The 121,896-nt window shown below is 50.5% G+C and overlaps 38 protein-coding genes across 38 annotated transcripts; 17 read left to right on the top strand and 21 right to left on the bottom strand.

The window, feature by feature from the left end:
- Positions 1 to 18,725: 18,725 nt before the first annotated feature.
- Positions 18,726 to 19,187, top strand: CLAFUR5_09856 (uncharacterized protein; the record flags this gene model as incomplete). The annotated part of the gene is made up of 1 exon (XM_047909004.1): positions 18,726 to 19,187. The coding sequence occupies one exon, from the start codon at positions 18,726 to 18,728 to the stop codon at positions 19,185 to 19,187; it is 462 nt and encodes a 153-aa protein (XP_047764325.1).
- A 396-nt stretch (positions 19,188 to 19,583) lies between these two features.
- On the top strand, positions 19,584 to 20,036 carry CLAFUR5_09855 (uncharacterized protein; the record flags this gene model as incomplete). Its single annotated transcript, XM_047909003.1, is given in 2 exon segments — positions 19,584 to 19,796; positions 19,809 to 20,036. The coding sequence occupies 2 exon segments, from the start codon at positions 19,584 to 19,586 to the stop codon at positions 20,034 to 20,036; spliced, it is 441 nt and encodes a 146-aa protein (XP_047764823.1).
- Positions 20,037 to 20,377: 341 nt separating this feature from the next.
- Positions 20,378 to 20,956, top strand: CLAFUR5_09854 (uncharacterized protein; the record flags this gene model as incomplete). Its single annotated transcript, XM_047909002.1, has 1 exon — positions 20,378 to 20,956. One exon carries the CDS (start codon positions 20,378 to 20,380, stop codon positions 20,954 to 20,956), a length of 579 nt encoding a protein of 192 aa, XP_047764327.1.
- A 99-nt stretch (positions 20,957 to 21,055) lies between these two features.
- Positions 21,056 to 22,663, bottom strand: CLAFUR5_09853 (High-affinity glucose transporter; the record flags this gene model as incomplete). Its single annotated transcript, XM_047909001.1, has 2 exons — positions 21,056 to 21,784; positions 21,839 to 22,663. The coding sequence occupies 2 exons, from the start codon at positions 22,661 to 22,663 to the stop codon at positions 21,056 to 21,058; spliced, it is 1,554 nt and encodes a 517-aa protein (XP_047764425.1).
- Positions 22,664 to 23,422: 759 nt separating this feature from the next.
- On the top strand, positions 23,423 to 24,455 carry CLAFUR5_09852 (Extracellular exo-alpha-(1->5)-L-arabinofuranosidase; the record flags this gene model as incomplete). The annotated part of the gene is made up of 2 exons (XM_047909000.1): positions 23,423 to 23,715; positions 23,765 to 24,455. The coding sequence occupies 2 exons, from the start codon at positions 23,423 to 23,425 to the stop codon at positions 24,453 to 24,455; spliced, it is 984 nt and encodes a 327-aa protein (XP_047764827.1).
- Positions 24,456 to 24,647: 192 nt separating this feature from the next.
- Positions 24,648 to 26,651, bottom strand: CLAFUR5_09851 (oxidoreductase ptaK; the record flags this gene model as incomplete). The annotated part of the gene is made up of 4 exons (XM_047908999.1): positions 24,648 to 24,770; positions 24,812 to 26,419; positions 26,467 to 26,525; positions 26,579 to 26,651. The coding sequence occupies 4 exons, from the start codon at positions 26,649 to 26,651 to the stop codon at positions 24,648 to 24,650; spliced, it is 1,863 nt and encodes a 620-aa protein (XP_047764330.1).
- Positions 26,652 to 27,829: 1,178 nt separating this feature from the next.
- CLAFUR5_09850 (Glutathione S-transferase-like protein OpS6) lies at positions 27,830 to 28,682 on the bottom strand (the record flags this gene model as incomplete). Its single annotated transcript, XM_047908998.1, has 5 exons — positions 27,830 to 28,141; positions 28,194 to 28,228; positions 28,298 to 28,418; positions 28,473 to 28,536; positions 28,591 to 28,682. The coding sequence occupies 5 exons, from the start codon at positions 28,680 to 28,682 to the stop codon at positions 27,830 to 27,832; spliced, it is 624 nt and encodes a 207-aa protein (XP_047764329.1).
- A 605-nt stretch (positions 28,683 to 29,287) lies between these two features.
- On the bottom strand, positions 29,288 to 30,193 carry CLAFUR5_09849 (uncharacterized protein; the record flags this gene model as incomplete). Its single annotated transcript, XM_047908997.1, has 1 exon — positions 29,288 to 30,193. The coding sequence occupies one exon, from the start codon at positions 30,191 to 30,193 to the stop codon at positions 29,288 to 29,290; it is 906 nt and encodes a 301-aa protein (XP_047764134.1).
- Positions 30,194 to 31,471: 1,278 nt separating this feature from the next.
- CLAFUR5_09848 (A1 cistron-splicing factor aar2) lies at positions 31,472 to 32,851 on the bottom strand (the record flags this gene model as incomplete). The annotated part of the gene is made up of 1 exon (XM_047908996.1): positions 31,472 to 32,851. One exon carries the CDS (start codon positions 32,849 to 32,851, stop codon positions 31,472 to 31,474), a length of 1,380 nt encoding a protein of 459 aa, XP_047764135.1.
- Positions 32,852 to 34,811: 1,960 nt separating this feature from the next.
- Positions 34,812 to 35,276, bottom strand: CLAFUR5_09847 (uncharacterized protein; the record flags this gene model as incomplete). Its single annotated transcript, XM_047908995.1, has 1 exon — positions 34,812 to 35,276. One exon carries the CDS (start codon positions 35,274 to 35,276, stop codon positions 34,812 to 34,814), a length of 465 nt encoding a protein of 154 aa, XP_047764324.1.
- A 616-nt stretch (positions 35,277 to 35,892) lies between these two features.
- On the bottom strand, positions 35,893 to 36,841 carry CLAFUR5_09846 (Trans-enoyl reductase RAP2; the record flags this gene model as incomplete). The annotated part of the gene is made up of 2 exons (XM_047908994.1): positions 35,893 to 36,468; positions 36,524 to 36,841. 2 exons carry the CDS (start codon positions 36,839 to 36,841, stop codon positions 35,893 to 35,895), a joined length of 894 nt encoding a protein of 297 aa, XP_047764247.1.
- Positions 36,842 to 37,312: 471 nt separating this feature from the next.
- On the bottom strand, positions 37,313 to 39,163 carry CLAFUR5_09845 (E3 ubiquitin-protein ligase ARIH2; the record flags this gene model as incomplete). The annotated part of the gene is made up of 1 exon (XM_047908993.1): positions 37,313 to 39,163. One exon carries the CDS (start codon positions 39,161 to 39,163, stop codon positions 37,313 to 37,315), a length of 1,851 nt encoding a protein of 616 aa, XP_047764322.1.
- A 395-nt stretch (positions 39,164 to 39,558) lies between these two features.
- On the top strand, positions 39,559 to 43,125 carry CLAFUR5_09844 (L-2-aminoadipate reductase large subunit; the record flags this gene model as incomplete). Its single annotated transcript, XM_047908992.1, has 1 exon — positions 39,559 to 43,125. The coding sequence occupies one exon, from the start codon at positions 39,559 to 39,561 to the stop codon at positions 43,123 to 43,125; it is 3,567 nt and encodes a 1,188-aa protein (XP_047764246.1).
- Positions 43,126 to 45,162: 2,037 nt separating this feature from the next.
- On the bottom strand, positions 45,163 to 46,049 carry CLAFUR5_09843 (GTP-binding protein ypt2; the record flags this gene model as incomplete). The annotated part of the gene is made up of 3 exons (XM_047908991.1): positions 45,163 to 45,488; positions 45,566 to 45,833; positions 46,020 to 46,049. 3 exons carry the CDS (start codon positions 46,047 to 46,049, stop codon positions 45,163 to 45,165), a joined length of 624 nt encoding a protein of 207 aa, XP_047764250.1.
- A 913-nt stretch (positions 46,050 to 46,962) lies between these two features.
- On the bottom strand, positions 46,963 to 48,951 carry CLAFUR5_09842 (Nuclear control of ATPase protein 2; the record flags this gene model as incomplete). The annotated part of the gene is made up of 1 exon (XM_047908990.1): positions 46,963 to 48,951. The coding sequence occupies one exon, from the start codon at positions 48,949 to 48,951 to the stop codon at positions 46,963 to 46,965; it is 1,989 nt and encodes a 662-aa protein (XP_047764251.1).
- A 601-nt stretch (positions 48,952 to 49,552) lies between these two features.
- Positions 49,553 to 50,676, bottom strand: CLAFUR5_09841 (Methylsterol monooxygenase; the record flags this gene model as incomplete). Its single annotated transcript, XM_047908989.1, has 2 exons — positions 49,553 to 50,483; positions 50,648 to 50,676. 2 exons carry the CDS (start codon positions 50,674 to 50,676, stop codon positions 49,553 to 49,555), a joined length of 960 nt encoding a protein of 319 aa, XP_047764248.1.
- A 712-nt stretch (positions 50,677 to 51,388) lies between these two features.
- On the bottom strand, positions 51,389 to 51,814 carry CLAFUR5_09840 (uncharacterized protein; the record flags this gene model as incomplete). Its single annotated transcript, XM_047908988.1, has 1 exon — positions 51,389 to 51,814. One exon carries the CDS (start codon positions 51,812 to 51,814, stop codon positions 51,389 to 51,391), a length of 426 nt encoding a protein of 141 aa, XP_047764249.1.
- Positions 51,815 to 53,632: 1,818 nt separating this feature from the next.
- CLAFUR5_09839 (uncharacterized protein) lies at positions 53,633 to 55,091 on the bottom strand (the record flags this gene model as incomplete). The annotated part of the gene is made up of 6 exons (XM_047908987.1): positions 53,633 to 54,156; positions 54,206 to 54,260; positions 54,311 to 54,652; positions 54,702 to 54,745; positions 54,795 to 54,858; positions 54,918 to 55,091. The coding sequence occupies 6 exons, from the start codon at positions 55,089 to 55,091 to the stop codon at positions 53,633 to 53,635; spliced, it is 1,203 nt and encodes a 400-aa protein (XP_047764698.1).
- A 2,068-nt stretch (positions 55,092 to 57,159) lies between these two features.
- On the bottom strand, positions 57,160 to 59,057 carry CLAFUR5_09838 (IMP-specific 5'-nucleotidase 1; the record flags this gene model as incomplete). The annotated part of the gene is made up of 7 exons (XM_047908986.1): positions 57,160 to 57,282; positions 57,347 to 57,678; positions 57,810 to 58,007; positions 58,110 to 58,238; positions 58,316 to 58,473; positions 58,615 to 58,904; positions 59,040 to 59,057. 7 exons carry the CDS (start codon positions 59,055 to 59,057, stop codon positions 57,160 to 57,162), a joined length of 1,248 nt encoding a protein of 415 aa, XP_047764697.1.
- Positions 59,058 to 59,338: 281 nt separating this feature from the next.
- Positions 59,339 to 61,186, top strand: CLAFUR5_09837 (Mediator of RNA polymerase II transcription subunit 17; the record flags this gene model as incomplete). Its single annotated transcript, XM_047908985.1, has 1 exon — positions 59,339 to 61,186. The coding sequence occupies one exon, from the start codon at positions 59,339 to 59,341 to the stop codon at positions 61,184 to 61,186; it is 1,848 nt and encodes a 615-aa protein (XP_047764712.1).
- Positions 61,187 to 63,258: 2,072 nt separating this feature from the next.
- Positions 63,259 to 63,963, top strand: CLAFUR5_09836 (uncharacterized protein; the record flags this gene model as incomplete). Its single annotated transcript, XM_047908984.1, has 1 exon — positions 63,259 to 63,963. One exon carries the CDS (start codon positions 63,259 to 63,261, stop codon positions 63,961 to 63,963), a length of 705 nt encoding a protein of 234 aa, XP_047764711.1.
- A 610-nt stretch (positions 63,964 to 64,573) lies between these two features.
- On the top strand, positions 64,574 to 65,707 carry CLAFUR5_09835 (Sterol 24-C-methyltransferase; the record flags this gene model as incomplete). The annotated part of the gene is made up of 1 exon (XM_047908983.1): positions 64,574 to 65,707. The coding sequence occupies one exon, from the start codon at positions 64,574 to 64,576 to the stop codon at positions 65,705 to 65,707; it is 1,134 nt and encodes a 377-aa protein (XP_047764710.1).
- A 556-nt stretch (positions 65,708 to 66,263) lies between these two features.
- Positions 66,264 to 66,644, bottom strand: CLAFUR5_09834 (Mitochondrial zinc maintenance protein 1, mitochondrial; the record flags this gene model as incomplete). Its single annotated transcript, XM_047908982.1, has 1 exon — positions 66,264 to 66,644. One exon carries the CDS (start codon positions 66,642 to 66,644, stop codon positions 66,264 to 66,266), a length of 381 nt encoding a protein of 126 aa, XP_047764709.1.
- Positions 66,645 to 66,922: 278 nt separating this feature from the next.
- On the top strand, positions 66,923 to 68,098 carry CLAFUR5_09833 (Pre-mRNA-splicing factor slt11; the record flags this gene model as incomplete). The annotated part of the gene is made up of 1 exon (XM_047908981.1): positions 66,923 to 68,098. The coding sequence occupies one exon, from the start codon at positions 66,923 to 66,925 to the stop codon at positions 68,096 to 68,098; it is 1,176 nt and encodes a 391-aa protein (XP_047764708.1).
- Positions 68,099 to 68,198: 100 nt separating this feature from the next.
- CLAFUR5_09832 (uncharacterized protein) lies at positions 68,199 to 69,043 on the top strand (the record flags this gene model as incomplete). Its single annotated transcript, XM_047908980.1, has 2 exons — positions 68,199 to 68,201; positions 68,435 to 69,043. 2 exons carry the CDS (start codon positions 68,199 to 68,201, stop codon positions 69,041 to 69,043), a joined length of 612 nt encoding a protein of 203 aa, XP_047764707.1.
- Positions 69,044 to 69,406: 363 nt separating this feature from the next.
- Positions 69,407 to 69,887, top strand: CLAFUR5_09831 (uncharacterized protein; the record flags this gene model as incomplete). The annotated part of the gene is made up of 2 exons (XM_047908979.1): positions 69,407 to 69,556; positions 69,630 to 69,887. 2 exons carry the CDS (start codon positions 69,407 to 69,409, stop codon positions 69,885 to 69,887), a joined length of 408 nt encoding a protein of 135 aa, XP_047764706.1.
- Positions 69,888 to 71,000: 1,113 nt separating this feature from the next.
- Positions 71,001 to 71,207, bottom strand: CLAFUR5_09830 (uncharacterized protein; the record flags this gene model as incomplete). Its single annotated transcript, XM_047908978.1, has 1 exon — positions 71,001 to 71,207. The coding sequence occupies one exon, from the start codon at positions 71,205 to 71,207 to the stop codon at positions 71,001 to 71,003; it is 207 nt and encodes a 68-aa protein (XP_047764705.1).
- A 2,867-nt stretch (positions 71,208 to 74,074) lies between these two features.
- CLAFUR5_09829 (Aldehyde dehydrogenase) lies at positions 74,075 to 75,599 on the top strand (the record flags this gene model as incomplete). Its single annotated transcript, XM_047908977.1, has 2 exons — positions 74,075 to 74,448; positions 74,501 to 75,599. The coding sequence occupies 2 exons, from the start codon at positions 74,075 to 74,077 to the stop codon at positions 75,597 to 75,599; spliced, it is 1,473 nt and encodes a 490-aa protein (XP_047764211.1).
- Positions 75,600 to 75,902: 303 nt separating this feature from the next.
- Positions 75,903 to 76,481, top strand: CLAFUR5_09828 (uncharacterized protein; the record flags this gene model as incomplete). Its single annotated transcript, XM_047908976.1, has 1 exon — positions 75,903 to 76,481. One exon carries the CDS (start codon positions 75,903 to 75,905, stop codon positions 76,479 to 76,481), a length of 579 nt encoding a protein of 192 aa, XP_047764212.1.
- Positions 76,482 to 76,647: 166 nt separating this feature from the next.
- Positions 76,648 to 78,320, bottom strand: CLAFUR5_09827 (putative feruloyl esterase; the record flags this gene model as incomplete). Its single annotated transcript, XM_047908975.1, has 2 exons — positions 76,648 to 77,014; positions 77,065 to 78,320. 2 exons carry the CDS (start codon positions 78,318 to 78,320, stop codon positions 76,648 to 76,650), a joined length of 1,623 nt encoding a protein of 540 aa, XP_047764213.1.
- Positions 78,321 to 79,234: 914 nt separating this feature from the next.
- CLAFUR5_09826 (uncharacterized protein) lies at positions 79,235 to 80,543 on the bottom strand (the record flags this gene model as incomplete). The annotated part of the gene is made up of 4 exons (XM_047908974.1): positions 79,235 to 79,756; positions 79,810 to 79,906; positions 79,933 to 80,191; positions 80,375 to 80,543. 4 exons carry the CDS (start codon positions 80,541 to 80,543, stop codon positions 79,235 to 79,237), a joined length of 1,047 nt encoding a protein of 348 aa, XP_047764214.1.
- Positions 80,544 to 81,381: 838 nt separating this feature from the next.
- CLAFUR5_09825 (uncharacterized protein) lies at positions 81,382 to 81,909 on the bottom strand (the record flags this gene model as incomplete). The annotated part of the gene is made up of 1 exon (XM_047908973.1): positions 81,382 to 81,909. The coding sequence occupies one exon, from the start codon at positions 81,907 to 81,909 to the stop codon at positions 81,382 to 81,384; it is 528 nt and encodes a 175-aa protein (XP_047764215.1).
- A 460-nt stretch (positions 81,910 to 82,369) lies between these two features.
- On the top strand, positions 82,370 to 82,593 carry CLAFUR5_09824 (uncharacterized protein; the record flags this gene model as incomplete). The annotated part of the gene is given in 2 exon segments (XM_047908972.1): positions 82,370 to 82,497; positions 82,512 to 82,593. The coding sequence occupies 2 exon segments, from the start codon at positions 82,370 to 82,372 to the stop codon at positions 82,591 to 82,593; spliced, it is 210 nt and encodes a 69-aa protein (XP_047764216.1).
- A 745-nt stretch (positions 82,594 to 83,338) lies between these two features.
- Positions 83,339 to 84,105, top strand: CLAFUR5_09823 (Vacuolar protein-sorting-associated protein 46; the record flags this gene model as incomplete). The annotated part of the gene is made up of 4 exons (XM_047908971.1): positions 83,339 to 83,374; positions 83,426 to 83,503; positions 83,561 to 83,776; positions 83,839 to 84,105. The coding sequence occupies 4 exons, from the start codon at positions 83,339 to 83,341 to the stop codon at positions 84,103 to 84,105; spliced, it is 597 nt and encodes a 198-aa protein (XP_047764217.1).
- A 583-nt stretch (positions 84,106 to 84,688) lies between these two features.
- On the top strand, positions 84,689 to 87,035 carry CLAFUR5_09822 (ABC transporter F family member 3; the record flags this gene model as incomplete). The annotated part of the gene is made up of 4 exons (XM_047908970.1): positions 84,689 to 84,805; positions 84,854 to 85,447; positions 85,493 to 86,858; positions 86,890 to 87,035. 4 exons carry the CDS (start codon positions 84,689 to 84,691, stop codon positions 87,033 to 87,035), a joined length of 2,223 nt encoding a protein of 740 aa, XP_047764218.1.
- A 356-nt stretch (positions 87,036 to 87,391) lies between these two features.
- On the bottom strand, positions 87,392 to 88,921 carry CLAFUR5_09821 (Eukaryotic translation initiation factor 3 subunit L; the record flags this gene model as incomplete). Its single annotated transcript, XM_047908969.1, has 2 exons — positions 87,392 to 88,528; positions 88,589 to 88,921. 2 exons carry the CDS (start codon positions 88,919 to 88,921, stop codon positions 87,392 to 87,394), a joined length of 1,470 nt encoding a protein of 489 aa, XP_047764219.1.
- Positions 88,922 to 89,618: 697 nt separating this feature from the next.
- On the top strand, positions 89,619 to 90,602 carry CLAFUR5_09820 (uncharacterized protein; the record flags this gene model as incomplete). The annotated part of the gene is made up of 1 exon (XM_047908968.1): positions 89,619 to 90,602. One exon carries the CDS (start codon positions 89,619 to 89,621, stop codon positions 90,600 to 90,602), a length of 984 nt encoding a protein of 327 aa, XP_047764220.1.
- Positions 90,603 to 90,812: 210 nt separating this feature from the next.
- Positions 90,813 to 92,717, bottom strand: CLAFUR5_09819 (putative serine carboxypeptidase; the record flags this gene model as incomplete). The annotated part of the gene is made up of 6 exons (XM_047908967.1): positions 90,813 to 91,377; positions 91,434 to 91,844; positions 91,895 to 92,102; positions 92,159 to 92,241; positions 92,298 to 92,397; positions 92,450 to 92,717. The coding sequence occupies 6 exons, from the start codon at positions 92,715 to 92,717 to the stop codon at positions 90,813 to 90,815; spliced, it is 1,635 nt and encodes a 544-aa protein (XP_047764673.1).
- Positions 92,718 to 121,896: the final 29,179 nt, after the last annotated feature.

Raw genomic sequence — 121,896 nt, 5'->3', positions numbered from 1 at the left:
ACTAAATGATTAATAGTCTGCTAGTATAAGGCATTAGGACATGTTTGTATCTAGGTCCGTTTAGTCTTGCTATTAGTCTTGCTATTGGTTTTCCCGTCCCTCCTCCTGTTCTTCCCTTTAGGGTTAGCTCCCTATTATTTGGTTGATTCTTATTTGTCTATTGCTCTACGCTGCCTTATATAAGAACGTTAGTCTCCCTATTACTAGCACTATTTATGGCTCCTCTTATAGCCGGGGAATAGTAGTCATATAGCTATATCTATAGAAGTGGTACAGTTCTTAGTAAAAGTAGCCCGCTCGGTAGTATAGCCCGCTCGGTAGTAAAGTACGTTAACGCTATTAGGAAACTTTAGTAGAGGAGGCTTATTGCTATTAAGTATACCCTAATCTCTAAGATAGTTATAGACGGGTTTATAAAACTAAAGACTAGTCTACACTTCTAGAGGTTTATAAGCTAGCTTAACCTGTTATAAAAGGGTCTAAGTACTATTAATAGGAAGTGAGTAGACTACAACCTCCTATACGAGATAAGTAGGAGTATTAAGATATATATATATATATTATTCATTATACTATTATAGAGCCTGTTAGCCTATATAGCTATACTACCTACTTCTAGTTATAAAGGGGAAACTCGTATTATAGAGTAAAAACCCCTCTCCTCTCCTAGATATTCTTAACCTTACCTTCTTTTATGTTTTCCTTATTAAGGGTATACTAGTGTTATAGGCCTGCCCTAATAACTACCCTATCTATACCCCCTTGACCTCCCGCCTCTTCTCTATCTACTCCTCCGTCTTACTAGCTAGCGCGAACTGTTTAAGAAAGCCCTACTATAGTATCTACTATACTATCCGTCTTACGTCTCGCTTATCCGTTACGATTAACTAGTAGTCGCGTCTTACTACCTTAGCTCTCTACTAGCCTCGTCCTTCTACCTATTACGGGCACTATAGTATTATATACTCCGGGTTCGATAACGGGTAGTTATACTAGTATACTAGGCTATATACGTCCGGGACTTTCCTTCTATATAGATAGATAGATTATTCATTCGCCTGTTTTAGTGCCCTATGGCCTATGCAGGTCTCTCGCTATTTAGGTCTATTTGTGTAGGTAGGAAACCCGATTAACGGATGAAAACCTCCTCGTCTTTGCCCTCCTCGTTCTTTCCTGTCTTGTCCTTTCGTTCTCCTTCCTTCAGGGTACGCTAGTGTCATGGTTGTTACCCTATAACTACCTTGCCCGTAACCCTAGTGATGTCCTCCTCTCGATTCCCTTTCTCCCTTCTGTTTCCCCGGCTCTTCTCTCTCTCTCCCTCCTCTCTATCCACCTTTCCGTTTCTACTGCTAGGGAGAATTGCTCTAGGTAGTCCTCGTTAAGGATCCATCTTGTCACTCTCCTTATATCTTGTCTGTCCTGGATGATGGCCTGGTATTGCCTGTCTCTTGCCTTCGCCCTCTACTGGCTTCTCCCTTTTACCCACTTAGTACAGTTCAGCACTATGTGCTCCGGGTTTTGGGATAGGTAGCCACAGGGGCAACGTTTGGAATCGTATCCTAGGACTCTTCTTTGGTGCAAGTATGCTCTTAGCCCAATGTGCTCAGAGCGAATCTGGATAGCTATGCTTGCTTCCGCCCTCTTCAGGTCTTTATAGATAAGGTAGTTATACCTCCCGAAGGTCCTGGCCGCTGGTGGGGCTCCTGGCCTCACCGGTTTTTGGTTCCAACGCGTTTCCTATAGGTGACCTGCGATCCTTTCTGCTTGGCTTGGCTTCTTTTTCCCTTTGTCCCCTGTGTTAGCTTGCTCCCTCAGAGCTTCTCTCTGTTCAAGGGCTGCTAGGATTTCCTGTGATGTTTTTAGGTCTGCTTCCTTCTGTGGGATCATGTGTGGCCGGTTGGGTCTTCTCCTCCTCTCCCACTGGGTTCTTATCCTTTGAGTAGCTGCTTGGATGGTTCCCTGGGCTGGGTATGCTGATGTCTTCTCTGCGTATTGACACCTCATGCCCTGGAGGTACTCCCTGATGGGGGCTGTACCTGATTCCATTTCTATTGTCCTGTGAGGGGTTGACTTGTATGCCCCTAGTACTCTCTTTAGGCAGGCTGCCTGCGCTCTGTTGAGGGGGTCCTCAATTCTCTTCGGGATGTGTTTTTCCGCTGCCCAAATTGCTGCTCCATATAGCATTGCGGGCTTGACAATGGCCTTGTACATGGTCTGGGCCTTTGTGAAGGTCGCCCCCCAGGTTGACGCAGTGAGTCTCTCGATTGATTGTCTGTTGGTGTCCGCTCTCGCTTGCGCCTTCTTCACTTGTGGTCCCCAGCTGAGTTTCGGGTCTAGCCATATCCCAAGGACTCTGAGTTCCCTTGTAGGATGGGTCTCGAACCCCTGGATTTTTACTGGTGCTGCCAAGTTGTGTTTTGTCTTTGCCTTGCTAAAATGGATAAGTTGGTACTTGTCCGGTGCGAATTTTGCCCCATGCTCTCTTGCCCACTTTTCGTATTGTCTATGTCTCTCCTCTAGGAGTGCGCAGTTTTCCTCTGTGGACCCCGACCACGCTAGGATATTTGTGTCATCCACGAACCCCGATGCTAAGGTGTTTGCTGTTTCTAGGAGTGGGGTCAGGTCGGCCATAAAGAGGAGGAACAGAATTGGGGAGAGTGTAGAGCCCTGTGGGATGCCCGTGTTCGCAATTGGGGTCTGCGGGGCTTTGAAGGACCCTAGGAGGATCTGGGTTGTTCTGTCCTTAAGGAATGACTGCACAAAGTGTACTATCTAGGCTGGGATGCTTTTCATTCTGAGGATGTGTAGGAGCCTTGCGTGGGACACATTGTCGAAAGCCCCTGATATGTCTAGTGAAAGCAGTGAGGCTACCTTGTTGTTGCTATAGTGCCAGATGTGTCTGATTTGCTCTGTGATCAGTTCGACTGCTATGAGGGTAGATCTCTTTTGTCTCCCCCCCATTTGCGTTGCCGGGAGGAGGTTGTGTTCTTCTACTATTCCGGTGAGCCTTATAGCCACGACCTTCTCTAGGAGCTTCCCTAGTGTGTTCAGCAACGCAATTGGTCTGTATGACTTCAACTTGGTATAGTCTTCCTTTTGGGGTTTCCTTAGGACGCAAGTCAGTGATTGCCTAAAGGCCTTTGGGCAATACCCCTGCTTTATGTACTGGGTAAAGATTGGCGCAAGCACTGGAGTGATAAGGCTGCTACTAGCTTTTAGGTAACAGTTAGGGATCTTGTCTGGGCCTAGGGCTTTGTTGCCCTTCAGTTTCTTGATAATGTTTCCGATCTCTATAGTAGACACTTGCTAGTTAGCCTCCCTTGGCGGAGGAATGTGTGTTCCTGGGATGTTGCTTAGGTCTGCCTCTACCTGAGTCCCGAAGAAGTGGTCTGCGAATGCTTTCGCTTTCCCTATCGGAGTGGTTTGCGTTTCCCCGTCTTGGTCCTGTATTGAGGGAAACTGGGGCGGGGAGTTTCGTTCCTCGTCTGGTTTCCTGGCCCATTCTGCTAGTCTCTAGATTTGTTCCGGGTGTTCTGTGATCATCCCTACAGTTGACCTCCACTCCTGCGTCTTGTCTCTTCTGATCTGCGCCTTCTTTGCTTTGCACGCGTTGTTATAGGCTTCCCAGTTTGCTTGGGTGCGTCGTTGCTCCCATCTCCTTCTTGCTCTCCTTGCCTCCTTGACTTTGGCTGTGCACTCTGGTGTCCAGTATGGCTTCTGGTATAGCGACCATCTCTTCTCAGGTATATGGGCCTGGGCTGCCCTTTGCATAGCTTCTATCAGCTACTCCACTGCTCGGTCAATCCCCTCCGTTGTGTGTATATTGTCAATGTTCACCTGTTCTAGTTCGCCTTCTAGCCGCTGCTGTACTAGTGTCCACTCGGCCTGCTTCCAGCAGAGCCTCCTCTCAGGTTCCCTCTCCTCCTCAACTGTGAGTTGGATGTCGGTTTGGATTGGATAGTGGTCTGATGAGGACTCTAGTTGGTCATTGACTGTGTAGCTTTCTACCCGTCGTGTTAAGGCGTAGGACATAAAGCATAGGTCTAGCGTGCTAGAACTGTTGTTTCTAGCCCAAGTTTCTGTTCCCTTTGGCGTGATCAAGTCCATTTGGGCTGTTTCCATCTGACCAATGAGCCTCCCTGCTAAGAAGTGGTGTGCTAGGGTGAAGTCCGATCCCCACTTTGGGTGGTGGAGGTTGAAATCTCCTATCACGATGTTGTGGTTTTGTTGGTCCATTGCTTCCGGGAGCCTTCCTAGCGTGTGTAGTTGTGTGCTGCTTCTGGACTCTGGAGGTGGGTTGTATACGCTATGGATCAGGACTTGGCCTTGAGTTGTTTTGAGCTGCACTGTGGTGATATCCCTGTCGGTTCTCGGCCAGGCCTGCCAGTCCTCTGCTAGTACCTTCTTACTGACATAGATACAAGTTCGTGGGACTCCCTCGGTTCTGTTTATTACTACGTGGTATCTCGGGTCTCGCACAGTTGATGGAATCCTAGAGTGTGGGTTGATCCATGGTTCCTATATTGCTATAATGTGGTGTTCCTCCGGGTCTAAGGCTTGTAGAAAGCTCCTTTAGACCTTGTCTTTGCTTCTGTTCACATTATACTAAATGATTAATAGTCTGCTAGTATAAGGCATTAGGACATGTTTGTATCTAGGTCCGTTTAGTCTTGCTATTAGTCTTGCTATTGGTTTTCCCGTCCCTCCTCCTGTTCTTCCCTTTAGGGTTAGCTCCCTATTATTTGGTTGATTCTTATTTGTCTATTGCTCTACGCTGCCTTATATAAGAACGTTAGTCTCCCTATTACTAGCACTATTTATGGCTCCTCTTATAGCCGGGGAATAGTAGTCATATAGCTATATCTATAGAAGTGGTACAGTTCTTAGTAAAAGTAGCCCGCTCGGTAGTATAGCCCGCTCGGTAGTAAAGTACGTTAACGCTATTAGGAAACTTTAGTAGAGGAGGCTTATTGCTATTAAGTATACCCTAATCTCTAAGATAGTTATAGACGGGTTTATAAAACTAAAGACTAGTCTACACTTCTAGAGGTTTATAAGCTAGCTTAACCTGTTATAAAAGGGTCTAAGTACTATTAATAGGAAGTGAGTAGACTACAACCTCCTATACGAGATAAGTAGGAGTATTAAGATATATATATATATATATATTATTCATTATACTATTATAGAGCCTGTTAGCCTATATAGCTATACTACCTACTTCTAGTTATAAAGGGGAAACTCGTATTATAGAGTAAAAACCCCTCTCCTCTCCTAGATATTCTTAACCTTACCTTCTTTTATGTTTTCCTTATTAAGGGTATACTAGTGTTATAGGCCTGCCCTAATAACTACCCTATCTATACCCCCTTGACCTCCCGCCTCTTCTCTATCTACTCCTCCGTCTTACTAGCTAGCGCGAACTGTTTAAGAAAGCCCTACTATAGTATCTACTATACTATCCGTCTTACGTCTCGCTTATCCGTTACGATTAACTAGTAGTCGCGTCTTACTACCTTAGCTCTCTACTAGCCTCGTCCTTCTACCTATTACGGGCACTATAGTATTATATACTCCGGGTTCGATAACGGGTAGTTATACTAGTATACTAGGCTATATACGTCCGGGACTTTCCTTCTATATAGATAGATAGATTATTCATTCGCCTGTTTTAGTGCCCTATGGCCTATGCAGGTCTCTCGCTATTTAGGTCTATTTGTGTAGGTAGGAAACCCGATTAACGGATGAAAACCTCCTCGTCTTTGCCCTCCTCGTTCTTTCCTGTCTTGTCCTTTCGTTCTCCTTCCTTCAGGGTACGCTAGTGTCATGGTTGTTACCCTATAACTACCTTGCCCGTAACCCTAGTGATGTCCTCCTCTCGATTCCCTTTCTCCCTTCTGTTTCCCCGGCTCTTCTCTCTCTCTCCCTCCTCTCTATCCACCTTTCCGTTTCTACTGCTAGGGAGAATTGCTCTAGGTAGTCCTCGTTAAGGATCCATCTTGTCACTCTCCTTATATCTTGTCTGTCCTGGATGATGGCCTGGTATTGCCTGTCTCTTGCCTTCGCCCTCTACTGGCTTCTCCCTTTTACCCACTTAGTACAGTTCAGCACTATGTGCTCCGGGTTTTGGGATAGGTAGCCACAGGGGCAACGTTTGGAATCGTATCCTAGGACTCTTCTTTGGTGCAAGTATGCTCTTAGCCCAATGTGCTCAGAGCGAATCTGGATAGCTATGCTTGCTTCCGCCCTCTTCAGGTCTTTATAGATAAGGTAGTTATACCTCCCGAAGGTCCTGGCCGCTGGTGGGGCTCCTGGCCTCACCGGTTTTTGGTTCCAACGCGTTTCCTATAGGTGACCTGCGATCCTTTCTGCTTGGCTTGGCTTCTTTTTCCCTTTGTCCCCTGTGTTAGCTTGCTCCCTCAGAGCTTCTCTCTGTTCAAGGGCTGCTAGGATTTCCTGTGATGTTTTTAGGTCTGCTTCCTTCTGTGGGATCATGTGTGGCCGGTTGGGTCTTCTCCTCCTCTCCCACTGGGTTCTTATCCTTTGAGTAGCTGCTTGGATGGTTCCCTGGGCTGGGTATGCTGATGTCTTCTCTGCGTATTGACACCTCATGCCCTGGAGGTACTCCCTGATGGGGGCTGTACCTGATTCCATTTCTATTGTCCTGTGAGGGGTTGACTTGTATGCCCCTAGTACTCTCTTTAGGCAGGCTGCCTGCGCTCTGTTGAGGGGGTCCTCAATTCTCTTCGGGATGTGTTTTTCCGCTGCCCAAATTGCTGCTCCATATAGCATTGCGGGCTTGACAATGGCCTTGTACATGGTCTGGGCCTTTGTGAAGGTCGCCCCCCAGGTTGACGCAGTGAGTCTCTCGATTGATTGTCTGTTGGTGTCCGCTCTCGCTTGCGCCTTCTTCACTTGTGGTCCCCAGCTGAGTTTCGGGTCTAGCCATATCCCAAGGACTCTGAGTTCCCTTGTAGGATGGGTCTCGAACCCCTGGATTTTTACTGGTGCTGCCAAGTTGTGTTTTGTCTTTGCCTTGCTAAAATGGATAAGTTGGTACTTGTCCGGTGCGAATTTTGCCCCATGCTCTCTTGCCCACTTTTCGTATTGTCTATGTCTCTCCTCTAGGAGTGCGCAGTTTTCCTCTGTGGACCCCGACCACGCTAGGATATTTGTGTCATCCACGAACCCCGATGCTAAGGTGTTTGCTGTTTCTAGGAGTGGGGTCAGGTCGGCCATAAAGAGGAGGAACAGAATTGGGGAGAGTGTAGAGCCCTGTGGGATGCCCGTGTTCGCAATTGGGGTCTGCGGGGCTTTGAAGGACCCTAGGAGGATCTGGGTTGTTCTGTCCTTAAGGAATGACTGCACAAAGTGTACTATCTAGGCTGGGATGCTTTTCATTCTGAGGATGTGTAGGAGCCTTGCGTGGGACACATTGTCGAAAGCCCCTGATATGTCTAGTGAAAGCAGTGAGGCTACCTTGTTGTTGCTATAGTGCCAGATGTGTCTGATTTGCTCTGTGATCAGTTCGACTGCTATGAGGGTAGATCTCTTTTGTCTCCCCCCCATTTGCGTTGCCGGGAGGAGGTTGTGTTCTTCTACTATTCCGGTGAGCCTTATAGCCACGACCTTCTCTAGGAGCTTCCCTAGTGTGTTCAGCAACGCAATTGGTCTGTATGACTTCAACTTGGTATAGTCTTCCTTTTGGGGTTTCCTTAGGACGCAAGTCAGTGATTGCCTAAAGGCCTTTGGGCAATACCCCTGCTTTATGTACTGGGTAAAGATTGGCGCAAGCACTGGAGTGATAAGGCTGCTACTAGCTTTTAGGTAACAGTTAGGGATCTTGTCTGGGCCTAGGGCTTTGTTGCCCTTCAGTTTCTTGATAATGTTTCCGATCTCTATAGTAGACACTTGCTAGTTAGCCTCCCTTGGCGGAGGAATGTGTGTTCCTGGGATGTTGCTTAGGTCTGCCTCTACCTGAGTCCCGAAGAAGTGGTCTGCGAATGCTTTCGCTTTCCCTATCGGAGTGGTTTGCGTTTCCCCGTCTTGGTCCTGTATTGAGGGAAACTGGGGCGGGGAGTTTCGTTCCTCGTCTGGTTTCCTGGCCCATTCTGCTAGTCTCTAGATTTGTTCCGGGTGTTCTGTGATCATCCCTACAGTTGACCTCCACTCCTGCGTCTTGTCTCTTCTGATCTGCGCCTTCTTTGCTTTGCACGCGTTGTTATAGGCTTCCCAGTTTGCTTGGGTGCGTCGTTGCTCCCATCTCCTTCTTGCTCTCCTTGCCTCCTTGACTTTGGCTGTGCACTCTGGTGTCCAGTATGGCTTCTGGTATAGCGACCATCTCTTCTCAGGTATATGGGCCTGGGCTGCCCTTTGCATAGCTTCTATCAGCTACTCCACTGCTCGGTCAATCCCCTCCGTTGTGTGTATATTGTCAATGTTCACCTGTTCTAGTTCGCCTTCTAGCCGCTGCTGTACTAGTGTCCACTCGGCCTGCTTCCAGCAGAGCCTCCTCTCAGGTTCCCTCTCCTCCTCAACTGTGAGTTGGATGTCGGTTTGGATTGGATAGTGGTCTGATGAGGACTCTAGTTGGTCATTGACTGTGTAGCTTTCTACCCGTCGTGTTAAGGCGTAGGACATAAAGCATAGGTCTAGCGTGCTAGAACTGTTGTTTCTAGCCCAAGTTTCTGTTCCCTTTGGCGTGATCAAGTCCATTTGGGCTGTTTCCATCTGACCAATGAGCCTCCCTGCTAAGAAGTGGTGTGCTAGGGTGAAGTCCGATCCCCACTTTGGGTGGTGGAGGTTGAAATCTCCTATCACGATGTTGTGGTTTTGTTGGTCCATTGCTTCCGGGAGCCTTCCTAGCGTGTGTAGTTGTGTGCTGCTTCTGGACTCTGGAGGTGGGTTGTATACGCTATGGATCAGGACTTGGCCTTGAGTTGTTTTGAGCTGCACTGTGGTGATATCCCTGTCGGTTCTCGGCCAGGCCTGCCAGTCCTCTGCTAGTACCTTCTTACTGACATAGATACAAGTTCGTGGGACTCCCTCGGTTCTGTTTATTACTACGTGGTATCTCGGGTCTCGCACAGTTGATGGAATCCTAGAGTGTGGGTTGATCCATGGTTCCTATATTGCTATAATGTGGTGTTCCTCCGGGTCTAAGGCTTGTAGAAAGCTCCTTTAGACCTTGTCTTTGCTTCTGTTCACATTATACTAAATGATTAATAGTCTGCTAGTATAAGGCATTAGGACATGTTTGTATCTAGGTCCGTTTAGTCTTGCTATTAGTCTTGCTATTGGTTTTCCCGTCCCTCCTCCTGTTCTTCCCTTTAGGGTTAGCTCCCTATTATTTGGTTGATTCTTATTTGTCTATTGCTCTACGCTGCCTTATATAAGAACGTTAGTCTCCCTATTACTAGCACTATTTATGGCTCCTCTTATAGCCGGGGAATAGTAGTCATATAGCTATATCTATAGAAGTGGTACAGTTCTTAGTAAAAGTAGCCCGCTCGGTAGTATAGCCCGCTCGGTAGTAAAGTACGTTAACGCTATTAGGAAACTTTAGTAGAGGAGGCTTATTGCTATTAAGTATACCCTAATCTCTAAGATAGTTATAGACGGGTTTATAAAACTAAAGACTAGTCTACACTTCTAGAGGTTTATAAGCTAGCTTAACCTGTTATAAAAGGGTCTAAGTACTATTAATAGGAAGTGAGTAGACTACAACCTCCTATACGAGATAAGTAGGAGTATTAAGATATATATATATATATATTATTCATTATACTATTATAGAGCCTGTTAGCCTATATAGCTATACTACCTACTTCTAGTTATAAAGGGGAAACTCGTATTATAGAGTAAAAACCCCTCTCCTCTCCTAGATATTCTTAACCTTACCTTCTTTTATGTTTTCCTTATTAAGGGTATACTAGTGTTATAGGCCTGCCCTAATAACTACCCTATCTATACCCCCTTGACCTCCCGCCTCTTCTCTATCTACTCCTCCGTCTTACTAGCTAGCGCGAACTGTTTAAGAAAGCCCTACTATAGTATCTACTATACTATCCGTCTTACGTCTCGCTTATCCGTTACGATTAACTAGTAGTCGCGTCTTACTACCTTAGCTCTCTACTAGCCTCGTCCTTCTACCTATTACGGGCACTATAGTATTATATACTCCGGGTTCGATAACGGGTAGTTATACTAGTATACTAGGCTATATACGTCCGGGACTTTCCTTCTATATAGATAGATAGATTATTCATTCGCCTGTTTTAGTGCCCTATGGCCTATGCAGGTCTCTCGCTATTTAGGTCTATTTGTGTAGGTAGGAAACCCGATTAACGGATGAAAACCTCCTCGTCTTTGCCCTCCTCGTTCTTTCCTGTCTTGTCCTTTCGTTCTCCTTCCTTCAGGGTACGCTAGTGTCATGGTTGTTACCCTATAACTACCTTGCCCGTAACCCTAGTGATGTCCTCCTCTCGATTCCCTTTCTCCCTTCTGTTTCCCCGGCTCTTCTCTCTCTCTCCCTCCTCTCTATCCACCTTTCCGTTTCTACTGCTAGGGAGAATTGCTCTAGGTAGTCCTCGTTAAGGATCCATCTTGTCACTCTCCTTATATCTTGTCTGTCCTGGATGATGGCCTGGTATTGCCTGTCTCTTGCCTTCGCCCTCTACTGGCTTCTCCCTTTTACCCACTTAGTACAGTTCAGCACTATGTGCTCCGGGTTTTGGGATAGGTAGCCACAGGGGCAACGTTTGGAATCGTATCCTAGGACTCTTCTTTGGTGCAAGTATGCTCTTAGCCCAATGTGCTCAGAGCGAATCTGGATAGCTATGCTTGCTTCCGCCCTCTTCAGGTCTTTATAGATAAGGTAGTTATACCTCCCGAAGGTCCTGGCCGCTGGTGGGGCTCCTGGCCTCACCGGTTTTTGGTTCCAACGCGTTTCCTATAGGTGACCTGCGATCCTTTCTGCTTGGCTTGGCTTCTTTTTCCCTTTGTCCCCTGTGTTAGCTTGCTCCCTCAGAGCTTCTCTCTGTTCAAGGGCTGCTAGGATTTCCTGTGATGTTTTTAGGTCTGCTTCCTTCTGTGGGATCATGTGTGGCCGGTTGGGTCTTCTCCTCCTCTCCCACTGGGTTCTTATCCTTTGAGTAGCTGCTTGGATGGTTCCCTGGGCTGGGTATGCTGATGTCTTCTCTGCGTATTGACACCTCATGCCCTGGAGGTACTCCCTGATGGGGGCTGTACCTGATTCCATTTCTATTGTCCTGTGAGGGGTTGACTTGTATGCCCCTAGTACTCTCTTTAGGCAGGCTGCCTGCGCTCTGTTGAGGGGGTCCTCAATTCTCTTCGGGATGTGTTTTTCCGCTGCCCAAATTGCTGCTCCATATAGCATTGCGGGCTTGACAATGGCCTTGTACATGGTCTGGGCCTTTGTGAAGGTCGCCCCCCAGGTTGACGCAGTGAGTCTCTCGATTGATTGTCTGTTGGTGTCCGCTCTCGCTTGCGCCTTCTTCACTTGTGGTCCCCAGCTGAGTTTCGGGTCTAGCCATATCCCAAGGACTCTGAGTTCCCTTGTAGGATGGGTCTCGAACCCCTGGATTTTTACTGGTGCTGCCAAGTTGTGTTTTGTCTTTGCCTTGCTAAAATGGATAAGTTGGTACTTGTCCGGTGCGAATTTTGCCCCATGCTCTCTTGCCCACTTTTCGTATTGTCTATGTCTCTCCTCTAGGAGTGCGCAGTTTTCCTCTGTGGACCCCGACCACGCTAGGATATTTGTGTCATCCACGAACCCCGATGCTAAGGTGTTTGCTGTTTCTAGGAGTGGGGTCAGGTCGGCCATAAAGAGGAGGAACAGAATTGGGGAGAGTGTAGAGCCCTGTGGGATGCCCGTGTTCGCAATTGGGGTCTGCGGGGCTTTGAAGGACCCTAGGAGGATCTGGGTTGTTCTGTCCTTAAGGAATGACTGCACAAAGTGTACTATCTAGGCTGGGATGCTTTTCATTCTGAGGATGTGTAGGAGCCTTGCGTGGGACACATTGTCGAAAGCCCCTGATATGTCTAGTGAAAGCAGTGAGGCTACCTTGTTGTTGCTATAGTGCCAGATGTGTCTGATTTGCTCTGTGATCAGTTCGACTGCTATGAGGGTAGATCTCTTTTGTCTCCCCCCCATTTGCGTTGCCGGGAGGAGGTTGTGTTCTTCTACTATTCCGGTGAGCCTTATAGCCACGACCTTCTCTAGGAGCTTCCCTAGTGTGTTCAGCAACGCAATTGGTCTGTATGACTTCAACTTGGTATAGTCTTCCTTTTGGGGTTTCCTTAGGACGCAAGTCAGTGATTGCCTAAAGGCCTTTGGGCAATACCCCTGCTTTATGTACTGGGTAAAGATTGGCGCAAGCACTGGAGTGATAAGGCTGCTACTAGCTTTTAGGTAACAGTTAGGGATCTTGTCTGGGCCTAGGGCTTTGTTGCCCTTCAGTTTCTTGATAATGTTTCCGATCTCTATAGTAGACACTTGCTAGTTAGCCTCCCTTGGCGGAGGAATGTGTGTTCCTGGGATGTTGCTTAGGTCTGCCTCTACCTGAGTCCCGAAGAAGTGGTCTGCGAATGCTTTCGCTTTCCCTATCGGAGTGGTTTGCGTTTCCCCGTCTTGGTCCTGTATTGAGGGAAACTGGGGCGGGGAGTTTCGTTCCTCGTCTGGTTTCCTGGCCCATTCTGCTAGTCTCTAGATTTGTTCCGGGTGTTCTGTGATCATCCCTACAGTTGACCTCCACTCCTGCGTCTTGTCTCTTCTGATCTGCGCCTTCTTTGCTTTGCACGCGTTGTTATAGGCTTCCCAGTTTGCTTGGGTGCGTCGTTGCTCCCATCTCCTTCTTGCTCTCCTTGCCTCCTTGACTTTGGCTGTGCACTCTGGTGTCCAGTATGGCTTCTGGTATAGCGACCATCTCTTCTCAGGTATATGGGCCTGGGCTGCCCTTTGCATAGCTTCTATCAGCTACTCCACTGCTCGGTCAATCCCCTCCGTTGTGTGTATATTGTCAATGTTCACCTGTTCTAGTTCGCCTTCTAGCCGCTGCTGTACTAGTGTCCACTCGGCCTGCTTCCAGCAGAGCCTCCTCTCAGGTTCCCTCTCCTCCTCAACTGTGAGTTGGATGTCGGTTTGGATTGGATAGTGGTCTGATGAGGACTCTAGTTGGTCATTGACTGTGTAGCTTTCTACCCGTCGTGTTAAGGCGTAGGACATAAAGCATAGGTCTAGCGTGCTAGAACTGTTGTTTCTAGCCCAAGTTTCTGTTCCCTTTGGCGTGATCAAGTCCATTTGGGCTGTTTCCATCTGACCAATGAGCCTCCCTGCTAAGAAGTGGTGTGCTAGGGTGAAGTCCGATCCCCACTTTGGGTGGTGGAGGTTGAAATCTCCTATCACGATGTTGTGGTTTTGTTGGTCCATTGCTTCCGGGAGCCTTCCTAGCGTGTGTAGTTGTGTGCTGCTTCTGGACTCTGGAGGTGGGTTGTATACGCTATGGATCAGGACTTGGCCTTGAGTTGTTTTGAGCTGCACTGTGGTGATATCCCTGTCGGTTCTCGGCCAGGCCTGCCAGTCCTCTGCTAGTACCTTCTTACTGACATAGATACAAGTTCGTGGGACTCCCTCGGTTCTGTTTATTACTACGTGGTATCTCGGGTCTCGCACAGTTGATGGAATCCTAGAGTGTGGGTTGATCCATGGTTCCTATATTGCTATAATGTGGTGTTCCTCCGGGTCTAAGGCTTGTAGAAAGCTCCTTTAGACCTTGTCTTTGCTTCTGTTCACATTATACTAAATGATTAATAGTCTGCTAGTATAAGGCATTAGGACATGTTTGTATCTAGGTCCGTTTAGTCTTGCTATTAGTCTTGCTATTGGTTTTCCCGTCCCTCCTCCTGTTCTTCCCTTTAGGGTTAGCTCCCTATTATTTGGTTGATTCTTATTTGTCTATTGCTCTACGCTGCCTTATATAAGAACGTTAGTCTCCCTATTGCTGGCACTATTTGTGGCTCCTCTTGTGGCCGGGGTCTCTTATTCGGGTGGGTGGTTCTCTCTAGTTGTTTCTGTTCACCTACTAGGAACCTGGTTGGTGTTGTTACCCTTGCTTCCCGCGCTCTCCACTGGGCTGATAGTCTAACTGGGCATTGGTTTGACCATGCCGGGTGTTTTCTCCCACATGCTGCGCATCTTGTGTCCTCCTTCCGTTTTTGGCACTCTTGGGTCGCGTGATCACTAGCACAGTATGAGCAGACTGGTGTGGCTTTGCTACACTTTGGGGCAATATGTCCGTACTGTTGACAGTTGAAACATTGAAGGATTCTGTGGTTGCTCTGATGGATTTCTACATCCAGCCTCTCAAAGTCCCAGTACAACCCTTGGTCTAAGACCTTGTTCGCTTGCTCTGGTGTTGCAACCCATAAGATCAGCGAGGAGGCCCTCTTGCCCTCCTCTATCTTCCTCTTGACCCACGCTGTCTTTGTGATCTGTAGTCCTGGTGCTGTTACCTAGTTTTGCCTCTGGAGGTTTGGTGTATCCCTTTGTGTATCAAAGGTTCGTGGGACCCTATGCGCAATTACCATGTACTGTTGATGGGAGACTTTCGCTGTGCTCCCGATCTTCAGTGTCCACTCCTTGTTTATTTCGAGGGCCTTCTTGTCCTGTACGTGTGCTGTAAACAGCTTGACCCCTTTGTTGTCTGCCCTTGCCCCTACTATTCCCTTTACTCCGATCTTCTCGACTATCTCCCTCCCGGTCATCTTTCCTATCTCTTCCTTCTCTTTCTGGTCCGTAATATGGACTCGTAGTACTGTGCTTTGAGGGGGGGTGGGTTGGCTCGCGATTGTTGCCCAGGTCGTTGGGCCCTGGGTCTGTCTCGGGTCTCTTTGAGGGTTGTTTCTTGCGTTTCGTGTTGCTGCCTCGATTGCCATGTTGATCGTAGTGCTTGTTTGTCGTTTGAGCGCCTTCAGTCCCCCGAGCAGTTCGCTCATTACTCCTTTCAGTGCTCTCTCCGGAAACCTCCCTTCTTCTGCCGCTACCATCTCTTCCGCCTTCTTGCAGAGCGTCCTCCACTCGTCTCCCCCTTGCTCTCGGTCGTCTACTACCGTCGTCGTCGCCATTTTTCAATCCGTTCTAACCTTCAGGTATAGTATATACAACTTATAAGTAGTAGTAGAAGGAATCCTTTGTCGTTTTCCTTCTATATAGGTAGGCCCTTAATCCGATATATTTGGACCTAATATATATTGCGATACTTACTTCGGCCCTTATTAGGTCACGGTAGAGTAGGTAGTTATGTCTCTAGAAGGGGCGTAAGGCTAGGGCTCCTCGATTTAGTAGGGAATTCTCTTTATATTCCTATTCCTAAAGGTAGCCCGCTACCTACTCTACGAGGCTTTACGTCTTTACCTTACTACCCTTTTTCCTCCGTACCTTTTACTCCTCCTCCTTCCTCTCTAGCTACTCCTAGGTTCGCTTAACGACTTTAAACGTGTATAGGTTGTCTTGCTTTTAGCTTTAACGTACCCTAAGGCTAGGTAGTCGGTTGTACCTCCTAGCGATCTTCTTCGTAGAGTCCTAAATAGCTTATTATACTAGATAATCCGCCGTCTTCTTAGCGTATTAGATCCTCATTCCCTTAATATAATGTTTAATCGGGGGGGACCCTATCTCTACCTCCGCTACTCTCGTTAGCGTTATCTTATAGGCTCCTAGTATCCGTCTAAGGTTCGCGGCCTACGTCCGGTTTAGAGGTCCCTCTATCCGCTTCGGGATCGGTTTACCTACTCCTCCTATCCCCTATATCTAGGCCCCGTAGAGTATTACTAGTTTTATAATCGTCTTCTATATAATCCTTACCTTATTAAACGTAGCTCCCTCTATTAACGTTATAAGTCTAGTTATTATAGCCTCGTTAACCTAGGCTCTATTCTAGGCTTTCCTAATCTAGGGGTTCTAGCTAAGCTTAGGGTCTAGCTAGATTCCTAGGACTCGTAATTCGGGAGAGGGCTTTATTACGTAACCCTAGATAGTTACTATTACTTATATATTATAGTAGGTTCTTGCCTTACTAAACTAGATAAGCTAGTACTTTTCCGGGGCGAAACGGGCGCCGTATCGACTATTACGGTTTACCTCGTAAGGCTATACTTAGTGTTACGTAACCTAGTACGCTAGCGCGCCCGGACCCTAGACCCTAACCTCGACGTTTACTTTATCGCGGCTTCGCGACTTTCTTATCTTCTCTTCTTTATAGAACTTATTCGATTCTAAGGTATTAATATATTTACGCCCTATCTTACGCCTTATCCGTATTATCGACGTACCTATTCCTCGTATACTATTACGGCGGTACTTAGGGTAGTCTATTATCTAAAGTAAGCCTAGATAAGGCTCCGCTAGTATAAAGCTTACGAGCTTCACGACCTCGTCTTTTACCTATTTAGGTAAGTCGGTAGCGCGGGTCCGAGCGGGCCGCTTACGTAGCCGTAATATATACCTCGTATCTTTCTATAAGTAGCCGGTAGTTTTCTTCGGTCGTCGTTAACTAGGCTAGGATGTTCGTATCGTCGACGAACCCCGAGGCCGACGTCTATAGTAAGGTAAGTAGTAGGATTAGGTCCGCTATAAAGATTAAGAAGAGGATCGGGGATAGTATTAAGCCCTAGGGGATCCCGTATTCTATATATATAAGGTTACTCTCCTTTCGCTTCCTAAGGACGATCTACGTTATTCTCTCCTTAAGGAAGGAGTTTACGAAACTTATTACCTCCTACGGGATTCCTTTTTACCGTAGGATATAGAGGAGTCGCTCGTAGGAGACGTTATCGAATACCCCTAAGATATCGAGAGATAATAGTAATATAACCCTATTCCGTCTATAGTACTAGAGAGTATAAACCTATTTAGTAATAAGCTCTATAGCCGTTAGGGTAGATCGTTTGCTCCTACTACCTATCTATATCTCTAGGAGTAGGTTATTATCCTCGACGAGCTATATAATTCTTCTTACTACTACCTTCTCTAGTATCTTTCCGATTATATTTAGGAGTACGATCGGTCTATAGGACTTTAGCTTTATATAGTCTTCCTTCTATAGCTTCTTTAGGACGACTATAAGGGACCGCTTAAATAGCCGTAGGTAGTATCCCTTACGTAGGTAAGCCGTAAATAGTTCGGCGAGGTATAGGGCGACCTCTTCTTTATATTCTTTAAGGAGGAGGTTTAGGATACCGTCGGGTCCCGGGGCCTTACGGCCCTTTAGCTTTCCTATAATCTCCTTTATCTCCTCCTCGCCTACTATCTAGTATATATCGAGTAGCTCCGGGTAGATTGTTCCCTCTATATCCGTTAGGTCGGCTATTAACTCTATCGTAAAGAAGTAGTCGGCGAACGCCTTCGCCTTCCCTTCTAGCGTTGTCTATATTATATAGTATTAAGATATAGTATCTTAAAGGGAGTTAATAATTAGGAAGTAATCTAGTAGCCTAAGGTATCTACGATGACTTAGCTTATAGGGAGTTACCTTCTCTCCTCTTTAGCTTAGATAGACATCTAATATAATCAATATATTAGTTTCTAATATATTGCTATATACTCGTACTATTAGCTAGTTAAAGATTGATCTCTTACTCCACTCCGCTACTATCAAATCGTACCTGTTTAACACTTACAATTATTTAATTAGCTCGCTTCTTAGCCCCGGCGCGGTAGATCCCCTTCCGAGCGACGGATCGAACTACGACGATAGCTAACGTAGCGGTATTACGACGACAGCGGTATTATAGACCCCGCGACGATAGCGAACAATTTGTTTCTTGAGCTACGGGGCCTGCCCTTCGCTCATTTTAATAAGGACGGAGGCCTTTCAATATATCATTTTATATATATTAGTGGGATGCCTCTATAAAGTAACTTCGAAGGAATTATACAACAATATAATTAGGCGAGCTAATTGCGCCAAAGGCGCGTTATAAGAGGCATTAGAGCGCAAGAAAGCGTAGCGCTAAACTTAGCTCGCTAACGCTTACCAATTAGCGCTACGCTTTCTAGCGCGACGTGTAAGCCTACGAACACTCGAGCGAAGGTTATTGCGCCTAGCGGAGCGACACTGCGAAACGAAATATAGATTGCTCCCGGCGAGGCCAGCCGCAGGCAAGGGGGTCCTAGGGGTCTTCCCTAGAAATGAAGAAACAGCATTAACTTCAGGTCTCGGAAGCAGCTTGTCGAAGGGCAGCGCTTGTCGAAGGGCAGCAAGGGTAGCGCTTGTCGAAGGGCAGCGACAGTAAGGCCAGCGATAGTAAGGCCAGCGAAAGTGATAAGGCTAGCGACATCAAGAGCACCTTCGGCGCACAGATACGAGGCTTGGCTCCGCCGCCTCGCAGCGCATTTTTGGTTGGGCTAGGGGAAGGGTCTGGAATGAGCTGTTCGCAGTACTGATGTGTAGAGTCAGACTGTGGCAGTAGAATTGGGTACAAGTGTCGAGGGGGGTGAATGGATACCTCAGACGTCGTAATGACAGTTGATATTGCAGCTCTCACACTGCATCTCCCGAATGCAGTCTATGATACGACGAAGCCAAGGAAAACATGATGCAAACATCATGCCGCAGAACATCAAGCTCCCACATCCTTTCAGACCATGTTGGCATGTGAAAGCTCAGTCATATTTCAGTCGGCTGTCGTGATAGCACACAAATCACATGCTGAACGTTTGGGCCAGCTGGCTTGGCACCAAGGGGTATTTTCCGCCACAAGGTCACAGCAAACCGAACAGACCGAATCATATAACCACATCTTCACTCACCAACACACCAAACCATAAACCCAACAAGTCGAAGACCCATCTCACCATGGGCAACAAATTCAGCACCGAGCAAAAGACCAACATCATCGCCGAAGCTCGCAAACTCGTCAAGAGTGGCCGTGATAGCTTTCCGCTCCCAGAACCACAGCCCTCGCACGCGAGCTATCTGGAGGGACGAGCCTACCCGTTGCTCGCAGATCTTGAGACGCAACTCGGCAAGAAGAACCCCGACTTCGAGAAGATGCAGGACAAGTGTGAGCAGATGGCAGGGGTATTGGCGAGTCCGGATCTGAAGACTTTCTACGAGGTACTGTTCGCGAGTGATCCGGCAGTAAAGGCGAGAGCAAGGGGGAATTAAAATGAGCATAGGGAAGACATGAGAAAATTGATTCAGGCGTAGGGCGGGAAAGAGAGACAGAGAGAGAATGCGTGTATGGGGCGAGACCGGATCGACATTGTGATGTGATTCACATGTGAGTACAAACAGGCGCTGCGTTACTTCTGAAAAAATGTTGACGTTTGCTTAGTCTCGGAACTCAGCATGTGATCCGTGCACTTGCACGTGCTGACGCTGACCTCTTCACTTTCTATCCTTCTAGCCTTGAGCAACATGCACCGAACCATAACGGCACCTTCGATAACTACATAATATTCAAGACCGCTGCCACTGCCTACACAAAGAGAACTCCAACCATCCAGCACATCAGCAAACACCTCTGACATACCCTCACCGACCTCGAAGACCTCCTCCACTATGGCTTCTCCCTCGACACCGACTTCAGGCTCCAAGTCACCTTCAAACTCAGCACCAAACAAAATTTGGTCCCTCCTCAAGATGGGCAACACCCCAAGCAAAACCCACACCGACCTCCTCACCAAAGCTCACGAACTCGTTGCCCGGGTTCGAAGCCAATACCCACTGTCCTACTTCCCCGGAAGCATCGAACACAGCAAGCGTCTCGACACCGTCACCACCTAGCTGGAGGAGATCCTCAAGGAGAAGAAGCCACCGATCGACGTAGTGCAGGTGATGTGTGAGCAACTGGCAGGACTGCTGGACTCGGAGGATGCGAGCGAGACCTATGAGATTTGGGAGGCTAAGTGTCCTGAGTATAGAGAGGCGAAAGTGAGAGAGGACAGTGAGAACTTTGGGGTACTCCTGAAGAGGCAGCGTGAGAAGGCGGGTCTGAAGACTGGAGGATCTTGATGCTTGAGAGGGGAGCGCAGGCACAGGATCTCTGTGGTTTGAGAGAGCTGCCGAATGCTGTTTTACTCGTCCTTCGGCCTCTACATGATATCTAACGACCCTCTTTGAAGCAGCCAGAAGCACCGTGGTCATGATCCATAACCTCTCTGAGACAGTTCTGCGTCCACTGCGTGAGTCGACTCATGTCTCACCCCTCTCGGTACATAGATGACCAACACGATCCAAGCCTCGTAGCAAGCAAGCAAACAATGGGAACTGAACTTACAAGATGAAGCTCGCGTTCGAAGCATACGGCTCAGCTCCATCCTCAGAGTTTCCATCATAAAACGGAGGACACAACCATGCCCGGACGCCTAGACCCAATGTTTCAAATCATCGAAAGAGCCCAGGCTCTGATCCCTCGTGGCAATAGCTTCTATCGACTTGCGCGAGACCTTGGCTTCAAAAAAGAATACAAAAAAGCCAAAGGCATGACTGAGCAGCTCGAAAGACTCATATCGCCGCCAGCTCCTGGGCGACGAGCAGAGGCGATGATCGGCACCGTCCAGAGCATGTGGTATGCTCTACGCACCCGGCGCGGCCTGCGCTGGAAGTCCATTCAAGCCGTCGATAAGCTGTGCGACGAGTTGCTTGCCCTTCTGATGGGAGAGGAGAAGAGAGAGCTCTATCGGAAGATGGACAGTAAGATAGCCATGTGGAACGGGTTCAAAAGGAGGATCGAGGATGATGAGAATTATCGGGTTTCTGGTGGGAGGGTTGCCACGCCAAGTATAGAGGACGATGATGACCCTGAGATGTCTGGTGGCAGCTTGGATGTTGAAGATTATCGCGGTGCATCAGCTGAAAGGACCGTTGCGCCGAGAGTCGAGAGTGAGAATGTTGATCAACGGGGATTTCCCGTCATGCCTAAAGGCTGGTGAGTAGTATACAAGTCAGCGAGGCATGTAGGCCGTTTAGTGTAGCACAGCGTGCGTATCGGAGAAACAGGGCGATGGTCATCTTCGATCCACTGTAGGATATCATGCTACCTCTTTCCTGTCAACATCTTCCTTCTCATTCTCAAAGCCATCGCTACCAGCACCCTCCTCATCAATCTTCTGTGCTCTCGCCTCAAGAGCATGAGCCTCAACCTTGCTTGTTCTCCATGGAGGAATCTTGCTGTCGAAGACCACATCGATCTCTTCAAGTGTCTTCTGCGCTGTCTCTGGATACGTAAAGAAGATGTGAAAGATCATCACAGTGCAGAACACACCAAACACAATGTATGTCTTCCAAGTAATGTTCTTGAAAGCCGGTGGAAGGAAGTAAGCGAGGGCGAAGTTGAATATCCAGTTCGTGGCGGCCGAGAGACCGACACCCTTCGCTCGGTACTTGAGGGGGAAGACTTCACTGCAGTAGATCCAGCCAGTAGGTGCCCAGGTGAGACCATAGATGCCGGTGAAGATGTATGATAGTGCGATGACTGCTTTGCCTGGAGCGCCAGTGATTTCGAGCTTCAGGTTCTCGTTGCCGAATACGTTCGATACTGGTCTGCCATATGTTGCCATGACACCTGCGGTGCTGTAGTGGAGACACATGCAGATGATTGCGCCACCGATGAGAAGCTGGCGACGTCCGATGCGGTCGATGAATGGAAGCATGATTCCTGTGGTAACCAGGAAGATCACATACTGGATGGCGGACGAGTAGAGGTTGACGTTGCCGTCCAAGCCTGCCATCTGGAAGACGTAGACGACGTAGTACATAGCCTGTAACAAATGTTAGATCACGACACTGGTTGAAGCCTTGCCTGCAATACATACCACATTGCCTCCCAGGAGCTGCTGCCACATCTGTACAGAGGTACCAGCCAGAGTTCGCTTCCAGACTCGTGGTCCGAACAGCTCGAAGAAGCCAACACCCTGTGCCTCCGCAGCAATGCGTTGCGCCTCACGTACTTCCTCGAATTCAGCAAGCACAACTGGATCATTCTTGTTGCCGTTTCCGTGAAGCTCAGCCAGAATATCGAGCACCTCTTCCCACCTTTCCCTGCCCGCAAGCCAACGTGGGCTCTCTGGAAAGAAGAACAATGCGAAGAAGAGGATGATGGCTGGGAAGCCCTGAACACCCCAAGCTACGCGGAAGGCAGCTGGACCGTCGATAGTCTGCGCGCATCCGTAGCAGATCAGGTACATTATCAAGATACCCCACTCGATGGACCATTGCTGAATACCAACGATTCTTCCTCGGATCTTGCTGGGTGCCAATTCGGCGAGGTAGACGCAGACTTGACTGGAGCAGATACCGATGGCGAGACCGTTGACAATTCTGCCAGCAATGAGCTGACCGACGTTCCGCGAGGAGCAGACAATGGCGCAGCCGACGACGAAGATGCAACAGGCGATCTGGAGAGCCATCTTGCGCCCGAGCTTGTCTGCCAGGAATCCAGCTGCGATTGCACCGATTAAACTGCCACCGCTCATAGAAGCCGTGATCCCGCCCTGAAGATCCGATCCAGGTGAGTTGAAGTAGTTGTTGTACTGCTCGGTGCCCAGCCAGGCACTCATGGAGGAGACATCGAAGCCGAAGAGCGCACCTCCAATCGTGCCGAAGGCGGCCAAGACGTAGATGTTAGAGAAGCGATACATTTTGAACACAGGCTCAAGCCAGAATCAACAGACGACCAGCAGCAAAGAGGTGTCGTTGTGCAATGCACGAGGTATTGTGGCGCTTTATAGACAGTACCTTGCCGAGATATCCACAACACTTAGCTGGTCTACGATCATGCCTCTTGCTCGTGTTCATGCGCGCTGTGCGCAGGTGGCGCTCGACAGCCCGGCTATGCGGCCGTTGCATTGTTCGGCTCAGAGCGAACATGCTGTCCACCAAGGAGTGTTGATGCTGGATAGCGAAAAAGTGGGTGCTTCACGCCGGCGGAGCCAAGATGGAGTGATGTTGTCGTACCCGGCATGGCTGGCACGAGGCTAAAGCGTGTCTTCAGCCGCGAAGGTGACATGTCAGTGTTGATTGGTGGAAGATATTCTAAGACTTGGAGAAGTGGCCTTGGCAAGAGCATGGATGACGTCGGGCAACAACTTCTTTCTCCTTTCACGACGGGAATCATCCTCTTTTCTCCTCCGTCAAGCAGACTGAACATATGTCTGATCGACAGCCAAGTCTGTACTTCAAAGAACATGCTTCGACTTCCACCTATCGCGACCACGCGCAGCGACTCCAGGCCGTACTGGCTAAGAAACGAACAATGTCAGGTGCATCCTTGCAGGTAAACGCCTTCTATTTCGAGGCGGCATCGCCGGCAAGCTCGTGTACGAACATGAACTTAAAGTCAGCGACTTGTGCTCACATGGTATGAAAGAGGTAGGAGTCTTCACAGCAGAATTGCAGCCATGAAGTTCAGCGCATTCTCATCTGCTCTGGCCATTGTGCCGTCCTTGTTTAGCTGGGCTTACGGTGCTTCATACTCCAATCCTCTGAGGACTAACAATGGAGGCGACCCAAATATCGTGTATCATGAAGGCTTCTACTACTTCATGTCGACGAACTTCGGGGACCTCTCGATGACAAGAGCCACAACGCTCGAAGGACTAAAGGACGGCGAGACGAAGCAGGTCTGGGTCGACACAACTCCTTCACGATGCTGCAATGTGTGGGCACCAGAGATGCATTACATCGAGGGCGCGTACGTACAACCCAATACATCAGTCACGAACAAAGACTAACCGTCCCAGCTGGCACATCTACTACTCCGCCGGCCCAAACCCCCTAGGCGAGCAGCGTTCTCACGTAGTCAGAGGCGGCAACTCACCCTGGGACGCCTACTCCTACGCCGGCCAAATCAACACCGACGGCTGGGCCATCGATGGCACAATCCTCCGCTTCCCAGACCAAAACTATTTCGTCTACTCAGGCTTCCAGCCCAACGGCAAGCAAAGTCTCTACATCGCTCCTCTCACCTCCGCAACCTCCATCGGCGCCGCGAAGCTCCTCAGTAGCCCTGAAGAAGACTGGGAGACTCAGGGTGTGAACGACATTGATGTCAACGAAGGTCCAGCCGCGATGTACCACGGTGGGAACACGTACCTTACCTTCTCTGCATCGTACTGCTGGACCCCGTCATATGCTCTGGGGCTGTTGACGTACATCAGTGGTGATCCTACTGAGGCGAGCAGCTGGGAGAAGACAGGGCCTGTGTTTTCCTCGGCAAATGGACAATTTGGTACTGGGCACAATTCTTTCTTCCTTAGTCCGGATGAGAGTCAGATTTGGAATGTATATCATTCCACACCGGGTGCGAATGGCAATTGTGGTGCGAACAGGTATTCGAACGCGAGAGTTGTGGACTTCAATGCAGATGGGTCGCCGAACTTTGGGCAGGCGCCTGCGTTTGGGACTGTTTTGCCTGGGCCAAGTGGCGAGTAAGGCAATGAGGGGCAGCAGCGTAGCATTGAGTATGAAAGTCCGTCCGATAGAACAGTATGGACGGGCAGTGAGACACATACTGGTTATGTACTCAGTGAACTACATGATCGCATACAAACACAACTCGCCTGCAAAAGAATACGAAATCTAGACTGCTCATGCCGCCTGTCTACTATCTGCTAAACATGAAGCTTAGGTACCAGCATCAATCTGAGGCACATTATTCCTCGAGCTATACGCCTTCCAATCCGGACAAGTCTGCGCCGCGACGGACTCGATCGTCTGCCTCTCCCGTTGAATATCCTCCGGTCGTTCCTGCAAACATCATTAGTCCCTGCCATCCCATATGACCTTACGTCAAAACTTACCAGCACATTGATATACATCCCTCCACTCAAATGCCACGCAATATGGCAATGCATCGGCCACACGCCCGGATTATCCGCCTCAAGCTCGATCACGATGAAATACGGCGTTCCCGGCGGGCCCCCGGAAGTCGCGACGGTTCCTCCCGTCGGCGGTAGCGCCTTATCCATCAGATGTACATCCCTCCGTTGCGGATTGCTCGGCCGTACGATACTTCCATCCCACTCACCATACCCCTCAGCCAGAACCCAAAAGTCATGGCCGTGGAGGTGTATAGGGTGCGGGAGCGGGGCAGCGATCGAGTGGAGGATGAGGCGGATTGTCTGTCGTTCGTTGACGCGGGAGTAGCGGTAGACGTTTTGTTGTGTTGGGAATTGGGACTTGCCCTGGGCGGCGGAGAGAAGGATGGGGGAATCCCAGTCGGCGCGGAAGGAGGAGTTGTTCATGACCCAGACGAACTGGCCGGTGGCGTTTTGGATGTTGGTCATGTCGATGCGGGTTGTGATGGAGGGTTCGGAGGGACGGTCGTATTGGTAGAAGGGCTCGGTTAGGTCGAGGGCGTCGTTGCTGCAGTCGTTGTCCTGGACGGGCGTGGCTTTGGATTGAGGTACCGCATTGGTGCTGGCGCGCTCGTAGTAAATTGCGGCCAGGGCGTACGGCTGGTTGGGGAAGCTGCAGAACTGGCTGATCTCGGTGCGCATCCAGTAGACGCCGTTGGATTTCCCGGTGCCTTCGACGATGATGTCTGTACGTTGGCCGACGCCGAGTGTGACCCAGGAGACTTGGTAAGGCTTGACTGGGACGAAGTCGTTGGCGATAACGGTCATCTTGTGTTCGTCGATTGTGAACCTCTGGATACCTTCGGCACCGCTGTTGATGAGGCGCAGGCGGTGTTTCTTGCCCGACTTGAATTTGAACTTGGAGACGCCTGCGTTTGGTGTGCATTTCTGACCATTGGTTGCTTGCGAACAGTCAAAGTTCATTTTGCCGTTGATCAAATTGTTGTCTGAGCGTGGCGTGACTCGCTGCCCGAGCGACTCTTTGAGATTCTCCACATAGGTATCATGGTAGTAGTCGTTGATCATGACTGGACCGACATCGATATCGTACTTGACGTGGTTAGGTCCGTAGATGATCATTGGTCCGAAGACGCCATCCGAGTATTGAGCTGAGTAGTGAGCATGCCACCACGATGTACCAAACGAGTCGGCGCGGAAGCGGTAGGTGAAGGTCTTGCCAGGTGCGATCGGGCATTGGGATGCACCAGGAACACCATCGTACCATGGCGTCTCTTTCTGCAGCAGACCATGCCAATGGATTGTAGTGCCTTCGTCCTCGAGCCCGTTCCGTACAGTCACTTCGATCCAATCACCCCAGTTTGCCTCAAGTAGAGGGCCCGGATATTGGCCATTGACGAAAATGCCTTCTTTCACAACGCCGTCAGGTGCCATTACTTGGCGGTGCACCGTCCAGTCGTATCGGCGCACCTCGCCGGTGTCGGGCATGACCGGTGGTGGACCCCCATTGGGACCTTGGGGTGGTTGGCCAGGAGCTGGTCCAGGGTAAGAGGGCTGTACAGGAGAGACTTCATAGCCAGGCTGCGAAGCGTTAGATCATGTCTGCTTCGGTCACGTATGCCACCTACGTTGTTTCCAAGGTATGGTGGTAGAGATGGCTGACCAATTGTACCCCATTGGCTCTGTCCTAGTGCATCTGACGTTAGCGGTGTACTGCCACAAGCTAGCAGTGGTGCTCACCATTAGTAAAGCCTTGCGAAAGCCCAGGGATCAATTTCGTAGCACCAAGCAGAAGAGAGAGCAGGCCAGCCATTCTAAAAACGCGCGCAAACTTGCGCAGACCAAAAAGAGAACGAGAGTCGGCCGGGAGCACAAACCTTACCTGCAAGGGCAGCGAGGCTCTTATGGAACGGCGACCATGACCATACCAATAACTCTTGCGTACGCTCAATGCCACTGACGGAAATTGCCTCTATCGTTGCCACAGGAAATGGTAGCAATGAGTAGCATGTCTCTGCGGCTTCCCTGTATGACACAAAGCTTCTGCAGAAACGATCCTATATCTGCGAGTCTTCACGTGGAACGGCGTCGTCCAAAAGTCTGAAGTTCGCAGGAGGATGCACGAAGCTCAGACTGCTGTACGACTGGCATCGAACATCCCAGGCGATAGTGCATACTCGGGTCAGCAGCCGATCGAGACTGGTCGACATATTCGTCGGCAACCATGTCTGATGCGGGACGCCATATGGTGTTCCTGGATAGGTGCGAACTCTTCTGCCCGTGTGCCGATCCCTGTATACAATACTGCACGGTCTTAAGCTTTTGCTTGATCTCACGCGCCAGGTGTTCCACGAATGACTCGGTGCCGCTGGTAGCATCCTCATCTGGCATTGCGAGCAAAGCCATGATTTCCTTGACTATCAACGCTATTGCAAAGGACCCAGAGGGACGGCACCTGCGACAGCGGAGTGTTATCTGAGGCCTGGTAAAGTCTTCTTGTCGCAAGCAACCTTGACGTGAATCAGGTCGATGACGATACGATAGAACGCTCCAGGCACTGTTTCGAGGAATTTGTATCGCGTCTGGAGTCTACATTTCACAAGACATGGTGGTACCGACATGTTGGACGTGACGGCGGCGTTGGTGATGGTGGTGGCGGTGGTGGTGGTGGTGGTGGTGGTGGACAAAAGAAAGTTGACGACGATGAGCGGAAGGACGAGTCGCGTTGAGAGGGGGGCGCGTTGTGAGCCGTGCACAGGAAGCGAGGCTCTTCTGGGACCGCAAGCTTTTGCATCTGGTTTCAACTGTCGACATCCTTGTCTCCCAAAATATCACCCCAAGATTACCTTTCGGTCCCGAGTCGTGCTCATTGACATTATATACTGAGGCAGAGCATCAGCAGAATGCCAGCCGCCATCCGCCATTATGATTGCCAGCGTTGCCCACCGAGAGCTCACGGACGGCGGCCGAGAGCTCGTGGATGATGACCGACTACTTGCCCTCTGCCTTGGCCTTGGCTTGGATCTCAAGAGCCTTCTTGACGCTCGCACGGGATGTCAGTCGCTGGTGCCAGTCCCATGCCTTTGGATATTTCTTCTGCCATTCTTCTGGGAATGAATCATCCATGAACCGCTCCGCGCCCAAGTTCCAAGGAATGAACATCAGGTCTGCGAAGGTCACCTTGTCGCCCACCAGATATGGCTTTCCTGTCTTGGAGAGGTGCAAGTCAAGCACGCTGATGACACGCCTGAGCTCAGTCTTGTAGCGATCGATCACGCTCGTGAGATTCTTCTCGGACTGGTACTGGATTGCCCTCGTCAGTGGTTGTGTTACTCAGTCGAAATGAAACACCTACGAATTTGAACCAGACCAACTGCCCGAAGTATGGACCTGCAAAGGGAAGAAGCATTAGTCAGTGGCATCCCAGCAAGATGGTATTGTTTGTCATTCGCCATGTACCTTGGCCGCTCATCTGGAAATGCGTCCATTGCTTTTGCGACCACTTCTCTGGAGGACTGCCATACGAGATGGCATGATCTTTGTCGTAGGTCTCGACCAAGTATTCAACGATGGCACCGGACTGTCACATCATAGGTAAGCGGGGATAGTCTCTCAACAGGTTTGCATTACGAACTTCCCAAAGAGTGATACCAGTGTTTGGGTCCTCGATCGCTGGCACACGACCGTTTGGGTTGACGCTGATATATGGCTCCTATTTAATCTTGCTGAAGTCGAGGTAGTCGATCTCATACGGAATGTTCAGCTCTTCGAGGACGATAACAACCTTCGTCGGATTTGGACCAGCAGCATGGCCATAGAGCTTGATCGGCTTGACGGACGACATCTTCGGTAATAAACGATTGCACTGGAGGCTTGTGTGGTGGGTTACGGTTGCAGGCTCTACACAATGTAATTACTTGATACCGAGCCCTTGTGCTTACCAGGGAGCTTCTTATGACTTTATATGCAGGAATACCAACAACCCATTGCAAAGCAAGCTTACAGGGCATTGCGCAGTCACATGCCGACAAAGTGCTCATCTGACAAAGCAGTCGTGCCACAGGGTCAATTATACAGCATTGTGGTCTCAGATATCGCCGTTCGGCGCCGAAGCGCAGGATGGCGCCATGACAAAGCCGACAATTCTAGCGAGCCAGAGACTTAACTGCGAGACACAGGGCTAATAGGGATGCATTGTATTGACAGCCCGTTGCACAACATCTAGCGAGGGCAACTAACGAACATCCGACATCGTGGCGGATTCTGGCATACGCCTCAAGCTCTTCTTTGGATCCTCCGACCCTTCCTCAAAGGAACTGATACGACACTGGCAACATTGTCGCCGAACATATACTATCGACCCACGTTCTCAGCCGGAACCCTCTCGAAAATAACACTGCCGCCCAATCTAACAGTCCTCCGTCCAACGAACGCAGGCTCACCAGAAGTCTATTCCTGCTGTGGTGTATCGGCACCATCTCTCACACTCTTGATATTTGCACCAGCGGTCTCTCCCAGCTGCGGTGTATCTGCACTTTCTCTCACACTCTCAGCATCTGCAACCACACTGGAAGGTTCCAGAATCTGGCAATAATGACAATCTCCACGACAGTTCCACTTTGTAACCTTTACCTGCCATGTCGCCGACGATTTCCAGTAGGAGTACCTCTCCTCGTAGATGACTCTCAGCGCTTCTCGCCACTGTGTCGATACGTGCCGCAGACATTGCATGTCCTCCAACCGGAGATGGCACAGAGTCTGTCGCAATGCGTCCGGACTGACGAGCTGTCGAGCTATCTGATGGACAATCAGGCTGCGGACAGTGCATCTGTACTTGTATATCAGATCGTCGGGGACCTGATCATCCGGGCATCGCCCTGACAACTTCGCTTCTTGAGCTGCGAGCTCATCCTCCGTCCTGAATGCAGATGCGGGGACCTTATAATCCGGGTAGCGCCTTAACAATTCCGCGGATTGTGCGGGCTTATTCCAATTCGCGGTGATGAATGCAGTTTGAGTACTGTTGATGGACTGCATGACTTGAGCCTGTGGGGTGGTGGTTTCGCCCACGGTTGCGGTGTCGCTGCTCAGATTCTGTGTTACCCGCTCCGACACTTCATCCTCTTCCGACGCAGACGCAGGACTGTCGGTGGGGTGCGCGACCTGGGCTTTTGGAGCGATGGCTTGGCCCACGGACGCAGACGCAGGATTGTCGCTGGGTTGCGCGACTTGGGCTTGTGGAGCGATGGCTTGGCCCACGGACGCAGGCACTTGAGTGTCGATGAGCGGCACGACTCGAGCGCGACTAGCGACTATTGCCGCCCAGCTTGGGAGCGCGCTGCTCGTATTTGCCATCTCGTGCGTACTGCTGGTAGCCGCTTCACGGCAGTTGCGTGCTGTATGGTTGAAGCTCGGGGGAAAACAACCTGCGGGAATGAGTTGTTGCTTGCGAAACGTACTGTCGTTGCTGGAAGAGCAATTGCTGCTGGGATAATCTGCGTTGGTAATGCTGCTGGCGTCGTCTAGACTAACGATGTCTCAAGATGCAGAGCTTGGAGGTGGTTCGGGTTGGTTATCGATGGATGTTGCGCTTATGTGCAATGGCGTCTGCGCATTCGAGAACTTTGAAGCTGTCGCGCATCTCGTGCTTACCCTCGTCCATCGTGAGTGCTCATGCTGCTGCGCAGCTGCCTGAGCTGATCGTGCGCGACTACTAACTGAACCCACTCCTTGTACGACAGGAGCAGGCGCAGGAGAGTGATTTGGCAGGATCACGAAGCTCCAGGCGAGAGTGCTTGTGAAGGGGGAAGTCGAATTTGCACACGGCAAGGAAATAGATGTAAGGAGCTTAGGAATGTTTTCGCGAGGGTCGCAGGTTCTGTTTTTGGCAGCCAGAAACGTCGACATCAGCATTGGTCTCGTGTTTGAGAGGCTGGGTTTGCTCTTGGAAGCTTCTCACATCCACAGTTTAGCTCTTTCGCAACGGTGTCGTCCAGCACGAGGCAGACGCCTTACCCAGGGCCGCGAAGTCGACAAGACGAAGAATGCCAAAGCTACTCAGTTTCCCCGACGAACTTCTGCTCGAAGTTTACAGACATGCCGCCGCGTTGGTGTCCTTATGGAAAGCTTAAGACGATTATTTCAAGTTCGATGTGAGCCGTTGCACCCGTGGTATCGCCAAAATCGCATATTCCGAAAGATCAGGCATGACACTTGACGTCCCAGTTGGATTTATGCCAAACATACCCGGCTATATCAGCGTCTACTACGCCTTTCAGTACTTGCGCCTCACACTGTACGGCGACTCAGATAGGATCCGGCCTTTAAAAGCGCATTTAGGCAGCCACTACCTCCATGCTTCAGTATAGGACTTAGTGTCAGGTATGTCGAGGTGAAATCCATTTCGGTGAAGACCGATAGTGCCAAAGATGTTCGAAATGCTCTGTCCATTTTGAAGGGGGGTCTGAGAGCCTTGAAAGTGCTGAAGCAAGTGATCTGCTATTGAACCATTGCGTGGCTGCTGGAACGGTGCTCATAGAAGGGTATGCCCGGGCTCTGAAGGAAGGACTCCGTGTTCGGATAGACCAGTGCCAGAGTTTGCAGAGGATGTAATGTTATAAGTAGCGTCGAGAATCAGAAGCGAGAAGCCATCTCATCGAGGTCCTGCATATCCTCTTCTCCACTGCTGTCGTCGGTTTCCTCCTCATCGCCACTATCCTGCACCACGTCAGCGACTTTGTCCTGTATTGAGGCTTTGCTCAAGCTAGCTCCTAGATCGCGGGTGTCTTCCGGTGTGATGCCCAGCAATCGTGCCTGCTCGGGAGTCAGATCCACCATCTGTGGAGCAAACTCGCCAGTCTCATCATCTTCGTCAAAAGCTGTGCTTTCCATCTGCACTTGCTCGCCATCTTCCAGCTCGAGCACACCTGACCGAGCAAAGTCTCCGCCGAACTGCCAGCCGTGATCTTGTCTGAGATAGTCTTCGAGATCATCCAGCTCGTCGACCACGTCAGATACTCCTGTGCCAGTCATGCCCTCCAGACCTTTGCGGAAGCGAACGAGGAGATCCTTGAGCAGTGACCCACTCTCATCAGCCAGATCGATCAAGCCTCCTTCTGCATCTTTGCAGTGCTGAAGTTGGAGGCGCAAGGCGGAGATGGCGTTGATGAAGAAGTCGGAGTTTTCGGAGACTGCAGATCGGCATGTGAAGATCAAGGTCAATATGCGCCGCCACTGCTCAAGGCAGGAGAAGTTGTTGATAGTAAGTATCATCAGGAAGCAGAACTGTAGCTCGCCAATGATTTCCTTGATATCTCCATCGGCGCAGTGATATTTCTTGATGTTCTCCAGCGCCCAAGAGCGATCTTGTGCTGCCTGGGTGCGCTCGCGTCCTGTCGCTCCTTCCCGCCATGTTTGTTTGAGGTCGATCAGTAGTAGGCAGAGGTCCTTATCTCCTTGTAGCTCCTTCAGATCGTGCTCATCCAGTCCGGGTATGTCTTCGAGGTCGCGCTTGGCTGAGCTTGCTGATGTGAGGTACCATCGGGTCGGGTCGCCACCTGTGATTCTGGACAGCAGTGCTCCAGTAATGGCGGAAGTCAAGGTCGGCCAGTCGTTGAGCTCTTCTTCCTCATCGTCGTCATCAGCTGCAGCCGTCTTCGATGTCGTCTGTCGATATGGTGTCAACCCTTCCCGCCATATGCTGCCCAGGTTCGCCCGCCACCGAAGTCGCTCGGCATCGTCAGTCTCGGCTTTCAATGCTTCCGTGGAGACGTCCCATTTCGTGACGAATAGTGGCGTGTCTCGAGATTCTGCTTTGCTGGGTATCCGGAACCACAGTCCATGTCTTTCCGAGAATGCGCTGGTCGTGCCTGCGAAGGCAAAGTGAAACCCTGGTGGCAGATCCTTGACGCCGTGGAAGCGTGGTGTGACGGTGAAGGCGAGTAAGTCGATTCCTGCGAGTGCTGACTTCGGTAGATCGAGCAGGAGTAGTGCGGGCGAGTTCGCGGTTTCCATTGTGCTGGTGGTCAGGAGGTGACGTTGTGTTTATGCTTGATGAGATCGGTATGTGCCGAGAGTCGGAAAAACCTCACTTGGTCATTTGGCTGTCAAGTCCGCATTCGCATTGACCTCTGCTTTCACGAGTACTCTGGAATCATGTGAGCCTGATGATGCCGCCGGATACTGGATCGGAGAAGTCAAACAGTATGCCCACGATATTCAGCTCTGGCCCTGGTCTGCGTCGGTCAGTCTTTCGGGCAGTATCAGCCAGTGTCTTCACCACCGGTTCTACACAGTCTCATCAAGTCTCGTGGTGAGCTTCCAGTGTGGATAGTAGCAAAATCACGCATTGCAGAGTGAGAGGACCGGACGCAGAAGCTTGCCAAGGGTCTTCACCGAATCTGCAGCCCAAGAAACTACAATACCGTACCATACGTCTTCATTTCGACATCACATATCTCGGCAAGTATCGTTGCTAACGACACAAGACTCTGCAGCATCAAGAACCAGACCAAGGCCTTTCTAGCGCATTGGTTTTGGAGTCGTTTGGTCAAAAACTGCATCTACTATATCCAAATCTGGATGAAAACTTCAATCACCTCTCCTGAACGCTACAGACGTGCTAGAGGGCCAGTCTTTGGACAACCAAACGCCAAAAAGATGGACTATGAGGTGATCGAAACCTCGACCTTCCGCATTTTACGGTTCTGGTGATATCACGACGAGGCGATGTATCAGAGGTGCAAAGCGGACGCCTGGGAATTCGTTAGGTGATTCATGCAAAGGCCAGTACCATTTACATACGCTACCACTGCGCCAACAGCCCGTCACATTGCTCGTAGGCGAATACCAAGCAAGCAGCTGTGAAGTGGCAGGCGGAAATTCATTTCAAAATATGTAGCTAATACCAAGATCCGCTCGGTCCGCAGAGCTCTGCCGCCCGGCAGTCGCACCTACAGTACAGTAGAAGGACCTTCTTATCTTCCGTGGACGTCTCTTTTCCGTCGGGTCTACGCCGACCCTACAATACGAGAGGCTGTCTTCAACATGATCGGTAGGTCTCGCACGAAAATCTTGTCCGTATAGACAAGTCTATCGCAGCTCTGGGACGGCATCGTGGGTCGGGAAGGTGTCTCTGAAGAGATGTCGATAGGCAGGATACTATCTCAGAGTATCTGGACAACAGGAAGGACATGCCAAAGGCGATGAACTGGAATGAACGATGACAAATGTGAAAGCCAGTGAAGATGACCAAGACGACGATAGAACACGACCGAGGCGACGACAAGTCGTCACCGATCGCCAAGGACCCCTGTGTTGCTCGAGGCTCCCAGCGCCCTTGCTTACAGATGCTACGACGGGAGCGGAGAGAAACTATGACTACCCACAAGCAATGCCCTACCTAGCTTGCCGATGCGCTTCATCGATCAAACGACTCTGCCAGGTTGCATGTAGTGCAATAGTGGCATGAGAAAGAGTGGACCGCAGCCGAAAGGGCATGTAAAGCAACGGGATTATCTGTTGTAGTGGCCGGAGAAAACATAACTCAAGAGACGGGCCTCCGGGTGGCCTCGAGCACACACACGATCGATCTTGGCACGCATTGAGGACGTCTCCAGACAGACGGGAGTAGATGCGGCGCTTCGCTGGGAGGGCTAACCCACACAACCTGGAGAAGTCATGCTGCTACGACTACAGCCATTTGTGACGGAGATCATGACATGACGCAATAGGCCAGCCTTATGATTCAGTGCTGCCGTGTCAACCAACACAACACTACGACTCTACCTAGGCTTCGAACTGGACGACAGTGATTTTCCTAGATCTTACGAGCAAAAAATACAAATGACATTCACTACCAAATCTCCTACAGCTGCTTACACCAACATCTGCACCAGCCACGATCTTCCGTCATCGTCAAAGGGACATCGGACACTTCGCCCTCCAACTCTGCACCCAATCCCACCCATCTCCCTCAATAACCACAATTAAACTCATTAATAATCCCCGCATACATCCTCTCAAGCGCCCCATCAACCACCGCACACACCCTCGCCGTAATATCCGCATCCAAAAAATCATCCCTATGCACCAACGCACAAAAATGCAACTTGGTAAAATCCTCATTCCCCGGGCCTGACAGGGTTTGCACATTTCCTGCCTCACATTTCCAATCGAGCATATCAGCGCCGTAGTCGTCACTCAGGGCGTTGAAAATGTCCGGGCAGCCGCGAGCGTTGTCATAGATGGCGCCCACCCAGGTTGTGAAGCAGAGCTTCTCGTCGGTCTCCCAGTGGTCGAGGCCCAAGCCGTACCATTGGCGGACGCAGGATTGTTGGCCTGGGATGGGGATTTCGGGGTCGACGTATTGGCGGCGGATGAGGGAGGATGTGGCGAGGGGGGTGAGGAGAGGGAGGAGGGTTAGGTGGGTGGTATGCATTGTGGTTGGGTAGTTGTTGGGGACTGTGTGAGGTAGGTTTGTTTGCGAAGTACTGACTCCCGAGAGTGAGTTGATGTGGACGTTTTCGACTGGATGGGGTGTGATGAGGACGCCATTTTATGGTTGCTGACCTGGGTACAAGATGTAACACACATGTCAAATGTCAGTCGGGAAGATGCTTCTCTTACAAGTGCAAGGTCGCAGTACTCCGACCAGTGACCACATTGATCTTGAATCGAGTTGTATGAGCTACAGTGTCTGCCATCATGAGACCTCAAGCCGCGTCACTGGTGACCGATAAGTTGCGACTCCCTCATAATTCCCTTGACAATCTTGTGACTCGGGTAAGAATATTTGTCGAAGGGCTGTTTGACACCAGAACAGTGTCCAGTCTGGACAATGATCTTATGAGCACAATGGCAGAGGCATCGCCACTGTCAAAGCCAATCATCCTTCCAATGGCCGATTTCCCAGACCCTCTACTCCTCCTGAATCTTCACAACAATCTTCCTCCCCTCCCCCTTCCTCTTCAAACCCTCCACAAACCCCTCCAAGCCCTCCATCTCAACCACATCAACCTCCTGCGGCTTCAGCCTCCCCTCCTCAAACATCTCCGTCAAGACCGGATTCCCTCATTAATCTCCCTCGCCTCCGGCCGTCCCATCATGCCCAGATGAATCTCATACGTCTTCCCACCCTCAAAACCTCCAATACCACTCCAATCATTCGTCGTGACGAAGAGCTTCTCTTTACCCTGGAGCTCAGCCGTTTTGAAGAGTTCTTTAGCTAAGATGGGGTCTTCTGAACTCGTGGCGTCGAAGATCATGCTGACGTCTCCGGGGTCGCCGGTGATGTGTTCAATCGCTTTGATTTGTTCTTCAAGGGAGAGGTGGTAGTCGAATGTACCCTTGGCACCAAGGTTCTCTACTCGAGAGGACTGCTTCGGGGAGCACGAAGCGACGACTGCATGACCGGCTTGGGAGAGAAGTTGTACAGCGGCACTACCGACGCTGCCCGCGCCGCCGAGTACGAGGACCCAGTCTCTGTCTTCATTGACATCGTTCCTAGTGGTTCCCACAGAGATGCCGAGACCTTTAGAGATGCCCAGGGCGGCAGTCTGGAATGCACTTCCCACCGTGACCGCTGCGGGTACTTCGAGGTTGGAGGGTTTGCGCATTGCTACTGCAGCGTCCTGTCGATCCGTCGGCTCATGGATTTGACTCTTCCGCACTCGGACGTATATTCACCATGAGAAAGTACTCCTGCGCCGTGGCAAACTCCCTTACACCAATTCTCGTACACCCAACGACATAGTCTCCCTCCTGAAACCCATACTTCTCCTTCGCCTCACCTCCAGCTTTCACAACGACCCCATAGGCATCAGCACCCAGACCAGTAGGCCAGTCAGTCACCAAGATGCCGTACGCCGCGATCATGGAGTCGATGGGATTGACAGCAGTCCATAACGACTTGACAAGGATCTGGTCTGAGGCTGGTTCTTGCACAGGGATGTTGTCGACGATTTCAGGCGCGGAGCCGAGGGATGGTATCTGGAGGGACTTCATCTTCGATGTAGCTAGAGTTTCGATTAAGGGCATTCAAGACAAAATGTCCAAGGTCGTGGTCGGCGTGCTCATATAGAGACCAGCACAGTCGTGGTTGTGATGAGATGTGTAAGCCACACCATGGCTGAAGAAGGTATGTGCTCTGTTCAGAGTGCATATGCATTATCTCAGGCAGTCGTATCAACTGTGCCGTTCGCCAGGGAGCCGCGTTCGTCAGCAGGACATCATGCAATACCAGGGACGGCCACAGGGTCGAAGTTCACAAGCGTAAGGCCCATATGCTGTAGCACTACCAGAGCTCCATGGTGGCTGAAGAGCTCTTCGCCGAGTCGCCAATACAGCTGAACAATGCTGATGTAAGTCGGTGGGGATTATAGCATCGCACATGGCATACATCGTGATTCGTTAAATCATGTCGCTAAATCTCATCAACATGGTACAATAGCACACGGTCCGGGTATTTCGCCAACATCATCTTCCCCTACGACCAGAAGGCTCCGCAGGACCAACGCCAAGCACACTCTCATCACCAAGAAAGTTCGGCGCAAGTCCAGTATCCGCCTCTTGCGTCTCTCTCGCTCTTCGTCTTCGTCCAGAAGCACGCTCACCTCGTCTCCCCATCGCCGCATCGCCAAAGGCACTCATGACCACATTGGCTGCGTTTTGTACAAAGTTGTCGTTCAGGAAGTGTCCAGCATTGTTGCCAAGTCCCCATGCTTCCACATCTGTCTGTCGTTGTTGTTGATGACGCGGCTCGTCATCTGGGTCGATCAATGTTGCTAGCTGTAGTCTCCTTGCAAGACGTTCGTCATCTCGTTCCTGGCGGCGTCTTTGGTCCAGCTCGTCTTGGTAAGTTGGCTGTCTTCGTTCGCGCGGTACGGCAGCATCCACTGGTGGAGGTGGCACATCCCCTCCTTGTACAGGTTCTGGCGCACCGAATGCTCTCCGGTAGATGATTTGTATCGGCTCCGGTATGCGCCACTCGTTCAAGCGGTCTGCATCCGGCGTTTGACCGTAGTTGAACCAAGGACAATCGCAGGTCTTCCACTTTGAGCCACAGACCATGCAAAACTCTGCCATACAGCGGCACGTCATATGGTTGCAACCTTCCTTGAGCTCGACCATAGCGTGACAGTTGTAGCATGTCTTCCATCCTTGCTCTTTTGCCTGTGCGACAAGCTTCGCCATCTCAGGATCGTTGGGACAATCTTTTGATTTGTGCATCTTCGCATTGCATTGTGTGCATACTTTCGTGTTGCACCGAGAACATTGCGCGAACTTGCGGCCTTGATAGCTGTGAACATGCGATGGCTTTATCCATTCTCCGCATTTCGGCATAGGACAGTAGATTCTGTTCTTCGTGTGGTACTCTTGATACTTCCGATTCCAGAGCATCTTGAAGTTGAGATCGAATAGCCGGTCGACATATTTCAGTGGGATGTGGTCGTTGGTGCAGCATCTGGGAGGCATGTTTTGTGGATCTTTGACCGACATCTCAAATACACGCTTCAGACAGTCATGGCACATCCTGTGGCCGCAACCTAGCTTCGCAGACTTTGTTATTGGGACGTCATCTGCAGCGCAGGTCAAGCACTCCACGAGACGAGGTGCAACTGGCACGGCAGGTTCTGTATGTCGTCGGAGAAGGGATCCCAGCAACGATGATGTGGAGTCGCGCTTACTCGATCTTTTTGATGGCGATGTCTTTGCGCGCTCATCTTCAGCGATGGAAGCCAGCTTAGCAGCGGATGTACTGTTCCTCGTTACCGATGCTCGCGAGCTTCGTGACGTCGGACGCTTCGACGGGCGCATTCCGACTTGTGATATGCTGTCATCGGGCGTTACCTCAGACTCCACGACAGTGGGCAAGCTGCGCCGCCTCGGCGGGCTGCCATGGCTGGACTGAGCTCTGTCATCTCCTTCACCTGCCTGCTTCGAAGACGAGCTTGCCGATGTGCCGTACACATAGTGCGCAGTCCTGTCTAGACCTGGCCTAGTGCTCTTCTCAGGATTGCTTGAGCTACTCTTGTGCTTGCTCTTTCGTTGTCTGTGTTCGCTGGACACTTTCTCCGCTGTCGATCTTGATGATTCTACGGAGTTAGGCTTCTTTGTCGACGACGCTGAAAGCCTCCTGCGAGCTGCGGGTGATACACTGAGGTATGCCAATCGTCGGCGCCGTAGCTCTTCGACGTCAGGCTTCGGTGCCACTTCCTCGTCAGCCTTCGCGGTCGTGGTCGTGTGCTTGGTGGAAGCTTTCGATCGATGCGACTTGATGGACCTGCCGCCGTGGCGACTGCGCCCGCCCAGGATAGCTATAGCCATATCGATACTTCATACCGTATGTTGAGCGAATGATCGTGCAGGATGAAGTGTATCGATAATGCTGTCATCCTTGCACGAAAGCGGGATGTAGCTTTCTATGGTTAGCTTCAGCTCGGCAAGCGATCCGATGCGCTGGTAAAGATTGTTGGCTCGTGCGACTCCAAAAATTGAAGTGACAGTGACGTGAAGGCGATATCGGGGGCATACACGTATTGACAAGTCAAAGCTTCACATTCAGCCATAGCCATTGACACATGTGAGTGAGACGCAACAAAGTGCTTCAAATCCCCTCTAAGCACATCTTGTCCACTATCTCACATCGGCCAATGCGGCCAATGCCTTTCAGAACTTGTGCTATTACTTAGATCAATACACCAACACTGGAACTGACTACAATGGCCTCCCAAGCGCAAGATGTGCGCCCAGATCCGACATCTGACCTCCACTGGTCCGACTATCGAGGAGCAATCCACGAGATCTTCGCAGCCAATGCCGCCAAGCATCCAGACAGATCTTGCGTTGTCGAGACGGCATCTTCAACATCACCAAAACGAGACTTTAGCTACAAGACGATCAACGAGTCTTCGAACATAGTCGCACATCACCTCGTCTGCAATGGCGTACAGCGAGGCGAAGTCGTCATGGTCTACGCCCATCGAGGTGTGGATCTGGTGGTTGCAGTGATGGGTGTGCTGAAAGCTGGCGCTACGTTCAGTGTCATCGATCCAGCATATCCACCGGATCGTCAGATCATCTATTTGGAAGTCGCTCAGCCTAGAGCGTTGATCAATATCGACAAGGCGATCAGAGATTCTGGTCCTCTTCACCAGACGGTCAGGACGTTCATCAATGAGAAGCTCCAATTAAGGACCGAAGTGCCTGCATTGAAGCTCCAGGGCGACGGCTCCGTTATTGGAGGGTCACTTGAGGGAGGATCTGATGCCCTTCACGAGCAGCTACCGAAGAGAGAGAGCTTACCTGGCGTGCTAGTCGGACCTGACAGCACGCCTACACTCTCTTTCACTTCTGGCTCCGAGGGACGACCAAAAGGTGTCAAGGGGAGGCATTTCTCACTGGCCTACTACTTCCCTTGGATGTCTAAGCGATTCAACTTGACAGAAAAGGAACGTTTCTCTATGTTGAGCGGCATTGCACATGACCCAATTCAGCGAGATATCTTCACGCCACTTTTCCTCGGCGCAAGTCTGATTGTACCACCTGCAGAAGACATTACATTCGATCGGTTGGCAAAGTGGGCCAGCGAGAATAGCATCACTGTCACGCACCTTACGCCAGCTATGGGACAGATCTTGCTTGGTAGCACGGAACCAAAGGTGGAGAGCCTGCACGGTGCTTTCTTCGTGGGCGATGTTTTGCTCAAGCGGGATTGCCGTCGTCTGCAACAGCTAGCGCCAAACTGCAGGATCGAGAACATGTATGGCACGACCGAGACGCAACGAGCAGTCAGCTTTTACGAGATTCCATGCCTGAACGAAAACCCCGACTATCTCGACAAGACGGGCGATGTCATTCCTGCTGGTACTGGTATGTTGGACGTTCAGCTTCTCGTTGTCGATCGCGAGAAGAAGGAAAGACAGTGTGAGGTCGGTGAGATTGGTGAGATCTATGTTCGTGCAGGTGGCCTCGCTGAAGAGTACCTCGGCGACCCGAAGAAGAACGCAGAGAAGTTCGTCTGGAATTGGTTCGTTGACAACCAACGTTGGGTCGACGAGGACAAGCAGAGAGTCGAAGCTGCAGGCACAGCAGAGCCCTGGCGAGAACAGTATCTTGGCCCACGAGACCGCATGTACCGATCTGGTGACCTCGGTCGATATATGCCAGACGGCAATGTTGAGTGCGTTGGTCGCGCAGACGACCAGGTCAAGATTCGGGGCTTTCGCATTGAGCTGGGTGAGATCGACACTCATCTCAGCCAACACCCTTTGATTCGGGAGAATGTTACACTCGTCAAGCGCGACCACAGCGAAGAGCAGATTCTGGTGTCCTACTTCGTGCCGGACATGCAGAAGTGGAGGGAGTGGTACCAGCAGCAGGAAGAAACCTCGCAGCAATCATCAGCAAACGGTCTTCTACCACCGAAGGGTCCGCAACGGCGGAGAACATCAGCAAAGGAGACTCACTCGCTTGCTGATCGGATGAGGATCTTCGATCTACTCACGAATGATGCCCGTGAGTTGCTCAAGAAGAAGGTGCCGACATATGCTGTTCCCACACTGTTCATTCCCATGCTACGTCTACCTCTGACACCAAATGGCAAAGTCGACAAGCGAGCACTTCCATTCCCAGAAGCTGCCGATCTTTTGGGATCAGTGCCCACAGCTGGAGATATCAGCTCACGCACGGAGACAGAAAAGTCATTGGCTGAGATCTGGGCATCACATCTCAAAGCTCGCAATCACACTTCCGAGACATTGCCCCGAGAGACAAGCTTCTACGATCTCGGAGGTGACAGTATCATGACAGTTCAGATCGTTCCCAAGATCAACCGAAAATGGCAAGGCGCTAACGTGCCCATGTCCGTGATGGCCGGAGGACAGCCGACTCTGAAGAGTGTGGCCAGGTACATTGACAGATCGCTGAACCCCGTTGGTCTGCGATTGGACGTTGCCGAAGAGCAAGACGAGCAGCAGTCCGTGCACTACTCCAATGATCTTGCGAACCAAATCGCACAGTTACCCACGTCCATTTCCAGCAGTCCAGTAAGAAGCACAGATGCTGGTATCAACATCCTCTTGACTGGTGCAACGGGCTTTCTGGGCGCCTACATTCTGCATGACGCCTTCAACCGGAATCCTCCCAACCACGTCTACGCGCATGTCCGTGCTTCGTCTGCCCTAGACGGTATGAAGAGGATCAGACAGACTTGCACTGCCTACGGATTCTGGCAAGACTGGTGGGAGAGCGAAGGCGTGCTTGAGGTCGTGATCGGTGACTTGGAAAAGCCCAAGCTAGGCATGTCCGATACCGACTACAAGAAGGTTGTCGAAGATGCCGATCTCGTTATCCACAACGGAGCTCGAGTGCATTGGCTCATGCCATATGAGAACCTCAAGGCTGCCAACGTTACGAGCACATTGGAAGCTATTAAGCTTTGCGTGAGCGGCAAGCACAAGCGACTGTCTTTCATCAGCTCGACAAGCGCACTCGACACAGATCCCTTCGTCAAGCAATCAGACGCAGGCCAACCAGTCCTCGAATCCGACGATCTCGAAGGCAGCCGGCAAGGTCTGGGCACCGGATATGGCCAAAGCAAATGGGTGTCCGAAGCTCTCATCAGAGAAGCCTGCAAGCGCGGTCTCAATGGCGTAATCATCCGACCTGGCTATGTCATGGGAGACCCCGAGAATGGAGTCAGCAACACCGACGATTTCCTCGTGCGAATGCTCAAAGGCTGCGTCCAAGTCGGCGCCAGACCTGACGTGAGCAACACCATCAACATGGTACCGGTGACTCGCGTAGCGCGCACCGTAAACGCCGTCTCCTTTTATGGCGAGAGCGGGAATGTCCACCACGTCGATGCCAGACCACGACTCACCTTCAACGAGTACCTCGCCGCGCTGGAGAAGTACGGCTACTCTGTCCCGCTCGAGTCCTACGACAGCTGGAAACACAAAGTCGAGAAGTACGTCGAAGAAGGTAAAGACGAGCTAGCTCTGCTCGGGCTGTACCACATGGTCACCGGTGATCTGCCGGGTGCCACCAAGGCTCCAAACTTGGATGATGCCAACTCGCAGCGTGCTCTGAAGGCTGACACGCAAGAGCTGAAGAGGGCCGCGCCGCCGACTGTGACGGAGGAGGCTATTGGTGCGTGGCTCAAGTTTTTGATTAATAGGGGTTTCATGCCGTCACCGACGGAGGCGAAGACGCCGCTCCCTGAGATTAGGTTGAGTCAGGCGCAGGTTGATGCGTTGAATAGTGTTGGTGGCCGGGGTGGGAAGTGATTGGAGTCACATCACACGTAGCGACGACAGCCACAAGGCATTTCCGGCCATGGTACTAAGTCTATAGCACGGATACGCTCTGCTACTTCGAGCACATACGCAGAAAGGAAACTTTGGAAAGTCTCTGTAGGCATGATGATCGCATGCAACACACTCCACTTTGGCATCATATCAACGTATCGAGCCTTTTCGAGCTGTGACGACGTGTTCATCAGGACCGCCTCCATAATATCCCAGCTCTCATAACAGTACAGTGACAAGATCCTATGTCTTTTGCCAGCAGATGCTTTCCCGGCTGCCCGACCCAGCAAATGTGTCTTTTTGCTCTGCTAGCGCACAATGTCTGATACCAGGCAGCTTCAGTAGCATCGTCTCAGGTATCGCCCACGTCGAGTCTCGTACCGATATATTGTGGTAAACCTCGACCTTTTTCGACGAGCACTCTCGCTTCAATGGTACTGTGGTTTAGTGGTATGGAACCACACGCAATGCGGCATTCATCAGCCTGCGCTTATGCCAGACGACATTGCGTTGGCCGAGTGGTAGACGCAGCCATTGGAGCAAGGGTGTCTTGTTGCCTTTTTGTTTTGCCGCATCTTCGACGATAGTGCCAGGGGATGTCGTGTTGCCAATCACGCCTATCATCGAGTGTGCTTTTTGCCAGATCCCATCTATGGAATTGCCCTCGGTCCACACCAAACATCGCAGCCTGTCCAACATCGCCATTGAACAAGCTTAGCCTCAATCTCCCATCCCATCCCATCCCATCCCATACCCCCCACCCCGCTCCTACCACACTACATAGCCTCCCCAACCACTCCAACCCATCGCTAAACACCCCTGGCCCCGTAGCAAAGCCGTTGAACACAGCTCAACATCTTTCAAAGATAAAAGAGACACACCACACCACACCACACCACGACATCGACAAGCAACACCACAGACAGACCGACCGACGTCGCCTCGCCTCGCCATCACCGAGCCGAGCGCGCCTCCTGCTGCACGACCAAGAGCATCTCTCTTGTTCTGTCCTGCTTGCCCCTATGCTCCCTGCCAGACCCCAGCCCGTCTCCAAGCAAAGGCCACAACAACAACAACAACAACAACAACAACAACAACAACAACAACAACAACAACAACAACAACAACAACCACCTTCAATCATCTTAATCTTAATCTCAATCTCAGTCTCAGTCTCACTCTTAATCTTAACCCTAGGCCCTGAAACGTGAAAAACCTAACCCCATAGGACTCGTCAACCCTCATACCTAGATGCCCATGCCCCCCTCCTCTTGTTTGCCAGCGTCAACCTTACCCACCCAAGCCACACAACCAACCAGAGAAACAACCCCACCCCCATCGACAACTTCTCTTGCTCGAATGTCTCAGTCGCTATCCACTCCCCAACGACCGAAAAAACCGGCAACCTCGCGTGTCAGGGCCCCATGCCCTCTCGCTGCTTCATTGCCAGCATTGTCATCCGAGCAAGGGGGAATTCGATCTTTTTTTTTGCCCTTCACATCACCTCATCCCCATAATCATAGCCTCATATGCGCACCCTCATTAGCATAACCGTAACGACACATCTCCATCACTAGCATATCACCATCACGCTGAAAGAACAATCAACAAGTAAAGGAACTTCGGACGTATCTACCTAAGTATAGCCATAAGCAGCAGCGGCGGCGGCAAGAAAAGCCTGTACAATGCCAGCAAGCCAGCCACAAAGAGACAGGATAGGATAGGATAGGATAGGATAGGATAGGATAGGATAGGATAGGATAGGATAGGATAGGATAGGATAGGGTCAGGGATCTCGACATCTTTCTAGCAAAATGCTGATCTCGCCCTTCATCCATCGGTCTGTCCACCCGCCAAGCCAAGCCGAGGTCTCCCTCGATCATGAGGACATTAAACGCCCAGAACGCCGTTTAGTGCCATCTACCCATGCGGATATTCCCAGTCCAAGAGCAAGACTGATGAATGCTGCATCAATCGTGTCTTTCTCGACACTCTCCTGTCTCAATTCTTCACGCCTTAACAGCAGTTCTTCCCCAATCCACCGACAGCACTCTGACCGCCTCCAACTTGCACGCCACCCGCGCTCTGCTGTTGCTGCGGAGTCTGGGTATCCACAATGCGTTTCTTGATGTCTCCGGCGAGGCTGTAAAAGGCCTTCTCGACGTTAATGTTCGACTTGGCGGAGACTTCCATGAAGGGGATTCCTAGCTCGTCGGCGAGGGCTTGGCCCTGCTCGGTGGAGACGGCGCGCTTTTCTTCCCAGTCGCATTTGTTGCCTATGAGGATTTTGTTGACGCCTTCGGTGGCGTGTTGCTCAACGTTGGAGAACCATGTTCGGATGTCTACAATTATCATAAAGTCAGCTCTCACCGCACTTCCACTTCCCCTTCCTATCCGCAGGGGGTATGGCCAGACGTACTGTTGAAACTTCTCTCATCCGTAACATCATACACCAACAGGATTCCCATCGCGCCTCGGTAGTACGCAGTTGTAATGGTCCTGAAACGCTCTTGACCCGCGGTATCCCAGATCTGCAGTTTCACCCTCTTGCCGTCAAGCTCGATTGTCCGGATCTTGAAGTCGATGCCGATGGTGGTGATGAAGGAGGGGGTGAAAGAGTCTTCGCTGAAGCGCAGGAGACAGCATGACTTTCCTACGCCCGAGTCGCCGATTAGGAGCAGTTTGATCTGTGAGGGGTGAGGTGTCAGTGAGGTGTTTCGGGGTGTTTCCTGCTGGCTGACGGTATGTGCGAGCACACGTGGGTGTGGTGTAGCGTGTCGGCCAGGAAGCGTGTATGTGTGCATATCGTCTCCTGCCTGCCCGCCTGCCTGCTCTACCGCGTGTTCTGGGAGATGGTGGTGGTGCTCACATACAAGAAAATCATAATTCCTCGTGCCTGCCATGATCGCAGACTGGAGGCGCGTCCTCAGTAGCCCAACAGCGGCTATTCGGTGTGTGGAGTGCTGCGTGGCCGTCTTTGTCCCTAAGCGCAGTGGATGTCTGGTGCACCGGTTGCTGCTGTGTCCGAAGCGCGGTGTGGGGTTCTCTCGCCGTACAAAGGACGTTGAAAGTGAGACAGGACGCTTGCGCTCGTCGTATCGCCGGTAATTCCAAGGCGCCTTGTGGTCAAGGGCTGGTGTTTCGGATGTGGCGTCGGGGTGGTGGTTATGCTGGGCGATAGGTGAGAAAGTGCGTCGGGTGTCGGGGCGCAAGCAAGCAAGCAAGCACAAGTGGCAGTCGATGGATGAACTGGCAGGTGCACGGGATCTCCGTCACGCCCACACCAAACGGGAAACGCGAGGATGCGGATCCTGCTAAAGCCGCTTCTACTGCTTTGCTCGTGCAAAGGCATGTTTGCTTCACATTGTTAGGAGTAACTTACTATGAAATATTATGCACGAAATGGTGCGAATCATACGATAATGGTCTTGACATGTGTAAAAGGCTGATCAGAGCAGAGTCGGTATCCTATACACACCATCTTGCTGCTTCACGTGATCGTCCTGTGCCGCCGAGGCATCAAAATCTGGTAAATCGCTGCCGCTACCTCGAACCACTTTTTGTTGTCTTTCCTTTACCCCTACACCGCATCTGTATGGTGCTCCGCCCAATGCAAGGCTCTCCAGCCAGACAGCCTCACCAAGTCGATGCTACATCTACTCCAAAGGATCCTGCCGGCTAATCACGAGGAGAGACATCCCGTACGCCGCCAATGCTGTCGCCTTATGCTATGCATAACCCTTTGCATTGACTCAATCACCTTCACGACTTGGTCTTCAAGCCTGGCACACACAACTCCGTCAAGACCTTGATCAATCAAGCCACCCACCTCCCATAAGCCCACCGCACCCGTTCCGCAACCCGTCTCTGCCTCTCCACCCCAACCCGCACATCACACATCTCCTCCGCCTCCTCGCCAAACTCCTTGAAAATCTGACCCGGCATAACCTTCTGCGCCGCCTGCCGCAGGACGTGAACCTCACACAGCAGCAACCCCTGATCCCGATACAGCAACTCGCCATACTCCGTCGGCGTCGCATTCGTCAGGATACGGTCGATATTCCTCAATTGTCGCAGCATCTTGCCCTGCTTCCTCTGTGCGCGGGTGGAATGTTTCGTCGAGAGGGACTGTCGCGCCCAGGTCGTGAGGAAGTAAGATACCAACAGGCCGGGGGTTAGGGATATAAACCCAATGAGCAGTTCCTGTGATTTCAGGAGGGAATCAATCCCACCCATAGCAACCTCCACATCAACCTTCGTCTTTTGAATCTGAATCAACAACGCCCGGATCAAATTCCCCCTCACAGCCCCCTTCAGCGGACTCGTCAGATCCTTCTCATAAGCCTTCAGCACAGGCGTCAAATCGCCCTCGCGGACTTTCGCGCGTATGTCTGCAATCTCCCCGTCTGTGAGTGCTGAGCCGGAGGATGTGGCGTTTTGAGGATTGTCAACGGCGAAGTCGACGACCATTCGTTCCAGGCTATCGCGGTCGCCTTCGAGGGATCGTTTGGACATGATGCTGATTTCGCTGCCTTCGTCGTGGCGGATTGTCTTGATGACGTTTCGGGTTGGTTCGAGGACCCAGTTTTGCCAGAAATCTACGACCGTTGCGCCGAGGTCTTGGACGTATTGTAATATCTCAGTTTGGCGATTGACGAGGATCCGGAGGATCGTGGTTGAGGAAAGGAGCCCTGCTGTTATGGGAAGCCAGTACCGGACGTAGCGGGATGGTTTACCGTGTTGGTGGACGAAGTTCTGGGAGGTGCTGGTGTATTGGCCTAGCCCGAGGACAAGCATGCGCGAGAGTCGCTCGGCGACTGCTTGGGGCTGGATCGCGAGGTCGTGGGATTCGACGGCGTAGAGGGGGTCGTCGTCTGTTAGCTCTGCTACTGCCGAGTCGAATTTGTCCACGGGAGTTTCTAGGTCGTTGATCTTAGCAAGGACTGCCTCCATTAACGCTACGTTCCTCGCGACGCTTGCTTTCCATTTGTGTTGCACGTCTTGCTCTCCGTGTGGACTTGCCAGACCCTCGCCATGAACACTCTCGTTCGCTAGCCCTTCGCCCAACAACACCCCCAGAGCATTCGCATTCCTCGTCCGCACTTTCTTCAACGCAGCTTGTTTCTTCCTCACCTCAGCTCTTATCCTCGTGACTGGGCTGATCATCTGCTTATGCACCTCTTTCACGCTCTTTTCCCGCACCACCTGCCTGACCAGTCCATAAAACTGCTTCCACCGGTCTGTGACTGTATCACTAGCATCTTGGCCCACACCTCGTATACTAAAGTCTCCTCCTCGTGCTTTGACGTCTTCCCAGACCTTGCTGCCCCAATCGTACAGTCTCAGCGGGGAGGTCTGTATACTATACAGCGCCGTATACCGCTGCGACCCAAGCACTTCATCCCAGTACCATATATCATCACTCAATCGTACCGCTTGATCGAGAATACTGCTCAGAACATGTCCGTAAATCTGCGTCGTCGCTTTGGAAACAAGGAGCCACTCCAATTCCGCCTCGAACTCATCTCTAGCCTCTACCCCATCATCTTCTACCCTCGCCGTCGCCTCAGCCTTGTCACTCAACGTGCCCAACAACGTCTGGATATGTCCCACTCTGTGTAAACTCCTGCTATCGCTCGATCCAGGACTGAGACCTCGAATCGCAGCTTGTAACGCAACAACCCGTTTCGGCGGTGTGACATGTTGTTCAGCGTTTACCGAAACTGACCGCGCTGGCAAGTCGGCGAGTTGGAGTCGATCGAGTTGCGTATCGATCCGCCGGATCTGATCGAGCACGAAGCTCATCTTCGGTCGAAGCTTGAGGTTGAGGTGGTCAGGGATGTGTTGGCCGGGGTCTCATTGCTGGGTGAGGCGGTTCGGTTGATGCAATGTAGTAGGCAATGTAGAATGACAAAACGCGTTCAATGCACGTGTCCAAGTTTCGTGATAAGTTTAGTAACGTGGAAACATCTGATGACGTTCTGTTTACAGAGCAAGCTTGATCGTGAGATCCAGATCGTGGGGAAGCTGGCTCCTTGACTCGTTGTCAGCAGCATGCATGATGGACGGGACAGGTACATGGAGCATGGCAGGGAGCATTTCGAGGTTCTGTTTCTTGTTTCTTCTGTCTACTGTTCGGCCGATACACTCAGCTGCCAACAGCATACGACCCCCTCCTTTGATATCCATGATTCAATCCTCGAATTACATAGGGGCTTTCGTCTTGCCCTTGCATCATAAGTCTGCCGTATAATATGTACAAGGCTTATCCCCGCGGCTCTGCCTTGCGACGATCGCTATGCCAACACTACAACTCCGTCCGTATGCATGGCTAAACGCTGTGACAAGCATTCAGGGTCGCTTCATGATGATAAGAAGAAAACGCAATCACAACCTTTTGATTCGGCTATTGTGCCTTCTTCGCCTTGGCCATCTTCCTCTCTCTTCTCCTCTTGGCTGCCTCTGGGCCGCTCTCGGTATCCAAGACGTAGTCCCACCATCTGAAAGAGCTCGAATAGTTGCCAATGAACTTTTCGTGGTGGGTGTCGTGGTGGGCAGCGCCGGCCCAGAATGGAAGGAAGTGGTGCAAGCTCCATGGGAACTCGTAGCCGGAATGCGCGTCAATGGCCTGGAAGACACGGAACGCAATCCACCAGTACATGGTCAAGATGTGGAGATCCTTGGTGATTGCGCACCACAAGATAGGCGACCCGACTGTGCCCAACCCCAGAATCATCACTTCGATCGGCGATGCGTATTCAGCAGCAAGACCGAATGGCGCAGAGTATTGGTGGTGGATCTTGTGGATGTTCTTGTAGAGCGGTCCCCAGTGCATTGCTCGATGTGTCCAGTAATGCCATGCGTCCTCGAGAACGAAGAAGATTGCGATCTGATATGCCATCTTCCACCAAGGAGGGAACGGAACGCTGGTCCCGAGACCGCAGTATTGCGCGAAAGGATGGAAGAACCAGATTTGGGGCAGTTCAACAGTGAAGTGGCTGAGCAAAACCAGCATCGCACAATCCCACTGCTCTTTCGGCGAAGGGACCTTCTGGTTCTGGATCTTGTATTTGTTGAATGCTGGTATCCGGTCGATGATGATCCAAGGCAAAGCACGCCCGAAGTATACGGTCTCGTGCATCACAAAGCTCATGATTCCCGTGGCAAGCACATCGTTGCCCATGTAGGCATACCACGCAGCCCATAATCGCTCGAAGAAGCCGAGGGTGACGTTGTACTGCGAGATTTGATCGAACTCGTGCCAGTAGGTGTTGTTCGTGTGCGGTAGCATGGCGTCGGCGATGGAGGAGGCGGTTGTAGTGTTCATGACATTATTGCTGCAGAGAAAGATGTCATGTTAGCGGGTTGACGTGGTTGTGGTACGAACAGCACATCTTGCGTGTTCCATGCGCAGGATCGATTGAGATGTCGAGCTGTGGCGGTCACCACCAGAGTTGCTTTGTTGGGCGTGCCATGCCGAGAGGGAGGGAGGCAAACTCACAAGTAGTCCATGCCGAGTGTGAGCGACATGTTCGCTGGTGTTCGCCGAGTGCGTTCGCAGTCTCAGGTGAAGGTATCCTGTCGTGGCAGAAAGAAGGAGAAATGAACGTTGAACGAATGAAGCATGCACTTTCGCCTGGCGCGACCCAGCGCTCGAGAAATTGTCTTACGATTTTGAGAGTCCCTCTGCAAGATTGCAACGCTCGCTGCAGGGCCAAACTAGCGCGCCACATCCCTGCAAATCTACTCACCCACGATCAATTCACCCCATTAGCAGCACGCTCATATCATCCTCCGCAAGGCTGTCCTGGGGTGTGCAGACGCCATGTATGCAGCCGGATCTTTCTTCGACTTCACGACACTTACGATTGTCGAGAGAGAAGCAACTGTTTCTATGTCGCGCAGGTACAATCTGTGCCCCTGACCTCCACAATCTGTCGATCACAACGAGATTCGCTGTCACGGGTCAGCAGATCCTTGTTCAGGGCTTGGTTGTTGTTTCGGCAATAACATCGTATGATCAAGGCAATTCTCGTCCGACATCTCACACGATCGCTCACACGCCTATCACCGAGAGCAGCTGCACAACAGGCTCAAGGTAGCGACCATATCACCGTTCCATGTGAGCGCCGTCCCCCAACGATGACGCGACTTCCGCCACGCAGAACAGACACAGCTTGATCACAATCAACGAGAAGTCATGCATTTGAGACTCGATAACGGTTGCTGTCCTTCTACCTACTCATATTCCACGTTCCAGCAACTGCAAGGCCTCATCTCTCGCCTTTGCATTATCGCACTCTAAGATCAAGTCCCACCTCTGCGGCAACCTGCCCTTCAGACTTTCAACAGTCATCTGATAATCCGGATTGCAGCCAGTCAGGACGAGGCCAGTCCCTCGACTCGACTCCACGATACGTTGTGTACGTGGTCTGCGAACCTCATCGTATACTCGAGCTGGAAGGTCCTCTTTGTGGCTGATGCACTTGATAGTCTCTTGGTCTCCAAGGACTTCGGCGAGGGCATTTTGAAGACGCTCCGGCCAGCCAGAGAAGGCTTCCTTGAATTCTGATACCTTCAGTTCCTTCATCCATTCATTACCTGGCACCTCCATCTTGATCGTGGCGATGAACTGGACCAAGTTACCCTCGCTCAGGACGTTGTGCATCATTTGCACGACATGCATGAGATGCGACTTTGCCAGTGCTGCATATTATCTGATCGACGTGTGGCACAGCTGTTCAGCTGTGATATCATGGCGTGAACACTAATCGAGCTACCACAGACGACATCCACAGGCAGCAACGCAACTTGACCGAGCACCGTCCGTAGCTGTTTACCTCAACTGATCGGGTTGACATGGATATCAACATCTAGTGTTCCCCACAAGTCAGCCTTCCGTCCATCGATCGTTCGATCGTGAGCTACTCATGATCACCAGAGAGTACCACTAGGCGCAGTGAGTCTCGAGCCACCATAACCACAATTCCTGCACCACGAACTGGTCGAGGTCGACACAGTCTCATCGCAGACGTGCGCGCGGAAAGGGCTTAACCGCACCGTTGATATGGGTTGATGTGGTTTGGACGCGGTGCGCAAGGGCAAAAGAACACAGACGGCCTTGACTGAGTGGTTAGCGCAGTTCAAGGACGAATACAACGTAGTTGACGTTGGATTCGACCTTTTGCATGCGCCATCGTGTTGTCCACTAGACCACTTTAGCCAAGGGTGTCTGTCGAAGGGCAGATGGACTTGAATGGTATATAAGGGCTGGCGGCTTTTGCACATGATAGCTGATGGCCACAAGGGTGACTTGTTTGGGCAGCAAAGAGATGTCGCTCGAGGACGACACATCAGTACGAGCAATTGTATGCGTGTTACTGACAACGAGAAAGATAGAGATGCCACCACAGACGACACTGAATCAGTCCAAGTGAAGGCATCATGCCTGACGATAGGAGCAACCCATTGGCATAGCACTGATACGTGGCATCCGACCTCTGTTGTGGAAAACCATTTCCGGCGCTGAGCTCATGCATGAAGTGGAGAGCTCAAGGGCTGAGACTGGTCGCAACTTTCGATGCGAAGCCACCCACCGTATAAAGTAAACCTTTCAAACACTTCCCTCGTTGCATCCGTGCATATACATCCCATTGCTGAAGCATCCTAGCAGTGTGAGACCTCCTTGTGATGCCAGTGATGCTGCCCACAGCGTGAGGCATGCTCAGAAAAGGATTATCAGCTCCTCGCTGCTTCTCACCTACTGCAATTAGATCGATCAAGACCTTCACCCTCAACACCGGAGCCCGCATACCAGCCCCAGGTCTAGGGACATTCCAAGACGCCGATCAGCAAGAAGATGCAGTAGCGACAGCGTTGAAACTCGGTTACCGCCACATCGACACAGCAAGGATTACGACGGTCGGTCGAGGCATCAGACGCAGCAATTGACCTCGCGAAGATGGGAGGTGCGTTATTCCGAAGAGGTATGTCGTGTTGCCGACCAATCGAGTCTTGCCTGATAGTTTGGGGCTCTGATGAGATCCCAAAGTGGCATGGTGGATGAGCTGACATGTGGCTGTCTGGTAGCACGATTGAGGGGCAGTTGAAGGAGAATATGCTGAGTGATTTCGGGATGGCGGGGGGGGGGGATTTGGGGTTGATTGATGAGGTGGATCGGGGGATGAGGTTCAACTACAAGGGGCTGTATTATGGGTGGGCTTTGTATCGGGGTGTGGACGGGGTTTGATGCTCGATCGCGGTGTCTACTGGACGTTTTCTGGGTCATCTTGAGGTATCGGGATGTTTATGTTCTGTAGTAGTGGCAAGGAGATTTTGGTGCTGAAGATGATGAACGCTGTTCTTACAGACGCTATGATCCAAATGCTCGATGACAACGCTAATGCAAATGCTAAAGGCCGTTAGATGACATTGCCGTCAATCAGTGCCGTGGTCCTGCCGCTGGCTACTTTACTGCGCCTTCTACCTATACATTCGGCAGCGGCCACGGCGGAGTGAACCTCTTATTCGTGGCAGCCTGAAAAATCCAAGCGCTATTGCTTGCGCCGAGCCTTGTACTGATGCTGGGATACTGTCGATACTGCTGTTGCATCCCGGCCGGCATCGTGGCAACACCAGAGTTCTTCCAGATCTCCACCACCTGCTTCGAACCCTGACTAGCATGACTGAGCGCTGAGTCACAGCGATTCGAGGAACTGGACCCGTCCCATCCTCGCCAGCTGTCGTGGGTCGGGCTGCCGTCGCTGCGGTAAGTCATCGATGTTGGAGGTGGCCAGACCACGGGTGGTGAGAGCTGTGATGCAGTGTCGCTGGGACTGCGGCAGCATCGTGGGAAGACGTCTTTGAGTAAGACTCTGAACGATTGTGCTGAGCCGCAGAGAATGGCGAGGTGGACTTCTACTTGGTCCCAGATACCTGTCTTGGTCATCTTGTAGAAGACCTCTGGGTCGGTGAAGAGACTCCAGGCGTAGTAGTTCTTGATACAGGTTGCTGACTTGACGTTAGCCTATGACTGGTTTACTTTGACAGTGCGTCTCACCGATGACGGACAAGAACCCTAGAGCGAAAAGTGCGCCCACTGCCCACTTTTGTCGCTGTGTTGGTCAGCATATGATCACCATGTAAAGCGGCGGAGGCTACTCACACTAGGCAATTCCAGATTGTGGAGCATGAAGAATGGCACGGTGTAGATTGCCAAGGATGTGGTCGCCATGATGATTCCATTGGCGTTGTAGAAAGCTTGAGTAGTACCTGGCGATACATGCCGACTGTCGTAACCGGGATCTGACCATATCTTGGACGGCGGGATGTACGACATGCTCTGAACGATAGCTGCTGATACGGCCTGCGCTACGATGATGGCCAGAAGGCCGTAGACTGTCCATCGCATGGGTTTCCGATGGTCCAAACGATGGTAGAGAGCCAGAAAGGACCCTCGTATCAGTAGCATAGCTGCCAGATAAAGCATTGGTATCGCGAAAGAGAGCTGGGCACGGTCAGCATAGCCCGTTCGTAGGAGCTGGATTTCATGATACTTTATGTAGCAGCGCTAGATCACTCAGACGTGTTATATCGCGGACTAGACGACATCAGCGACAGCTTGATCGCCTTGGAGTGCGAAGACGCACCGTGCTTGCCATAGCCATGGTAGGCTGCTACCGTGTACACAGAGGAGAGGCCAAATGCAAACAGCTGTCGCATCAATAGATCAGCGTGAGTGGTCTCTGAGTACTGATGATTGCCACACGTACTGTTCCAGCCAATATGAGTCCATCTTCAAGGAACACCTTCTTCGAGACGCATATTCGGGCGTAGAGTCGAAAGTTGATGCCGACAGCCGTAACGACCATGAAGACCACGGACAGGACAATGAGCAGCACTTGCTGGGTACCTTCCACGGCCTCCGGTGAGTCTTCTGCCGCCATATGTCGAGTTTTGAGACACAAGGACGGCGTGGTTGAGCGATATGGGCTGACGGTAGTAATGATACCCGCTCACTGGATAGCGTCTGCCATTGTCATTGCAGGTACAAGATCGCGATGCATGAGGTTTCAAGTGTGCTGAAACGCGTTGGTGAACTACTCGCCAACGTCGAGCAAGGCAGCGCCCTCGGAAGCAGTAGGCCCTCCCGTCGTGGACCATGGATCGATCTTCCTTGCTGGCAGCGTGGCCATTACTACCGGTCGTTCAAGAGGGACAGGGATACCTCCAGGCAGATGCATCGTTCTCGCGCCTTCCTAGCAACGGCCAAGATCTAATGTAGAACTCAAGGAACGCTCTGATAAGATCGGGACCACTTGGCGATTCATGTCGCGTTTCGGACGTGAGTCGGTTTATCGCGCCATTTCGCGGCTGCCCCGCGGGGACAATGGTTCTCACGAATGATATCTCCTTGCTCCATCTGCTTCGAGAGCTCGAGTAATTGATGGCGCGAGGTGATGTTGATGAAGAGGCGTGGAGAGAAGCAGCATCGGATGTTGTCTTTCTGTCGGCGACCCTCGGCCCGAACGGCACGCCGACTTCAATCATCCAACCACCATCTTCCTCAAACTTTCACGAACACGACACCCAGTCATCCATAGCAACAGCAGAACCTCATACATCCAGGACCGAGCATCATCATTGCTGCAGCCTCTGTCGCGGTCAAGACTGCTAATGCAAGGGTGGTCGAGTGAAGTGTGCTCTTCACGCAGGAACGGCAGCCACAGATCGACCACTACTGCCACCTTGACGAACACTACCTGCATATGCACTTTCGTATTCAATATGACTCGCCAAAACTAACACCACACCTGCCGCGAACTGGTGCAAATCTATGAGATATCCCCGAGGTATTGCTTCGTCGCGGGAGGCGCAGCGAGTCTACCGTTGAGAGCGTGTCGGAAGTGCCTGCTGTAACGAACGCGCTACTTACGCCCCGTGGAGCTGTCTGCTATGTCTCATGCTAAGAAGCAGGGTTTGTTGGCGAAAGGTGGCGGCAACAGATCCGATACCGAGTCAGATTGATGAAACGCCCGGCAGAATGAGAGATAAAGCAGCATGCAAGAACCCTGAAGTCCACGCCGGTGCTGTCCTTCACGAGTCTATCCGCGCTCATTTCTGCCGATACTGGCGTTGTCTAGAGCTGAGGGCCATGTCCAGCGTTTGGAACGGTGAATTGCAGGCACCTACTGGACTGCGAGCATTCAGACAACCACGCAACCACGGCTTGACTCGGCCGGCATCATGCCAACAGTGCATATAACGCCGTGGAGATCAAACCCTGCCGGCAGAAGTCGTGCCCTGCTCTCTTGTGCAAGCCGTGGGCACACCTGGTCAAGGCAGCATAGAGACTATCCAGGCGACTATCAGCGTGCCAGCTTGACAATAAAGCATTGTAGCCCGAAGCCTACAATCTGACATCCTGCCCTGAGTTACGCTCACCACAGCTTTGCTCGAGATCTGCTCGACTATCCGTTGGACGGCACTGGATGGTGCAGTATAACAATTCAATATCGACTTGTGAGATGAGACCACCGGCGAGAATCCTCATCTCGTATTCCCAAAGTCATGCCCACTGCTACATCGGCTCGTGCCGTCGTGCGTTCTATGGTGCTCACTGCTCGTTGATCGCTGCGAACATGCCAAGCGTGTCACTTGGAGTTCTCTACAACGGAAGCAGACCGGAGTGGCGTGCGAGGCGATCATATCCGCAAGTGGGCAGTGCCATCTCAGGTGTCCCTAGCACTGGCAAGGAAGTCTCTCTTACTGTACGATACGAAATCAAGGTGACTTGTCGCGCTGTGTGCTATAGGCTTCCGTGCTATCGCTACGAGCTCCCTCGCGGCACTGTTACCGAGTTACGGGCGTTGGCCAGACTGCCAGTGGACTACCTTTCATGTGATGCTTTCAAAATGCGTACAGGTGATGAAACGCCAACGCGACCACTTGGTGCCAAAGAATTGAAACTTGACATCGGGATCCAATCATTCATCATTCGCTCGGTGTAACCTACTACGGACCGCTGTTGAGGCTATGACTGCGACCTCTCGCTACAGACAACTGCTGGATCTCATCGAGCAACGCGACTGTTTCTCCGGGGTTGGCGATCCACGCAGTGGTACACGCCAAACGAGCCTGATGCACGGATTGTTAGCACAGTCGCACACATGATTGTGGAAGCCAAGAATCGTTCTCGTACCTTGAAGTCATTCGCTCCAGCACTCAGAAACTGATCTCCAACGTGCAAACTCTTCCCACCGTCGATGCCGCCGAAGTACCTCTGACACGCCATCACGCCCCAGGATTTGTCTCCGATGTCGACGAAGACGTCGTTGCCGCCGTTGAAGGCGCAGAATGGAAGGAGCTGGCCGGCTAGCGATAGTTCGAGGATGCGCTGCACGACGAGAACGGTCTCTTCGAGCTGTTCGCGCGCCAACTTCACACCCTTTGGTGGGTATATTCCGACTGCGCGGGACTTCCGTAGCACGGACACTGGCATGCTGAGCGCAGTGATACACTGCTTGAGGGCATCTGCAGGCTGTCAGCCGTGAAGCTCGCAAAACGACAGCTCCAACAAGCTGCGGGCTTGTGACAGTGCGAGCGAGCCGCCAGGAGCTTAGAAGCCGCTCTTCAAGTGGAGAGCGTGTAAGAAGGGTACTCACCTTCTGCTACGTCCAGTAACGCTGTGACGTTCTCTTCTGTCCAGCTGTGCATCTCTGGTAATTTCCACTGCTCGCCTGGCACATACTCCAGTTTGCAATCGACTTTCGGTGCGTAGGCGAACATGAAGTTGGCTTCACCACCCATGACGATCAGCTGGTGGGGTGGTATGTCATTTGCTGCAAGAGCATCGAGGAGGCCTATCAAGATGAATGTATCAGTCCATGTCCAGGGATGTGTATCGGTGGCTTGTATGCCGTCGCTCGGCGGGGAGTATGTCGCCTCGACGCCTCAGTACGCACCATACAGCCGATCGTAGTACTTCTCAGCTTCTGTGTACCCAGCTGCGGTAACTATGCCTATGCGCACACCCTTCTTCATCAGATCTAGGATACGAGGAATGCATGGGTTCTCTGGTGTGAGAGACTCTCCTACAACGAGCGTATTAGCAGTCATCGTAAACACGCAACAGTGGCATAGTTAGTCTCGTTAGTGTGGAGAAGCCTACCATCATCGTATAGGGTGACATCTCCGTCGAACGTCATCAGCTCCAATCTGCTGTTCCTGACTAGCGACATCGCTTGAGCTGTATTCAGAATCAATCTGACATCGTTGAAACTTGGCGCAACGAAACGCCGACTTGAGATGAATCGCCGTTGGTCCTGCCTACTCCAAGCGTTAGCCAGATCGGGCACCCAAGATTACATTCAGTGCTGCGGCAAGATGCACAGTACGAAGCGCCTCTCGACAACTTCACGCTTATCTGAGCCACCCGGCGAATTCTGCCACCTTTCATTCATGACATACCACTCGAATGCATCCTTCATAGGAAGTGCCGTGAAGAACGTTCCAACAGTGGGAACCAGCAATTTGAGCTTCGATCTCGACTCTGTACCTCGCTTCGTATGCGCCAGGTGGTCCGCTATGAGGCCTTCGACATCTCGCATAATCTGAGAGTACCGTTCATGTGCGTTCTGGGCCATTTGAGCCACGGTAGGCTTGTCATCTTCGTGGATGTTGGTGGGTTGGGACAGCAGCACGAAGGGGACCGCTAGGAGGCCTTTGATCCACTCGATGAATTGGTCGCGGCGGTGAGTCTATTTGTGTCAGTCACTCGATGTGGGACCCATTTTTCAAGGTAGTGATTTGGCCTCCATACCTTCAGAGCGTCTGGTAGGAGCGATGGGTTAGTGACGCGCTCTCTTCGTCGACCTGGGACACTCACATTCTACTCGATATCTGGTCGTCATTTTGGCAGTCTACAGCGTTGCAAGAACGCTGATGGCGAAAACTTTCTGCATGTTGATGTTATCTCGTCGGAGTTGGCCGTTGTTTGTCGCGGATCAGGTGGAGCATTGCACACGTGCCTAGCGCGTGCGACCCGCATCGGATCTACCCTCTGCGCTAGCAGGGATTCTGGTGAATGCACCTTCCCACGCTTCCCTTGTTCATCAGTAACACTGTAAGACATGCTGCTGGCAGCTGACAGAGCAATGTCACAACTCCAGGACTCGACTGCACGATAGCGACCATGACCACCTCGTCGCTCAGCTTCAAGCCGTGGGCACGCGACAATGACGATAAAACAGCATTGTCAGAGGTTCTGGCACGCGTCAACTTTGAACGCGGTCACTTTCGCGACATCAACGAGGCGTCCCTGTTGGAGGAGATAGCAGCGGAGGGAGAACATTCATCAAGCGAGGGTGAAGAAGAGGAAGATGACGATCAAGATGAAGTCGAGAGCAACAACAAAAAACAGCAACCTGCGGCGACGAGGGAAGAGCTGTGGGCGAAGAGGCATGAAATGATCAGGCATGCTGGAGATGCACACAACGATATCATGACGGCACTGGACTCGATATCGCTTCTCGAGACGAAGTACCTTCCTGCCCAGGCTCGAGTCACAATGTCTGAGGCGCTCAAGTCAGCTAAGCCTCCGATGGGCTCCATGGGTGTGGATATCTGGGACCCGGCTGTTATGAAGCCCGATCCAGCACGAGTAGCACAGGACAACTTGCTGGCAACCAAAGTCCGGATGGAGGGACTGCAGCAGAGTGCCGATGGTCTGCTTGCGGCTGCTGCTCGATTGCAGAAAGACGTCCGGCAGGAAACAAGCTACTGGGAGGAGATCCTGTCTGTCGCAGACAAGGGATGGAGTATCAGTAGGATGGGCAGCTCCCATATACTCGGTGTTCGTTTCGGGTTCCAAGGCAGTGCGAAGAGATTCGAGAACAGAGACGTTGCTGCTCTCATTGGGACCCCAGATGGTGGTGTTGCACTTGAGCGTGGGGTGGGGACAAAGCCTAAAGCCGTACGAGTGCTCGCGCGAAGGGGAGGCCGCATTGTTGGAAGCTCGAAACTGCCAGTCGTACTCGATGATGAGGAGACGACACTCGAGGCACGCATCCGTCATGCTCGTGACAGTGTCTACGATGAGGAGCTATTCTACGAAATGATCCGTGAGACCAGCGACTTGACCTCCATGGGCGTTCTGGTGCGAGGCTCCACGATCCTCTTCCCAGGATCTGGACAGGACTCCACCCAGCTTGAACTCGAACTGCTACCTCTTGATCAGGACAACTCGCTACCGCTTGACGCTACTTCAGAATCAGACTTCCTCGCTCAGGCCACCCTCGTGACTGCCCGACTTCTCTTGGGCCAGGCACATCGCGACAGGATGAACGAGAAGAAGGACGTTCCACCCCCACTTGGGACCACCGAAGTCAACACGAAGCAACAAGCACTATCTATCCTCCGCACTCTCATGCTCCTATCGCAGCACAAAGCTGCCGTCGACCAGCTCAATGCATATGTAGATAGCATGTGTAAGCTCTTGCGGAAGCTGGGAGCTTCTGCGGAAAGTCAGATGGCACACATGGGCTTACCGGTACCTGCCGACGGCATTGTCAGCACCGAAGCACTCATCACATCACTCACCAGGCCTTTGCTCGCGGAAAGCCACATCTGGCTGATCGTCTCCGATGAAAAGACACTCGATCTCAAACTCGGCATCGAGACATCGAAGGCCAACTCCCTCGGCTCAATCTTTAGCATTCATCCGCCGTCGAGCAAGCGCTTTATCGTGCCCGATATTGATACGCTTTTGGCAGCAGCAAACGACTTTCTGGCTCTGGGGTTGAGTCATGTACTGAAGGAAGAAGCTGGGGCAGGCTGGGAGCTCAACGACCGCGACGGTAGACTGACCCGGCCTGACGCTGAGGATGGGAGGGATGTGCTGTTGTTCGTGGTCGGACACGAGCCGCCGACGATTACGCTTCACGCCAAGACTACTGGTGGCAGAAAGCAGGTCGCATGGAAACTCGACAGTACAGGTGGAGCCAAGAGTTTGAAGGATGTCTGGCAGGATCTACTTGAGTGAAATGTTGTAGCGCTTCTGTTGAATGGGCACCATCATCGTCAAAGCGCCGCATAAGAATGTACCTGGTTTCTCTCGCCTGAACGCCCAGCATCTGTGCTGCTAGTGATCGCCTCGTGTCGCTCAAGTGCCGACTGTGATTGTCAACTCCGGCGAATCCAACCGTAATTCGCTGGCCAAGTATTCCAGCCAGCTTTGATTCCATGGACTCGAGGTATGTATAGCCACGACCCGAATCTCCCTCAGCCGTGGCATTCTTATGGTCACGGCACGGAGACCCACCAGAACCTCTCTGACACCAGCCAGACTCTGCACCTGGACCTGCACCTCCAAACTCCTCGTGTCGCGTGCCAAGAAGGTTCTCTCGAATCTGGCGTCGAGTCTTTCGCAAGCTTCAGTCCAGGATGGGAACGTTCTCCAGCGGTCGCAGTCGAGGGCCCGGTCGTGGAAATGAGTGTAGTAGTAGTCGATCTGCAGCGGTGTTCCACTACGAAGACTCAGAGGATGTCCAGGCTTGAGCCTTGATGGCTATGTTGAGACGCAAGGTAGCTCGAGGAGAGAGCTTCGAGGGCAACGATCAATGTCCTCCGACATACTGCAGTTGCTAGATGTCGCGTGTACGCCTCCTCGCAAGTGTGCACGGCCGTGGCGGTGTGGTGGTATGTGGTGAGCAGCAGCAGCTCTCGTCGGGAAGGTCGAGAAGGCCTGGCATCTTTGGCGATGTATCGTGCGTTGAGCGTGAGTCTGGATGTCTCAATCTGGTGGGTGTGCAGTGTTGGAAGATTCTCGAGCCGGGGTTTAGATCAGTGTTGTGGGAAGTGCGCCGGCGTAGGAACGATTGTTTCCCTCAAGTTTCAGTGTAGGTCATCGTGTTGAGAGGATCACTTGATCGCACAGCAGCTAGGCCAGCTGAGAGAGACATCACCACGGCGCGTGGTATACGGTGTTTTCCACGTTGCTTACAACCACTGAGCCATTAGAAGTGGTTCTCGATGCACAGGACCAGTTTCATGGTTTTGGGGAAAGCACCAGTGGTCTCCACAATGAGCAAACCTGCTGAACCACTGGAGGTCCTTTGCATCGCGTAATAGAAGCACTACGCTCATAGAGCGATTCATATCACAGTCAAGGTTAGATGAACAAGATCACGACTCCCGCATGTTCAGGAAGACGTTTCTCGTCGTAATTTGATCAATGACAGATGTCGTTCTGGACGAGGTGCTACAATCAGTGTGATGTTGTCTAAAATGTGTTTCGAGGCGGCAGAGCCAGTCCTCGTAAAGCGCCGAAGCTCTTTTCTACTGCTAGAGGTTGTGCTCGTCTACTATCCGGCTCGGGCGTAATCTGTTTCCTGTTGCTAGCACTAGCATCGCTATTGCTTAGGTTCAACATCGCTGTAGTTTAGATCCAACATCGCTGTAGTTAAGATCCGTCCCCTTGTTTCCGGGGGAGACCCCCTGGACCCCCCTACCTGCGGCGCTAGCTTATTATAGTAGTAGATGTCGCTCCGCTAGGCTTAATAACCTCGGCTCGAGTGTTCGCAGGCTTACACGTCGATATAGTATTGCGCGGTAGATGTCTAAATCCGTGTTATAGTGTTGACTGCGCACGGCCTCGTAAGCTCGGCGCATGCCGCAGTCTCCACCTACACGGATTTAGCCAATCGCTCGCTACACCGACAAGCGAGCGTTAATTAAGACTCGCTTACGCTCGTCTAATGAACGCTTCGCTTGGTCGGTGCAGCTTCGCCCTTCTAATGATGTGTGATATGGTCCATTGATCCATATTCCAGCTCCTGGTTGTCAATGTATGCTTCGAAAGCATTATGCCGAATACTTTAGCAGATGAGGTCCAGATGCCCCACTTTAGAGCGAACTTCGATTTAGTGTTGCGCCGGCCCTCGCCTGAGGATGTCATCGAAGGATTGCAGCAGTGTGGCAGCACAGTTCAGGGCACACGTGTTGGAAGGAGCTGGAGGATCTGGGAGCTGAAGTCGGAATGCCTACATCGGTCTGTAAGCAAACAAAAAAAAGCGTTGGTACATACCCTGAAAGTCTCCGCCAACACCATCAACCATGCCCATCTCCAGAACCAGCATCATATTCGTCTCCGGCGCCTGGCATACCTCCTTCCACATCCAACCAGTAATCCCACACTTAGAAAAAGCCGGCTATCGGATCATACCATGTACCCTCCCAGCAGCCGGGACCAAAGGCTCCACATACGAGGAAAACTACACTGCGATCCAAAACGCAGCGGAAGAAGAACTCGCCCTCGGCCAGAATGTCGCCCTAATCCTGCACAGCGCCGGTGGAGCCAGTGGCTGTGAAGCCGTCAACCAGCTCCTGGCCAGTCCCGTCAACACTTTCGCAGACAGCATCCAGATCATCTTCCTCGCCTCCTTCATCGCGCATGAACACATCACCAAGCGCTTAATGGAGGAAGGACACATCCGCTTCGACGCGGGGGAAGGTGTCATCTACCATGAGAAGCCGTATGAGGGCTTCTTCAACGATATGGATCGAGAGAAGGCAAGGCCTTTCGTGGAGGCTTTGACGTTCTTTCAGCCGACGCAGGTTGAGTTCTCGTCAGATGTGTGGCAGAAGGTGCCGTTGACGCATGTGGTGTGTGAGAGGGATGAGTCTGTGTTGCCGGAGACGCAGGTGGCGTTGGCGGAGCAGTATGGGATGAAGGTGGTGAGGCTTGATGCGAGGCATGATCCTTTTGTTAGCCAGCCGGAGAAGTTTGTGGAGGTTGTTGATGGGATTCTGAAGGGGTGAGGGGCATGTGAAGTTGCACAGTCAGAGAGAGCTGTGAGCCTCCGGCATCGTGTAGACTGGTACAGGATAGAGTCGAAGATGGTCAGTCGTTGAGTGAATCACGAGCACTTCAGGTCAGCACAGCCCGTGACGCTCCAGCAGCATAGGTTGTCGTTCTGAAAGAGGGCAATGGAAGTTGAACTCTTTCTCCCTTGTTCTTGGCCTCTGCTGGCCCGACCACACCAACTCACTGGACTCGCTTGACTGTATAATGCATTGCATCTGATGACAGCCCTTAGCTTCCGCCCTGCTTTGGCGAATAATGTTCTGGACGAGGGTGTTGACCGAGAATGCGAACTTCGCCTCCTACGCTAGACCTGTTCCTGTCGTGGAGTGGTAAGGGTCTTCTGCGTTTTCCTAACAAAATTATCGAACCACTTGCGCTCAACGTAATTACCCGCCATTGCCTCCTCGCACTCTCGCGTACCACACTCCACTCCAATTCTCCACCTTCACGTCTCCATCGTACGAGAGCATTGTTGTGCAAGGCTATATAGGCAGCGTACATTGACGAAGAAACGACCACGCCAACACATCTCCCTATAACCGACACAGCAACACACCATCCACAATGGGCGCAACACAACTCGAGAAGGAAGACAAGGAGCGCGATGCTGCCTTCAAGGAAGCCCTCCACGGCAAAAGCGCCCAACGAGGCACCTGGTCCGCCATGCTAAGCAAGAACAAGGACGCCCAAAAAGCCGCCGTCGACGAATACTTCAAGCACTGGGACAACAAGGGCCACGAAGACGAGACGGAGGAAACCCGCAAGCAGCGCCGCGACGAGTACGCAACCCTCACCCGCCACTACTACAACCTCGCAACCGACCTGTACGAGTACGGCTGGGCACAATCCTTCCACTTCTGCCGCTTCTCCAAGGGCGAGCCTTTCCGCCAGGCATTGGCTCGACACGAACATTACCTCGCCCTGAAGATGAACCTGCAAGAGGGACAGCGAGTTCTTGATGTGGGATGTGGTGTGGGTGGACCAGCGAGGGAGATTGCCAAGTTCTCTGGTGTGAATATTGTTGGGTTGAACAACAACGATTACCAGATCGAGCGCGCGACACGGTATGCGGAGAAGGAGGGTCTTTCGAATCAGCTCAGCTACGTCAAGGGCGATTTCATGCAGATGAGCTTTCCGGACAACAGCTTCGATGCCGTCTACGCGATTGAGGCGACGGTGCATGCGCCTTCCCTTGAGGGCATCTACAGCGAGATCTTCCGCGTGCTGAAGCCGGGTGGTGTGTTTGGTGTGTACGAGTGGCTCATGACGGACAAGTACAACAACGATGATCTGCACCACCGCGAGATTCGCTTGGGAATTGAGGAAGGTGATGGAATCTCGAACATGGAGAAGATCGAGGTGGCGCTGGAGGCGATGAAGGCAGCTGGCTTCGAGCTGGAAGAGCACGAAGATCTCGCAGACCGACCGGACGAGCTGCCATGGTACTGGCCGTTGTCTGGTGAGCTCAAGTACATGCAGAGCGTGTGGGACTTGCCAACGCTGGTCCGCATGACCCACATCGGTCGTGGTCTGGCGCACAGATTCGTCGGTGGTCTTGAGATGATTGGGCTGGCGCCACGGGGTACGCAGAAGACGGCAGATTCGCTGGCTAAGGCTGCTGATTGCTTGGTCGCGGGTGGTAAGGAGAAGCTGTTCACGCCCATGTACCTTATGGTGGGCAGGAAGCCGGCGAAGTGAGAGCAAGTAGAGCAGGACACAGAGGCGTTTGGTGGGAGTGAAGTGGATTCAGACGTTTCTGAGTGAGACTTGGTAACCCAGCATGGCGTTGAAGTGTGTGTATAGAGTATGGAGTTTTTACATAATCTACAAGTACTCCATTGAAGGAGTTTCACCAATGGCTGCGCTCCCTCTGTTCAATACCGCAGGTGATGCGCCGGCTGCACCATTACCGCTCCGCAGTGCTGTCTCCGTCTGCCTTCTGCTGCTTTCTGGGCGATGTAGTGCCAAAAGACCCTTCAAGCGTGGTCGCTCGGCAGTCTTCTTGTGTCGTGACGGGTCTCTCTCGCAGCGTATTGATTGACAGTTCGCCGGCCTCCGCGTATCTTTCTGGCTGTCAACGAGGCGAGAGCTACCCGATTCATTCGTTGATGATATAACTCTCTCGCTCAAAGTTTCCATCCATCGCGCTCCCGGGAAGGTCCTGCATAAGACCCAGGTCGTGGCTCATCATCTCCTCTCCTCTCTACCTTCATGCCATGCTTCGTTCTCCACAGCTGTCCTCCCCCCCTTCCTCTCAAAAAATCGAATCCTTAATCTCCTTGAAACTCTTCTTCGTCCCCTTTAGCCTTCCAGCCTCATCATTGTCCAACCTCTGCGTATGCTCGTGGATATTCAATTTATACTTCTCCCCGCCCACGTTCCTCCCTTGCACCACATTCTCCCGCAAGATTCGGGTGACGCCTTGCGCGTGCTCGACGGCTTGGCCGGCTTCGAGACCGCCTTCTTTGAGGGTTCTCTTTTCGCGGAATTGGGAGCGTGCGAAGTCGCGGGAGGCGCGCAGGGTGGCTTGGTCGGAGGCGAAGGCTATCTTTGTGGCGCGCAGGAGGGCGCGGTAGGTGCTGAGGATGGCGAAGCGGTTTGTGAGGCGTTCGGCGAAGGTTAGGTGGACGGACATTTTGGTTGGGGGTGGGTGTGTTGATTTTGAGGAGGGATGGAAGTGGAAGGTAGTGGTCACATGTTTGAGATCGAGATCGAGGTTCGGAGCGGAGGTTTCTCCGTGCGACTTCGTTCTTGAGATTTCTCAGCGAGCGATCTCGACAGTCACTTCTAACAACATCGACGGGCGAGATACTGAATATCGTGCTCGCTGTGGTCGCATTCATATCTATCACACATTGGAAACAGACCTGACTGCAAAGCCTGCCCGCGAACCCAGAACCACCACGAGGCAACATGCCACCTCAAATCAAGCAGGACCTGAACAGATCAGGTTGGGAGACGACCGATCTGCCATCCTGCTGCGAGCGATGCCTAGGAGACAACCCATTTACTCAGATGCTCAAAGAGGACTATGGTGAAGCCTGCAAGCTCTGCACACGACCTTTCACTGTCTTCAAATGGAAAGCCGACCGAACATCACGACAAAAGCGAACCGGTATCTGCTTGACTTGCGCGCGACTCAAGAACTGCTGTCAGTGCTGTATGCTAGATCTGGCCTTTGGACTGCCTATCACGATTCGAGATGCTGCGTTGAAGATGGTTGCGCCGGGACCGCAGAGTGAGGTGAACCGAGAATACTTCGCACAGAACAATGAGCGCGAGATTGAAGAGGGCAGAGGACTCGAAGGATACGAAAAAACAGACGAGAAGGCACGCGATCTGCTACGGAGACTCGCCAGTTCAGAACCATACTACAAGAAACAAAGACGGCTAGAAGCTGAAGCGGAGTCGGAAGGTGGACAGAAGCTGCTTGAAGGTGGTTCAAGTGCAGAAGGTGGACACAAACCAGGACCTATCAGAACAGCAGACTCGCGACCAAAGTCACAATATGGCTCAGCATACGGCCCTCCATCTCGAGGCGGAGCAGCACCAAGAGGCGGCAGAGGAGGTGCACGAGGTGGCCGAGGCTTCCCAGGAGGAGCAGCATTACCGATCAAGCCGGAAGATATCGCTCCACCTAGGGACACCAACATCACATCGCTATTCGTCACTGGAGTCGAGGACGACATGCCAGAACACGAAATCCGGTCCCACTTCCAGCAGTACGGTGCACTCCGATCGCTCGTCTGCAGCCATCGATCACATTGCGCATTTGTAAACTACATGGAACGAGAAGGCGCAGAGGCTGCAGCGGCAGCATGTCAGGGAAGAGCAGTGGTGAAGGGCGTACCGTTGAGAGTGCAGTGGGGCAAGCCGAAGCCATTGGACAATATGGATCGCGATCAGAGGATGGAGAATGCTAGAGCTGGCAGGGCCGTGGAGAGCCGGCAGAAGGCGATAGCAGGACCGGCTGGTCAGAAGGCTATTGCTGGTGGATCTGCGCAGGTGGAGGATCTGGATAGTCTTGCTGCTGTTGCTCCGCCGCCTGGTCAGGGTGAGGTGGAGTATGCGGCGATGGCGGGGGAGTAGGAGATTGCATGTGAAGAGTGGGGTGGTCTTGGGGCATGTGAACTTAGCGAGGCGTTCGGCGAAGTGATGGAAGTGAGGTGCATTTTAGATCGGGCATGTGATGGTACGTGCGTTTCCAACGTCACTTGTCGCAGAACCTCTTTCCCCTTTCCTTCCTCGCCACTTTCAACTCACAATCTCAAACCTCTGCACACAACAACCACCACCACCGCGGCTGATCCTTTCCACCAACTCCACAACCACACACAATTCACCACCTCCACAAACGTCCATCACGTATATTCACTGTTGCAAATGAGCTCGAGGTCGCACGAATACTGACCTGATACTTCCAGCATGGCTGCGAGCTCGCGTCTACTTCAATTGCCGGCTGAGCTTCGCAACGCGATCTACGAGTTGGCCTTTACGACCAAACACGATCTCGACGAGAAGGTCGACCTCCTTGCTGCAAAACCTCCTGATGGCAAGGCCCTCCTCGCGACCTGCCGTCAGGTCTATAATGAAGCGTGCGAACTCTACAAGACCAAGTATCGCGAGTTCTGGACCACTAGCAGCTTCGTGGTGACGGTGAACGGGGTACCTGTGCGGAATCAAGTCGCATCGCCGAAGACTGCAGACATCGAGAACATAAGCACGCTCGAGGTCGTACTCGGCTCCTTTGGGCACAGTGATATCCGACAGAGATTCAACATCTATACTCTGGTTGACAAGCGCGGCGGCTGGTGCGTGGACGGACGTGATTACATCTGGGCGGGATACGGTGCTGGGGGCCGTCTGGTCTGCCGCAGGGCATTCACGAAGGAGGAGCTCAGTTACCTATGTTCTCAGGCCGCTAGAAAGCTATCCTTCAGCAAGAGGTTGTGGGACACCTTTGGCGTTCCTGAGGCGGTGTCGGAAACCGACAAGGAGTACAGACCTGCTATCAAGGGGGCTCGAGATGCCTGATATAGATGCAGGGACAACAAACTTGGAGTCGACAGCATGCTGAACGACAGGCTTCGCGGCTGCAGTTGACGCTGTGCAGGGATGATCCCTCAGCGCAGCGCCAACGCCGAAACCATTGCAGATAAGCAGGTGGAGCTGCATGTGATAGCACGTGCTTCGGGACCTCAACTTTGAAGTCACTAAATGCAAACACTTCTTTCAACACTTAACCCCTCCGACTCACACAAACAACAACCTACAGTCGACATCCTTTCTCCGTGGCAATCACCTAGCTCACCTTCCAAAACCACAACACCACCTCTCAGGCACCATCGCCCGTGTGTACAGACTGCTGACCGCAAGAACGCTAACTCGACACGCAGCATGGCACCACCCACGGACTTCCTCGAAAACAGCATGGGCTCACGTCTTTTGTCGCTTCCTGCCGAGCTGCGCAATATCATCTACGAGCTGACCTTCACGACGGACTACGATGACGACGAGAAAATTCGTCATTCGAGGACTTCGCGACATGTGCGCGGATTACTCGATGTTCTTGCTGCTATACTGCTAGATGCTACTCGAGCATAGCTAACACCGTCTGTAGATCGACCTCATCACTACGAAGCCGCCAAGCAAGATGCTTCTCTGTACTTGCCGTCAGATCTACGATGAGGCGCATCTGATCCACAGAACTCAATACCGCAAATTCTGGTCATCCGGCAAATTCCTGCTAGACCTGGGACCAGCGAGATCCGACAACGGCTACACCGTCCGGCTGAGACCAGACGTTGACCACGTAAACAGCTTGCAAATAGAATATATGGCGATGGGCTTTATAATGTTCGACAAAAGGGGTCACTGACGGTACGAAGACGCTTCGTTGAGTGGAAGGGTCTGGTTTGGTTGCGACACCAATGGTAAATGGGAGCAACTCATTGACCCGACCGAGGCCGAGCTGAAGGAGTGCCGCGGTCGCTCGGCGAGGCATACACCTCTCCGTGAGCTGCTGGTGGAGATGTTCGTCGGAGAGGCCAGTGAAGACGGTGACGAGAACGCAGAGTAGTGCTCCAGAGGGATTCGGGAGATCCAGCTGAAATTGGTCGAGCATACTTATTGGACGGTGGCAAGCCTTACGGGTGGTCATGCAATTGCCGGGGCACTTCGAAGCTCGCGGACATAGTGCACACACTTGCAGTAGCCAGAAAAAGTACGTGGGATGCATGGGAGTTTGATAGATCATCCTGCGTCTTGTAGCACAACATCTCGCCTTGCCTCGAGTCGGTTCAGGACACGCCAGATATCACCAGACTATGCCATGTCTGACATCGTACATTACCTGGCCAGTTCTCACACCACGACTTACGCCATGGGTCACACTGTCATGCAGCTCTCTGCAAGTAGGAGTTTTGACGCCCACATGATCCGATCAAACAGTGGGTTCTCACGTCTTTGAGGAGCTCAAAGGTCAATTGAGCGGCTCGAAACATCTCTATGATTGGACGTCGCCACTTGAAGTTGCTTGATCGACTGATGAGGCGGCTGTTGACCTAGTGGGCTATGGGTGGATACTGGAGAGTTGTGTGGAGCTGCTGCGCTGTTGCTGGAAGGCGTTTGAGCGGGAGGCAGTGAGCAAGCTCGGGTGGAATGTGTTTAGTAGAAGCTTGGATAGTTCTACATGCTTGCATTCGGGAGGCATTGTCTAGTCTGCCCTTGGTAGTATACACATCCCGGTTGAACGCCCTCCGACGGTTGATGAATGTTATGTTTCATTGAATTCGTAACTTGTCGACTTCCCAACTCCAGAGACAGCCTGCTGTAATCTCCTTCCGCGTTGAGGTCGAGTAGGTAGTGCTGCTATCCTCCTCGACGTACAAGAGCCTTTGCGACTTCAAAGCTCAGGTTGATGGCTGTGAGAATGGTCAGTGGTCGTCTCTTTGTCGCGCCAATGGATGGCGATGCTTACCGGTGCTAACGCTTAGACCATCTTGGGCAGACGTCTCCATGGGACACGCTCAGTGAAGCGAGCACCTCGCCTTACAAGTCTGTTATAGTTGTAAGGTCCAGCCTTGTCATGCTGAATCGGCATCCTGAGAGCGATCCAGAAGGCGGCGAAGCCAGTGCAGGTTGCCCAGGCAGCGGCACTGGTGTAGAGCATCTTTGATCCAGCAGTGGTAGCGAACATGATTGCGGTTTGTGTTGGTGTCGAAGTTGTGCAGAAGGACGCAAAGAACTGGTGAACTGAAGAGTGAAGAGTGGAGAGTCAGTCGTGAAGAATTGTGTGAAACGGAGAGCGACTTGCGAGGTACCTTCGCCCCTGCCTTATAAAAGGTGGAACGAACAGGTCACGAGGGCGTGCCTGTTGTGCTCACATGTGCTTTACCCCGCGCGGCGCAGCTAAACAAGCAACCTCGCGAGAGGAATGGCGTGGTCTGGGGTAATGCACGACGAAGTAAAGGCGTCGCGATCAGCTCATTGATTGGATGATGTGCTCTACCCGAGCGGACATGCTCGTCGCTCCGGGCCATGGATGCTTCCTGAATGGCTTTAGCCGCATTTTCCCATGGGGAATGGTCTGTGTGTTGCTCACATGCTAGCCTGGCCCCTTTGCCGCTCTTTGTTCGTGAGGACGGTCAAAGAGTTCGAGGCAGTCGAGCATGCTGCATGTTAGGAGCTCTGCAGTATAGTGCAGTGTCATTATTGCTTACGGCAAGAGGAATCAGGCGACAGTGCATGCAACTTGGACAATTGGCAGCTCATTGGGCCCGCGCGGCATCGTATCGGGACGCATCACGCCACGGCTTCGCTGATTGTCTGATGTCACATGGCAGGAGCTGCGACACACTACGGCGGAATCTCGAGCTCCGGGCATTCCACCTCTTGCTCAGGCTCGTTTCAGAGAACTACTGGTCGTCGCTGTAGGTCTTGAAAGCGCTCCGGAAGTAGCTCCTGTGGACTATCAACCGTCTTGTCACTCTCTTAGTCTTGGGTATGGAGATTTTTCCTGCATGTAGCGCTCATGAGTATTGTTCCGGTTGGTGCCCTCCGGAGCACTCGGTGCTGAGCTGCGAAGATCTGCATTTCTTTGTCATCAGCGGGCAGAGCTCCGTGTGCAAGCAGTGCAACAACTACCGATACGGTTGCTACGCCAGTACCACAGTCCATAGCAAGAAACCAACGGTTGAACCAAAACAAACCTGCCGCCATGGACACCGCGACAGGTGGCTCTGGCAGCGGATGAAGTTGGAAGCAGAAGTGGCACTATTCTGGGCGCCGAAGTCTCGCCATTCGCCTTTACAATGTTATGGCATTGCCGAAATCGCACATTTTCAAACACTCAACTCGACTACGATAGACTGCGATTGTAAAATCCTTATGGGGTCTTGCCTTCGGGTCACGCTCCTCGCCAGATCGATGACAAGACATACACCCACCCGGGAGGATAGAGTCAGAAAGGCAGAGGGACCATGCTGTATGTAATTTGACATTATTCATACGACGAGTTGCAGCTGCGCCTCGAGATCGGGAATCATTGCCTTGGTGCCTGGACAGTCTGCCGAATGCTTCAGGAAGTCGTGTTCCGATCGCGCGACGTGCTGCATCGTGAACAGCTTCGCCGTCACATCGATTCCCGGGGCGACGAGATGAGAAAGAGCCTCATTTGGCCTGTTGGGTTGGAAATCTCGAGAAACTTCCTCGCAGCCCAAGCACCAGAGCCCGCGCTCAACGCCTCCATTCGTTGGTAAGGCTAGAAACGGGACAGATGCCATGCCGCAGAAGCGGTCGTTTGGGACGTTTGCCTCACTCGGACGCGACAATATCTCTTCACCAGGCGCCTGTAATGCTGCAGTTGATATCCAGCGTAGCGTGCGGTACTTTTTCGGTGAAAGTCCTGCTGCGCGTTGATCTTGGAGTGCACGCGCCAGATGTTCTGCGGATTTGCCGTGTGCGATGGCAAGCTCTTTGGCGGCTCTGACGCTGACAAGCCGATGGCGCCGCTTAGAGCTAATAGTGTACTTGACATAATACTTTCCAGGCACGCTGTGGAGTGTCGGCAGCCTTTTTATGTCCGCCGCGGGAAGGCCGAAGGCCTTCTGCGCCTCGGACCTCGAAACGACCCACAGGCTTTGGTTGCGTGGTAGGCACTCGTAGCAGCATCTCTGGCAAGTCGGTAAGAAGAGGAAAGGGCCAAAATCACCACATGAAGAGCAAGCCACGGAGCGCAAAGTGGTGTGGATTGTGTGTGCTGCAAAGTCGCAGAGCAGCTTCGTTGATCCCAGCGCGGCCAAGGCGAGTGGCGCATGTCGCAGGAGGTCCCGATACTCGGGCAGTGATGCTACTACTGCGACTCCCCGCGAGCACGTTCGAGTCAGCCTCGAGAGAGTCTGTAAGTCGAGCATGGAGACGATCCAGTGCAGGAGCTCAAGTGGAAGAACATCCAAAGTCCCAAAGGAGGCGTCCGCAGCCACGTTGCGCTTGATACTGATCGCCACTGCAAGCTTTGATGGCTTGATCATGCCGTTCATGATATGTCGATGCTGGTGTGCAAGGTTGGCTAACAACTGATAGCCCAGACGCCATCGCTGCGGTGGCCGTCGCGTGGTCTACGCGTCGAATGTGGTGTCTTTCTGGGTATGATGAGAATACGACCGGATGGACAGTGACTGCGATTGTATCAGCAACGGAAGCGAAGGTAGCGTGATATCATGTCGGTCTCTGCAGATACATGTAGCAGCCAGCAGGAAGGGTGAGAATAACAAGAAGGCGCGTGCCGTGACGATCTCGGCACTCGGCACTCGGCACTCGGCCCGAGCAGCTTCCGCGGCTTCCGCATTTTTCTTGTCCAGGATAACCACTTCCATACACGACTCCATCATCTCCATCATCTCCATCATCCCCACTCAATATGCAAGCCAAGAGGCACGGCGATGCTGTGCTTGTCTGCATAGGCGAAGCTGTGGGTATCGGCAACGCACAGCATGAAGGACATAAGAGAAGTACCGATTCCACTGTTTCCTTGCTCGTAGAGCATCTGGATCTGTCATCTTCATCATGGTCGACTTCCTCTTCAGCAAAGATAACCTGCCAAAGCAGCTGATTATCAACAACGAGTATGTCAACTCGAAAAGCGACAGGAAGCTCTCGGTCAGAAATCCCAAGAATGGAGAGCTCGTTGCAGACGATGTGCCCATAGCAGGGGAGCAGGATCTTGACGCTGCGGTTACCGCCGCTGAGAAAGCCTTTCCAGCATGGAAGGCAACTCTGCCCAGCAAGAGACGTGATATGCTCAACAAGCTTGCCGATCTGATCGATGAGCATGGCAAAGCACTGGGCGAGCTGACCAGAATCACTCTGGGTGCACCGTGGGGCAGTTTCGGACTCTTCGAGGTCAGTCTATGTGCAGAGACTTTGCGGTACAATGCTGGGTATGATTTATCTTTTGCGGTGCAAGCTGTGTCAGGCTGACAGTGGCGTTAGATGGACAGACAAGTTCGCAGGCGAGTCCTACCCGCAGGAAGACGGCTTCCTCAAGATCGTTCGTAACGAACCATTGGGTGTGACAGCTGGCATCATTCCTTGGAACGGCCCCATCGGTAATGTTGGCCTGAAGGCAGGTCCTGCTTTGGCGACTGGAAACTGCTTCATCTTGAAGCCTTCGGAGAAGACGCCGTTCGCAGCTCTGGCATTGCTTCCACTCATCAAGGAAGCTGGCTTTCCACCGGGAGTGTTTCAAATCTTGTCTGGGGATGGTACTACTGGTGCACTGCTTGCCAGCCACATGCGAGTGCGTAAGGTGTCTTTCACTGGCTCGATCCCTACAGGCAAGAAGATTCAGGAAATGGCCGCTAAATCCAACTTGAAGCGTGTTACTCTTGAGTTGGGAGGCAAATCTCCTGCCGTGGTGTTCAACGACTGTAATCTGGACAATGCCGTTACATGGACTGTGAATGCCATCACGGGTCACTCTGGCCAAGTCTGCTTCGCCGCTTCACGAGTATACGTGCAAGAAGGCATCTACGATAAATTCATCGAGAAGTACAAAGAAGCTTTCGAAGAGCGCACGAAAGCACTAGGTGACCCTGACTCCGAGTCGACCCTCATGGGACCACTGGTCGACGAAGCTCAGTTCAAGCGCGTGACCGGCTTCATCGAGCGTGGCAAGTCTTACGAAGCAGGCACACTCCTCACCGGTGGAGCTCGTGTTGGCGACAAAGGATACTTCATCGAGCCTACCATCTTCACCAACGTCAAGCCAGACGCCGAGATCCATACGGATGAGATCTTCGGCCCTGTGTCTGTAGTGCGTACATTCAAGACTGACGAGGAAGTCCTCAAGATCAGCAATGATAGCGAGTACGGGCTCATGGCTGGGGTGTTCACGCAGGATATCAACAAGGCTATGCGCGTTGCGAGTGCTTTTGATTCTGGGATGGTGGGCATCAATTGCATTTCGTTGATGATGACGCAGGCGCCCTTTGGAGGCTCGAAGCAGAGTGGTGTTGGGAGAGAGGCGGGTGTTCATGCTTTGAGGGCGTTTACGGATCCGAAGACGATTATGGTGAATATGACGTACTAGAGCGGTACCGAGCTCGAGGTGAATGCAGTCCGTATTACGATCGTAAGGAACGGTCCGCTATTCCGTGTTCACATGTGTGGCACGTGCCAACGAACCATTCCCGCTAATATAAAAGCTTGAAACTTCGTTCTTTCCAGGATTCGCACCATCACCGTACATCACCGCTACACGAGGGACCACCGCAACACTCACAGGCAGTCTTTACGACCACGCGCAGACCACCAGTATAGAAGTTGTGACCACAATATCCAAGTCGCGCGACACTACATACATAATCCAGAGCTCCATTCCGCAAAACTCGACATGGCACCTACCACTTTCCTCACCCTCCCAGCCGAGCTTCGCAACGAGATCTACGAGCTTGCTTTCACTTCTGCTCACGACTCGGTCAACAACGAGGCTATTGACATCCGCGAGACAAGTCCGCCAAGCAAGGCGCTCTTATTCGCAGGTCGCCAGACCTACAACGAGGCTGCTAAGATCTACCAAGAAGCATATCGCAAGTATTGGGTAGAACCCCACTTCGAGCTCGATGTCGACAAGACACCACTTACCGAGGACGGGCGAGAGGCCATTCAAGGGGTTAACGCCGCAGATATGGCTCACATCACCAACCTGATCATCAAAGGTACCCCCATTACCCGGGGCAGACGCAACTCATACATCGATCTTCATCGTCTGTCATATGGATGGCGCTACGAAGCCATCACGTTGAGCCTCACGTCCTTCATAATCGCGAAGCGAGATCAAAGCGGAGACGTCAACTTATACTGGTCGCGCAAAGGTGATAGACTCGCCGAAGCGGCACTGTGTCCTGATGCGGTGCTCGAGCTGAGCTGGGGGGAATTGGACGTGGTGCTGAAGGACTTATTGGGAAGGTAACCGAGCGCTCAAGGGTGCATATGCTGCACTCAACGAGAGTGTCAATTCTAGGGGAGCGCATCGACGAGGAAGAGAGAGAGAGAGATGACATGGGAGCAAAGCGTATGAGCTAGATACAGGATATAACAGCTCCACGAATAGACACGGAGCACAGCGCATCTTCCTCTCAAAGCTCATCCTTCCCATTCGCATCCGCCTTCTTGGTCCCAAAGTCTTCCGCACACTCAAACGACGAAGCATCCTTCGCATCACCACCGACATACCTCGCCACCTTTGGATACTGGCAGATCGGTCTACTTGCGCCAGCAGGCGACGCACCCTCCAGCTCTTCCGGTGCTTTCCCTTTCTCGACCCAGTCGACAAGGGAATCCCACACATTGCCAGGGTAGTATCCAGGGCCGCCGAAGCAGTGGCCCACTCCAGGCGCCTCGAAGTAGCGGTAATAGTCACGTGCGCTCGGATCTTGCTCCAGGACCTGGTCGTAGTATTGGGCTGTGGTGTTGGGAAGGAGGAGCTCATCAGCAAGGCCGTGCCTGGGATTGATGTTAGCGAGATCAAGTAGCATGAGGCTAGAAGCACGAACCATGTAATCATCTTTCCACCAGCGGCCTTGAACTCGCTCAGATCAGTCCAATCAGCATTCATCACGGAACCGTACTCTTGCGAAGATCTCCGCAGAAAGTTGAAGAACTCGTCCTCGCTCATCTTCAACGGATTATAGTCCGGATCCTTCGCAATGAAGTACTGCAACCACTGTGCACTGATCATGAAGGGTATTTGTCGGCACTTGCCGTCTTCACACCATGTCTGTGCTAGGCCACCCGTGCCAATCGCCTCCTGTTGCTCAGGGCCGAAGGGCATGTCTCGACCCTGACCAGGGCGTCTCGCTTGTCCGTCCTGTTCGGCTCCGGCCCAGACAGCATTCACAATGTCTGCTGTCTTCTTCGTGATTGTCGATTTGCTTGAGCAGCACTTTCGCCCCACTGCGTCTTTAGCATCGAAGTGACAAAGGCCAGGAGCAGAGATCACGCCGTCTTTGACGCCATCGAGCTCGTCACAAGCTTCTATGACCAATTCGTGGACGGCAGCGAGCTCACAAGCTGCAGGTACATAGTCATGCTTGATCATCTGCACATGCGCCCAATGCATACCGACCGTAAAGCTGGCCCAGTCAATCGCTGGTGCCGCCGCTAGAATACCGTCGTAGTTCTTTGGATATCGCTGTGCCTGCACTAAGCCTTGCCGACCACCATTGGAGCATCCATTCCAGTAGGAGTACTTAGCTGGCTTCCCATAGAAGCTCGAGACAACTTGCTTCGAAATCGCCGTCATGTCGTCCAAAGTTAGGTACCCATTGTCTTGCAGCAACTGCCAGTCAATATTTCCAGGACTCTTGAGCGCCCAGCTACTCGCGTTGACGGGGTCCATGGAGTGACCAGAGTCGGTGAGAGCAGTGGCGTAGCCTGCGGCAAGTCCTGCGATATGCGCTTCTGAGAATCCACCTGATAGACCTCCGCCACCCAGTGCGATGAATCGCTCATTCCAATCTGAAGTGGGGAGCGCGATGCAGACGTTCACGTTGTCGTTTGTACCAGGGTGGGTGTAGGTCACTGTTACGTTGCAGAAGGTTACTGGTTTTGGTTCGCTGGCGATTTGGAACATCGGGGCCATGATCCCCCATTCATTATAGTCTTTTACCTCTTGTGCTTGGATGTTGAGGACCTCGAGGCCGAAGTATTCTGGTGTCTTGATGTTGTTGGCAGAGCATGGTGTCTGTTTTGCTGCTGCAAGTGTAAGTGCAGAGCAGACTATTGCAGTAAGTGTCAATTTATGCTTCATCTTGAGGCACGTAGAAGAGGAGGTTGATGAAGGCGTGTTGGATGATCGAGAAGTGCACGCAAAGAAATGTATGAGTTTCCAGAAATACTGTAGCACAGGTGACGTAGAGCATCGTTGTGCCGGATGGAACGAGGGAAGCGATGTGCATAAACTTCGCGGCCGCTCCACCTGACCCCAAAATTTATCTTCGATACCCACTCTTTAATACCTATTATATCTTTGTCACCCACACTGTCTTTGATAGCTATATCGTTACCGCTTTTATATCATATAGCAACAACCGCTACAGCGACACTACTTCGGAAGGAGGCGGAAGTAGCTATCGAAGACCGGGTGGGTGCCGAGAATAATGGGCATCAAAGAGTGGGCATTGAAGATGGATTTCGCCACCTGACGGCGTCAGTAGCATCCGAATGCGAGTACGCTAATCAGCTCCAGGTTATGGCTGGCCGTTCCAAAGATGCCTTGCTCTATACTAGCCGCATGAGTCATTTTGTAATGCATGTCGTTAGAATTCCTTCCGTTGCAGTTAGGGCTACTCGGGACCTCCGTGGAGTGAGCATGGCTTTGATAAAACTCAGCACAACAGGACCAAGGCTACCGAATCGCACGCCATTCAAGCACATACCGTTCGATCGCGTCGGTATCGCTACATGTTGTAACGCCGAAGCGCTCCATCCACCAACTTTGGATATCTCTTGCACCTGTAGTGGCGCCATGGCATGCAGTCCTGACAGCGGCACGATCTTCTCGTCTCGGCGTCAGGCTTTAGCCCTTGCTAAACATCCGGCGGGACGCAGTTTACACCAGACGATGCATCGTTCAATCGTTTGCCATGGGCGCTTCTGCACAGTCTGTGTCAATCGAGGCTCTTAAGCTATGGACCTGGCTTGCCATGTTTTCGCAGTGTCATGCTAATGTGCGGTGGTGATCTGTATGTTCGAGCCAATCTGCGACTGGAGCTGCCTCTCGATCGGCTGAATGGCCTGCAAGACTTCTTGCTGGCCCTGAGTGGCAGTCATGACCTTCCTCTCCTCGTCCATCTCTTGTAGGATACTTTGCTGATTTTCGAGAAGAGCAAGCATCTTGTGCTGCTGAAATTGCATGTCAATAACTCGAGAGCTCGTTTCTCGCATCTCGAGGCGATGTTGATAGTCCACTTCTCTGAGGATGGAATCTGAAATTCGCCGGATCGTCGTCATTGCTTTGTCAAGTTCAGAGCGGTAGCTATTGTCCATGGAAGCCATGAGTGTCCGCATAAATCGTCGGCCTTGAATCTCTTGGAGCGATAGTCGCAAAACGTTGAGCACCTCCAGGTAGCAATCTGCGATCATGCGGGACAGCTTATCGCTTTCGTATAGTTGCCTCTCCCTATTACAGACCTCAATCACTTCTGTCATCTCGAGCAGGGCGTTTGCGACGGAATCGACTTCATTCTGGACATTGTCAGCCTCGCTCGGATCACTTGTGGCCAACGAATCGGACTGACCTCTATCCTAGCTGCAGTCGACAGGATGATCTTGATGCCCCCGTAGAATGCACCTGCCGGTGACTGCACTGCGCTTTCTGTGAGGCTGCTGGGTGCCCTAATCTTCTCAACAAGTCTACCCACGCGCTTGAATGAGGCGGTCTGGTCTGGTTCAACGCTCCAATATGGTCCATGATTTCATCCCATGCCGGAGCACTCTCGAAGGCCGCCATTGCGTCGTCACTGTTGCCTTGGAACCGATCAAGAGCCGCTCGAAGAGGGGTTCGCTCACGTGCCACGCGTTGTTCATGTAGCGAACGGCCGAGAACGTCAAGATATTCCCTGATCTCTTCAGGCGCATCGTGCATCGCCTTCAAGAACTTGTAGACCTTAACACTAAGTGCTATGACGGTGTTAGTAGCCTCGAGGATCGATCAGGCTCCATGTCTTTCGAGTTCTGAGACGAGAGTTTCAGGTCTAGCTTTGAGAAGGTCGCTAGACACCTGAAGTATGAAGCGCTGGAGCTGAATGCCAGGATGCAGCGCCACTCGCTTGCGGATCCATGCGGCTGTATGCAAACACTCACGTTGCTGCGAGGCAACATACTGGTAACAGCCGCCGAATCGCAGATATGTGGAAGAGCTGCAACGATCCCACAAGCTGCCATCGTCTTCGGTGTGCATGAGCAGAGGTAGGGAAATCAACATGCCGCAGACGGGTACAGCTTGGATGTACTGCTGCACAAAGCTACTCATACCTCTCCGGCACATCCATGGATCTCAGTCAGTAGCAAGATATCGACAGCATCCGCAAAACATGGTTGTCTCCCGTACCCACCGTGTTGTCTTCCAGTCTCCATCGTTGAAGCTCCCCCTTTTCGCTTCTGTATCCACAGACAGCAAGAATGCAGATCCCTACTTTGCCCACCTGTCGCTTTCCACAGATTTCCGCCATGTACTAGTTCTGCTCTTTCCATCGACTTCCCAGCTCATGCTATTTCACACTGCCCATGTTCCGCAGACCCACTGTGCCAGGCGGACCAGCATACACCGACGCGTTTTGTGTAGGCGGGGTGCGAATCGAGGAAGGGACAGCCGCAGGCCCGTTGTTGGCATGTATGTGCTCCTGTTGCGTTGGGAGGGGCTGCGAATGGCTGGGACCGATAGGAGCAGCCCGTTGCGGTCTCCGAAACACCTCGGTCACTGACACTGATATACTTTCGTGCATCATGTATACACGATAGGACGATGTATCCCAGAATCAAGACATGTCGCAGCGCATGGGGCGGTGAGAAGTGGTGGCAGAATTGAGAGTTCAAATTGAAGTCGAGGTAAGACCCCGTATTTCGAAATATGCTTCGCTATGGTACGCCGTAAAATGTGCACTATCGTGTCATTGTGTCGGGACCGCTCACATGCTATCTGCTACATGGGCGACATGCACTTGATTTGCGGCAGATCAACTGTATGTTGCGATGGAGCCTGATCACTGTCCATCCTGCTATAATATTTCGTGGCACGCTTGCAACGTGCAGCATCCTCTGCCATGTAGATCGGAAGTCAACTTGAGCGCGTCCATCTGCATGATGCTGCATCACGCTTCAGCTCTTGCCAGCGGTGTCGTCTCGCTGCAACCATCCTCCGCTACCTTCACCGCATCCTTCTTCTGGAAGTGTCTCGCAATCCGCCATCCAGCACCATAAAGCACAAATCCGACCGCAATCGCTCCATGGACCACCGCAGACTGCATCAGAGCATGCGAGAGCGTAATCAATTCTGCTGTGACCGTGACAGGTTCCTCCACCGCAAGGGCGAGCAGTGAGACGATTAGATAGAGAACGATGGAGTTCCCCATGACCTTGTCCATCTCATCGTCATTAGTGTCGCAAGCGCGCCTTCCTCGGGCCCAATCCGCCAACAGAGTAGTGGCAACCGTAAGTAGCAAGTGTGGCATGAAGCTGATGAGCCAGAGGCAGAGTGCGCCGAGAAGGGGAAGGGCAACGAGTAGGGAAGTGAAGACGCCCGGTGTGGTGAGGGCTGCTGCTTGCGAGGTGTAGGTGTCGGTGTCGGCATCTGCCGCGAGGGCTGCTGCAAATCCTGCTGCAAATACTGTCGATGACATGGTCGATGATAGTGTCGGTGCAGAAACTCCTGGATAGACGATGTCGAGAGAAGTGTGCTGATATGCGCGATGTATGTTGAAGTTCGGAATGGTTGTTGAGCTAGGGAAGAAAGGATATAAGAAAGGCCATCCTGAGGACAGCTGACTAGCTCCTTCCAGCTCGACCTTGACGCCTCACACGAGCTCGGCATTGCTTACATCGATGGTTAGCAACTGCTCATGTTTTTGAGAGTCCTCAAGTAGGTTCCGGGTCAGCCTGCTGAGTAGTATCGAAGTGGTCCGTTATGCCGGGTCCAGCGCCAAGCATAGCATCATATAAAACATGCAGCCAATGATCTTTTGTTGCTAACGAGTTGGAGTTCGGCCGCTACTCGCAAGTGACTGTTGAGGCCTGGGTATCCCGTGACGCAGCATTTGTGTGATCCTGCGTACCAGGCCCCAACCCACGAAGCCAACAGCGATGGTAGTATGGAGGATCAAAGAAAACCCAAGTCCGCAACACAACATCGCAGGGATTCCGGTGGACGGAGTGCCCGCCTTTTTTGCGAACAACCTGGCGAAGCTTGGGGTCTCGCCGATGACGCCAAGGTAAGAATATATAGACCAGCAGCCGATGAGTTCTCGGAGAAGGTCAAGATGGGTTGGGTCGACGTCCCGCCGCACGATCCAGAAAAGGCCTCTTGATAATGGTAGACTTGGAATGCAGCTTGCGAAGAGGACCGCGGCGATTCCGCAGTATCGTGGTGTCGGGAACCCCATGGTGTGTAGACCAGTGACTACTGTCCCGGCTGCGTTGGCTTCTGCGGCCGAGGCGATCGTGGCGCGTGCGATCAGAAAGCCGGCGAAGGTGAGAGGTGGACATGCGGTCAGGAGATCCATAACAGTGCGGTGCTAGAGAACTTCCTCCTTGTCGAATACGCGATCGTGCTGTCGATAGACGCTGTCATTTGGAAAGATAGAGTGGCTTCGTTACTATGGTCGGTAGGTAGAATCTGTACGGTGGGAGAGTCATTTCGCTGATAAACATGAGGACGACTCAGACCTGCTCGATATCATCTTAGCTGTGCTCACCCACTGATTCGTTGTGGAAGTCATCAAGACAGCTGGAGCAACGTGTTGCGATGTTCGAGATGCAAGACTGCGGTACACATCGAGACCGGCATGCCCATAGACAAGGTGTAATAGACCAGAGCATTATGCTGCAAGGCCAACGTGTTCGGCCTGGTGATGTTGACTGAAATCTGAAGTGCAATGGTGTGTTGTGAAGAAAGGACAAGGGAAGGTCCCTTTTAGGTGCATTCAGGCTGATCTTCGGGATCTTTCATGTGACGATGACGCACGTGGCCCGGCACTTTAGGCGCAGCGTACATGTATCTTGCATGCGACACTCTTCTCGTGCATACACTCACATTTGATACCACTCTCCACCATGTCTGGCCTCGAGAAAGCCCTCTTCAACCTAAAGGTAGCCATATCTGACTCTATCGAGCTGAAGCGCAACTGACACACACAACAGTTCACGGCGAAGCAACTCAATCGTCAGGCAGCGAAAGCGAGCAAAGATGAGCAGACAGAGAAGGCCAAGCTGAAGAAGGTCAGCCTCTACTACAGCAGATAGATGCTTAATAAATGTAAGCTGATGTGATGTCAGGCCATCCAGCAAAACCACACCGACATCGCCAAAATCTACGCCCAAAATGCGATCCGCAAGAAGAACGAGAACCTCAACCTCCTACGATTAGCCTCACGAATCGATGCCGTATCCTCACGAGTACAGACAGCCGTCACCATGCGACAAGTGACTGGCAGTATGGCGAATGTGGTCAAGGGCATGGACAATGCGATGAGGAGCATGAACCTAGAGCAGGTAGGCTAAGACCGGAATCGGATAGTGGGCATTACCGCAGCGCAAGACTAACGACTGGATAGATATCAGCAGTGATGGACCGCTTCGAGACACAATTCGAGGATCTCGACGTTGCGACAGGATACTACGAGAACGCGACCTCATCCGCGACCGCAACAGCCACACCACAAGAGGATGTCGATAAGCTGATGGGACAAGTGGCAGACGAAGCTGGGGTTGAGCTGAGTCAGGAGATGGCAGGCGCAACACCGGCTCAGAATATACAGCAGCCGGCGGAAGAGGAGCGGGAAGACAAGCTGGGCGAGCGGCTGCGTGCGCTCAGGAGCTAGGCGAGAGAGCATGATTCAACGTGTAGATTACCAGGGCTTTGATACAGGCGAGGTGTTCTGGCGTTCCTATGACACGACACACGGCAGTGCAATGGTCGTACGAGAGATGTGCATGAGTGGTGTTTTGTGCCGAGGAGAGGCCAGCATGAGGAATGACGAGTGGCAGTCGACCTGCGAGGATACTGCATAACATTTCCCAGACACTCTATCATGAGTCGCAAGACCAACTTCGGTGCTTCATTCGGTCTTTCCCACAACATTGAACAACACTGCCACGACAATGCACGATCCCGGCTCGCGGCTGGCAAGCCCTTGGCGCCACAAGACCCTTTGGAGACACCGCAACAGAAAGTGCAACCTTCATTCTTTGACTCACCATCAGTTTACGCAACATCGCTGCCGAAACAGTACTGGCATTGAAAAGTTGCAGAATCTGGCAGCAACGTGAAAGTACTAAGGAGAAGCCCAGAGCACCATCATTGTAGGTCGTGTAGAACTTCCTTTCTTTTCACACATCGCGAATTCTAGCTGCCTCTTACGACAAGTGACAGAAATCGGACAAAGCAGTGTTACTACCGTCAAGATGCCAACGAAGCGAAACAAGGAGCAAAATGCGGGCGATGTGGCGGGCACGCTTACTGTGTCAGCCCAGCAGAGCCGCTTTCACACAGAGATGGACGAGGACAGCAATTTGAAGGAGGTGTGAAATGGGACGGGGGATGCTTCGAAAAGATACTGACGTGGACAGATCGTGGTGAAAGACTTGAACATCTCCATTGGCAACCGAGAGCTACTCTCACATGCCAATTTCCAGCTTCAACGAGGACGACATTATGTCCTCCACGGCCGCAATGGCATTGGCAAATCGACCTTGCTTCGCGCTATCGCCACAGATCAAATCTCAAGCATACCGAGAGGCGTCAAAGTCTTGCTACTCGGCCAGACGGAATCGACTCTCGAGGAAGATATGGACGCTATACAGCTGGAGGACTTGACCGTGCTTCAGTATGTCGTCCGCAGCGATGCGACGCGGGAGCGGCTGCTCCATAAATCGAGACTGCTTTCAGCTGCGTTGGACATGGAAGACCCGACCGCTGCGGTTCGTGCGTATCGACGCGTCGCTCATGAGCGGCTTGAAAAGCGACTTGCCGATGTTAAGCAGATTGCGAAGCGTCGCAGTGGTGCGAGAGGAAAGGAAGCGAGTAAGGTGCAATTGCGCCTTGAGGGCGAAGTTGATGCATCTGCAGCGAGGTTGACGGAACCTCTGAGTGTCGATGAGATCAGTGATGAGACGCAAAAGTCGGCTGAGATGTTGAGTGAAGTGCAGACGTCTCTCGAGCTTGTAAGTCGCCGTTGAGCTATCCATGATGTGTGCTGACCCGCTCAGATGGACGCGAGTGGCGCTGAAGCAAAGGCGCGATCAGTATTGCTCGGTCTCGGATTCTCCAAGGAGAGTATCGATCAACCACGGTCACAACTTTCAGGCGGCTGGCGGACGAGATGTAGTCTCGCCTGTGCGCTCTGTCAATTGGCTGATTTACTTCTGCTGGACGAGCCTACAAACTTCCTGGACCTTCCATCAATCATATGGCTCGAACGATACATCCAAAGCATGGACGACTCCACCACAGTCCTGGTCGTCAGCCACGACCGCGCCTTTGGCGACGAAGTAGCGGATGAGCTCCTGGTCCTCCGCGAGCAGCAGCTGGAGCGATTCAGAGGCAACCTCTCAGCTTACGAGACTGATCGTCTAAAGCAGTACAAGTATCTCTCCCGCATGAAAGATGCCTTGGACATCAAGAAGAAACACATCCAATCGAGCATCGATAGTAATATGCAAGCCGTCAAACGAGCTGGCGATGACAAGAAACTCAAGCAAGCCGCTTCACGTAAGAAGAAGCTCGAAGACCGCATGGGAATGGAGCTCTCTGCAAAGGGCGGGAGGTTCAAGCTCAACAGAGATCTAGCAGGTTACCACGACAGCAACAGAGCTGAAATTGAGCTACCAAAGTTCGATCCACCCGCTACCATGACAATCCCAACGCAACCGCCAGATCTGCGCTTCCCAGGTAGTCTGGTCTCCTTCGAAAACGTCTCCTTCAAGTACGGAAACAGGCCAATCCTGACGGACATCAACCTCACCATCCACCCCGGCGACCGTATCGGCCTAGCAGGCCTCAACGGCTCAGGAAAATCTACCCTCGTCTCCCTCGCAATAGGCACTACCCCAGCCTCCTCCTCCGACAACCCCATCACCCCAACATCAGGCACAATCCACCACCACACCCGCGCCCGCACATCCCTCTACTCCCAACAATCCCCCTCAGACCTCTCCCACACCGCCACCTCCAACCCCACCCTCACAGCCCTTTCCCACCTCCTCCAACACGCAGGCCCCGACCTGACGGAACAACCCGCCCGCGCCCTCCTGTCCGGCGTAGGTCTCTCAGGCAAGGTAGCGTCTGACATCCCCATCTCGCTCCTATCCGGCGGCCAGAGGGTCCGTCTCGCTTTAGCGAGATTGTTCATCAACCCGCCCCATCTTTTGATTCTGGATGAAGTCACGACGCATCTTGATACGGATACGATCCAGGCGCTCATATCCGCTCTAAGAAATTACGAAGGTGCTATTCTAGTTGTGACGCACGATCGGGTTTTTATGAAGACGGTGGTGGAGGGGATGAGTTTGAGGGCTCTTGCGGGGAGTTCGAGGGATGGGGATGGGGATGAGGAAGAGGGAAGTGAGAGTGAGCGTGAGGGGGGGGGGGGGGGATGAGGATGGAGGGGTGAGGAGGAGGGTTGTGTTTAGGTTGAGTAAGGGGAGGTTGGTACAGTTGGAGAGGGGAATGGAGCAGTATGAGGAGGTTGCGGAGAGGAGTGCTGGGAGGATGGGGAAGGGGCGAGAGTTAGTCTTTGGAAGCCCGAGCTGATAGGTCGTGAAGAAGTTCGTGATGCCAGCTATCATGCGTTCCTTTCATACGTTTCTATAGAGAGCTTGGGATGTCCGCGAGTAAGTCTCATGTCCTTCTCTCCTTATTGCAGGGACACAGACGGAAGCACGGGATCCGGCTTGAGTGCCTTTCTTGAGGCTATTGTCATATCGCGTCCATCCCCAACGCCTCGCTTATACACGCTCATATCCATGCTTTTCCGTTCACAGGTAATACCCTCCAGTCTGCGGCTGTCTAGCGTACCGAATCTGGCTAAGATCGTGTCCCTTCTTCCGGATCTTGGCACGATCACTGCCCCGTGGTGGTGCCGCTGACGGAGCAGGCGAGTCGCACCCCTAGTACGTTCTCGCGAGGTTTCGTAGGTACCAGTCCACCAGTCTACGGCCGATCTTTGCCTCTGAGACGTGGATCAAGTCGCCCTCCATCGCGTAGTCGAGGTCGCTGGTGTTGACAGCGTCACCCTCGAGGAGACCGCCCTCGGAGTGTCGGACTTGGCGGCTGCGCTGCTTGTTGACGAGGAGCCAGCTGCGGAGGGTGTCGGCGTCCACGTCGAGGAAGCCGGCGAGCTTGGTGATGTCCATGGTGGTGTAGAGCTTCAGGTAGCTGCGGACGGTGGGGGTGAAGATGTTGTTCTTGACCTCGTTCATGAAGATGGCGAGGTGGTGCTCGATGGGGTCGGGGTTGAGGTGTGGGTTCTCGAAGTCGGGTGGTGTTGGAGAGATGAACTTGGGGCAGGCTGCGCGGAAGAGCTCCTCGAAGATTGGAAGGGCCTCTGGGCCACCTCGCTGCATGCGTGTGAGCTGCTCGCCGTACTTCTCCCTCAGCGCGGTGTGGATGGTGTCGTCGAGACGCGTGGGGTGGAATGCCACACAGATGGCGACGAGAGCGTACATCTGGTCGTTCTTCTTGCTGATGCTGTCGTACTGCGCACCCTTCTGGAAGTTCTTGGTGCGGGATACGTAGATGAGGATGTGGTTGAAGGCGCGCAGAGCATCGGCGTAGCGGTGCATCATCATGTAGGAGAAGCCGATGTAGTAGTAGGTGGTGAAGTTGGCGGCCATGACGCGAGCAAACATTGCCTTCTTGTTAAGTTCGATGTTGTCGAGCGTCTTGAGCGCCAAGCTGAAGTCGCCGAGCAGGCAGTGCACGCGCAGCAGGCCGATGATGGAGAAGTATCCCAGCATCTGGTAGAGCGGTCTGTTGCCGTACTCGCCGGCGTATAGTGCGCCATCCTCGCCTCTCTTGCGTGCCTCGAGCTGCTCGCTGATTTGGGATCGCTGGATAAGGGAGTAGAGGACGTTCAGGACGGAGTAGCAGCCCCAGACCTGTGGGTTCTCGCGCAGGACGGTCATGTCCTCTTCGCTGATGTTGGCGCTCGACGAATTTTGCTGGAAGGCGGCGCGCTGACGGTAGGCGCAGAAGGAGTTGAATTGGTAGATGAACTCGTCGATGACATCCCAGGCCCAGTAGTACTTGACGTACGCATCAGCATGTATTCACGGCCACCGTCTTACCGTCTCTTCAATACTTACCGACGGGACATCAATATCAACCGGGCCATCGCTGTTCAAGATGAAGTGGAAGAGATTGCAGTAGCTGTCGTAGCTCTGGATCTTGACCTCGAGACTGGCGCCGTATTCAAGCGGTGTCGCTGCGGCTTGGAGTTGTGCCTGCAGATCTTGTGTGCCTCCCAGTGTGCTGCTGCGCTCGAGGTCGTAGTCCTCACCACCCATTCCATCCTGGTAGCCCACCTGTTCGCGGTAGTTGTTGGCGAGGGCCTCCTCCTCGACATCGGAATCGTCGTCCGGGACGCGCTCGCGATGAGGGGCGCCCTGCTGGTATGTCGGCGCTTGTCGGACGCTCATCGTTGCCGTGTTTGCTGCGCGGAGGTGTTCGTGTCGTCGCTGCCGCTCTGAGAACAATTTATCCTGGCCCACGAACTCTTGGCCCGCGCGGGACTGCCCGTAACTTTGTTCTGGTGGGGCTTCTCACAACATGAATGAGCAACACCCTCTCACGGACATCCATTGTCGTTCATCAACTACTACATACCACAACCGTTATTTTCGTCCCCTTTGCATATCTTGACAGCTGGTCTCACGATGCACCAAAGACATCAGGCGGGCGTTGTCCATTGTCCGTACTGTGCTATGGCTGGAGTGATAGATCCCAATCTTACGCTGAGCTCTACGTCGTTACTGGCTGACAGCATGATATCCGACAGCAGCTGTGCGGATCTTCTGGGGCGACAACATGGCTCGCGCAGAAGAATCAGCATCCAATATGCGGCGAATCAACACACTTACAGTCAGCTACGTGTAATCATCCAACCCATCTTGTGCTGACCAGCAGATTTTGATAGGAAGTAGCCGCCCAACCAGGAAGCTCAGAATGCGAATATGCTTTTGAGGAAAAAATCATCTAGCGAAGACACACAGTATATATTTCACCTTCTGTCTTAAGCGCCACAGCTTTGCCCAACAACACCGATCATCGAGCATTCCAATTTCAGGAACTACTGGAGTCACACCCTTTCAACCAAAAACCATCAACCAACCAAATATGAAGCCCACTACGATCCTCCGGCTCTTGGGCCTGTTGGCAATGACGGGTCTCACCACCGCACTCCCGCTCGAAGCCACGACAGACGACCCTCGCTTCCGTTCGAGCAACTACTGGGCCGACAACAAAAAATGGAACCAAGGCAGAGACTACGCCTTCGAAGTCGTGGACCTCATGTCCCACATCAGCATAGGCCGCTTCCCCTTCCTTGACCCTGGCTATGGCGATTACAGCAAATTCAGCCGCGAGCACTACGCTGAACTGGTCGAGCGCTACTTTGGCTACAGCTCGTATACTGTCGTCGAGAACGTTCTTCTTCCTATGTTCTCGCGTATGCAGGAAGGACTAATGCGAAACGAGAGAGGTCCTAAAGGTCCGTTGGAGTATCGGTATGATCGTGGCGACAAGGGCTTCACGGGAAGTGCATACACTGAGGACGATGTCATCCGTTTCGCGAACCAAGCTTTGGTCAAGCACCCTTTCGTCGACAAAATACCTGACCGGGCTCGGGTCTGGATTCACGAAATGACACATCTCAACTGGGTCAACGGAGGCTTGGGAGATGTTGGAGTCCACGACACCCCAACCTCCTCAATCTACTACATCGCCGACTCCCTGAGAGAAAAAGCCGCACCACTCGACTCCATCTACGGTGAAACTCTCACCCAGTACCTCGCACAATGCTACCCGAACAAAGCACCCTTCAACTCCGACAACGTCGCTCGCTTCGCGATGGCTGTGCACCATGCCGCTCGTACCGGCAAGATGCCCAGGGCAGCAAAGATTGGAGACAGATGCCCATACAGTCGTCAGGGTCCCCACCCGTACTTTGACTTGCCGAGTGTGCCACGTCTCTCGCGGGAGATTGGGGGTTCTGTCGAGATTGTCAAGCAGGATGGGACAGTTATCAACGTAGGTGGGAAGGAGGACGACGGTGATCAGTCAACGGGGTTGCGGCTGGGTCCCGTCGGCGACAAGGGTTGATGAGCCAGTGCCGCATAAAAGATGGGGTCTTTGCATTATTTCGAAGAGCTGTTGCAAGCTCCCGGCGTTGTGTACTTGCTTGCCTGTGCTTGCTATATCAGGGCAAGCCATCGTGCTAGCAATAGCGCTATGCCAATATACCACGATGACCTTAATATCGTCTCAGCACCTCCCACCCATCACATCCCCTCTCTCCCACCCACAAGCCTCTCATAACTCATCCCTCCCCGCCTCCACATCGGTCGTAAACGGCTCATGCACCCCAAGATTATCAACCCTCCCCAACAACACCTCCATCACCCGAAAACTCGGCCCTAACGCATCACCAGGCACAGTATGTCCCGCCAGCTGAATCTGATAAAACGTCAACCCCCTCTCCCGTCCCCACTTCCCCACCACCCCCGACCCAGAACTCGACTGATACGTATCAGGATGATACGGCGAGATAAAGTCCCGATCCGGGAAATCCTCTAACCCTTGCCATCCGTTCCACGTCATGTTCTGGATAGCGAACAGGGTGCCGTTGGTGTTGAGGAGCGCGTCGAGGTTCCCGGAGCCGATGATGACGCGGTTTGTGGTTTCGATGACATTGCGGAGGACGCCGTTGTTGGCGGGCGGGAGGGAGAGGTCGGTGTCGTAGGGGCTGGATCTGTTCTTCATGTCCGGGAAGACGGGGTCCGAGGAGCAGACTTCCCAGGCGGTGCCGACGTTGACGTGCAGGGTTTCTTGCACGTCGGTGCGGTTGAAGTAGGCTGTGTCCGGGCTTGGGAGGCTGCTGTGGTGCTGTGTCAGCTGATGGATATGGGAGTTTTGGGAAGGGAGAGGCAGTACAGTAGGATGTGACCCTGGGTTGAACTTAATAATGGACATCTATCGCTGATGCGGTAGAAACTGAAGCAGGGATTGACTTCGTTGACCGCGTAGTCAAAGTAATCGAGAATGTCGCAGTTGCCGTCAAATGGATCTCTGGGGGTTGGGAAGGGCTCTTGTAATGCTGGGTACGTGAAGTATTTGTCGAGTAAGTCTTTGTAGCCGCAGTCCTCGTGCGTGGCTGATAGATTTGCCATGATAGTGTCGTTGAGATTCAGTAGGTTGGACCAGTACTCGATGTATGGGTAAACAGTGACGCCTTGCTGGGCGGTGTTGCCGCCGATGATGGGATCGTTGATGTGGATGGCAGTTAGGGGGTAGTCTGAGTTGTTCTGGGTGATGAACTCGTTCGCGATGTAGGGAATGTAGTAGCTGTTGCTTGGTGAGTGGGGTAGTATGAGAAAATGTCGCGGGTGACATACCCAGCGTAGCTCTCGCCGGTCAAGAAGATGTCGAAGCCCTTGACGCCGAAAGTCTCAGCGAATTGGTGATAAAAGCCAACAAATTGCTTGGAGCTCTCTTCTTCTGTCGTAACGTTCGGTTCGCCTTGCGTGAAGCCTACACCGACGGGCTGTTCGACCCACATGACATTCGTGAGGTTTCTCCAGTCGTACATGTTCAGTGTCGGATCTGAAGAGTGTTAGGACCTTGATGCCACCACACATCGGAGTGACCATGATACTGACAAGGCGTGCCATCTTGCCACATCCATGGGCCGTTCTCGTTGATGAATCCGATCATTGATGAACAGCCCGGGCCACCATTGAACCTTCATACTCGTAAGTAATCGTTCAGTAGTACCGTATTCGATCGTTTGCCTCTCACCAAATCGCAATCTCTTGCGGGCAGCTCTGGTTGAGAGATGGCCAGAACCAGAAGAAGAGCTTTCTTGTCTCGTCCGGATCGTCCGAGACGGGTAGTAAGCCTGGATCATCGTCAACACCGCCAACATGCTGTCACTTGGCCTAGCCACGCACCCGCATAGCTTTCGCCCATGTCGAACGGGACCTTGGGGATGGCACTGCCATTGACCCAGAAAGGCTGCGTCTTGTCGTTGAGGAAGCGATTGACGAAGGAAGGGTCTGGCGGCGACTCTTGCCGTGGCTGCAAGTGTTGCGCACGCTTCGCTTGCGCATTCTCCTGACGCCGCTCTGTACGATCAAAGAGTCCTTTGCCGGGTTGCCTGAAAGCGAAGCTTAGCGACACAAAGCCGCTGACGGCGAGCACACAAGACAGTAATTGCATCTTCGTCGCCGGAAGGACAAAAAGAGCGTCGAAGAGGGGTGATACTCCGAATCACACCAAGTTTTGCTTTTGAGGAGAAGCGCAAAAGACTTTGTGTCACGATGCAGCCTTGTGCTTGTTCCTGCATGTTCATCTCGCGCGTAAATATAACAAGCTTCCAGGACAGGGAAGTCTCATCAGAGAAACCATGTGCAGGCGGCCCCTGGGGCAAGATAGATGATCTGCCGGGCGCATATACCGCATTGTTGTGAAGGCAGAGAGCCGTGTAGAACAGCGTCGGTTTCGGAATTATTGTGTAACCGTAGGAGTTACGACACTGAGAGATAAGCTGTCATCTCTGGCCGGAAGGCTGTGCGTTGAAGAGAGCTTGGTCAGAGTTGGCCAGGATGTTGCATCTCCTTCTGTTGTACAGCGTCTGTCCGCATAAGAGTCACAAGTGCCTTTAGTTGCCGCGCTCGGAGCACAAACCAATTCGCTGCGATCCTGGATTTGGCTGGGATGTTCGGCAACGCTTGTGACTCTTATGCGGACAGACGCTGTAGCTCTCCAGACCATGCGCATGGCTGCATCAAGCTCTATCCATGTCCAGCGGAGAAGTGGCACCGAGTGTCCAAATGCAGATTCCCGTGCGACCTCTCAGCGGTAGAAGCCCGTTACAGTAGATTAGATCCTGCAGACCTTACAAGGAAAGTTGCAAACGACCAGGATTCTGTAGATCTTTCGTTGGAAGTATAACATTGCCGAATGCAGGTACCAGTCGACCAGTATTGAGTTGACCAGTTATCGCGGCGGTGCTTGTGCGGGCGCGGTGTGTGTTTGATATCTCGCATCACGTATCGACAGTCATGATTGACGTCGGCCAGTTCCGTGTTCGACTTCGTCTAGAAGCTGAAACCTATACAACAATACGGCGAGGATACGGCCGGGAAAGGCACCTCGAAGCTGCGCAGTGACACACCCGTGCTAAACAGGGATGTGCTACTTATTGTGGTCGTGCTTACAAGGAGGACAAATCTACCTATATAGTAGATCCGGGCCGAGGAGGATCCACATTACTATGTCTCCTATAGTAAATAATCTTTCCGGTCCTACTTACCGTTCTTACTATTTTTAACCTTACTATTACTAAATAAGGCCTTAACATTACTATATACTATAAATCCTAGGTATTATTTATTTACTAACTATACCTACTCTCGGTAACAAAGTCGACTATATTATAGAATAGTATAACGTACTTTACTACCGAGCGGGCTATACTACTAAGCGGGCCACTTTTACTAAGAACTGTACTACTTCTATAGATATAGCTATATAACTACTATTATAGCGTATATTATCTTTAAACGAGGCCAAACTAACCTTAGCTATCTAGGCTACAAAACGCGACGCGATGATTACGAATCGACTTACTACAAAGGTATACGACGCGTCTCGAACTATACTAGGGTATCGATTAAATAGACGACCTCCTCGGGGTGACTACGAGCCTAATTCGAAGAAGCTTATAGAGCTAGAAGAGAGGGTGATACTTAAGTATATACTCGAGCTAGATCTTAGAGGTTTCCCGCTATTAAAGGCTAGTATACGAGTAATAGCCGATTTATTACTATAAGAGAAGGATCTTAAGCCCGCTAGTCTTAATTAGACAGACAGGTTTATTAGGCGGTATCGTGAGCTAAAGGTTCGTATAATACGTAGATACGATCGTTAGCGAGCCCTAATAGAAGATCTAGACGTTATCGAGAAGTAGTTCTTACTTATACGTAATATAAAGGAGAAGTATAGCATCCTTAACTAGGACACCTATAACTTTGACGAGATAGGGTTTATAATAGGTATCATTACGTCTTAGAGCGTCGTTATAGGTTCAGAAAGGCGTAGTAGAAAGAGGAAGGTCGTTTAATAGGGTAATAGAGAGAGAGTAGAGAGATAGCGTATTAGATAGCTCTTATACGAAGCGAGATTAGTAAGCTACGTAAGTCTAACGAGGCCCTTATATAGCGGAAAGTACGAAAGCGCAAGTATATTCAGTCTAGAGGGTCTCTAACCTTCGATAAGGCGTCGCAATTAATACCTCTAGAGGATACTAGGAGGTAGGAAGTAAGGAGAGAGTCGCTAGATAGTGTTCGGCTAGTACTAAGGCTACGACGCTATAAGCGATATAGCGAGTCGGGGCATAACGTACGTACCTATTAAGTAGACTCGCTAGATAGCGAAGAATCTAAAGAGGAATTGTCCTCCTAGTAACGATTCTATAGGATGTCGTCGTGTTAAGATACCGTCGCAATTAAAGTAGAAGTAGTATAGTTCTTAGTAAAAGTAGCCCGCTCGGTAGTATAGCCCGCTCGGTAGTAGAGTACGTTATAGCTAACACTATATTTAGTACGTTACGATTATAGATATTCGTCTTAAAGGTTATATCTATAACTAGTAGCTCTAGTACTTTAGTATATACCTTAAGGTAGTCCGGATAGATAATATTTAAGCTTCGTAGCCTACTAGTATTATCTCCTTTAGTAAAAGTGTCGTAGCCCTTAATAAAGCCCTTGTCTTCTAATAGTCGTATATAACGCTTACTTTAAGTCGCTTACTTACGGCTATTAAGGTAGTGTCGCTACTTTAGGTTCTTAATATCTCCCTTATAGATAAGAATACTAGGGTAGTTATCGTCAATAAAGGCCTTAATCTAAGTAGGGCGTACGCCTATTCGAGACAGACCCTATATCTAACTAAAAACACCGATTGTATTATTACGAGAGTTAGTACGGGCTCTAGGCAATATAATAGGCTTAGAAGGAGGGTAGTTATGCTCTAGATATTAATATTTAGAAGGTAGGCGTAACTTATAGGGCCTAGTAACTCTTCTATTAACGATAGGTAAATTAAGCTATATAGTAATAGTAGTAGTCTTCTATAGACATCTATACTTATTAGACCGGTGCTTACTTAGCTTAGTAGCCTATTTGGCTTATAATTGCTTATTAAGTAAACCCTTACAATAATAGCGTATCTCGAGCCTATATCGATCGCCTAAAGGACTATCGTTACCTATCTTCTTCTACTTCTACTTTTTAAGGTCGAAGCCCTATATAAGAGCCTATCCTAATAGCTATAGTATAAGGTCCTCGAATAAGTCGAAAGTTCTCTTATCTAGTAGTAGCATCTCTTTAGGCTCCTTCTCTTTATCTATATAAGCAAGCGTAGGAGGATATAATAATAAGCGGTATATTCGGATAGGTATAAAGCCCTTAATAGCCGAGTTTAAGAGCCTTCGAGATAGGTGTCGAGACGGGTGTCGTATAGGGAATAGAGGGGGTTATAGGTGTCGTAACGCGCTAAATCGGACGAGTAGTATTAATATTATATAGTAGATCACCCTTATATTAAATTTAAGAGCCTATAGGCACTATAGTAGGCTCTATAGTAGGTTATTATATATAAATAAATAAATATATTTATAACGTGCTTTACTACCGAGCGGGCTATACTACTAAGCGGGCTACTTTTACTAAGAACTATACTACTTCTACTTTAATTGCGACGGTATCTTAACACGACGACATCCTATAGAATCGTTACTAGGAGGACAATTCCTCTTTAGATTCTTCGCTATCTAGCGAGTCTACTTAATAGGTACGTACGTTATGCCCCGACTCGCTATATCGCTTATAGCGTCGTAGCCTTAGTACTAGCCGAACACTATCTAGCGACTCTCTCCTTACTTCCTACCTCCTAGTATCCTCTAGAGGTATTAATTGCGACGCCTTATCGAAGGTTAGAGACCCTCTAGACTGAATATACTTGCGCTTTCGTACTTTCCGCTATATAAGGGCCTCGTTAGACTTACGTAGCTTACTAATCTCGCTTCGTATAAGAGCTATCTAATACGCTATCTCTCTACTCTCTCTCTATTACCCTATTAAACGACCTTCCTCTTTCTACTACGCCTTTCTGAACCTATAACGACGCTCTAAGACGTAATGACACCTATTATAAACCCTATCTCGTCAAAGTTATAGGTGTCCTAGTTAAGGATGCTATACTTCTCCTTTATATTACGTATAAGTAAGAACTACTTCTCGATAACGTCTAGATCTTCTATTAGGGCTCGCTAACGATCGTATCTACGTATTATACGAACCTTTAGCTCACGATACCGCCTAATAAACCTGTCTGTCTAATTAAGACTAGCGGGCTTAAGATCCTTCTCTTATAGTAATAAATCGGCTATTACTCGTATACTAGCCTTTAATAGCGGGAAACCTCTAAGATCTAGCTCGAGTATATACTTAAGTATCACCCTCTCTTCTAGCTCTATAAGCTTCTTCGAATTAGGCTCGTAGTCACCCCGAGGAGGTCGTCTATTTAATCGATACCCTAGTATAGTTCGAGACGCGTCGTATACCTTTGTAGTAAGTCGATTCGTAATCATCGCGTCGCGTTTTGTAGCCTAGATAGCTAAGGTTAGTTTGGCCTCGTTTAAAGATAATATACGCTATAATAGTAGTTATATAGCTATATCTATAGAAGTGGTACAGTTCTTAGTAAAAGTGGCCCGCTCGGTAGTATAGCCCGCTTAGTAGTAAAGTACGTTAATGCCTATCTAGCTCCTAAAAGGTCTACGAGGCCGGGGGCTATTAAGGAAGAGAGAGGGGAAAACTGTCGTACGGGGAAAAACCCTCTTTAGGTATTAGTAAGTTCTCTCTATTACTTATCGGTTAATCTGTCGTACTAGAAGCGGTAAGTACTAGGTAGTTAGCCGCCCCGGAGTACTAATCTACCCGGTACCTAGGAACGAGTATTAGTAGATAGCCGACTATCGAGTAGACGACAGGTCGACTATTAGTAGAGGCGGGTCGCCTATCGAGTAGGAGATAGGTCGGCCGTCGAGCAGAGAACGAGCTAGCCGTCGAGTAGATAACGAGTCGACCCTTCCGGGCTCCTTTACTCTATTAGTACCCCTATCGCTATTCCTCCTATACTCGGGGTCGCTATAGGCTACGGTCTACCCGTATACGTAGTCGTCGGTACCGCCGGAGTCCTACTACGTCTATAGGTAGGGCGCCTTCGAAGGCTTCCTAGAGCTCTCCCTCCTAGGCTACCTCCCCTATTCTTACTACTATCTTACCCGCTATCTAGAACTACTATAGTAGGCCGGTCCGTATTACTATTCGTACCGCTACTCGTATCCTACGCGCTATACCTATTATATATTAGAAGTCTATAGCCCTAGTCTCGAGGCGTATTACCTATCGGGCTTCTATAAAGCGTAGGTAGAACAGTACGACGTATTTCGGCGTCTAGACACGTCTATATTCGTATAGGCCACTATCTACTCCCGGTACCTTTCGGCGGTATAGATAGTCCTTAAACCTAATATATTCCGAGCGGAGTAGTATCGTAACTATCGCCTATAGGCGGGTAAGGGCTCGGAAGAGCATTACCCTATCTCGGCTAATAGGTCCTATCTTCGCCGATAACTCGTCTTCTCGTCGGTATACTCGTCGTCGTAGTAGTTACCTATTTAGGTACCGTTCGCCTTTCTCCTAGCGCTCGTTCTAGATTCCCTATATATATCTACGGACCGCGTTCGCTATAGCCTTCCGTTCTTCGCGTCCCTATCCCGCTCCTACTACTAGTATACTACTAGCTAGGGCCTATACTCGGAGCTTTACTATCGGGGTTTATTACGTATCTAGCTACCGCTAGGCCTATAATCCTATCTTCTTTTTAGGCGCTATAGATCGAAGGCGTATCGTAATTGCCTAGTACGCCGCGCGGATATCGCCCTCTACCTTACTATTCGCCGTCTAGAGCGTATAGCCTATAGCGAGCTATTAGAGGTAGAGGTCTAGTAGCGTAATCTACATATCTACTTCTAGGACCTACGTCGGTATAGTACGGTATACCCCGGTTACCCTACGTAAATATTCGTTCTATACGTTTTGAATCTACTTTATCTAGCTAGTCGCGTAGGATAGATACTAGACTAGTACCCTAAAGGTAATCGCCGGTCGGACGATAGAGCTATATAGCTAGCGTACCTTTACGAAGGCTACGCCCTATATAGAGGCCGCGAGGCGTATAACTAAGGCTTTATTCTAGTCTCCTCGCTACCGGAGCTACTTTAGGTAGGCGTACTACTAGAGCTATATATCTCCTTAGAATCCTAGGACCCGGATAGATAGCTATAGAGTAATCTAGCTTACGCCGGTCCCGGCCTCGATCGTAGCTTAGAGGTTATACTTCTTTGGGGTCCTCGTAAGGTAGATTATCTAGTACTTCTTAGGTATAAAGACTACCCCGTATCGCGCTACCTATTCGTTATATACCTCGAGCGCCGCTTCGAGTTAGCGGTAGTTAGTCTCGGTTAAGTCGCTATATATTAGGATATTCGTATTATCGATAAAGCCTATATAGGAGTTAGTACCGTCGGCGCTTCCCCTAAGTAGCGGGAGGAGCGTAGAGGCGAAGAAAAGGAAGAGGATTAGAGAGAGCGATAAGCCCTACGGGATCCCCGTTTCCGTAGGCCGTATCTAAGATTTACGCTTCTCCCCTAGGACGAGCTACGTAGACCGGTTACTAAGGAAGGACTTAACAAACGCGACGAGCTAGCTAGGTAGACCTTTCGCCCGGAGGTTATAGAGTAGTCGGGCGTAGGAAACTTTAACAAATACCCCCGAGATATCGAGGGATAGTAGGGTAGCGACCTATTATCGGCGTATTACCTAGATTATATAAACCTATTCCGTAACGAGCTCTAGGGCGGTCGTCGTAGACCGCCCTAGTCGGGCTCCTATCTACTCGGCTAGAAGGAGCTAGTACTCCTCGGCTAGCTTAGAGATACGATCGGCTACGATACGCTCTAGCGCCTTACCGATCGTACTAAGTAGAGCTATTAGGCGGTAGGCCTTCCTAACGTCGTATCTAGCCTTACTCTCCTTACGGAGAACGACTATACTCGAGTACCGGAAGGGAGTCGGTACGTATAACTACTAGAGGTATACCGTAAATAGCCCTACGAGATACGGGGCGAGCGTCTAGTAGTAGTACTTAAGGAATCGGTTAGGGATCTTATCTAGCTCTAGGGCCTTGTCTAGTAGCGCTACTTTTAGTACTATTAGTACCTCCGCCTCCGTTACTTCTTAGCTAGTCTCGAGCTCCGTTAGGTATATAAAGCCTTTAATATCGTCGAGTCGGGTAGTGACCGGAGGAGGGAAGAACGCCTCTACTAGCGCGTCGGCTCTACCTTACTAGGCTTCCTAGAGGACCTCTTACCTATTACGGATAGGTAGGAATTATAGTAGTAGTAGCGGCGTCTCTAGCTTCCTCGTACGCGCCTACCTAGCGAGCTTCTAGACCTTACTTCGGTCTCCTATAACTTCGCGGACGGCGTTACGCTACGTAGTATTACCCTAGCGCCTAATAATCCTACCCTTCTTATTATTTAGTCGGCGGTACCGGACGTATATAGCGTCCTATTTTATCTCGTTCTACCGGCGCCGCGCCGCTACCGTTATACGGACTACGTCTACGTATTCCTACGACTAGGCTAGCGACGCGTACTTCGAGGGTCGGGTATAGGGGATCTTATCCCGGATTACTCCTACTATATACTACTATAGGCTCCTTACCGCCGCGTCGATTTCCGCCTCTAGGCGGAGGGGTACCGGCGGTACGAGGGCCGTTATTCGTTCTTATAGTACCTTATTAATCTCCTTCTAGTCCGCTCTCTTCTACTAAGGCCGTAGTTTAAGGGCTAGTAGCGCCTATAGATATATTACGTCGAACGTCGTACGGATAGCTAGGTAGTCTAGATAGCCGGTATCGAGTTCTAGGTCCGTATCGTAGAAGATAGTCCGCTAGGCTATCTACTATATCGCGAAGGTTAGGTTAATTATCTAGGTCGTATTTTTCTACTAATACGTAGCCGTACCTACGGGAAGTACTAGGCTAAGGCCGGATACCTCTACTAGACCGATAAGCGCGTCTACGGCGCTATAGGCCGAGAGTACGCTATCGCCTCTCTATCTTAGGTAGTAGAGGTTAAGGTCGCCGACTAGGATATATATATAAGCTTCCTCTTAGAGAGCTTCTTAGAGCTAGTAGAGGGTAGCCGACTAGCTATCGTCTTCTATCGAGCCCGGTTTTAAGTACGGGTTATAGGCGTTATAGATAGCTATTATCTTACCGTCGGTAAGGCGTAGCCGTAGAGAGGCTATGTCGCTAGAGTAGGTAAAGGTTGTCTACGTTATTATCGCGATTTCTTTACTTACGTAGAAGTAGACCCGCGCTACCGGCTAGTCGCCTTAGAGTACTATAAGGTAGTATCTCGGGTCTACGAGTATTGTCTTTCCGTTTGTCTACTACTCTTAGATAGCAACTATATAGTACCGGCTAGGGTATAGTAGGCTAAGGAGTAGCTTCTAGGCCTTATCCTTACTCTTATTAGCGTTATACTATACGATAGTTGGCTAGGTAAGCGTACTATTTATAGTTAGACTATTATGTTAGCTATAGTTCTCCTTTTTACCTCCGTAGGTTTACTACTATATTATCGTCCTCGTCGCCCTCGCCCTCGCCTCCGTTATCCTATCGCGGGGCCGGCGTCGCTAGCGTAGCTACCGGTAAGGGCGCGCTACCTCCGTAGGGGTGGAATATCGTCGTATCGAGGCGCGTCTATCCGAGGCCCTAAGCCCGGGGGTCGGTAAACGCTAGTCGGCCTACTCCGTATATTAAGCGTCTATCGCCGTTTGGCCTCCTCTTCTTACTCCTATATATAACTAGCTAGAAGCCGTCGGCGTCGACTCTTAGACGGTATAGTACTATCGCTATTCCTCCTCTTTCCTAGCGTATACCTAGGCGCGCTCCTACCGCCTATTCCGCTACCTACCTCTTTACTCTATATCCGCCTATCTACGCCTTATAGTCCCCGCCGTCGTTAGCGTACTTACTTATATTAGGTTAGGGGCATTCGCGGGTATTATATACCTTTACGTAGTAGCCGTAGTAGGTCTCCTACCTATAGTACTTTATAGTATACCCAAATCCCTAGTACCGGAAGTACTAGGTTACTATATAGGTATAGTAGGTCGACGACGAGAATCACCTGTACGTGGTGTCGGCTACGAACCTCTCGTCTAGCTACGAGAGAGCCAAGTATTCTCACGCTGGAGCGTCGTGGGCGCGACGGGCGCGTAGCGTAGGCGAAGCCGCGGCGAACAGAGGACTACCAGCAAAACGGGTATGAAAACCATCCGACGAGCGTGTACTCGTGTCGGGAGCGAGTCCCTCTTCTTTCTACGTGTAAGAAGGGCGCGGAACCGTGGCCTATACGCTCGACAGGACACCTCTGGTATGAGTGCAGAATTTTCACCTCCGGAGACCGCAAACCGAGCGGGCTAAGCGACGAACATTGGACGAGCGGACTACAGAACAACAACTGAGCGGACTATGCAACGGCGTCGAGCGGACTACGAAACAATCTGGTGTTTGCCAGCGGGCAATGCGGTGGGTAGGTGGACACGCGACGAAGCCTGTAAGGGCCTGTTAAACACCCGGTATGGGAACGAGGGTTTTGCCTGAGGCACTGCCTGTCCCGCTACACAACGCACCTAGTCTGACATGGTAGATTGCGACGAGGAAAAGACGATAGCCTAAGCAAGGAAAAGACGGCTGTTAGGACGGGGAAAAGACGTACAATGCAAGTGGATTAGTTCTGTGATCGGGGAGGATCGAGGGCAGGGTGATAAGGAACTTCATATTGGTTAGTAGGTGGAAACGCAAGGAGTACGCTGCCCGGCGTGGTGTGTGCCCCGAGCAAACCTGCGAGGCATGGACGGCCGCTTTCTAGAGATAGGCTGCGGTAACGCGAAGGGCGTCAAAACCTGGGGCGTGGTGTACACTGGCAGCGACGGCTGACACTGTCTGTACAGCCCGAGAGGACGGATGCGCATGTCGGTCAATAGAGAGCACTAAAGGGCTTAGGCCTATGGAGGTGGATATTGGCTTAAGGAGCAAACAGGGAGGGAGGGCGTAGAGGGAAGCTTTTGCTCCGGGCTAACCTCTCGAAACGAGGCTACACGGTGGTGCTAGATGAGTGGGAAAGCGCGGTTAAGACTTGTCACCTTATCTCGTAGCTAGCTTGCTAAATACGATTCCTTCCTTGCCAGATACAGGGGCACACGACTAACCCGGCAAATCAGCTCAGGATCCTCGGACTATGGGTGGACCCGGCGCTACGGTGGAGGAAGCACGTACAGGCAATATTACGGAAAGCTGAACAGAATATGGCATCATGCCAGAGGCTCACTGCGTCCACATGGGGGGCGGACTTCCGGCAGTCACGACTTCTATATACGGCTATTGTACGGCCAGTCCTTACCTATGGCAGCCAAGTGTGGTCCTTAGGCGAGAGGGCCTGCCCATCGAAGGGACTCGTCGCGCCGCTAGCGAAGATCCAAAACCAATGCCTAAGGAAGGTCACCGGGGCATATAAGTCGACACCAACGAGGATGCTTGAGCACGAGACCGCTATACCGCCGATCGACCTATACATCCAGGGACTACGGACCTCCTACTTAGGCAAGTCGGCACAGTACCCAGTACAGAAGGTCATCGCCAGTGCAGTCGCAAGGGCCCGCGAATCAGTACCAGCGCACAAGGGCATTCGACCCGGAAACGAGCCGAACTACCGGGCAAGGGACGAACAGCTAGCAACACAATGGGAAGGTGAGAAATCGTTTGTAGAGCAACTATGGAAAGAGAGGTGGAACAACCAGGTTGTAGGGCATAGTGGACGCCCTCAGCCAGCGGGACAACCTAAGGAATGGTCAGCTACAAAATCCGCGGTCAAGCACCCCCCGAAGCTCATCCACTACCGCCTTACGAGGGCACAGAGTAGCATAGCAACCCAACTGCGAAGCGAACACATCGGCCTCCAGGGGTACCTATCATGGAGGAAGGTTCCAGGATACACGAATACTAGCTGCCCCTGCGGCTATCGCTCCCAGAACGTACGGCACGCACTCCTCGTCTGTCCGAGGTGGTCGCTAGGAAGGGGGGAGTGGATGGCAAAGGCGAGGAACCGGACGATTGGGGCACTTCTTAACAACGCTGAAGACCTACGGCGCATTACGAACTGGATACTAGAGAAGGGCTGGCTAGAACAGTACCGCCTAGTAGGAGCAGTGCAGGAAGAGAGGACACGACGCAGCGCGACGAGACCGGCTAGGAGCGGGGGCTAACGGGGTAGTGACATGGACTACGTACGTTCAGAGGGAAAGCTAATCTAGACAAGGAGTAGTCGGGGGCGGGAAGGGTTTTCACCTATTCGGGTTTCCCTTTGTACATAACAATAGATATATACCTGCATAGGCCGGATAGGGTCCTAGAACAGGGGAATGACAAATCTATCTATCTATATAGGTATAGTAAACTACCTCTTCAATAGAGGCGTGACACGATGATAGCGATCGCAGGAAACGACCAGGAGCAGGAGAGTAACGAGTGGAAGGAGGTCTGCAGGAAGGCAGAAACAATGGCAATGGCAGGAGATGGCGAGCACCTAGAAAGAGCACTTAAGGGGATGATTTTGGAGCTCCTTGGAGGGCTAAAGGCACTAAGGAGCCAAACAGGACAGATCATTAACAGGACAGTAGCAGCAGCAGCAAAGAAGAGGACACAGGAAGGCCAGAAACTAAGCCAACCAACCTGGGCAGCAGTTGCATCCCAAAACCCTCCCCCCCAGAAAACAGCTATCAAGGTCTACATTTCCGACCAGCAAGAGCAGAAAGAGATTGAGGGCCTGTCAGGCAAGGAGATCATACAGAAGATTGGGATACAAGGCATCATTGGAGCCAGGAAAGAGAAGGGAGGTGTCCTTAAGCTGTTCACAGCACAGGAGCAAGACAGGAAGAGGCTAGAGACACAGAAGGAGTGGACAGTCAAACTAGGCAAGACGGCTAAGGTCTCACACCAACAAAATATGGTTATTGCCCATGGGATGACCACAAAGTTTGACATTGAAGGAGACCTTAAGAGGCTGCAGGACCAGAACCAGGCTGTATGCCCAGGGCTACAGATCACAAAAGCAGCATGGGTCAACAGAAAGACAAAGGACACAAAGAGAGAGTCTTCTCTAGTGCTCTGGATAGGCACTGCAGAACAGGCAAACACCGTGCTTGACAAGGGCATCTTCTGGGAATGTGAAAGAATGGACACAGAAATCCATAGAAGCACCCACAGACTACTGCAATGCTTCAAGTGCCAACAGTATGGTCATATCTCTACTAGATGCCCAAGCCAAAAGGACACTTGTTCCCACTGTGCTGGTAGCCACAAAGTACAGAATTGCACAGCCCCAAAGAGTGAAGCCAGATGTGCATGCTGTGGAAAGAAACACCCTTCCTGGTCCCAAGACTGCACAGCTAGGATTGAGGCAAAGAGGAGGGCAAGAGAAGCCAGGATCAACACCCCTATCAGATTCCAGACAGGGACAATCACCCAAGAACCCCTAAGGACTGTCTACAACCCTCTGAAAAGAGGCAGAACAGAAGAGACCACACAGGCCCAAGGCCACCCTGCTATGGGTAGACCAAAATCAATTGTGGTTGCAGGAAGAGACCCGTCACAAAGCAGGCTCAACCTTACCACAATCCCAAATAGCAGCCAGCAGCAGGAAGCACGAGAAGACCAGCAGGAGACCAGCATGGATGAGTCATGATTGAGACACCTAATCTTACCACTATCCAGTACAACGTCAACAAAAGCCAGCACAAGGTCCAGAGAAGCTTTCTCCAAGCACTGGACCCAAAGAAACACCTAGTTATTGCAGTCCAGGAACCTTGGATCAACAGCAAATCTAACAGACCATCTACTGCTAACGACCCAAGGTATCACACACTCCTAGCCAAACAAGGCACCCCTAGAACATGCATGTACATCAGCAAAGAGATGGCAACAGACAGCTGGGAACAAATCCAACAGGAAGGGGGAGACATCACCTCAGTCAGACTCAACACCAACCAAGGCAGCATCCACATCCACAGTGTATACAACCCACCCCCCAGCTCCAGAAGCAGCACCCAGCTGGGCACACTACAACAGCTGCCAGACATCCTGCAGAGTGACTCCCAACACATCGTGCTGGGAGACTTCAACTTGCACCATCCTACATGGGGATCAGACTTTGCACCTGCCCATCACTTCCTAGCTAACAGACTCCTCTCCACTACCCAAAGCAACAACATGCACCTAGTTACCCCAAAGGGCCTAACTACCTGGTCACAGAGAGCAAGCTCAAGCACCATTGACCTGTGCTTTGCATCACATGACCTGCAGCAGAAGGTCACCAGATGCTGGGTTAACCAGGACTTGGAGTCCTCATCAGATCACCTCCCAATTCAGGTGGAGTTTGAAACACAGACACAGCAGGAAGGAGACCTAGAACCTCAGCTGGCCTGGAAGGCAGCCAACTGGGAACAGATCAGACAAGACCTGGAACAGAAGCTAGCTGGACTAGAGACCAGGAGACTGGAAACAGCCTTAGACATAGACCAAGCAGTGGCAGAACTGGTTAGAACAATGCAGGAAACTGCGGCAGCCCACACCAGAGAAAAGAAACAGTCACTGTACCAGAAGCCATTCTGGACAAAGGAATGCTCAGAGAAGGTCAAGGCAGCCAGGCAGGCCAGGAGAGCCCTTACCCAGAGCCACTCCCAGGAAGCATGGGACAGATACAACCAGTCAACCAGAGACAAGAAGGCCCAGATCAAGAGGGACAAGATGCTGGAGTGGAGGTCAACAGTTGGATCCATTACCCAGAATCCTGAGAAGATGTGGAAACTAGCAAAGTGGGCAAGACAACCCACACAGGACAGAAACATGCTGCCCCAGTTTCCAAACATTGAAGACCAGGAAGGAGTAATCCAACACACTCTCCCAGGAAAGGCACAGGCATTGGGGAAACATTTCTTTGGCACACAGGTAGAAGCTGACCTGCAGGATCTGGAGGGCAGTGTGTATCCAACACCACTAGAGCAATCCTGCACAGTGGGAGAGGGAGAGATCAAGAGCATCATTAAGAGACTCTCAGGAAACAAGGCCCCAGGACCAGATGTGATTCCAAACTTGTTCATTAAGACATGCAAGGACCAGATCTCCCCTGCACTGTCAAACATCTTTTCACAGTGCATGGCCCAAGGACACTGCCCTAAACACTTCAAGGAGTCACTGACTGTGGTCTTGAGAAAACCACAGAAAGAGGACTACACAAAGCTAAAGGCATACAGACCTATTGCCTTGCTCAACACACTAGGCAAACTCCTGGAAAAGATCATAGCAGAAAGGCTGACAAACCTAGCTGAAGAACATGGAATCCTTCCTGAAGAACAGATGGGAGGCAGGAAACAAAGATCAACACTAACAGCTGTGGAACTTATCACAGAGCAGATCAAGACCCTATGGCACTTTGGGAACAACAAAGCAGCCACACTCCTCTCACTAGACATATCAGGAGCCTTTGACAATGTCTCACACCAGAGGCTGATCCACATCCTGAAACAGAAGGCTATCCCTAACTGGACAGTCCAGTTTATCCAGTCCTTCCTCAGAGGCAGAACCACAAGACTAAGACTGGGCAGATACAAATCTGACAGCATGCCTACAGAGACAGGAATCCCACAGGGATCAACAATGTCTCCAATCCTGTTTCTCCTCTTTATGGCAGACCTGCCAGCAAAGCTAAACTCCAGAAACACATCAGCCTCAGGGTTTGTAGATGACACAAACATCCTAGCCTGGTCAGACAGCACAGAAGAGAACTGCAGAATCTTGCAGAAGAAACACAAGGAATGTGAGGAATGGGCCAGGAAACATGGAGCCAGATTTGCCCCAGAGAAGTATCAACTCATCCACTTCAGTAGAGCCAGAAACAGACACAATATGCAAGCCCCAATCACTATTCAGGGACACACAACAGAACCCTCAAGTGAATTAAGGGTGCTAGGAATATGGATGGATCCAAAGCTCAGCTGGGGACCACAGGTCAAGAAAGCACAGGCAAGAGCAGACAACAACAGGCAATCAATTGACAGGCTTACAGCCTCCACATGGGGAGCCACATTTGCGAAAGCAAAGGTTATGTACAAGGCCATTGTGAAGCCAGCCATGCTATATGGAGCCCAGATCTGGTCAGCCCAAGACAAGATCCCAAAGAGAATTGCAGATCCCATCAGCAGAGCCCAAGCCTCCTGTCTGAAAAAGGTGCTTGGAGCATACAAGTCAACTCCAACAAGGGTGGTCGAAATGGAGTCTGGCTCCCCACCAGCCAAGCTCTACCTTCAAGGGTTGAGATACCAGTATGCAGGAAAGACGTCTGCATACCCAGCCCAGCTAGTAATCCAGAAGGCAGTCAACAAAATCAGGAGCCAGTGCACAAGAAGGCACAGACAAGCAAGACCCAATCCAGCCCCACAGAAGCAGCAGGACCTGCAGAAGTTCAAAGAACTAACAGAACAGCTGCACCTAGCCCAGCAGGAACAGGACAGAAGGGCTCAAGGGAGAGGATCAGCAGCCAGCCAAGGGAAGAAGCAACAGTCTCTAGCTGAAAGGATGGCAGGACTCCTCTGGAAGACTGAATGGACAAGAACCCCACAGAGGCCAGAAACCCCAAAGGCACTCCAACAGTTTGGTAGCCACAACTACCTACTGTACTCAGACCTGACCAGGTCAGAAGCAAGCATAGCAATACAAATCCGCTCTGAACACATCGGAGTCAGGGCATACCTGCATCAGAGAAAAGTCCCAGGTATCGAAGACAAGAGTTGCCCATGCGGCTACCTGTCCCAGAATGTCGATCATAGACTTCTGGTTTGCAAAGAATGGAGTACAGGGAGAGGTGAATGGAGGGCAAGGGCAAGGAACAGAAACTTCCAAGCCATGATCAGCAATAAGGGAGACCTCCAGAGAATTACAAGGTGGATCATCCACCAAGGATTTTTGGAGCAGTTCTCTCTTACTAGGGAAACAGAGAGATGGATTGAGGAGAGAAAGAAGGAGGAGGAGAGCAGGAAGAGGGGGACAACTCTAGGGTTGCAGACAAGGTAGTCAGAGGCTAACCACTATGACACTAGTGCACCCTAATGGAAGGAAAACTGAGAACTCATGGCAAGGAAGCTATTAGAGAAGGAGAGGAGGTTTTTACCTAGGAATAGGTTTCCTACCTTATGTAGTAACATATATAGACATAAACCCGCATAGGCCGGAGGGCACCACAACAGGTAAATGAATCATCTATCTATCTATCTATATAGGTATAGTCGTACTTTTTAACGTAGTAGTACGAGTAGGCTAGGACTAGTCCCTTCTCTATAGCCTAGATCCTCTAGCTATTATACTTAAACGCGAGTACGAGCGACGAGTATTTCCGCTCTATTTGTTCCGGCTTCTTTAGCTAGTACGCCCGGGTAATAACGAGACCTAGGATAGTAGCCTAGTTGTCCTTTATAATAGCCTCTCCTATTACTACCGGGCTAGTGTCTACTAGGAAGGTATTAACTCGGACACCGTATATAAGGGCCTAGTATACTAGCGCGACCGGCGCTACGCTCTTCGCGTTTAGTACCTCGACCGCCTAGGCTACGCTCTATAGTAGCGTCGGTCTCCCCGCTATAGTTACGAGCGTATAGCGTACGTCTCTACTCTTTAGCTTCTAGGCTATAATAATGTCTTATTTACTAGCCTATTACGCCTACTCTACGAGGCGTTAGTACGATAGTACCGCTACCCGCTCTCTTTCTTTAGGGTTGTCTATATATATCGTAACCTTACGCTAAACTGGCCTAACGCGGTACGTTAGTCACTCTACGGCTACTAGAACCGCTTAGGTATATATCGCCGGCCTAGCTCTCCCTAGCGCCTAGATCTCCCGTAGGAGGTCCGCGTTCGTCACTTCCTTTACTAGCGCTAGCGCCTTCGTCGCCCGTAGTAGCTCCTAGATCGCTTTGGCTAAGCTCTTAAGGAGGCTACGGATCACGCGTTCGTAGGGTAGATTAGCGCTCGCGAGGGTAGCTATAATTTTGTATATAATCGCGGTATATTCTACCGTATCTATACTGTGTTTCGTATACTAGTTCTTCTAGTTAGTAGCTTACGGTTATTATAGTCGTTATAGTACATAGTCTCCGTGTTTCGTTTCTCCCGGGCGCGTCGTCGCTCCGCGCGTTTCCCTTTGTTCGCCGCCTTTCGAGGGCGCTCTTTACTTTTACGACGCTATCGCCCCTTCGTTTATTATCATTAACAATATTGGATCGTAACGTACGATAGAGTTAGGAATCGTATTTAGTAAGCTAGCTACGAGATTGTTATTAAATATAGTAAGGTAGTAAGAAAGTAAGAAACGCGTAAACCTCGCTACGAGCGTATAAAGCTTTAGTAGCGCTCTTACTAAAATCCTATACCGAAGCGTTAATACTAACCTCTCGGTAATATAACGTGTTTTTACGCGATATAAGTATATAGAATATAGAAACAGATAGCTACGAACATATTAGGAAAAGGATCAAGTTAATATAAGCAATATTAGTAGTATTAATAATAAAAAGTTACTAGAGTACGGCGATTACTAGGGTACGGCGAAGCTTATAGCTTCTATTTCCCCGGCTCTTCTCTCTCTCTCCCTCCTCTCTATCTACCTTTCCGTTTCTACTACTAGGGAGAATTGCTCTAGGTAGTCCCCGTTAAGGATCTATCTTATTACTCTCCTTATATCTTGTCTATTCTAGATAATAGCCTAGTATTACCTATCTCTTACCTTCGCCCTCTACTAGCTTCTCCCTTTTACCTACTTAGTATAGTTTAGTACTATATGCTCCGGGTTTTAGGATAGGTAGCTATAGGGGTAACGTTTAGAATCGTATCCTAGGACTCTTCTTTAGTATAAGTATACTCTTAGCCTAATGTACTTAGAGCGAATCTAGATAGCTATACTTACTTCCGCCCTCTTTAGGTCTTTATAGATAAGGTAGTTATACCTTCCGAAGGTCCTGGCCGCTAGTAGGGCTCCTAGCCTTACCGGTTTTTAGTTCTAACGCGTTTCCTATAGGTGACCTACGATCCTTTCTACTTAGCTTTACTTCTTTGTCCCTTTGTCCCCTATATTAGCTTGCTCCCTTAGAGCTTCTCTCTGTTTAAGGGCTGCTAGGATTTCCTATAATGTTTTTAGGTCTGCTTCCTTCTATAGGATTATATATAGCCGGTTAGGTCTTCTCCTCCTCTCCTACTAGGTTCTTATCCTTTGAGTAGCTACTTAGATAGTTCCCTAGGCTAGGTATACTAATGTCTTCTCTACGTATTAACACCTTATACCCTAGAGGTACTCCCTAATAGGGGCTGTACCTAATTCCATTTCTATTGTCCTATAAGGGGTTGACTTATATACCCCTAGTACTCTCTTTAGGTAAGCTACCTACGCTCTATTAAGGGGGTCCTTAATTCTCTTTAGGATATGTTTTTCCGCTACCTAAATTGCTACTCTATATTATATTACGGGCTTAATAATAGCCTTATATATAGTCTAGGCCTTTATAAAGGTCGCCTACTAGGTTAACGTAGTAAGTCTCTCGATTAATTATCTATTAGTATCCGCTCTCGCTTACGCTTTCTTTACTTATAGTCCCTAGCTAAGTTTTAGGTCTAGCTATATCCTAAGGACTCTAAGTTCCCTTATAGGATAGGTCTCGGACCCCTAGATTTTTACTAGTACTACTAAGTTGTGTTTTGTCTTTACCTTACTAAAATAGATAAGTTAGTACTTATCCGGTACGAATTTTGCCCTATACTCTCTTGCTCACTTTTCGTATTGTCTATGTCTCTCCTCTAGGAGTGCGCAGTTTTCCTCTATAGACCCCGACCACGCTAGGATATTTGTATTATCTACGGACCCCGATACTAAGGTATTTGCTATTTCTAGGAGTGGGGTCAGGTCGGCTATAAAGAGGAGGAACAGAATTAGGGAGAGTGTAGAGCCCTATAGGATGCCCGTGTTCGTAATTAGGGTCTACGGGGCTTTAAAGGACCCTAGGAGGATCTGGGTTGTTCTGTCCTTAAGGAATGACTATATAAAGTGTACTATCTAGGCTAGGATACTTTTCATTCTAAGGATATATAGGAGCCTTACGTAGGACACGTTGTCGAAAGCCCCTAATATGTCTAGTGAAAGTAGTAAGGCTATCTTATTATTACTATAGTACTAGATATGTCTAATTTACTCTATAATCAGTTCGACTACTATAAGGGTAGATCTCTTTTATCTCCCCTCTATTTACGTTATCGGGAGGAGGTTATATTCTTCTACTATTCCGGTAAGCCTTATAGCTACGACCTTCTCTAGGAGCTTCCCTAGTATATTGAGTAACGTAATTAGTCTATGTGACTTTAACTTAGTATAGTCTTCCTTTTAGGGTTTCCTTAGGACGTAAGTTAGTAATTACCTAAAGGCCTTTAGGTAATACCCCTACTTTATACACTAGGTAAAGATTAGCGTAAGTACTAGAGTAATAAGGCTACTACTAGCTTTTAGGTAATAGTTAGGGATCTTATCTAGGCCTAGGGCTTTGTTATTCTTTAGTTTCTTAATAATGTTTTCTATTAAATAGGTACGAGTTACGTAGTAGTAGAAGACGGCGGATTATACAAAAGACGAAGAAGGACCTGATAGGATGGCGTATATCTATATATAGTATCGCTAGTATTAGTATAGGTAGATACTAGATATCCGGATCTTTGCTAGCCTATAGGCTAGTAAACCCTAGTTACGTGATCTAGTCATATAATATACCTACACCTATATACTTGTCCTACGGCCTATATGTTCTTAACACTCCTACTTAGGCTATATAGTCTCCTACAATCCCTTTACGTAAGCTAGAGCTACCTTACAAAGTTTTAGAACTACTAGCTATTAAGGGGCTTTGTTAACCTATTAGTAGCTATGTCCTTTATATAGTAGTAGTCTACTATAATCTTCTTCTACTACTAGAGATGTCTAATATAGTTATATATAACATTAATATACTTTAACCTTTTATATATATAGGCATCTTTAACAAGTGTTAAAGCGGCTTAGTTGTTACCTATAAGCTTAACTAGCCTTAGCTCGTTAATAGTGCCCGTGCTTACCCTTATACTCGGCTAGAAAGAGCTCTTTCCTACTAGTTCTAGGCACCCCATTTCCCTAAGGATAGTAGTAAGAAATTGTAACTACTTTCCGGCTACGTTTATAGCTATAAACTTAGCTTCTATTATTAATATTGTAATAGACTTCTGCTTCCTACTTATCTAGGACATAGGTGATCTATAAAGGAACTATATATATCCTAGAATTAAGACTCTATCCACTTTGTCTATAGCGTAGTTAGAGTCCGAGTATCCCTAGAGATTGCCCCCTCCCTTTCTATATATAAGACCTAGGTCTAGGTATAACCGTAGGTATCGGGAGAGCTTCTTTAAAGCCCTTATATACTACTACGAGAGATTAGTAACATATAAGCTAATTCTTCTAAGGGGGAATGCTAAGTCTAGCCTTGTTATTGTTATTAGCTATATCTAGGTACTATTATAGCTCTAGGAATCCTATTTGTTATACCTCTTATCTATAGGAGCCGTAGGCACTAAATGCTCGTAGCTCTCTATAGGTAAGTAGGTTAGCGTAGCCTTCTCTCTAGCTATGTTCATCTTAGCTAAGTTAGCGTAGATATAGTGTCCTTAATTAAGCTTTAAAGTGCCTTAGGACCTATCTCTTATAATCCTTATTCTAAGGATCTTCGTAGGTTTACTAAGATCTTTAATCTTAAACACTTTTCTAAGCTTAGCCTTAAACTACTAAACATCTAATAGCTTCGGAGCTATAATAGGTATGTTATCTATATAGGTAAGGACTATAAGGTCTCTATCCGTATAGACAAGTAGGCATAGATCTACCTAGGACTAGGTAAATCTGATCTTCTCTAGCTTCGTAACATAGAGCTTGTTCTAGTCTCTAGCTACTTACTTAAGCCTATAACGGCTTTATAGGACCTTAAACACTATGTTTAGAGGTGCTTTAACTCCTAGGGGTAGGATTATATAGATGTCTTTAAGAAGGCTACTTTAGGTAAAAGTATTATTTATATCTACTAGGTATATCTCGAGATCTCTCTTATATACTACTACTATAAATACTCGGAGAGTATTATGTCTAATAGTAGGTATAAAGGTCTCTTTAAAGTTAACCCTATATTTCTATAAAACCCCTCTTATAACTAGTCTTACCTTAACCTTCTTAATAGCTCTACTAATCATTCTTTTTATATTAAAGACCTACCTAGAAGTAATTAGATTCGTACCCTTTAGCGGTACAACTGCTTCCTAGGTATTATTGCTTACTAAGGTAATAAGTTCGTTCTCGATTACCTCTTTCTATATATATCCCTATTCGGGGTCTCTTACGGCTACCTTATAGGACTTTAGGATTAGCACTTCCTACTAATAGGCTATAGCCTACCTAATAGTAGTAAATGTATATTCTTCTACGTCGTTTAGAATCTCCTCTACCTAGCTTATTGTAGGGTCTAGATAGAATATCTAGTCGATAAGAGCCTTATAGTGTTTAGCCTTATACTCTTTAGAGTTTTTATCTCCGTCCCCTCTTGACCTCTTATTGCCTATAACCTAAGGTAGCGCTAGGTGTTCGGATAGGTCGAACTGAACGACATCTTCTTTTTCTTTTATTAGAGTACCCTAATCTCTAAACTTCTAGTATTCCCTAATGTCCTTTAGAGGAGGGGGAAGTTATATAAACAGCGGTTGCTATAGTATTAATAACTTAGGTAGGTTCTGTATAGATCTACCGTTATCGGCCTTCGGTAGTATTAAAACCGCCTTAATATTTTCTCCTAGCCTTCGTAACGGTGTCTCTAATAATCCCCTATCGGAAAATTTCGCCCTAGAGGGCTTCCTCCTAATAGGATTACGCTATAGCGCTCGACTCGGCTAGTTAGTAAAGGTGATACTAAGATCTATATCTCTCCCCTTCTTATTCTTAAACTAGTCGACGTGACTATCCGCTTTTATAGCTTTTATATTAGGATCCTAGAACAGCTATTGTTTTGTAGTGTTTTCTAAGTAGCCTATAAACACGGCTTCTTTTCCTCGGTTTATTCAATTGTCTCTCCTTAAGCCTTAAGGTTAGGCTCTTAGATCTATATAGACTATAGCTTTATATCCCTAGACGCGGAAATAGTCGACTAACGGTGCTTAGCTAGTAAAGGCTTCTTCTAGTAAAAGAGTAATACTATTAATAATCGGACTATTAGGTAGTCTGTTTCTAATTATAGTCTATACTTATAAAGCTTCTAGCTAGAACTTAACTAGTATACTAGAGTCTTTAAGTATAGCCCGGACTATATTCTTAGAGGCTTGAATTAACCTTTCTATAGGTCTATTTTGAAGGGAGTTATAGGCATTAGTTATGTCTATCTAAGTACTAAACTCCTTCTCCTACTCTTTTAGTAAGGCGAGAATTTCCTTTATACTATTACTACGGATCGTAGATAGAAAGTACCTTGACTACCGTTCTACCTAGACCTTCTAATCCCGTAGGGCTATAGGAGCGTCGCTCCTAGCCTTTAAAGGGATTACCTACTTCTTCCTAGAGAAGTTGTCTATAATCTTAAGCTAATATTTATATCCTAGCATAAAGACTACGCCCTAAAAAGGCCTATAGATATTAATAGAGACAAGGGCTAGCCTTTCTCCTTTTCTCTCTATAGTAGGTCCCTTAAACTTCCTTATATTAGTAAGGGAGCATACCTTACAACTTAGGTATTTAGAAGGAATAGGGATAGGATCTTTCTTATTAGTAACTCTATAAAGGTTTCTTAGTAGTCCCTTACTAAGGTGTATACATCTTCTATACTATAGCTCCTACTAATCTTCGGTATTAGTATTAGCTATAGCGGTACCGTCACGTTCTTAAGAGAGTATACTAGTATACTATAGCTTAAGAATTTTCGAGATCGAGTAGATAAACGGTACTCCTCCTTGAAGTTTAGTCTAGACAACGGGTTTACTAGACAAGGATTTTAGGGTGAAACTAGGTAGTTAGATAGCAAACTATTAGCTAAACTAATTCTACGAAACAAGACTAACTCTAAGGCTAGGAATAAACAGGACCTTTTCTAAGACAATTTACTTTCTAGAAGGACTACCTATTACTACACTTCCTATATATATAGCTTGTAGATAGCCACCCCTAACCTTGATCCACTTCCTCTTTTAAAGAGGCTTTAGTGTCCTAAATAGTAAATCTTGGTCAGTTATATATAATGATATATAAGAGTTAAGTAACTACTCGGACGAGGGGTACTTACCTTTAGCTTCTATAGTAGAATAGGCAACCTCATTAACATTATTATCTTCTAATAGTATCTTAGAGTCTAATACGTCTTCCTAGGTCGTATAGACCCTTATAGGCTTCTTACTAGAGGAGGCCTTTGGCTTACGGCTTTCCTTTATCTACTCTATAAGGTCCGTTTTTACCTTAAGGACATTACGAAGGTTTAGTAATAATGACCTCCTACGAGGTAGTAACGGTTATCTCTTAGTAGGGTAGGTAACCCTAGCTAGTTTGTCCTTGTTCCTAATAGCCTACTAAGCTATAGAAAGGTGTAGGCACTTGCTTATAAAATAGTCACTACCGTAGAGATAGTACGTAAGCTTACCCTAGAAACCCTTCTTAGTAAATATAGCTGTCCCTTAATAAATTATTGATTCTTACTTTTCCCTAAGAATTATAAGAATGTCTTATAGTAAGAGATTTACCTAGGCATTAATTGTATCGCGAATTAAGCTAAATAAGTCTAGTAGAGCTACTAAGAGTTACTAGATCTTTCTGTCCTTAGTCTTAATGTCTTAGAACTAAGGCGAGATTAAAAAAGCCCTCCTTATAATTGAGCTAAGCTCCTACTAGGCGTTATCTATTGACTGGTCCTCTATCATTACGAAATTAGTATATTACTAAAGCAAACTTCTTCTAGTAGCAAGAAGTCTTCTCTTATATTTAGCTTTAGCCTATTCCTATAACTCCTTTATATACCGGATCTCGTATATTATCTCTTAGTTATATATTAACAGATAGATATATATCTTATATAGGGCCGTTATATTGTACCGTCTATACGATGCCTTCCTTATCGCTTAATCTAAAGGAAGGGATGACTCCGATAGTATAGAGGGTGTCGCTATAGATAGGGTTATAGCGGGAATGTCTGTAATAATATCTTCGAGGACCTAGTTAACCTACTTTAATACTAGGTGTATTCTTATTAGCTTGAACTATGTTTCGTAGTTCTCTCTTATTAGAACAGGTGCTACTCTCTTTCTTATAAACCTAGTCTCGTTCTCTATTTCTTATAAGTTAAGGGATAGGTTAGCTACCCTTAGGTAAAAGGATATATTTGGTCGTACGCGATAGGATCGAAATAGGATAAACCTGTTATAGTCTCCCTATAGAGTATATAGAAGGTAGGGACAGAAGAGCCTTAGAGTGCTTAGAAGTCGTTAAGAAGTAAAAGTCTAGCTTAGTATATAAGCGCCGAGAATTATATACCCCGTAACATTTACTACGGGACCTAGCCCTCTAAACTTACTACTCTACTAAACCTTGACAGATTCACTTCGGCTCGTAGCTATATAACTTACGGCACTCCCGCGAGTACCCGCGACTACGCTAGACCCTAGAAGAAGCACGTAGAAGACTCGGAACGTAGGGCAGGTTAGAATAAGGTTTTAAGTAAAGCTACTAAGCGCGGCTTCGTATAGGTTAGCCCTATTAATACGGGGACACGTACTCGCGAGGGTCGCGTATAAGTATCCGGCCTTCCCTAGGCCTCTCTTACTTTCTTCGTCTTTCGTTTTGTATAGCAATTATACTATACCCTTTATATCTGTACTTCGTACCTATATTCTTACTTTTACTCTTATATCTTATAGGCTAGGCTCTCGCCCTAACATCACGAAAGACTAATAAACTGTCAACTACTCGAGTTATACTTATAGGTGACTACGCTACCGATAGAGGTGTTAATCTCGACAACTAAGACACTCTATTCTACTTTAGTAAGTGGACTAACATCCCCTTCTCGAACGCCGCTACCTTCGGTGCCTAGGTAAACGCTAACCCCGATACCGCCTACGCTCTTATTAACTATACCGTCTCCTCTTTCCGTAAGACCGCCTAGCAGGTCGAGCAAGTAAACAACTAAGTAATATACCTTTAAGGTATTATAAACACCTTCTAGAACCTCGTACCGTACGCCGACGATAACCGCCGCTAGTACTTCTCTAAGAAGGTTAACGACCTAGACGAGTTCGACGGTAATAAGAGCAAGTTCGAGGCATTTAAGATATAGCTTACTATTAAGCTATTAGCTAATGCCGACCACTTTCCGTAAGAGAAGGACAAGGTTACGTACGTCTTCTCCCTTCTTCGGGGAGACGCCGCGGCTTAGGTATAATACTATATCGATAACGCTACGTAGACTATCGGCTACCCGGACGTCCTTACCTTAATATAGGACCTCCGTACTGCCTTTAGTAATCTAGACCGTAGAGCTACCGCCTAGAACGCTATCTATAACCTCCTCTAGAAGAATAAGAGCTTTACCGAGTACCTCGCGGCCTTTAACCGCGATATTAGGTTTACCGGCTATAACGAAGAGACTAAGAAGAGTACTCTCCGCCGTAGCTTATTAGTAGAGCTTCTTCGAGCCCTCGAGGATAAGGACGTCGGTACTATAAGCTTCCGTAAGCTCGTCGAGACCTACTAGCGCCTCGACTCTAATATAAAATATACCGCCTCTCTCCTCGCTTCCCGTTCTTAAGGTCGTTAGCCTCGTAGTCCCGGAAGTCACTTCGCTACTCTACTAGGCGCCGCCGCTCCTACGGCTCTCCCTCCCGTCTCTATAGGTAATACTATAGATCTTAGCGCTAGTACCGCCGTCCCTCGAGTCTAGGGCCTCGTTAACGGTAAGCTTACTCCCGAAGAGAAGCTTTGCCGTCGCTAGGCCGGACTCTATACCTACTACGGCGGTCTAGGCTATATCGTAGTTAACTATCCGTAGCTCGCTACCCGTAACGCCCGTAACCCGGTTCGCGGCGCTATCGGCGCTATCGAGCCTACTCCTACTACTCCCGCTAAGTAGGGAAAAGCCTAGGTCTTCCTTATCGACGCGTTAAAGACTAAGAATAACGTTTACCGAAAGTAAAGAGAGGAAAGAAGTTAAGGATCAATAGTATAGCTAGACCTATACGACGAGACGGGTAAGGACTACGCTTATAAACCGTTTGTTACGAATATAAATATCGGCTTAAAGAAACTCTCTTCTTCTAATCTTACTCTTATAGACACTAGCGTACTAGGCAAGTCTTTTATAGACTATAAACTCGTAACCTCTCTTAACCTCGAACCCTAGGAACTAAAATACCCTCGTACCCTTAAACTCTTTAACGGCACGGAGACTACTACTAGTAAGATTACTTATATTATATATACGTTAATCACTCTCGGAGGAAAGCGTATGTCGATCACTAGCTTCCTTACGTCCCTACCGTATTAGAAGTTAATCCTCGGCCTCCCCTAGTTTAGACGATACTAACCTATTATCGATTAGACTTCCCTTACTATTAGTTTCCCTCTAGAAGCTCCTCCGGCGCCTCCGCCTTCTCCGCCGCCTTAGCGCGGTCCTAAGTATACTAAGATCTTCTAGGTAAACGCCGCTACCTTTACTACTACTACTAAGTAGCCTAAAGCTTAAGTCTTCGCCGCCTCTCTCCGCGATATTGACATCGCCCTCGAGAAGCTCGATAAGAAGCGTATACCTACCGACCCTACTACGAAGGTCCCTCCTTAGGCATACTATATCCTCTACGTATTCGATACCGAAGCCGTAGACGAGCTACCTCCTTATCGCCCTTACGACTATAAGATTAAGCTAGAAGAAGGTATAGAGACACCGTTCGGACCGCTATATTCTATGTCCCGAGAAGAGCTTATCGTCCTTAAGAGATACCTCGAAGAAAACCTAAAGAAGGGGTTTATTCGAGCGAGCCGTTCTAGCGCTAGTAGTCCCGTTATATTCGTTAAGAAGCCCGGCGGTAGCCTACGCTTCTACGTAGACTACCGAGGCTTAAACACTATTATAAAGAAGAACCGCTACCTAATACCGTTGATTTAGGAGACGCTCGAACGCCTCTCTAAGGCTAAGTACTTTACTAAGCTCGATGTTATCGCTACGTTTAATAAGTTACGAATAGTAGAAGGACACGAGTATCTTATAGCCTTCCGTACTCGCTACGGGCTATTCGAGTCGCTCGTTATGCCCTTCGGCGTTTGTAACGGGCCTAGTACCTTCTAGAACTTTATTAACGATATCCTTTAGGAGTTCCTCGATCAGTTCTATACTACCTACATCGACGACATCCTAGTCTATAGCGAGACTAAGGAGGAGCACCGCGAGTACGTCTATAAGGTCCTTTAGAAGCTCGTAGACGCCGGCTTATAGCTCGATATCGACAAGTACGAGTTTAAGAAGACCGAAGTCAAGTTCCTTAGTTTAATTATTACCGTAGACGGCATTAAGATAGACTAAGAGAAGATCGACGCTATCGTCGAATAGGATACTCCTACGAACGTCAAAGAGGTCTAGGGTTTCCTAGGCTTTACTAACTTCTACTACCGCTTTATCTACGTATTCTCGGGCGTAGTACGCCCTTTAACGAAGCTTACGCGTAAGGGTAAGAAGTTTGCCTAGACTAACGAATACTAGGAGGCTTTTGACTTACTTAAAGCGAAGTTTATTAAGAACCCGCTTCTATAGTACTTCGATTTCGAACTAGAGACCCGTATAGATAGATAGATATTTTATTAAGCTATTGTAGTGCCCTTTGGCCTATGTAGCTATACTATCTTGTTTTCGTATATATAGAGGGGAAACCGTGTTAGTGAAAACCCCTCCTCCTTCCCGCCTATCTTTTCCTCCTAGTTGTTATCTTAATTTTCCCTTGTTAGGGGTACGCTAGTATTATAGGCCTGCCCTAATGACTACCCTATCTACTACCCCCTAGCTTCCGCCTCTTGTCTATCTACTCTCCCGTCTCGCTAGCGAGGCTAAACTACTAGAGGTATCTCTACTATAGTATCTACCGAGAGATTCGGCGAATGTTACCTTTGTCCCTAATAATTGACTTATAGTCTCTCCTTCCCGCTTAGTGCCTCTAATTTCCCCTGCCTCTCGCCTACTACGGGCATCGTAGTAGCATATATTCTAGGTTTTACGATAGGTAGCTATACTAGTAGGCTAGGCTATAGATGTCTAGTACGCGTCTTCTAAATAGGTAGGCCCTTAACCTAATATATTCGGACCTGATTTGGATCGCTATGCTTACCTCGGCCCTTATTAGGTCCCTATATAGCTAGTAATTATGTCTCTAGAAGGCTCGGAGCGCTATCGGGCCTATTGTCTTAGGGGGCTTCCTTTTCTAGTCCTACTCCTATAGGTAGCTCGCTATCTATTCCGCTAGGCTTTAGGTCTTAGCCTTGCTCCCGCCGGCCTAGCGAGTCCTACGCTCCTCCTCTTTTCGTGCTAGCCATTCGGTACTTGTCTATATAGCCGTAAAGGTAGTAAGGTCATCCTCTTTTTAGCTTATCCTATGTCCGGCCCCTCTCCGGTAGTAGCTTTCTATCTTATTCTTTGCCTCCTAGATCGTAGTTTATACTAGGTAACCTATCGTCCTTACCGCGTATTGAATTCTTATTCCCCGGATGTACTAGCCGATTAGTAGTGTTCCTGTCTCTATTTCTACCGTGCTTATTAACGTTGTCTTATATACGCCTAGTACCCTACGTAGGTTGCCTACCTATGTCCTATTTAGGGGTTACTCTATCCGTTTCGGGATCGGCTTGCCTACGCCTCCTATTCCCTAAATCTATGCCCCGTATAGCATAGCTAGTCTAACGATCGCCTTATATATTACTCTTGCCTTGTCGAATGTTGCTCCCTATATAGATGCCGTAAGTCTCTTTATCGAGGCTTCGTTAACTTATACTCGACTCTAGGCTTTCTTAACCTATATATTCTAG

Source organism: Fulvia fulva, chromosome 7, assembly GCF_020509005.1.
Source record: "Fulvia fulva chromosome 7, complete sequence".
NCBI classification, from domain to species: domain Eukaryota; kingdom Fungi; phylum Ascomycota; class Dothideomycetes; order Mycosphaerellales; family Mycosphaerellaceae; genus Fulvia; species Fulvia fulva.
Note: the sequence above shows the minus strand (reverse complement) of the source record. Positions and strands in the feature narration are given on the sequence as shown.